At 47.7% G+C, this 112,071-nt stretch overlaps 2 protein-coding genes and 1 pseudogene across 2 annotated transcripts; all 3 read left to right on the forward strand.

The window, feature by feature from the left end:
• The first annotated feature begins 11,960 nt into the window (after nucleotides 1–11,960).
• Nucleotides 11,961–49,276, forward strand: LOC118880046 (beta-adrenergic receptor kinase 2-like). Its single transcript, XM_036823410.1, is given in 12 exon segments — nucleotides 11,961–12,143; nucleotides 15,753–15,883; nucleotides 18,369–18,463; nucleotides 22,894–23,001; nucleotides 30,338–30,404; nucleotides 30,848–30,948; nucleotides 31,637–31,703; nucleotides 32,460–32,555; nucleotides 35,500–35,662; nucleotides 39,148–39,284; nucleotides 41,668–41,781; nucleotides 42,808–49,276. Coding segments are annotated over 12 exon segments (1,395 nt in total). The 5' UTR covers nucleotides 11,961–11,989; the 3' UTR covers nucleotides 42,970–49,276.
• Nucleotides 36,377–36,828, forward strand: LOC118880047 (annotated as a pseudogene).
• Nucleotides 49,277–54,637: 5,361 nt separating the features above from the next.
• Nucleotides 54,638–98,786, forward strand: LOC118880052 (unconventional myosin-XVIIIb-like). Its single transcript, XM_036823418.1, has 13 exons — nucleotides 54,638–54,806; nucleotides 67,996–68,203; nucleotides 69,990–70,148; nucleotides 75,115–76,377; nucleotides 76,916–76,982; nucleotides 77,869–77,981; nucleotides 79,287–79,463; nucleotides 84,200–84,398; nucleotides 86,443–86,585; nucleotides 87,419–87,519; nucleotides 88,578–88,641; nucleotides 97,828–97,972; nucleotides 98,728–98,786. Exons 2-13 carry the CDS (start codon nucleotides 68,165–68,167, stop codon nucleotides 98,784–98,786), a joined length of 2,529 nt encoding a protein of 842 aa, XP_036679313.1. The 5' UTR covers nucleotides 54,638–54,806; nucleotides 67,996–68,164.
• Nucleotides 98,787–112,071: the final 13,285 nt, after the last annotated feature.

Below are 112,071 nucleotides of genomic sequence, written 5' to 3' on the forward strand. Positions count from 1 at the left end.
AGAAAAAAGAAATAACAGAGACAAAAGAATAGGGATGGCACCTGCACCAGTGGGAGGGAGCTGTGAAGGAGGAAAGATTTCCAGGCACTAGGAGCCCCTTCGCGGGCAGAGACTGCGGGTGGCAGAGGGGGGAAGCTTCGGAGCCACGGAGGAGAGCGCAGCCACAGGGGTGCGGAGGGCAAAGCGGAGAGATTCCCGCACTTCCCGCACGGAGGCTCGGCGCTGACCAGCACTCACCAGCCCGAGAGGCTTGTCTGCTCAGCCGCCGGGGCGGGCGGGGCTGGGAGCGGAGGCTCGGGCTTCGGTTGGATCGCAGGGAGAGGACTGGGGTTGGCGGCGTGAACACAGCCTGAAGGGGTTAGCGCACCACAGCTGGCTGGGAGGGAGACCGGGAAAAAGTCTGCAGCTGCCGAAGAGGCAAGAGACTTTTTCTTGCCTCTTTGTTTCGCGGCGGGCAGGGAGAGGGGATTCAGAGCGCCGCCGAAACGAACTCCAGAGACTGGTGCGAGCCGCGGCGGTCAGCGCGGACCCCAGAGACGGGCGTGAGACGCTGGGGCTGCTGCTGCCGCCTCCAGAAAGCCTGTGTGCGAGCGCAGGTCACTCTCCGCGCCGCCCCTCCCGGGAGCCTGTGCAGCCCGCCACTGCCAGGCTCCCGTGATCCCGGGACAACATCCCCGGGAGAACGCACTGCGCGCCTCAGGCTGCTGCAACGTCACGCCGGCCTCTGACGCCGCAGGCTCGCCCCGCCTCCTCTGTACCCCTCCCTCCCCGCGGCCTGGGTGAGCCAGAGTCCCCGAAGCAGCTGCTCCTTTAACCCCGTCCTGTCTGGGCGGGGAACAGACGCCCTCAGGCGACCTACACGCAGAGGCGGGTCCAAATCCAAAGCTGATCCCCAGGAGCTGTGCGAACAGAGAAGAGGAGGGGAAATCTCTCCCAGCAGCTTCAGAAGAAGCGGATTAAAACTCCACAAACAACTTGATGTGCCTGCATCTGTTGAATACCTGAATAGACAACGAATCATCCCAAATTCAGGAGGTGGACTTTGGGAGCAGGATATATTAATTTTTCCCCTTTTCCTTTTTTTTTTTGTGAGTGTATATGCATATGCTTCTGGGGGAGATTTTGTCTGTATAGCTTTGCTTTATAATGGCTTTATTTTACTTCACTATATTATAGCTTCTTTCTTTCTTTCCTTTCTTTCTTTCTTTCTTTCTTCCTTCCTTCCTTCCTTCCTTCCTTCCTCCCTCCCTCCCTCCCCTTCCTCCCTTCCTTCCCTCCCTCCTTCCTCCCTTCCTTTTTTTCTTTCTTTTTTTTTCTCCCTTTTACTCTGAGCCGTGTGGACGAAAGGCTCTTGGTGCTTCAGCCAGGCATCAGGGCCGTACCTCGGAGGTGGGAGAGCCAACTTCAGGACACTGGTCCACAAGAGACCTCCCAGCTCCACGTAATACCAAACGGCAAAAATCTCTCAGAGATCTCCATCTCAACATCAAGACCCAGCATCACTCAATGACCAGCAAGCTACAGTGCTGAACACCCTATGCCAAACAACTAGCAAGACAGGAACACAGCCCCATCCATTAGCAGAGAGGCTGCCTAAAATCATAATAAGGCCACAGACACCCCAAAATACACCACCAGACGTGGATGTGCCCACCAGAAAGACAAGATCCAGCCTCATCCACCAGAGCTCAGGCACTAGTTCCCTCCACCAGGAAGCCTACACAACCCACTGAACCAACCTTAGCCACTGGGGACAGATACCAAAAACAACGGGAACGACAAACCTGCAACCTGTGATAAGGAGACCCCAAACACAGTAAGATAGGCAAAATGAGACGACAGAAAAACACACAGCAGATGAAGGAGCAGGGTCAAAACACACTAGACTTAACAAATGAAGAGGAAATAGGTAGTCTACCTGAAAAAGAATTCAGAATAATGATAGTAAGGATGATCCAAAATCTTGGAAATAGAATAGACAAAATGCAAGAAACATTTAACAAGGACGTAGAAGAACTAAAGAGGAATCAAGCAATGATGAAAAACACAATAAATGAAATTAAAAATACTCTAGATGGGATCAATAGCAGAATAACTGAGGCAGAAGAAAGGATAAGTGACCTGGAAGATAAAATGGTGGAAATAACTACTGCAGAGCAGGATAAAGAAAAAAGAATGAAAAGAACTGAGGACAGTCTCAGAGACCTCTGGGACAACATTAAATGCACCAACATTCGAATTATAGGGGTCCCAGAAGAAGAGAAAAAGAAAGGGACTGAGAAAATATTTGAAGAGATTATAGTTGAAAACTTCCCTAATATGGGAAAGGAAATAGTTAAGTCCTGGAAGCACAGAGAGTCCCATACAGGATAAACCCAAGGAGAAACACGCCAAGACACATATTAATCAAACTGTCAAAAATTAAATATAAGGAAAACATATTAAAGGCAGCAAGGCAAAAAAAACAAATAACACACAAGGGAATCCCCATAAGGTTAACATCTGATCTTTCAGCAGAAACTCTGCAAGCCAGAAGGGAGTGGCAGGATATACTTAAAGTGATGAAGGAGAAGAACCTACAACCAAGATTACTCTACCCAGCAAGGATCTCATTCAAATGTGATGGAGAAATTAAAACCTTTACAGACAAGCAAAAGCTGAGAGAGTTCAGCACTACCAAACCAGCTTTACAACAAATGCTAAAGGAACTTCTCTAGGCAAGAAACACAAGAGAAGGAAAACACCTACAATAACAAACCCAAAACATTTAAGAAAATGGGAATAGGAACATACATATCGATAATTACCTTGAATGTAAATGGATTAAATGCTCCCACCAAAAGACACAGGCTGGCTGAATGGATACAAAAACAAGACCCATATATATGCTGTCTACAAGAGACCCACTTCAGACCTAGAGACACATACAGACTGAAAGTGAGGGGATGGAAAAAGATATTCCATGCAAATGGAAATCAAAAGAAAGCTGGAGTAGCAATTCTCATATCAGACAAAATAGACTTTAAAATAAAGACTATTACAAGAGACAAAGAAGGACACTATATAATGATCAAGGGATCGATCCAAGAGGAAGGTATAACAATTGTAAATATTTATGCACCCAACATAGGAGCACCTCAATACATAAGGCAAGTACTAACAGCCATAAAAGGGGAAATCGACAGCAACACAATCATAGTAGGGGACTTTAACACCCCACTTTCACCAATGGACAGATCATCCAAAATGAAAATAAATAAGGAAACACAAGCTTTAAATGATATATTAAACAAGATGGACTTAATTGATATTTATAGGACATTCCACCCAAAAACAACAGAATACACATTTTTCTCAAGTGCTCATGGAACATTCTCCAAGATAGATCATATCTTGGGTCACAAATCAAGCCTTGGTAAATTTAAGAAAATTGAAATCGTATCAAGTATCTTTTCCGACCACAACGCTATGAGACTAGATATCAATTACAGGAAAAGATCTGTAAAAAATACAAACACATGGAGGCTACACAATACATTACTTAATAATGAAGTGATTACTGAAGAAATCAAAGGGGAAATCAAAAAATACCTAGAAATAAATGACAATGGAGATACGACGACCCAAAACCTATGGGACGCAGCAAAAGCAGTGCTAAGAGGGAAGTTTATAGCAATACAAGCCTACCTCAAGAAACAGGAAACATCTCGAATAAACAACCTAACCTTGCACCTAAAGCAATTAGAGAAAGAAGAACAAAAAAACCCCAAAGCCAGCAGAAGGAAAGAAATTATAAAGATCAGGTCAGAAATAAATGAAAAAGAAATGAAGGAAACAATAGCAAAAATCAATGAAACTAAAAGCTGGTTCTTTGAGAAGATAAACAAAATTGATAAACCATTAGCCAGACTCATCAAGAGAAAAAGGGAGAAGACTCAGATCAATAGAATTAGAAATGAAAAAGGAGAAATAACCACTGACACTGCAGAAATACAAAAGATCATGAGAGATTACTACAAGCAACTCTATGCCAATAAAATGGACAACCTGGAAGAAATGGACAGATTCTTAGAAATGCACAAACTGCCGAGACTGAACCAGGAAGAAATAGAAAATATGAACAGACCAATCACAAGCACTGAAATTGAAACTGTGATTAAAAACCTTCCAACAAACAAAAGCCCAGGACCAGATGGCTTCACAGGTGAATTCTATCAAACATTTAGAGAAGAGCTAACACCTATCCTTCTCAAACTCTTCCAAAATATTGCAGAGGGAGGAACACTCCCAAACTCATTCTACAAGGCCACCATCACCCTGATACCAAAACCAGACAAAGATGTCACAAAGAAAGAAAACTACAGGCCAATATCACTGATGAACATAGATGCAAAAATCCTCAACAAAATACTCGCAAACAGAATCCAACAGCACATTAAAAGGATCATACACCATGATCAAGTGGGGTTTATCCCAGGAATGCAAGGATTCTTCAATATACGCAAATCAATCAATGTGATACACCATATTAACAAACTGAAGGAGAAAAACCATATGATCATCTCAATAGATGCAGAGAAAGCTTTCGACAAAATTCAACACCCATTTATGATAAAAGCCCTGCAGAAAGTAGGCATAGAGGGAACTTTCCTCAACATAATAAAGGCCATATATGACAAACCCACAGCCAACATTGTCCTCAATGGTGAAAAACTGAAACCATTTCCACTAAGATCAGGAACAAGACAAGGTTGCCCACTCTCACCACTATTATTCAACATAGTTTTGGAAGTGTTAGCCACAGCAATCAGAGAAGACAAAGAAATAAAAGGAATCCAAATCGGAAAGAAGAAGTAAAGCTGTCACTCTTTGCAGATGACATGATACTATACATAGAGAATCCTAAAGATGCTACCAGAAAACTCCTAGAGCTAATCAATGAATTTGGTAAAGTAGCAGGATACAAAATTAATGCACAGAAATCGCTTGCATTTCTATACACTAATGACGAAAAATCTGAAAGTGAAATTAAGAAAACACTCCCGTTTACCATTGCAACAAAAAGAATAAGATATCTAGGAATAAACCTACCTAAGGAGACAAAAGACCTGTATGCAGAAAATTATAAGTCACTGATGAAAGAAATTAAAGATGATACAAATAGATGGAGAGATATACCATGTTCCTGAATTGGAAGAATCAACATTGTGAAAATGACTCTACTACCCAAAGCAATCTACAGATTCAATGCAATCCCTATCAAACTACCACTGGCATTTTTCACAGAACTAGAACAAAAAATTTCACAATTTGTATGGAAACACAAAAGACCCCGAATAGCCAAAGCAATCTTGAGAACGAAAAATGGAGCTGGGGGAATCAGGCTCCCTGACGTCAGACTATACTACAAAGCTTCAGTAATCAAGACAGTTTGGTACTGGCACAAAAACAGAAATATAGATCAATGGAACAGGATAGAAAGCCCAGAGATAAACCCACACACATATGGTCACCTTATCTTTGATAAAGGAGGCAAGCATATACAGTGGAGAAAAGACAGCCTCTTCAATAAGTGGTGCTGGGAAAATTGGACAGGTACATGTAAAAGTATGAAATTAGAACACTCCCTGACACCATGCACAAAAATAAACTCCAAATGGATTAAAGACCTAAGTGTAAGGCCAGACACTATCAAACTCTTAGAGGAAAACATAGGCAGAACACTCTATGACATACATCACAGCAAGATTCTTTTTGACCCAGCTCCCAGAGAAATGGAAATAAGAACACAGATAAACAAATGGGACCTAATGAAACTTAAAAGCTTTTGCACAGCAAAGGAAACCATAAACAAGACCAAAAGACAACCATCAGAATGGGAGAAAATATTTGCAAATGAAGCAACTGACAAAGGATTAATCTCCAAGATTTACAAGCAGCTCATGCAGCTCAATAACAAAAAAACGAACAACCCAATCCAAAAATGGGCAGAAGACCTAAATAGACATTTCTCCAAAGAAGATATACAGATGGCCTACAGACACATGAAAGAATGCTCAACATCATTAATCATTAGAGAAATGCAAATCAAAACTACAATGAGATATCATCTCACACCGATCAGAATGGCCATCATCAAAAAATCTAGAAACAATAAATGCTGGAGAGGGTGTGGAGGAAAGGGAACACTCTTGCACTGTTGGTGGGAATGTAAATTGATACAGCCACTATGGAGAACAGTATGGAGGTTCCTTAAAAAACTACAAATAGAACTACCATACGACCCAGCAATCCCACTACTGGGCATATACCCTGAGAAAACCATAGGTCAAAAATTGTCATGTACCACAATGTTCATTGCAGCTCTATTTACAATAGCCAGGACCTGGAAGCAACCTAAATGTCCATCGACAGATGAATGGATAAAGAAGATGTGGCACATATATACAATGGAATATTACTCAGCCATAAAAAGAAATGAAATGGAGGTATTTGTAATGAGGTGGATGGAGTTAGAGTCTGTCATACAGAGTGAAGTAAGTCAGAAAGAGAAAAACAAATACAGTATGCTAACACATATATACGGAATCAAAGAAAAAAAAAAAAAAGGCCATGAAGAACCTAGTGGCAAGACGGGAATAAAGACACAGACCTACTAGAGAATGGACTTGAGGATATGGGGAGGGGGTGGGGTGAGATGTGACAGGGTAAGAGAATGTCATGGACATATATACACTACCAAATGTAAAATAGATAGCTAGTGGGAAGCAGCCGCATAGCACAGGGAGATCAGCTCGGTGCTTTGTGACCACCTAGAGGGGTGGGATGGGGAGGGTGGGAGGGAGGGAGATGCAAGAGGGAAGAGAAATGGGAACATATTGTATATGTATAACTGATTCACTTTGTTATAAAGCAGAAGCTAACACACTATTGTAAGGCAATTATACTTCAATAAAGATGTTTAAAAAAAAAAAAAAACATCGTCACAGCAGGGTGGTGATAGAAGTAGTATGAGGCATTTTGAAAATTCTTTATCATAAAAAATAAATATTTCAAGAACGCATCACTTCATGTGTTCTCAATATTTGATCCCATAATTAAGCCAATCAGTGTCTCGCAAATGGATTTGTCATATAGAGCTCCTGGAAGAGTGGATAAAAATATCAAATTTGACCATCTATCTCTGTTTTGCTGTAACTCATAACATTATAAGTTATAAGTAAGTTAGGAATAAGTGGATTTTGTGTGTCCTACCACAGCCAGACAACTGGTATACCTGGGTATCGTGAAGTAGTATATCAGTGGGAATTTACAGTCATGCATGCAGAATTCTCAAGCCCTCAAAACCCTTGTAAAAATTTCCTTTCAGCTTTCCCTTGTCCTGCTGAAAAAACATCTGCTTTCTTTAACCTGTGATTACAGAGTGTGCTGAGTAACATGTCTGTATTTCCTTAATGTGATTTTGTTCCAAATCTTCAAAAATCTTAAGCTGTAAAAGGTTTCTTCTCAACTAACTTTAATATAACTTGAATATAAAAATCTTACTGATTGTTTTTATTATTTGAAATATGATAACTTAAATATAGATTTAAAACAAATCAATAAAGTGCCATTTTAGAGCACGGAGTTTTGGACACATGCTTTCCCTTCCCATTTAGTCAATCATCAACATTTTAGAGTCTTGCACTCTATGCGCTTATTAAATCTTGACCAGTGCTGAATTCACAATTCCTAAATGCTAAATATGACATGTACAGCACCTCCACAAAACACACACACACACACACACACATACACATACACACACACACACACAGTGGTACTAGGCAGTGGCAATACATACAAAATTTATTTCCCTGAATTTTATATCCGTCTACTTTATGCTCTTATTTAACTGAAACATCAATTCATATAATAATAGAAGTATCTTGATTATTGCTTGATTTTTTAAAATAGCCTTTTTATTTTACAGTTATTTTAGGTTTACAGAAAAAGTGCAGAAATAGTACAGGGAGTTCCCGTGTACCCCATGCCCAGTACCCTCATCTTACTTAGTGTGGGACACTCGTCACAATAAACGAACAAATATGTTATTATTGACTGAAGTCTCCACTTGATTCAGATTTCCTTAGTTTCTTAGAAGCATTTTGCTTCTTTAAAACACTTGTCAAATCTTTAGAAACTTCCCCCAGTATGATGCGTATCGTTTAATCCGTTTAGATGTATTCTCAGTGCAGATTTTTCAATAATATTTATGTTTCTAGGTATGCGATGAAATGCTTGGATAAGAAGAGGGTCAAGATGAAACAAGGAGAAACCTTAGCCTTAAAGGAAAGGATCATGTTGTCCCTGGTGAGCACAGGAGTAAGTATTCAATTTTGAACACTGTTGGGTTTTTTTTGGTTTGTTTTTTGTATCAGGACAATTTATTTAAAATACAGGCATTTTTTTTTTTTGGTGAATTCTGCGGCTAGCCGGTTCTTGGGGGGATTAGAATTTATAGCAGGGAGCAGCAGCACTAAGTTAGTATAAATAATAATTCAGATATTACCTCTGTCTAATTTGGGAATTAGGAACGTACTAGCCACCATCGCTGTGCACACTGACAACTTGTCCCTTTAGTGAGGATTTATGACTTCCTTCTTTGTGGAATATAGTTGCAGAGATGGCAGAAAATAATCATATCAATGACAAAAAAAAATCACTTGAATATAGTTAAGAATTGGCTGTGACTGAGAAGGACTAACCCAGAGAAGAAAAAGTAAGAGAAACGTAGCTCCTGTCCTTCACAAACTGATAGAGAGGAAGTGACTTGGCTTAGTCAAACCCCAGTTGTCCCTTCGGGGTGCTCCCCAGTCCGTGTTTCATTTGGAGGGAACCTTATCTTTTCAGCACTTGCTACTTTTACCTGCTGTGGACGCTGGCCTTTTCCATTTCCAGCACTACGTTTCTGCCTGTTGGATGTTTTATTTGTATGTCAGGCTGTCATTTTTAGCTCGGCACATGTAAAAGCAAGCTTTTACACTGTGTCATCTTGACTTGCAAAGCAGTGTCCCGTTCTGATTTCTTTTCCTTTAATAGTATCACCCAGGATCAAAACCTCGGCTTTTATTTACCTGTACAGATGTATATAAAGACACCCAGAAAAACCCACCATGCCAGGAACCTGGGCAGTGCCCGTGTGTCCTGGCAAGTGAGACATGGGGCCCTGGGGGAGGCGGGATGGTGCTTCCATAGCTGTGTTCTAAATAAGGTCATCTTCACACAAAGGTTTTGAAAAACTCAGATCTTAATGGTGACTCAAAGAATTCCTTTCAGCTAGTAAGCAAGGAACCTGAGACCCAGAGACATCATTTCTTTGCCGAAAGTCCCCAGACTCCCTGGACAGGCCCAGTGTTCTTTTCTCATCCCTTTGTAGGCTCCATGTTTTATTGTTTGTCACCTGTATTCATTGTGTTGGGGTTTATATTATTCGAGCATTAGTTTTAAGTGGTTCTGGAAAGTCTATTTGCTATCGAAGCCAATGAATATCATAATTTAGCTCAACTATAACCGATGAAAATGCCATTGCTATAAATAGTAATGTCTAATTGTGTGCCTCTACCTGCCAACGTATGGACATTAAGCATTTCAAATAAGAGTTACCCTGTGTGCATGACCAAGATTTTAACTGATTGGAATGGAATCTGAGTAGCCTGCACACTGTATTGGAATCAATGTGAATAACATTGGCTTCTAGTATCTATTGAAATGTCTGTGTCTTCATTTCAGACATGGATGTGTGTTTACTGCAGACTTTAAGTGCTTTATTAAAATATTAATTTTTAATGAGTTATCTCAAAGCCTTGGATATTTATTCACAGGAAAGCCTATGGAAAAAAATTTTTGGTGTTGGAAAACTATACGTACAATTTTAATTTTCATGTAGCATTTTTGTTTTATTCAGGTGAGGGAGAGTGGTTAAGTAGTTGTAGAGTTCCTCACTGGTCTATCCATAAGGGAATAAATAAAAAATTGGGGTTATATTGGGCTACTGCTTTGAGCTAATTTAAAAGACTTGTTTATATTTTTTATTCAAATATCAAAACTGTTTAGCATTTTAAACATGTATAAGTACATAATTTAAAGAATTATAGTAAAGAATTGAAAGAATTGTAATAAAGTTATTTGGAATTGTTTTTGCTAATGAAAGGCCACGGTTTATAGGATTTAAGTAATCTTTAGTTTAAAATTGCCTCCTTAGGTGATGCTTTAGATCAGCCTGTATCAGTATGATTTCCTAAGGTGTTGGCATGAAAGTGAGCCAGAGTCACCCATCAGAGTTTTCTATTTACTAGAAGGTTGTTTTTCTCTTTCAGTCTCAAATTGAGGATTCCTACTTCTCATCCCCCAAAGAGATAGTAGGAAGTACTGTTCGCAGTTTTATTCTGTAACTTTTGGATAGTAAAAAGGGAATCAAGGACATGTATGTCCATGACTGGGAGGAGCCGTCAGCACCTTCATTAATTAAGTCAGTTGTTGTTCGTGAGAAGCATTGCTCATTCATTCCTTGATCCATACTTGAGACCTAGATTGTGCCGGGCCCTCCACTACGAGACGGGGGTCCTGAAACCCTAGTTTGGTCCTTGTTCTTATAGAGCTGCATAGAGTAAGAGCAGCTGGTGTTTATTCAGACAGTCTCACAAATGCGTTGATCATTGGAACACGTGGCAAGAGGTAGGAAAGACAGGTCCACGGTACTCGGAAGGCATTTAGCAGGGCGGAGGTATTGTCCACAAACGCTCCTCTGAAGTCAGAGGAGGTCCTGGGGCACGTGTGGGTCCCGAGCACGGAAGTTCTGGGGACTCACAGAAAGTCGGCAGAGGTGGGGTCAGAAGTGATAGGGTAGGACCACAAGATGAAGTTGTAGGGGAGCGAGGCAAACAGAGGCCAGACCAGACCAGAAAGAGCTTTCTGGGCCAGTACTGAGGTTTTTAAAAATCTTAAGAGCCGTTGGAAACAAAGTGTTTGAAGTAGGAAGATAACATGATAAGCCTTGCAAGTCTGGAAAGGTTCCTCTGACTGCAGTGTAGAGAAATGTTCTGAAGGATTACTTCACGGTCTATTTTATCACAGTTTTAAGTTCCTGCAAAATGCAGGCTATTTTGCTCACTAGGTAGGAAATCAAAGAAGACAGTTCCTTGCTGAAGAGCTTTTATTTAAGTATCCACCTGTAAAAACCCCGTAGTTCTTATTTACCTTGAATTTGTAATCAAGGCAGAACATCTTAACCATAGTTATCTTTGAAACCGTACCAACACCATCATTAAACCGCTGCCTGTTTGTCCACTTGGGTCAGTATTCAGTTCTTTGTGTCTCGGACCCCACCTGAGACTCAAGATGGCATCTGCTCAGGGCCTGAGAGATGAGGGATCGTGGTCAGCAAATTCTGTAGAGGTAATGAAGTCAAATCCCTTTAGTGGAGCTTTTATTTCATGTTGCTATGGAAACTTTGCCTTCGTAAGTAGGGTAACATAGGACAGCTCTGCCAAGAGTCCAGGGTCAGAGAGCTGGGGATTGAATCTTGGCTGGCTACGAAATTTCTTTGTGACCTCAGGCAAGACGTTTCCCTTTTAGGGGGTGGGGAGTTTAGTTTCCTTGTCTTTAAAATAGAGAAATCGGACCACGTGATTTTTTTTTTTTTTTCTTTCTTAAGAGCCCTTTCTACTCTGGTGGCCTGTGATTTTGAATCTCCAATTCATGTCCCATCTTAATAACGTAGTATCTTAACTATACTTTGACCTTCTGCAGTTTTCTCAGGGCCGTCATTAGAATGATCATACACCATCATGTTCAGAAATACCCCCTTTTCCAGGCTCTATTTGTCCTCTGGGTGAAGTGAGTGGAGTTGCTCTCTCAGGCTGGGAAAGACCCAGGCTTTACTAAGTTCCTGGTCCACCCGCTTCTCTGCTCTAGAGATGAATTGTTCATCAGATCAGGAACCAAGAGTATGTGGGGAACGCCGTTAAGGAAGAAGCATGATATTTGGAGCAGAATGAGCCATCGCCAGCAGACTGTGGAAAGGTCTGGTGAAACACTGGTGGGATTGCAAGTAGGAGGGTACCCGCCCACCGAGAACCACGTGGCTTTTAACAGATTAAAGGGTAACACCTTTATTTTACCTATTTAACGCAAAATAAATCTTAACATTAGTAAACACTAACACCTCTCAACAGACCTCTAAGGAAAACTAGGTAACCACAAAATGAATTTTGTAATTCATTCTGGAGTAACTTCCTCCAGAAGCTTTGTGGAAATTGAGTTCAAGTTCATGAATCTTGAGCACATAGGAATGTGTTAACACAAATTTATCTGTATGCCCTTAATTGACGGGTGTGAACAATGTGAATTCTGTTTCAGATTATTCTGTTGAAATTTGAATATTTTCTGTGGAATTTAATAATTCTTTGCTTCTGTTAAGAAAGTGGATATAGATATTTCATGCCATTTGTTATTTGAATCAGTTGAGTGGCAAGTGTACACTGTATATTTATCTCAGTGGACCTAGTTCTAGATCTAGTGGGGCACTGATGGATTTTCACCAGGGAACGCATGTGTGTATCCAGCACCCACGTCAAGAGATAAAAAGTTACCGGTGTTCCAGAAGTCTCCCTGTGTCCCTTCCATCCACTGACCCCACGCCCAAGCTAACTACTACCCAGATGTCTAAAACCGTAATTTAGCTTTGCCCGTGTTGAAACTTTATATAAATGTACTCTTTTTGTGTCTGGCTTCTGTCACTCAGTGTTGCTTGCGAGATGCATCTGAGTCGTTGCTCTTAGCAACAGCGCCTTCTGTAGCTAAATAGCAGGGGTCACCAGGCTATGTGTGTGGCCCAGGGACCAAATCTGGCTTGTGTTCACAGCCCGTGAACTAAGAATGGTTTTTTCCTTTTTAAAGCATTGTAAAGAAAAGAAACAAAGAAGAATATGTGATAGAGACTGGATGAGGCCTGCAAAGCTTAAAATATTTACTGTCTAGCCCTTTGCAGAAAAAGTTTGGTGGCCCCTGTTCTATAGTATTCCATCATATAAATGTGCCACAATTCGTGTATCCATTCTCCTGTTGGTAGACATTGGGGTTATTTCCTGGTTTGGGCTATTTTGAATAGTGCCATGAGGACCATTCTCATGTCCTTGGTGCACATGAGTACAGATTCTCGTGCACGTGAGTACAGATTGCTGTTAGGTAAATACCCCGGGGTAGAAATGCTGGCTCATAGGCTTTGCAGGTGGTGATCAGCTTTAGCAGATCCCACTGAACATCTTGTGAAAGTGGTAGTACCATTCTGCCCTCCCAGCACCATGTTGGAAGTTCCATTAAACTCCATACCTTTGCAACACTTGGCATTGTCAGTCTTTTTAATGTTAGCCGTTCTCATCAGTTTTAGTGATGATACATTGTGATTTTCAATTTGCATTTCTTTAGGGAAAACTGAGGCCTAGCATCTGTTTATAGGCTTGCGGGCCGTTTGATACTCCCTTGTGTGAAGTGCCTACATTATTATTATTGTTGTTGTTGTTGTTGCTCTTTTGCCATTTTTCTACTGGGTTGTTTGCTTTTTCTTTATTGATTGTTGAGAGTTCTTTATATATTCAAGATATATATGGATTGCAAATATCTTCTGCCATTCTGTGACTCACCTTTTTACTCTCTTAATGGTGTCTTCTGAAGAACAGAAGTTCTTACTTTTATTTTAGTCCAGCTTATCAACATTTTTATTGTTAGTGCTTTTTGTGGCCTGTTTAAGAAATCTTTACTTCACCCTAAGATCCTGAAGTTGTTCTCTTTGGTTTTCTTCTAGAAGCTTTATTATTTTACCTTGAGGTCTATATCCACCTGGGGTTGACATTAGTGTGTGGTGTGAGGTAGGGGTGAACGTCCACAGCTGATTGTACAGATAGCCTGTTGCTCCGGCACCACTGATTGAAAAGGCCATGCTTTACCCCCACCCTACTGGGTCACTTTATTACAAATCAAATGAGCATTTACATGTGGGTCTACTTCAGGATTCTGTTCTGTTCTACTGGTCGATTTGTCTGTCCTTGGGCTAGTTCCGTACCGAATTACTGTTGCTTTACCATAAGTCTTGATATCTAGCACTATGAGTTTTCCAGCTTTACTTTTCTTCAAGTGTATCTGAACTTTTCTTGGCCATTTCCATTTCCATATAAATTTTGGGATCAGTTTGTCAATTTTCATTTTAATTAAGAGTGCATGGAATCTAGAGATTAATCTGGGGGAAAATTGACATCTTTACAATTGAGTTTTTCTGTCCTCGGCTCTGGTACATTTTTCCGCTTTCAAAAGCTAATTTAATTCCATTTTTATTCTCAGTGTTTCAAAACAGTAATACAGATAACATTTCCCCCCATGGTATGGTTCTTTCAACCTCAGAATCAGAGATGAAATGGATACTTGACTAGCCAGAACCGAAATGTAGACCAACAGAAAGACTAGCAAGGCAGTAATATTTTTCTGTAGAATCTGAGTCTTTTGAAGATGTAGATAGAGGAGTCATGATTGAATCAGAGTGACAGAGCACCTTTGAGTTCATCTCTAATTAGCAGTGTTGTGTCTCTGTGCATTTTTCCACAGAACCAGACCCACTTTCCTGGGTCTGTTAAAGTTACCCAGGAAAACCTTACCCTGTTAAAGTTTGAAATTCACTTGAAGTTTTATTACATTTTGAGTGTTTGATTTAAAATCAGACCTACCCAACAGCATGAAGGAATTTCACACACATTATAATGAGGAGACACAGCCAGACACAGGGCCATGTACCCTGTGTGAGTCTATTTATGTGACTATCAGAACTGGCAAAACTAATCTGTCGGGGGAGAGGTTACAATAGAGTCTGATTGGCTTTAATTAGGGGCTGTGAGCTGATATACTGCCTGGGATGGGCATGGGACACCTTCAGCAATGTTGGAAATCTTCTACACCTTGATCTGGTAGTGGTTATACAGGAATATGTGTGTGTGAACAGGAAGATACTTATAAAATCAAGGGCAATAAAGTTGGACACACATGAACTTTCGTAGATCAATTGAGGCTCTTCTTTTATAGTTTATAAGAACATTCCCTTACCCTGTTTGTGGCCTTCTGTGTCTCTGTAACTTGAGGCCATGTGACGATTTACCTTTTCCAACATTTTATTGTGAAAACTTCAAACATATGGCAAAATTGAAAGAATTTTACTGGAGACACCCAAATACACACCACCTGGGTTTTACCAGTTAAAATTTTACTGTATTTGCTTTCTCATATATCTATCAATATGATCAATGTGTTTGTTTTGTTTCCTTACTATTTATTGTCCACAGAATGAGTTGCTAAGCCACCTACTGGATCACTACATGGGTTGATTCAGTTATTAGACAGAACTCAAGTAATCAAAGCAGATTAGCTAACCCTCCCTCCCCCTTGATGGTACATCTGGGAACTGTGATACCTGTCAGAGAAAGGTGGCTTTGTTTCATATCGTCCTGGCTATTGTCACATCTAAGTCTTCTCAATGTTTTAGTTTTCTCTAGAATTTTTAAAGCATTTGGTCAAATTACAGAAATCAATGACACATACATATATATATATAGACAAAGCAGAAGCATAGTTTACCTTTTTCGACTGTATCGTAACTATGCAGGATGACAGTGATTTTTGTTCCCTTTAAATTGATGCACTGAATTTAAATTCCGCGTCTCTGATTCCAGGGGGCAATTTGCACTATCATCTTTCACAGCACGGGGTGTTTTCTGAGAAGGAGATGCTGTTTTACGGCACAGAGGTCATCCTGGGGCTGGAACACATGCACAATCAGTTTGCCGTTTACAGAGATTTGAAGGTAAGGCCATTGGACAGACTCCTTCCGTTTATCGGACCTGTGCAATAGGTGTTGTATTGCAGTTGTGGTCTTCCAGGCATTTCCACCTCTTTCATGGTATCCTGTCATTTTCCTCGTCTCAGCCCCGATAAAGACATCACCTTTGTGATGTCGATCTCCTCCAGACTCTGAACTCTGTTCTAAAGACTCCATCCTACTTGTCCCTATTACCTCCGTGTCTGGTGCAGCACGTATGCCAACTCAAAAACTTTAATTGGTTAATTAGTGAAAAGCAGGGTAGGGGTGTTTTGTTGTCGCCCATTTTACAATTGATTGTAATTCCATTAATGTTCACTAAGCAACTGATTTGGCCCTGGCTTGGTGAGACCAGGAGGTGTACAAAGGTGAACTAGCAGAGAACATATATGTCTTACGGGAAGTATCTACTTGTGAACTAACATGTAGAAGGGCTGAGTCATAACTCATTTGAGGCAAGCCTGACCTGATCAGGGCAGAGTGGCTGACAGCCTGGAGAATTTCCCCCGAAGGGCACTCTCTGAGCCTCAGATTGTTTTGAATTTGCCTTAAAAAATCACTAACGGGGCTTCCCTGGTGGCGCAGTGGTTGAGAATCTGCCTGCCAGTGCAGGGGACACGGGTTCAAGTCCTGGTCTGGGAAGATCCCACATGCCGCGGAGCAACTGGGCCCGTGAGCCACAACTACTGAGCCTGCGCGTCTGGAGCCTGTGCTCCGCAACAGCAGAGGCCGCAATAGAGGCCCGCGCACTGCGTTGAAGAGTGGTCCCTGCTCGCCGCAGCTAGAGAAAGCCCTCGCACAGAAACGAAGACCCAACACAGCAAAAATAAATTAATTAATTAATTAAAAAAAAAAAAAAATCACTAACGGATTTTCAGATCCCTGAACTACATAGCCCCAGTCTTCCATGCTTGGGCTCCTTCACTGTGGTTCTCTTTAAAATCTTACTGGACTTGAAAAAAAGGAAATAAGTGCGTTCTGAGTTTTTCCATTCCAGACCATGATGCTTGGTCCCAGGTTCTGCATTAAGGAGGGAGTTGGGAGTTTGCTTGGTACATCCGCGGTGATATTCATCTAGCCAGCCACATGAAGAACGGGGGAGGAGATAAACGGGACCTTGACAAACTATAGAAATGATCACGCAGATATATAAAGGTGTAAATAATGGTGAGAAGAAAAATGATAGCCGTGGCAACTTCCCAAGGAGGTTGGGAGGAGAGTGGGTTTGCCTCCTCTCTGCTTCCTTCTTAACCGGAACTGAGGTTAACCAGCTAAAATGTACAGATGATGTTCCTTTGCTCATGTGTTGTGATTAGCTTTTCAAGTTTACCTCCTAAGAATCTAAAATGGTGTATTTTAGTGTTGAGCATATTATGTTTTTCACAAGGGACTTTGTAGCTTTGAAAGCCTCCTGCAAGGTTAAAGAATTACTCCCTAAGCCTTCATATGAACATAAAGAAGAAAAACTGTATTTTCATCACATTAGAAATAATTAGACACTGGTTGGCACATGACATTTTATTTCCTCATGGTGAGTTTTGCAGAAGAATAAAATACACGCCAAAGGCCCATGAAGCGCCACTGTAATACATTTTAATTTAAATCTATAACTGGTTTTTAATCATCTTGATGCAGTATTTTTGTCTTCTAAGCTATTTAGTAGGCAGTGGTATTACCTAATTTTTATTCAGACTTAATTCTAGTCATTCATGATTATTCATGCTTCAAGTTTATAATGGCATCCATTATTTTTATTTCAAGCAAAACAATAGCTGATCTCCAGCAGAAAAATATCAAGATGACTGTAATTGAATGTATATTAGGGAGAGGAGCTTTGTTTTCCATGATTATGCTGACTAAATCTAATCTTAATGGATACATTTCATCAGAGTTGTGGTCAAAATCATATTTGGTCATTTGGTAGGGCCCTCTGTTGATTCTGTACTAATAAACAGAAATGACATTTATCGGGATTAATGTGGCACCATGGAATATTTTGATTTCTTTGGTCACTATTAGTATATTTTTACAAGGTTCCTTTCTGTGCTGTGCTTCGTGGCTTCATTCTCTGAAGTCCTAGTAGTTACAGAGGCCAAGGAGCCTGTGGACTCACCCCCTTTGTGGAGAGACTCACCATTCTGGCTGGATTGCACTTCTTGCTGTGAAAAAGAAATACTTTAACTCCGATGGACTGTGGTTGTAACCCTCCCGTGTTACCTGCCCTGTGTTCCATCATCAAATGAGTAGAATCCTTCCCATCTGTCATTACCACTTTCCTGCTGAAAGTAACATGAAACATGTCATTGTCGGTATCATGCCCCACTTGGATGTGATGATATGATTAATGCTAGGATTCATGTGTAGGAATGAACTGTGATAAAATAATGAGATATCAAGCGCCAATAGTTTTAGAAGTTAGCCCCTGGGACATCTTGGGGACTCTTGAAGATCACCTTCTCTTTCATTTTAGCCCGCAAACATCCTCTTGGATGAACACGGACACGTTAGGATATCAGACCTTGGTCTTGCCTGCGATTTTTCCAAAAAGAAGCCGCACGCGAGTGTGTGAGTAGTATAGCACCTCTGTCACTGTCGTTTCCTAACTCAACTCGCCTATTCACTCAGACCCTGACGTGGTCATTTGTTCCCCCATTTTTTTCTTGCCAATAGCGATTTTCAGCATGTGGCAGTGCCGGGTCAGGGGAAGGTCCCGTATCCCAGGCTGTGGGAGAGGAGATAAGGGTGGTGGTGTGCTCGCTCTCACCGTTTGGGGGAACACACAGGGACCCACAGTGTAGCTGCCCGGGGGCAGGGTGGTCTAAGGGAAAGATAGGGGCCTCAGCAGCAGACCCAAATCCGTGCTGGCTGTGTGACCCTGAGGCAGTCAGCTCACCTGCTTGACCCTCAGTCTCTTTATCTATAGGGTAGAGGTAGTAATAGACCCCTGAAAGCTTATATGCCAAAGAAGGTGCACAGGCAATTGCATAGAACTTTCCAAGGAGGGCCCAGAGGTCAGGTTTCTCTCTCCGTCTACTTTTTCCTTCTTTTTCAAAACAGTTTGTTTTTTTTTTTTTTTTTTTGCTAAAAAGAAATTAGGGGTCTTTTTTTAATTTAAAAAATCATCTCCTTGCAGTTCAAGCTTTTAATGCAGGTCATATTGTTAGATCTGAATATTACGTCCGTCCTCTAAACAACCATGCGGTGGAAGCTCCCTGACGCCCTGGCCGTCGGCCAGCACCTGTCCCCTCTCAGGGGACCCTAAGCTGCTTCCAGCAGTGGCCCTGCTTGTTCTGCAAGTGTTGACACTTGCCCAAGGACTTCCCTGAACCTGAGATTGTTAAAATGACAACAGGAGTATGAAGTAGCTGCCCTGGCGCTCAGCAGAAGCAGAATGGAATACGTACTGGTTTTTATTCCTATTTCTTTAGTATCAGTTTATCTGGGTGGAAGATGTGGACATATGTGCAGTTTGTGGAAAAACAGGTGACTTTTGCTTGATTTTTCTTTTTTAATATATCAGTCTTAGCAGTGAAGCTCTTAAAATTCCATTTTATTGTGCATCATTGCTGTGTTGAATGGTCTTGAAGTAACTCCCAGGAGTCTCATTTCATGCATCCGTGCAGAAAATAAACTATAAATCCTTTTTTTTTTTTTTTTTTTGTGGGGCTAAAAATAAAGTGGTTCTAAAACTGCATTACTTTATGAGGGACTGCGTTAAATCAGAATTGCCATTTAAAGCTCTGATCAGATGTTAATAGCGATTAGCACCGTTTCTGTAAACATGTTTCTCTCATCCTACAGAATCTGGGATATGGTGATAAAAGCCTTAGCATTTTGCCAACACTTGACAATTATGAGGCCAGAACCTGGGGTTGTATAAGCCTCTCCCAGGGAGATCATCAGACATTTTTTTTTTTTAATTATTTATTTATTTATTTATTTATTTATTTTTGGCTGTGTTGGGTCTTCGTTTCTGTGCGAGGGCTTTCTCCAGTTGTGGCAAGCGGGGACCACTCATCATCGCGGTGCGCGGGCCTCTCACTATCGCGGCCTCTCTTGTTGCGGAGCACAGGCTCCAGACGCGCAGGCTCAGCAATTGTGGCTCACGGGCCTAGTTGCTCCACGGCATGTGGGATCTTCCCAGACCAGGGCTCGAACCCGTGTCCCCTGCACTGGCAGGCAGATTCTCAACCACTGCGCCACCAGGGAAGCCCCGTTAGTGATTTTTAAGAGAGTCGTTTGAATTTTTAATGCCACGGCTATTTGGTATGCTCATTTCTTCAATTTAGTATAGTCACAACTGAATATGAATCGGAGAGCTCAGAAGAGTTAATCTCCCAAAGGAATTAACTTTCAGATGCAGTTACTTATTCCCTTATAGGGCCTCCCCCTCTTCTTAGTGTAATTCACATGTCAGATCTGAAAGACGGGCTTTTGTCCATAGCTGAACAGCATCTGTAAAGGGATGGGATCGGGAAGGTTGATTTCCATGTTTAAACGATGATAGTGAGGCCACTACTTAAAAAGGATAAACGCACAACAAAATTCTGTATTTTTAAGTAGAGGAGGCATTTCATGGCTGAGAACAAAGGCTTTCGAGTCAGCAGATGTGGGTTTGAATCCTCCTTCCACGTGGCACCAGCCTCATTTTTCTCCACTATAAAGAGGTAGTAACAATGCTGCTTACTTCACGTGACATTTGGGAGGGTGAAGTCAACTCCTTCATGTAATAAGTATTTACTTCACATTGGCTGTGTGCCAGGTGCTGGCAGAAGAGCTCCCTGACCTCCTGGAACCAGCAGCCCCAGGGGCTGTCCGGGAAGTGACCAGTGTGGGGGACAGCACTCATGCCATGAGCTGAACATCGGCTGTCCCAGGCATGTGTGGCCAGCTGCTCTGAACATGTTGTTATCGTCACAGAAGACCCACAGGGCATGGGTATAATCATCTACTTTTATGGGATGGAAACTGAGGTTCAGAGACACTAAGGCACTTGAACAAAGTCACATGCCTGGCACATCGTGGGGCTAGAATTAAGATCCAGTTCTGTCCCACTCCAAAGCTTGTGTTCCTTACACTCTGTCTGAACTCCCTGAGGCTTTGAGAGGATCGACTTGGTACGAGATTAAAGATTTGTGGCCAGAATTTCACCCTAGACTGGGCTTCTCTGCTCTTTTCAAAGCCGTAGGTATGATGCCAGGACTTCGTCAGACACTGGCCCGTCTGCACAGCAGCGTTGGGGTTGGTTCTCCATCTAGGTTTAGACTCAGTCCATCTAACGATGGAATCAAATTCTGACAAACTGAAAGTGAACCATGGAGCAACCACCAAATGACACAGAAAAACCTTGTTTTTGGAATCAAACAGATCATCAGTGACTCATTAAGTCCCAGCTTATTTTATCCAGGAATACAAAGCTCAATCCCCTGTCACCATGTCTTCAAATGCTCAAGTGTTCTTTCAGCATGAACAGCACAGATCGTCAGTGGGAAGCGGCAGGAAGCGCTAGGTGCTGCCGTGTAGGCAGAAGCTGAAAACCATGGAAGTGGGCAGGTCCAGTGCTCTGCTGTGTCCAGTGTCCACTCAGAGACGTGATCTGCGTTAACCCCATGCATTTATCCTTGTTGAGATCTTCCCGTCCCAGAACTGGGTTTTGATCCCGAGAATCGCAGGTTAAAAAGGTCACCACAAAGGTTTTCCCAGCAACACCAAAGTTAAACCTCCCCAGAAAATGGCTTGGATGCCCCTTGAGGAAATCTCTGACTCTCCCAGTGTGCCTTGCTGACTGCACGCTGTCAGACTTTGGATTCTGGATGGCGGAGCTTTTCTGAGGGATGGACCAGTGCCCGTTTTCACTGTTTGAGAAAGTCTTTCAAGATAGAACTCTGAGGCAGAGAGGGTATCGGGCCCAGTGCTGATCCAGGATCACTTGGCGGAGCAGATTCTCACTGTTTCTGAGCATAAGTTAAAAAGGATTATAATAACGTAAGGATAGAGAATAAAATCCCTAACATAGGTTGAGTTCTTTTTAAGAGCCAGCACTGTCCTAAGCCCATTACATACGTGTGATCCTCACGGCACCCCTGTGGGATGAAGGTGTCATTTTATCACCCATTCTATCAGTGAAGAAAATCAATGAAGGATGGGAACAGAGCTACAGTTAAAGGCTTTTTCGGGGCCCTTTCAGGCCATGTCTTTGAAAGTTCCCCACGAGCCCTCTCTTGCGCGCTTGGAACAGTGCGTGCTCAGATCTTTAAGGAGGGGTGGGGAGTCGCAGGATGGGAAAGGATTTTGAGTTGCATATAACACGTATTATATATAAATGGTTGTCCTCCCAAGTGACTTTTCTCAGCTTCCTGCAAGTCGCCTGCACATTTGTTTGGCTGAGTCCTTTGAGCTGTCAGCAGCTCTTTAAACCGGATACGTGATTTCTCCGTCTCCGTACCTGTCGGCTTGTCCCCCGACGCCCACCCTGCCTTGGAGACCATTGTGACCGTGGAAAGGTGGGAGATACGATGGGCATATGTGCGAGCCCCGGTCCTCAGCACGGGAGGGTGGCGCCACACAGGGATGCCCGTGCCCATCCCTTCCAGGTCACTGTTCATCACCTCCTCCCCCCGCTCCCTCCCCCAGCCCCACACATCTCCTCAGGAGAGCCCTCGAAGGAAGGGGCCTGCCCTTGGCTCCTCCTGGCTGGAGTAAGGAAGGACTCCCGAGACTCACATTTCACCTCCGAGACCGTGGAGTGTGCGCATCGTTCATGTTTATTTCATATGGTAATTTATTTATATTCAGTCCTATCCTAATGAAGACAGGAAAGGTCGTTTTCTCACTGGGTGTTTGCTGAATCATATTTGGTGGAAGCACTGTCGTCCCCGCCGCCTTGTTCATAGTTGCCGACATGGATGCATGATGCTCAGACCTCTTGGTGAGCTGGGAATGTTTTATAAGGTCTGCAAGCACTGATAACCGCACGTACCCTTTCTTCTCCCCAGGGGCACCCACGGGTACATGGCTCCCGAGGTCCTGCAGAAAGGGACTGCGTACGACAGCAGTGCCGACTGGTTCTCCCTGGGTTGTATGCTTTTCAAACTTCTGAGAGGGTGAGTGAAATGCGTCCTTTTAGTACCATCACCATGGCATGCACTTGGATCAAAATCAAAAATATTTACATGTTACTAGGTGCTAATATCGTTTTAGATCACACAGTGATCTTTAAGACACACACTGATCCAGGCGATGCCCACAGTTCTTTCTGCCCGTAAAAGTGAGAGTTTCTTTCCCATAAGCTTTTGGTATTCTTGTTCCATGCCAGGAAGGTATGCCAACACGTTTAGACCTAAAACAAGACTTTGTTGGAATATTTCCATTGATAAGCCTTATTTTGGGAATAAGTGTTATTTTTAAATGTAGATAATCGAAGAGGGTAGGAGAATTTCTTTTCCCTAGGAATTAATTTACTCATGATCGTCTTGTGAGGTTAAAGCATTTTTTACACAAAAGGATGAACACCCAAAGAGAATCTGTTTTAAAAGTGTGCATCTGTTTGTGAACATGCTGAAATTTGTAGGTTTTAAAAACACAAAAATGAAATTGTGTAATTTGGTGTTTTTCATTTGTTATACTTGACCCTTAGTTCTAATCTACCAGAGATGATGAAATACAAGCGGAAAGAGGATGGAATGAAAGCACTCTCCAAATATGTTCTCATATTGAACGTTTACAAATTATGTTAATATTTCCATTAATTTTAAGAGTCTTTAGCCAATTTTAACAGAGAGCTGAATTGTTTAAGATATGTTTTCGATTATTCTCCATTCACAGAGATACAAAAAGCAGTTTACATGAAAATTTCCTAGTCAGGATTCTCCCTGTAACGTTGCTTCTATGAACACACAGGACTGGTAGTTGGCTAAACTTTCCATGTTTCCCTCGGAAAGCCTAATTGAGCATCGCTGCATCCTCTTATTACATTTAGCACAATCTGAAAAGAGGCTGGATTCCCTGTCTTCCCCCCAAACTAGGTTCCAAGCACCCCGGCTGCTTCCCCAGGACCTGGATAATCTAGTTGTTCTCTGCTCACCGCATTCACTTGGGAACTAAAATTGTATTATTGCTCAGAGAGTCAGGTCCTGTTGGTCCTTAATTGAATTACCATGTTTGTGGAGCCTGGATGGCCTTAATTCATGTCATCAGACCAGCTGACCTGATTAGAGTTTCTGCAAAGCAAACCAGAGAAAACCACTTCCCACCCGAGATGTTTCTCCAGCCGGCGGGAGTCCCTGCATGCATGGTGAGTGCATCCAGACACACGATCTTCACTGAGGTCTCCGCTGAAGAAGGGGTTGGAGATTAGAATCCACACTTACAGAGTCACGAGATGATTTAAGAAAAACTCTGCACAACAGCAAAAGCTGAATGCATTAACTCAAGATTCAAAAGTCAGTTGTAAAATGTGGCAGGGAAACTTGCAAAGTCTTGCATTTAGGGCTTTGTTTATTGATTTTTGTTTAATATTGTTATTCTGTCTGTTTATAATAATGTCCATCTGTGTAGTCTAGGGATGATCTGGCATATACCACTATTTTTAAAAGATCTGAAAATTGGTTTGATCGTTATCTCTATGCCAGCAGTGTGATTTGTAGCTGATAAAGCCAGTTCCGTCTTACTTGGTCATGGTTCAGGTTTGGAGGATTGCATTGGAAGGTGGTAATTCCTTTATGACATCCTTGATCAGGCTTGATTGAAGCATTATGTTTGATGTGACCCCTATTGAGAGGAATCTTGGCCAACAGGAAGACATCCAGAGGATGGTCATGAGGATGGGACGGGGTGGATGGATAAGAAGAGATGAGAATGGTGACAGCTAGAAATCGTGGCTCCTATGGACAGGTTCAGAGAGCTAGGTACAGTGCTTCAGACGGCCATCCTGTTGGTCCAGCTGTCGGAAGGCCCATCTCATTGAAGGAGGCATACTCATCTGTACAGCTCTAGACAGTGAGCATTTTCAGGAGAGAAAAGACTTCAATTTGACGCAAGAATGTCCATTCAGCATTTGAGCTGCCCTGTGAAGGCATGTCCTGCCTCACAGATAGCCAGCTCCCCGTCACTGCCTGGTGACCATCCACTGAGCCTGAAATGGCAAGAATCCTTCCAATACCTAACAAAGAGAATAGACGAATCTTCCCTACAAAGATGTATGATCGTCTGCCATTCTTTCTAATACTTGTTCAAAAGGCAATCCCAGGAATGGAGAGAGCACTGAAACCAAAGAGCGGGGAAACATTTTTTGACTTAAGTGATTTAAATACAATTCGGTGAGCATTTATTGAGTACCTGCAGTATGCAAGAGCCTGTGCTTGATGCTGTGGGGGAGGGAAGGAGGGAGGGAGGGAGCCACACACAGTCCTGGAGGAACTCGGAGGAGAGTAGATAGGTACACACATACGAAATTGTGAGCTGGATGGGCTGTGCTGGGAGAGCAGAAATGGGATCACCAGGTCTAACCTGGAAGCATAGGGCTGACTTGACAACTTCACGTAGGAGTTGGTATGGGAAGTGTTCTCTCACAGACAGGATGGCAGGATGAAGACCTGGAGCGGAAGTAGATGACGGGGAGGGCACAATACAGAGCAGGTGCAGGTGGTCTTTCCCCATCAACGACCTGTGAGTGGGGGTGGTCAGCTGTTGGTCGCGGGGAAGGTGTGCTGAGAGAGAAGATGGAGAAAATTGGGGCAGGGCCGGGGGCCACCTAGAATTCCATGCTGTGCAGGTGGGACTTTGTTCTTAAGGCCCCAGAGACTGAGGGCTTTTAAGCAAAGGAGGGACAGAGAAAGGAAGCATCTTTTAAGCAAAGGTTGGGTTGCTCTCCAGTAAGAGGATGCTGGTGGGAGGCATGTCTAAGAACCCAGGCAAAGGCTTGAGTAGCGCTGTGGTACTGGGATCAGAAAGGCCACAAATGACTTAACAGTATCGTTCTTACAGTCCATAGCGGTTTTTGTTTTTTCAGTGGATGCTTGGCTATGGACAGATAGGAGTTTAGATTCAAGGTGATTGGGAGGATGGTCGTATCACTACCAATGTCAATGGGTATAAAGTATCAGTGGTTCATATTAAGCTGATGTTTACTGAGGGCCCTTCGGGAGCAAAGCATCACGGTGAGATCTGGAGGCGATGCAGCCTTCGTCCCCTCAGCTTAAACAAGGGGTAAGAAGGTTCCATCCAGGCGTACAGAAGCATCCTATTCAGTTCTTACACACTGTACAGAGGGAGCCCGAGTAGCTGTCTTTTCTCAGACACAAGGGGCCTAAGGAACTGAAACAGTAACTCAGGAGGGGGTGGGAGGAGAGCGCGGCCAACGTGGCCTCCCGGGCGCGGGCTTCACAGGCAGTCTGTCCCCCGGTATCCTGGTGCTCTTACGGGGCGGCCGCGGCATCAGTCCTCATGGGATGAACCAGACTCCATGCCAGCCACTCCCCAGCGCTCGTCCTCAACCCCAGGCGTGCTTGGCAACGCCCGGGGACATTTTTGGTTGTCACAACTTGGCATCTAGCGGGTCGAGGCCAGGGTTGCTGCTAAGCATCGTACAGTGCACAGGGCAGCCCCCGCTGCTCCAACAAAGGATCGCACAGCTGAGGATGAGAAACTCTGCTCCAGAGCAAGTCTCTTCTCCTCCTCCCCACATCTGCGCAGTGAGGGTGACCAGTGGTCACCAAGGGTCTTTTTTTCGCTTCTGTTTTCTTTGATCAGATACTTCTCGCACTGACCAGTGTGCCCCATTGCTTCTGCTGAAACACTTGTCTGAACCCCTAGTTCTGTTGTGATACCCTAGAAGGATCCCACAGGGTGCAAGGGACAGGAACCTGGATGTAAGGAAGCTGTCGAGGCCCGAGAACGTGTTTGCATCCCTGGGCTCAGTGATGGACCCATCCGCTCAGGGCCGTATGTTGGGTGGGGGTCACTGCTTCCACTTCAGCTGACTGTCAGACACTGAAGAGCGCCTGTGTATAAAGAGGTGTCCACGTTGCAAATGTGCGGAATCACCGTCATGATCCTCAATCTAGAGTTCAGCTCTCTGTGAAGGGAAAGAATTGACGTGACAGTAGCCTTGATCTTAAACTTGTCACCATTGATTGTCAGACACGAGGAGAGAGCCCAGGTGGTGGTCTGGGGAGAACTGAGCTCTGCCTGAGGTTGCCAAGTTGGTTCCCATAGGGGAAAAAAAGGAATGTTTATAAATACTTTGGTAGCTATTGGCTTAGGTTCAAAACTCACATTTGATGTAACATGAAGTCTTTTTGGTATTCTAAAATTAATTTTTGACCTAAGGATTTGTAGTCACTTGTATTTATAAATGGATTGTTTTTGAGCTCATCTTTTCACTGTGAATGATGTATCGTGCGTGTGTGTGTGTGTGTGTGTGTGTTTCCCCATCATTTAGCATGCCTTGAACGTTTTCCCAACTCGTTTGGGGGAAATTTGCAGCTCTCCCACTCTCTCTGTTATTCAAAAGCCACATCTGACCACTGTACATGTGAATTCTATTCCCACAACGTCCCCTGACGCAGCCGGAGTGTTGCATGTGCTGTTGGAAGAGCTTGGCCCACGTCATAAGCTGTTGACAGGCCTGTTACTGTCTCCTATTTAAAGCAGCTGCGTCGGGGAGCAGCTGTGATCACACAGGATCTGCGAGCACCATGTGCCTCCCTCAGAATGGAGATCATTACTATAGGAGGTTTTCTTTAACATTTTCCAAAATAGAAACAGAATCTTGGGTTTTGTTCACAAAGAATAATCAAGAAGACATTGGAAACAGATGCGCCTCAGGACTTGAAAGACCAGACTTTCTCAGCACAACAGCCCAGAACCGAAGAACCGAAGAACCGAAAAGCATTTCCGATTGTTTCTTATTGAGTCAGACGTGGCAGAGCTATGTTTATCAAATGGGATTTGTAGCGATCAGGCCTGTGTGCCGGGAATGTTTTAATGTTGAACTTTAACTCCCGTCCCCTCGCAAAGCCCTCCCTCTGGTCACACGAAAGAGTTTTTAAATTTAGCACGGAGCATCTCTGCCAGAACACAGTCATCCTTCTCTCCAAGTGTCCGGGCACAGCCCTCTGCTTCCAGCGTCAGATGCAGGCAGGCACATGAGGGTCAAGAGCAGGAAGGGGTCCTCCGGCTTTGCACACAGGAGCCAAAGCAGATGGATTTGCCGAAACACAGGAGACCTTCACACAATCCGCTTTTATATGTTAAGGATCTCTGCGGGGTAGGAGCAGTTGTGTCATGAAGAGAGACTGAAGTTGTAGTAAGATTTAATAAACCTATATTCCTTTTCTCTTGAACCATGAACATGTTAATATCTCTGTGTATTTTGCATACAAGAATGATACAAGTCAAGTTTTTAAAAATTATAGTATCTCATAAACAACAGATATCATTTGTTATTCTATCCCATTTGCTTTTTAAATGCAGTAATTTTACATTTTTCTCCTTGGAAACAATTAGGATGCAAAGAATATTTCCAATCAAAATCTGTTTTAAAGATTGGCATATGTTTGCTTGGTACTAATTCACCTTGTTTAGATTTTTTTTTCCCAAATTAATGCTTTCAAGAGATGGAAATTACTGTGTTTTTCACTGCATACGAAAGAAAGCAAGCGTTAGAGTGCCCTCTCTTGTACAAAGTGAAAATTGAAATATTTAAATAATAAATACTCTGAAGTGGAATCATCATCATAGTTTAACTTATTCAGTAGCAAGAGTGGGTGGACGTTTTAGTTCTTTTTTCTAAATCACATTGATTTATGTGCTCAACATCCGTATCCATTTTATAGAGGTAACTATTTTATATAATATCTTGCCTCAGATTATGTTATATATGCCTTATAAATAAGTCTACAGGGTTGATCATTTTACAGGCATGTCTTACCATCAGAAATCTCAATCATATCCCTTCTTTAATTTTCAAGTGAATAAATAAGGCCAGGGTTTTCTAGTTTGCATGTTTACTAGTCTGTTTTAATGCTAAGAGTATCTTTGGTTTTTTTAATTTATTTTATTGAAATATAGTTGATTTACAATGTTGTGTTAGTTTTTAGTGTACAGCCAAGTGATTCAGTTATATAAATATATATATATATATACACACACACACACACACACACACACACACACACACACACACACACATTCTCCTTTACATTCTATTCCATTATGGTTTATCATAGGATATTGACTATAGTTCCCTGTGCTGTACACTAGGAACTTGTTGTTTATCCATCCTGTATATAATAGTTTGCATCTGCGAATCCCAAACTCCCAATCCATTCCTCCCCCCGGCCCCCCGCCCCTGCCATTGACAACCACTAATCTGTTTTCTATGTCTGTAAGTCTGTTTTTGTTTCGTAGATAAGTTCATTTGTGTCATATTTTAGATTCCCTATATAAGTGATATCTAAGGTTAACTTTAAAAGCCAGCTTATTCAGCATTTTAAAAATGTAATCAAGAGTAAGAATAATTTCTTTACACAGTTGATCAAGCAGACATTCATTTTGTAAAGTTAGACTCATCCTTATTAATTTCACAGATGTGTATCAGATACCCACTGTATACTGCCATTGTCTCGGCTACTAGCATGTACGTTATTTTATTCGTTCCCGTCACCGTTTTGGTGACGGATATTGCATTATGCCGTTTACAGATGAAGAGACTGAGACTGGAGGTTTCCATGACTGGCTCACAGCCGGCAAACAGCCAAGTCACAGCGTGAACCCAGGGTTTCTGACTCTTAAGTCTGGGGCTGTTTGTAAGTAGGACTTGAGGGAGCAGTTCTCAGAACTCTGGAGGGTCTGGGAGCACAGGGTTAGTTTATATCTCTTATCCTCAAAGGAATGTAGTGCTTAAAATTACTGGATTCTAGGGGGGGAAGTGTGTTCATCTTGGACGTGCTTTGATTTGACTGCAGTTCTTTGTATTGTTCGAGGAACTAATACGTATTGTTCGAGGAACTAATACCCGTTTTTCTAAAAAAAAAAAAAAAATTTGAAAGTTACCATTATCTCAAACACTAATGTGACAAACGCCATGTGTATGACTTTCATTTTCATAAATACCTGTTTGCTAATTTTTTTTCCAAGTGATGGTTTAAATTATCACTTGGAATATATTTGCTAAAGTATATTTTGATACCATGACTTCATTGACGTGAAGATCAGGAGTTCAAGTAAACATAAGCCTTGCTCCTTCAGGACCTAATATATCTGATCGTCAATCTGATCATCAGTTTTTCTCTGGAAATGCTTATATGTTTATGACTTTTGTATTTCTGCAGTTTCAAATGAGCAGTGACAGAACGTAATACCTTGCCCAAATATTAGTCAACAATGTTTGCTGTTACCTGAAACCATCTAGTGATGGAATTTTCTTTATTTCTACAGTCACAGCCCTTTCAGACAACATAAAACCAAAGATAAGCATGAGATAGACCGAATGACGCTCACCATGGTAAGGAGATCAAAAACTTTTTTTTTTTGCATTATAATTTTCATGTTTCATTCCATCACAACCAGTATAAAAAAAAAAAAAAAAAGCTTTCTTAAAACACTGGAAATAGATGCCAAGGCAAATATCAGGGTTTGCTAACAATCAGTAAGAGAAAGATGTAGAAAATCAAGAACAAAACTAAAGAAGTCAAATAAAAGGAAAAATGACTGGGATGCAGAAGAGCGAGCAGACCTGATTCTTCTGGCTCCAGCCTGTCGATTGACTCTGAAAATGAGTAACCGTTCACTGTTTCTTAGAGTCAATGTTAATTGGCAGTGAATCTGCAATTTTTTTTAACACTATCCTTATGCAAGAAATGGCCTTTAAATCTGGTCAGGGGTGAGGGCACTGTTTCCCTGGATGCATTTTTGAGGTCGTATTCTCCCCCCGTCCCCCACCCCCAGAATGTGGAACTTCCAGACATCTTCTCCCCTGAGCTGCAGTCCCTTCTGGAAGGCTTGCTCCAGCGAGACGTTAGTAAGCGACTTGGCTGCCACGGACGCGGGTAGGCCGTTGCTTCTGCCTTTCAGCGTCTTCACCTGGAAAGCAGAACAGTTCCTTTCAATACATTGAGAATCTCCCATTTCAATTAGAGGGGGTCGGAGGGAATCATAGGGGAACTCTGTATATTGGCCCACGTGTTTTCCTCAGAGTCTGCAACTTCTTCTGTTCCATGTGAACTGAACTTCAGCGACGATCTTTGGGAAAAACTGTTTCTTCAGTTTATGAAGGGGTTTGGCATGCACTATTCTACTAGATTTCTAGTTTGCTTCGAAATTAATATTTGGTGCTTCATATCCCTGCCATCTGATCTATGAGGACTTGTAGACATTTGCTGTAAATCTCTTTAATGTATAGATCTCTAACTTAATTCTTAGTTAAATTTGTTCTCATGATTACAGAATCAGATATAGATATAATCTGTAAAAACCCCTAGGTTATCTCAGGCTGGGATAAGCATCCCCAGTAAAGTAGCACATGGGATTATATTCCTAGGCTCAGCGTGCAGTATTTCTAAACATCACAGTGTTTCTTGGATTGCTTCGAAAGAAGCATATTTTACTTGCTGTCTTAAAGAGCTGGAAATAGTTGTCCCTGTGTGTTCTGTAATAGGAGATAATTTTTGCAAACCGTTTCTTAGATTTCCGAATGCATATTTACTTACCACTGCTGTGACTCCCTCTCTCTCGCAGTGCACAGGAGCTAAAAACGCACGACTTCTTCAGAGGCATCGACTGACAGCAAGTCTACCTGCAGAAGGTACTCCTGCTGGGACCCCACCCCGGGTACCCCCCCCCACTGTGCTCTCTATCTGCATCTCTGTATGCATCTCTACGTCCTGGCTCTGTCTCCAGGGTCCACCCCAGCTCTCCATCCACAGCCCTGCTTCTTGTTCTCCTATCCACGTGCTGCCGTATGGCTCATTCCCTTTGGAACAACTTCTCCCTCTTTGTTTATATGTAAAAATGTACGAGAAACGTTTGTCATACACTTAGATACTTTTGAGCCCAGCACCCCATAATTTAAGAATTAGCGTGATTGTATAGTGGCATAATCCCCTTGGCTTATTTTAAGCTACTTTTTAATATTCTCATTGATTCAGGAAAACACCCCAAATTAAAGTTGTTGTTGTTGTTTTCTCATTGTTGATGATCATCTTTGGACTCATCTTTGCGTGAACTCAGACCGTTGAGGAATGATGCTCTGTTAGTCCTGCCTAATTAGGAGTAGAGTTGGGTTCTGGTTCAGCCAGCATTGGCCTCGGGACGTTTGTGGGTGTGGGGCGCCCCACCCTGCCCCATTGCAGGCGTTAAGCTTCTAGCACACTGGGTTGTGGGGCTGCGTCTCCTTTGGGGGCATTGTGAACTGTGCACTGTGATTTGTGTGAGCTTGAATGAGCCCTGCACGGACTGTGACACCTTGATGTGTTGCCCTGAGATCTCTTTATAGAATAGCAGGTTGGGACTGGGCCCTGAGTCACCTAGTAACTGAACCTTTCTTCTCTGGCTCTTCCAGTACCCTCCACCCTTGATCCCTCCCCTGGGGGAAGTCAATGCGGCCGACGCCTTTGACATCAGCTCATTTGATGAAGAGGATACCAAAGGCATCAAGGTACGCTGGCAATGCTTGCTTTCAGGTTTTTTTTTTTTTTTTTTTGGAGGGTGGGGGATTTTTTAATTGGAAATCAGGCTTCATGATTGACTTAGTACTGGCCTGTTTATGGGCTGTAGCTTACAGTTGAATATCCATATATTTGGCGAATGTAGAAGAGGTCAAGACCTGAATTAGAGACTACGACAGCTTTCTTTGGACTACCTATTTTACATTTGATAAACTGCAAAGTGGTCACATTCTTACTGATGTGGATAGATTGGTGGTTGATAGAAAACTCAGACGTGTTATGAAGCAGGGAAAAACAGCCGGGTGATGGCAAACGTACTTGGCCTCATGCCAGACAGCCAGTCATCTTAGTTCTCCCAAATATCCCGGTTTCTCTGTGTCAGGATGAAAAGAGCAAACAGCATGAATCATTTTGCATTTGTCAATCAAAAGTGAAATAATCACGGTTTTGTTCTTTTTAATATATATAGCATCTTCCGCATTTTTCAAACTTTGGTTCCTATCATTATTTTCCAAGTAGACAGGGCATAATTAGAGGTGGTGAGTCATGGGAGAAAGTCACCCTCTTTTGGATGCCGAGTCAGAGCGTGTCACTACACGTCAAGTTCTCACTGCCCCCACTTTCTCAGCTTCTCCCAGCGTCTCCCCTCTCCCTCCGAGAGGTCCCCCTGCCCGTGTCTTCTCAGCTGCCTGCATTTATGGCCTTGTGTCAGCCCCCCTGGGCTTTCCTGCCAGGCAGCTGTACAGGTGACTGGGGTGCTCACGTGGCCAGTTTCCCAGGATGGCAGGATGGGGGGTGGCAGGGAAGGTCAGGTGAAACACAGCGGAGAGGGCCTGGTCTGAGCTGTGGCTCCCCTGGGGACAGCAGCGTGACCACTGTGCCGATGCTCGGCATCTTCTGTGGCCTGGACAGACAGGACCACCCTATAGCTTCGGGAACAGTCCCTTTACAGAGTTATCTAAAAGGATCACTGCTGTCACAGTAGAATTTTGTCATCAGACATACTTCTCTCCAGCAAAGGGCACTAAAAGGAAAACGAATATCACGTGGGAGGCTGTGAAAATTTTGTTCAAAAGAGAGTCTCATGCTTTCAATTTTGTCAACAGTACTCTGGGCTTTGGAGTCAGACGCACTGGCCTCAGATCTGCACTTATTACCTAAGGGAATCAGGGCCCTTTAGGGAACCTCGGGAGCATTGGTTTTCTTGCCTGTGAAGTGAGTGGTTTCATTGCCAGGCCTTCTCTGTGGGTGGGTCACCTGTGTCAGCCTCCTGGCATGTACACTAGGAGTTTCTGTTGTGGTGGTTTTGCTTCTTCCGAAACCAGAGCTGAGAAGGCTGTGTCTCTTCAAATGCAGCCAAAATAATACATTGTTCTTTAAGGAGAAAAAATAAAGCTCACTTCATGTAGAGCTTTGTTTTATTCATTTTTCACATAGGCCGAGTCATAAAGACCAAGGCTCTCTGACCTTACAGGAGATGGAACCGTTTGTATATAAAGCAGAGTTGTCCATTTCAGAGCAACTACTTTGGAAAGGAGGGTGTTTTCACTGTGGCCAAACTCTGCAGAATCTGCCCCAGTGTCCCTCATCACAGGGTGCTCTCCTGGCCTTGATGCTCTAACACTGCACCGCACACACACATACACACACGCATGAGCATGTTCACACTCAGGACACACAAAGGTTTCAGCGCCAGGCTTGGTTTGGGCGTCTGAAGAAAGCTGAAAGGGGAAAAACTGTACACATTTTGATCTCAGAATCAGCACGTTAGGATGACAAGTCAGTAAGGGTGGGTGGAGAGCATCCTGATTGGGACCAGGATGCAGGTTCCTCCAGTGGTTCAGTGATTCACTAAAGGCCTGTGGGCAAGAGCCTCACCCTTGGTCTTTCTCCGTTTTCCTTCTTAATAACTTGCCTCTCTCCCATACTTATCTCTCAGGCAAGGGAGTGAACAAGTCAAGCTTCTAGGGAGATCCCTGCTTTTGAAAGACAGGGCTATTTTTTCCTTTCAGTAGGATCGCTTGTCTTTCTGCCACAAAACTGTAACTCAAATCTGTAAAACCATTTTCTTAGCTTGCTTTCAGAGTACAGGCTCACTTGGAGAAGAATGAAGAATTTTGAGTAATAGTTTGGAAGAGAAATGCTATCGTTAAGTGTAATTTTTCTTATAGCACCTCTGAAAGGCCACATTGCCTAAAGTCTCCACGTATCTCGAGACTTATGATCATACTGTTCAACTTGGATTCATTGGAAGGCTCATGGGCTAAATGGTAAATTTGGCCTAGTGGACCTTTTAGTTTTTCTCACTTTACAGAATAATGGGAGGGTGGTTAGAAAGCCCTCCTGGCTTCTCCCTTGTAACTGTATCTAAAACCATAGGGATCTGTTTTCAGAAATAAAATATCCTCACTATAATCGATATTATTTTATTGCCAGATTCTTGTCATCCTTTAAAGAAAACCCTATATATGTTAGTTTTCATTGGCAAAAATGCTATGAAGATGCTGTAGAAGATTGGGCTGCATCTGACTGACCCAGGGATGGAAGTGAAGTGCCCATAATATATCACCCTGTGTGGATCCCGGTTGTTGGATTGTCTTTCTTTTTTTTTCTTTTTAAAAGATTTTATTGAAGTATAGTTGATGTACAATATTATATAACTTACAGGTGTACAATATAGTGATTAACAACTTTTAAAGGTTATACTCCATTTACAGTCATTATAAAATACTGGCTATCTTCCCCGTGTTGTACAGTATATTCCTTGGTCGCTCGATTGTCATTGGCAGAGGTTTATGACAAGTAATAAATTGTCTCTTAATGGTTATAGGCTGTTGTCTAGTTATCTTCCTACACGCAGTTATGTTACTTTTGAATCTGTTGCCTTTGTAAGCATGTTAAATCATACATATCTTGATTTCTTAAAATAATAAGCTTCTTGATTGCGACCAAGAACTCTACAAGAACTTCCCTTTGGTGATCTCTGAGCGCTGGCGGCAGGAAGTGGTGGAAACTGTTCATGAAGCAGTAAATGCAGACACGGATAAAATCGAGGCCAGGAAGAGAGCTAAAAATAAGCAGCTTGGCCACGAAGAAGGTAAAATAGCTGGTGTGTCTGAAGATATTTCTAAAGCAATGAATTTTCAAGATCTCTTGTAAAGCTGAAAATAGTATCTGGGTAATAAAGTACTTTCCAATAGAGTGGGGGAAATGCCGTAAATTGTTTTCGTTTTACCTGGCTTGGAAAAGATCAGTGTGAAATGATATTTCAAAGTCTTTAATTTTTTAAAAGTTTTTATTGAAATATAGTTGATTTACAATGTGTTAGTTTCAAGTGTACAGCAAAGTGATTCAGTTATACATATATATATAAATATATACTTGATATTTCAAAGTCTTTAGTCCACATATAAATAATATGTATGGAGGTCGTCAGCAGTATTTTGTCAATGCACCTTCTTATCTTGGAGTTTTGGGGCCAATTTGGAAGTTTTCTTCCTTAAAGATTAAGTATCACGGTGTCAGCAACAGGGCCAGCTTCCTGGGTGTCTGGCCTGTGTGGTCTCATCAGGCCGCCGACCCAGGTTAATGCTGCGCTGGCACCATCTTGACATTCTTAATAATTTTTTAACAAGCGACCTGCATTTTCATTTTCCACAGGGCCCCGCAAAGTATGGTGAGGAACTTAGTATTACATGTTTACTTGTCAAGAGACATAAGTGTATATACATACGTTTATATTATAAACAGCATGAAAGAGTCACCAGGGCCGAACTGTGGGGAGGGGCCGGAGTGGGCGCATGGAGGACCCGAGATTATCTAAAGCCACGGGGAAAATGGTGGAAAATTCACTGTCGCCATTGCCAGAAAGAGCGACTTATGGCTTTATTCTTTTCTTAAGCTCCCAATTTGGCTTCATACTATATCTTGTGTGGGCTTTTATTCCTGAATCTCGGCTAAACTACTTAGGCTTGACCTATTGGCCTCAAAAATACTGGGCAGTTAGTTGCACTGCCTGTGTACCTCCTCATTAGTGTAGTGATTGGTTACGTGCTCTTATTTGGAATAAACATGACGAGTACCTCTCCACTCAACTCCATTCATACAATCACAGATAACTATGCCAAAAACCAACAGCAGAAGAAATACCAAGAAGAAGCCATCCCAGCATTAAGAGATATTCCTAATAGTGAAGTAAACCAAATGTTCTTTCTTGCAGCCAAAGAACTTTACACCAAAAACTGAATTGTATGTAGACTAATACCAAACACTTATTACAAATTTTTGATGTAAAAATTTTGACCATAGTAATTTTGACTATCTTTCTGATTAATATCCAGTATTGAAATGTAAAAAAAAAAAAAAGAAGTAAGTTGAACTTCTCTTAGATTAAGTTCTATTAATAATATAAATGTTATCAAATAGTAGTTACTAACGGACAGAATAAGTAAAATCCTGCATTACCATATAGCAAGTATCCCTCCCCCAAAAAAAAGAAAAAGAAAAAAGAGTCACCAAGCCATATATTTTTTTAAATTAATTAATTAATTTATTTTTGGCTGTGTTGGGTCTTCGTTTCTGTGCGAGGGCTTTCTCTAGTTGCGGCAAGCGGGGGCCACTCTTCATCACGGTGCGCGGGCCTTGCATTGTCGCGGCCTCTCATTGCGGACCACAGGCTCCAGACGCGCAGGCTCAGTAGTTGTGGCTCACGGGCCTAGTTGCTCCGCGGCATGTGGGATCTTCCCAGACCAGGGCTCGAACCCGTGTCCCCTGCATTGGCAGGCAGATTCTCAACCACTGCGCCACCAGGGAAGCCCGAAGCCATATTTTTATTTACCGTATTTGAGTGCCCTATTAGGATTTCCAAAGGAGAATACATAACATCCAGTATTAAATAAAGAAGTCATCTTTGAGTCACCAAATATTGCCACTCTTGATTTTTCTAAGACTTTATGGATTTTGGATATTTAAACTTATTATGGTTAGTGATGAAGATAGCTTTTTGTTTTACTTCTAAGCAAAGACCTTTCTGAGGTTAACGTATAATAAGAATGACCGGAAACAATTTCAGTCTGTGAACAATTTGCTTTGGTGCGGGTATCTTGGTGCAGGATTCCTAGGTCTTGTCGACCATTCCCCAGTAGCATTTATCATCTGTTTAGAAAGGTGTCCACCATCCTGGATGAATGACTCCTTACCTAAAAGTCGCCTGAGTGCACCAAGGGAACGTGACAGCCCTTTAACTGTGTTCACCTCCATTCTGCAGGGAAAGGGGCTTTATTTCTAAGCCATTCTTGAGAGAATGGGTCCACTGAGATTACTCTGGACCACGTTTGCTGTTACGGATTTTACACAGGAAATTATAGCCTCAGTAGTTTGCTCAGAGGAGAGCCATGATGTCACTAGAATCTTGACAAATTGGACTCAGAAAAAAATATGTATGTTAATGACCTTGTTGAAGTGTAGCCTTTTAATTAGAGCTGTAATTAGAACGTCTAACAAATTAATGAATTATTCTCACATGTAATTAAGTAATTTAGGAATAACTAGATCTTGGTTGAGGATCTCAGAAGTCACCCTTAAAGTAAAATGTAGTCTAGGATTAGATATCTGAAGTAAAAATATAAGACGTATACTTTAAATGTACTTGACAAACGCAGACACCTTTTCCATTAAAATGGCAACTCCGTGAACCACACCCCATCACCACAGACCCTCCCGAGGCCCCTCCCTCCTTCATTCTTTTCCTTCCTGCTTGTGTCCAAGTGACACAACATGGGTTTTGCTTATTTGTTTATTACCTGAATCTCCCACTAGAATGTAAGCTCCCTGAAGGCGAGGACTTTTGTCTCTTTTATCCACTGCTGCGTCCAGAATGCCTAGCACATGCCCAGCACCTTCCCTTCATCGTTGAACGAATGAGTGAGTGAGTGAATGAATGATTTTAGCACAATCACCAAAGCCTCTAAGGAAGGCAAAGTAAGCCACTTAAAGTTGACCTTTTTTTTTTTTTGAGACAATACTTTGCTGTAAAAATGTAATCAGAACTCAACATGCATGTGAATTAGCTTGGCTTCCCTACATAGCCATATATATGAAGGATAATTATAACCTTAAGTGGAGGAAAGACCAGTTTTTGACCCTTGTGTTACTTTGGCTTCTTTGGACAAGAAAATCCCCTCTCTGTTATTTTTTTAAATAACATTAAAGGGAGAAGCCCAATTCCATATAAAGGCAAAGGTACTTTGGGGATAGCTTGAGTTTAATCACTCTCTATTCCCCAATTATCACCCTACATAATGAAAAAATATTTATCAAACAAACTCTGACCCTCTCAGAGCAATAGAGGAGCATCATGAATTTATCAGAATATTGAGAAACAGCCATTTAATATGTTAGAAGAGAGCTGAAGAGACCTGTTCTTTAATGTGTTTAAAACTGAAATAATGATTTCTATAGTGTGTTCTCTTTATAGAAACTTGCTCTTTTTCTAAAAAGTGTGTCATTCTTTTTTTTCTGAGAAGCATATAGACATTCTGTTTCAGACCCTGCTAAATTTCATCGTTGTGTTCCGTGCTTCAGATTACGCTCTGGGAAGAGACTGCATCATGCACGGGTACATGCTGAAGCTGGGAAACCCATTCCTGACTCAGTGGCAGCGTCGATATTTTTACCTCTTTCCAAACAGACTTGAATGGAGAGGAGAGGGCGAGTCACGAGTAAGTCTGTAGCATCTTCCCGAGCACTCGTTTCCGTGGTGATTTCACATCGCCGGCATGTTTTCTCAGATCTCCCTCTAGCTCCCATATCTCTTTTCACATGTATACATGAGATTTTCATGTTCAGACATTAACTTTTAAACTTCTGAGTCAAGGAAGGATTTGGTGCTACCTGAAAATAGAAGGTGCCTTCCAGGGAGGTCAAAGCAGACAGGTTTGAGGAGGGCTGGAGAGCGGTTAGGTGGATCAAAAAAGGGGAAAAAACTGGGACTTTGGAGTCAGAGGTGTTTAAATCCACTGCTCCGTGTCTCTGGGACTTGGAGCACATTATGTCGACTGAGCCTCAGTTTCCTCATCTGTAAAATGGGAGAAGTAGACATGGTAACGACTACTACAATTGTTGCAGATTTATCTTGGGCCTGGTGCTGTAGACACACAGACACAAACACACACACAGACACGCACACACACACTTTTAATTTGTTTAGCAACCTTTGAGGTCCAGCCCTTATATTATAAAGAGAGAACCAGGGCTTAGAGAGGGAAGGTCTGGCACGAGTGACAGGTGTGGATGAGGAGTGATTCCGACCGGGGTCTGCCTGTGCCCCGTGTCTCCGTTACGAGGCCTCCCTGAGTAGGGGTTGAGTAAGACGAGGTCTGCAGTGCAGGCCGAGAAGCTTGGCACCGAGACCAGGGCACCTGACCCCCCTCCCGTTGTCTCCACCTTGCTGGAAAATCAGAAGTGGGTTTTATCGCATTAGATGGGAAGATACAGCCACCCTGTAAGGTCCTTTCGAGAGCTAATGTTAGTGAACAAGAAAAGAGAAATTTCCCATCTACACCGTCCCTCGTAGCAAGTGGGGCAGCATTTATTAAGCGTCTGCTGTGTGAAGCGCCCAGGGCTTGTCTCCATGGAAGGTGGCAACCCATGTGGAAGGAGTTCTGCTCTTGGGGGAGGGAATGGTTGGTCATCATAAGCAGGACAGTGCTCCCAACTGTGGAAAACATAGTTGGTGTATTGGAATATGGCCCCTGTATCAGGATATGGCTCTCTACTGGCCAGAGCATGGAAAGTGGTGAGGCCAAATCTGGTGTGTTTGACTTTGGAATGTGTTTTGCAAATCCTTGTTGGTGAAGATGCCATTTAATTACAAGTGATTGCTACTGTGTATGACCACATTCTTCATAAATGACCATGATCTTCTCACTATTACTAGTGCCATAGAAGTCATTTTCTAAAAATTCATACATCTAGGATCTGAGTTATGATTAATAAGACTCTATGGGGGTCCTGAATTATAACTCAGGTACTGGTAAGTATTGTATAATATAAAATATGCATATTACATAGAACATGTGTATATGATTATACATAAATACAAGATAATTATATTTTTTATAATATTACATATGTATTTTTTACATTATAGAATACTTACTAGCACCTGAGTTATAATTCATACATATATCATTATATAATGTTTATTTCCAGATAATGAGTGGCCCTGGGCATAGTATGCGCTTACTATGCTATCTACTGGTCAGTCACTGTTGTACACTTTGAAAGGAAATTGTCTCGCTTTTCAGGATATTCGAAAACTAAAACAAAAATCTTCTTTTGCTTACCACTGGATATGATAAATTATCTTGGTTTTAAAAGAGTCAGCATTTAGCGTTGATTCACGAAGCTACATAACGTGCCTGGGTAGATTCGTAAGTTTAAGTAAGGGAAAAAGAAAACGTGGGTTTATGATGGTGTTGTTTTTCATTTAGGATTCCTGGAGTATTTATCCCAAAAAACATAAAATGGTAAGGTGCTCAGAGACACGGTAGCCTTCACCGGGAGCAGTGATGCTGTAGACCCAGCGGGACAGTCGTTTAAGGACGTCACCTGTGTTTATAACATCATTTCGACGTGATCAAAATATCAGTCGCTTACAAGCTAGCGTGACCGAACTTCTACTGGGCTGCTGGGTTCAAAGCCAGCGACACACCTCTCGCTCACGCAGATCGTAGGTAGCAGCGTCATTGTTCCCTCATAGCAGGATTGATCGTGTCTAGGCAAGTGTGTGATGCGGGAGAGGTACGTGTGATTCACACTCATCCCCACATCAGTACTGTGCTGAGGGAACAGCTTTGCTTTCTGCCTTATAGAGACGTTCCTTTCTTTGCAGCTTTCTTTGAGATGTTATATTTTGAATTTTCGTACATTTCTTTTGTAGTCATTTCCCCCCACTTCTAGAATATCATCAAAGAAAGAAAGATGCTGATTTTTTTTCTTTACTTTTTCTAAGCTGGTAGTTTTCAGTATTATTTATTAACTTAATTTAAAAAGTCATGCAATAATGTGAAGTAACTTATCATCTTTTATTTTTACGGTCAGCAAAATTTACTGACAATGGAACAGATTGTGTCTGTGGAAGAAACTCAGATTAAAGACAAAAAGTGCATTTTGTTGAGGATAAAAGGAGGGAAGCAATTTGTCTTGCAGCGTGAGGTGCGTGTTTATTTGTATTTTTTCCAGAGGTGAAAGTTAGAACAATTATATAAACATTCAACAAAGGTGCCTGCCTGGTTATCAAACATTTTCTTACTCCATGCTTTATCACTCATGAACTTAGCAAGAAAGTTGGAAGATACAAGGATCTCAGCAAATTAACAGTTATTTTAAAAGAAGTGTTTCTTAGAAAATGGCAGGAGGAAGGACAGGAAATAAAGTGATTACCCTATCTGGAAACCATCCAGTATTTAATAGGAGCCTTGAATTTTATTTGTTCACAGTTTTCCAGATCTGATCTGATCTTTCAGCATGTTTGAAGTTTAGGTTTGTGTGTTGAAATAAACATAAGATCCCCAAGTAACTCTTAACAGGGGAAATGCCATCTTTCTCTCCCCAAAGTTCTATTGTAGCCCGAACTTAATTCCTGAACACTTTTCTTGGGGTGTGGGGGGATGTTTTGGGGGGGTGAGAAAAGAGCGTATTTAGAGAGATAAAGCAGTAGTAGATACAAAGACGTGTTTGCTTCACGACTTCAACACTTTTCTACTGGGTGTGTGTGTGTGTGTGTGTGTGTGTGTGTATATGTGTATACGTGCTTGTAAAGAGCATATTTAGATAAACTAGTAGTTGATGGAAAAACGTATGATTAATTACTTCATGACGTCATTGCACATGTGAAGGTGCTTCTGAAATTTGTCAAAACTCCTCATGCATTATTTTCTAGACTTGAGTTATTTCAGACATCAGAGATCAAAGGTGATCTTTCAACAAAGTCAAGGCAGCAATTCTCCTGTGGGGTTGTAGGAGGCTCTTCTGAAGGGCTTGGTCCCTCTTCTGGGCAAGGGGCCCCTGGAGGAAGTTCCTGCGTGACCCCCCCCCATTACTCACCGGCTGCGGGGTGGGACATGGGGTGTGCTTTCCCTGGGGGAAAGGGGGTTCCAAGGACTGGCCAGAGGCATCCATGTGTGTCGGCGAAGCCAGTGACACTGTCCCAACTCCTCCGCCTCTTGTGTTTGCCTTCAGAGTGACCCGGAGTTTCTGCAGTGGAAGAAAGAGCTGACGGAGACGTTCACCGAGGCCCAGCGGCTGTTACGTCGAGCCCCCAAGTTCCTCAACAAATCCCGCTTGGCCATCGTGGAGCCCTCGAAGCCGCCCCTCTGCCACAGGAACAGCAATGGCCTCTGACCCCTGGCACGGGGAGGGTCCCACGAGACGGCACCTCCTCTGGGAAGTCCGCATGGGCTGCTCGACCCGCGAAGTGGAGCCTTTGGGAGAAGTGTGAGGATGAGAGATGGAGTCGCTCACCTCCGGGGTGCTCCGTGGCTGGGGAGACCCAGGACTCTGAGATGCTTCTACTAGGAGTGGCGACCACCCTCAGGCTTGGGGGCACCTCCTCCCCTCCTGAGGGCCTCCCGCCACGATCGCATCCATCCGCCCTCGAAACTACTGAAGAAACGAAGTTCTCTTTCTTTGCCACACACTTCTTTTGGTTATAGATGAACCTAGAACTTGAAATGATTCCTACTGATTGTGGCACTTTTTGCATCCGATATCAAATGTATCTCAGGCTTGCCAAGGTGGGATCAAACAGTCTGCCGTTCAGGTTGCCCCAGCGTTGCCACGCTCTGTCCATAATCGGCCCCGGCTGGGTTTAGATGTCTTTGCTCCATAGTCCTGGCAGGATGGCAGAGCAGCTGGGTGTCCTCTGTGCCCTTGAGAACCAGCCTCTCGTTGTCTCGGGGCTTGAAAGCTGCAGAGGTTTTCTGAAAGGGCTGCACCTGGGCCCTCCCCGCGGGTGCTGCACCCACGGGTACCAGCCTGCCTCTGACCGGGAGCTTAGGCAGCTGGGACCAAGGACGTGGGAGCCACTCAACATCGAAGGCGTCAGATGATAGATGGTTGGAGGCTCACCGTGGCTCTGCAGGAGAGGCGGTGGCATTTGCATCTCACGGTGACACAGCCATTTTCAAACCATGAAGTCGGTGCACTTCCCCTGGGTGCACAGGACCGCCTGCAGGCGCCCGTCTTGGGCTTGGATGGAAGCCGTCGTGAGACACAGCAACTCTGGTTCCCTCTGGCTGACCTCAGGAAGCATCTGGGTAACGGATGTGTCAAGGAAGGAAACTCTGTTTTACCTTTTAGTATAATTTAAAAATGAATTTTATTGAAAAAAGAATGCTGAAGATGAATGTGTCAAAATGGGTTAACTGTGTATATTGACTTGCATTGTCGTTCAACTGTCATTAGCGAATAATTCTCTGCCCTGGCGGGTTGTTCTGTGACAGCAACGGCCTGATCCCAGTGGCCTCCTCTCCCCGTGGTTCGTTTCATGTCCCAAATAAGTGCTGGTTTATAAGAACCAGTGTGTTCCCCAGCCAGGTCCTCCGTGTCATCAGACTAAAAATAATAACAATAATTTTCAGAGTCCACATATTTGTCCTTTCTTAGTGCAGTTTTATTGTCTGTTTCTGAGTCGACTACTAACAATATAAATAACTTGACATCGTAATTATCTGCATCCTGTCCTCGATATTTTTAGTGGTTCCAAACCTTTGTGTTTATATTTGTGTGCCGCACTCACTGGGAAAGTAAGTCCTTTTTAATGAAACGATATCTTGAGAGTTTGGAAGATAATTATCGAAAGAGCCTTTTATTTCATAGGAAGAGTTACCTTGGAAAAGAAACTTTGAGGTTCACTATTTATCTCAACTACTAGTTGGAATTTAGCATACATGTTCTACTATCTGCTGTTTCCAGTATAGAAGTTGGGGGCTACTATTTACATGGATTCCCCTGATTTAGAAGGGAAGAATAGTATTCAAATTGTGTTTGTAAAAAAAACCACCAGAGATAGAAAAGCTGTTCATGACAAGTGAGCATCTCCCCAAGCATGGCTGCTTGTCACTGTCACCGCTGTAGTTAGTTACTGGCTCCATCACAAGGTCACATGTGCTCAGCACCTATGGTTCAGAGATGGGTAATTACAGTTTAGAAATCGCTGAGCCTCCTGCCTCTGCTGGACAGAGTAGAGATGTAGCCTCATGTGGAGAAGGTGCATGAACTCCTTGAGGGTCTGGGCTTAGCGTCTCATGTTCCATACCCAGGGCACCAGCTACGCCGATTCGCATCTCTGAAAAAATATCATTTAAGCTCTGGAGTAGAACATAAGGTTGTCTTTCCTTTGCAAAAGAAAAATGAATTGGAAATATTCCAAGAGCCCTTTCGCCTCGCCTCAAATTTATTCCAAGTGAACTTTTACACTCCTTCATGTTTGATGGGTAACGACAGGGCTGAGAAGTGCATTACGTGGATGTGATTTATTAAAAGTGCTCTGTGAGGTTAGGATGAGTGGCTTTTTAGGGGGAGGTCCGTGTTTGTGTTTGGGGTTTGGCGGCCTGGAGAGGCCAGTCTTCCTCCTGAACTCGTGCCTGCAGCCCTTCTGAGGGGGTAAGTGTTTCTGCTGCCAGATGGAAGGCACTTCCAGGACCCTTCTGTGCCAGCACCTGGTGCCCCCATGGCCAAAGAAGTCAGTTGGTTTAGGAGTCTTGGTATACGTGGCTGTTTTAGGTCTTAACGTTTGACCATACCTACGTTTGGAGTGTTAAAAAGGGCAAAATTGAGCACAAGTGTTATCGTTATTTTAGATTTATTTGGTTGGGATATTTTCACATTGTCAGAAAAAATCATTGAAGTTGATATTTTTGTAAAATTATGTTAGTAGTGTCTTGATTTCATAATTCAAAGGAATCATTAAAGCAAAGCCTAAAAATAATAGATTAAGCTGCTCTACTCTACACCATATATGGAATGAATTAAAAACTTTTGGGAATCCAAGGTTATTTTTTTTTAACCTAAAACATTCTCTTTGGTGCATTTATTCCCTTATGTCATTGGGACTCATGGTTTTTCCTTCTCTATCATGTTTAAGTACAATTTTTCAGGAAAACTGCTAGAAATCAGCTGTTGTTTCACTTGCTAATGTGAATGTTTCACTTCCTGTGCCTCTGATTGGTCAATTCACGGACATGACAACTTCAAATTCTATATGTAAAGAGAAGGGGCAAATGTCCAGGCTCGCTGAAGAAAGGAAGCATTCTGCTCAAGAAAGACAGCAACAAAGCTGGAAAAGCAAATAGAGCAACGACCACAAACAACCATCTGTTCAAAGCAAGAGTTAGCTTTGATTTGCGCTTTGAAATATGCTGTACAGATACTAAAAACAATTGTTTGAAGGCTCACACAGGCCATTAAAAAATATCATTGACAAATTGACAATGTGGTTTAACTCTCAAGAAGATCAAAGTGTGTTTTTTTCTGATGATTTTTTATTTCATTCAGAATTTATAGTTGGGCCAGTCGAATACAACATTTGACTTTTCAGCGGAATTGATTTTTCTGATGTTTCAAAATTTTAACCTATCAAGAAGAAAAGAAAATTCTCAAAGTTGGACTTTTTTTGCTTGACGTAAATATGTTAAAAAATTTGCAGTGTGCTGGTGTAAGATAAGGCTTATCTTGTATGATTTAATTTATATGTAATTTTTCTCAGTTTCATTCAGGGACTCATATCTGTGTCATTCAGAGATGCTTGGGGAAGGAACTCCTCCCCTCCCAGGGGATGGATGTGTTTGTACCCAGAGAGGAGTTGGGCTTGATTGGGATCTGTGACACACGCTGGGACGTGGATGGAGTGGGAGTCACAGAAGGCAGGATCCTGGTAGAGATGGGGCAAAGGACAAAAGGAGTTAATTCGCTGGGAAAAGCCAATCTCCTTACACCATAAAGCACCAGGGAAATTACAGTTGAACTTGGTGCTTTGGGGTGGTTTTCCCCTTATAACAAGAAGAGTTGAATAGTAACTATTTTAAGACTCGGTCGCTTTAGTTTTGAATATGGAGCTGCTGGACTTATAAGAGGCTGTTTGCTTTCCACCAGGACTTTCTGTAGAAATGAGGTTGCCGGTTGCCCCTCCTTGTCATCCAGCACCCTTGGGGAAGGCACACGGGACCCAGAGCTGATGCCCCATCTTGGTGTGTGCGCCTTGCAGCCAATCAGGGGAGGGGGAGAAGGCCAGAGGTGGGGTGTGGGCTGCTGTCACCCTGTCAGTCAGGTGGGGACATTGCTGCATACCCACTGAAGGTACCGTAATTCCCCTACAGTGACAAGACTGGGCTTGCTGCTTGAGCCAAGCAGAGTGAGCTTTACTTTTCAAAACATTTTTTCTTCCTAAAGCTCTAACATGATTTCCCTCCCACATCAGGTTAACTTGAGAAGCTTTCATTAATTAATCACTTAAATTCATGTTAATATGAATTTTTTGTATCCAGGCCACATTTTTAAAAATTTATTGTAGAAAGAATGAAAGTTGAAGTCTAAAATGATACTTCTTGGCTTCCTCGAGTCATAATGGCCTTTAGATTTCCTTCATCCTCGAAGACTAAGAGAGCTGTTCTTTGACAGCCGAGTAACAGGGATGCCCAACTCTGGCAGCGTCCAAAGGCCTGGGGGCATGAGTGACCGGCCACTTCACTGGCCTGGCCATGTTAGCACTTACTGATAAATGTAACACCCCAAATTTTAAATTGCCTTTATTTAAAAAAAACACGAACACACTACAGAAAATGGATTAACGTGTATCATTCCATCAAAACCATATAAGAAAACCCTGCATTTTAGAGTTAAATGACTCACGTTCTTATAGTAAACTCTCTTACATCTAACAAATCTCAAAATCATCTCAAAAACTGGTAACTATGCTTCCAATTTTAATTTTGTCCTAATATAAAATGTCTCTCATGTAAGGGGTAGGGAATGGGGAAATATTTCTAATCGTGTATTCATATTCCAAAGGACTTGAAATTCAACTTCTTGTTTCTTAGTTGATTATATTCCATGATGTACATACTTATGTGGTTTATAAGCTAAGCACTGGCCTTTTTTTTTTTTTAGTTCTATTGTTAAATTGTATTTTTCTATGTTTTAACAAATTATAATAGATTTGGCTTTTTTCTGGGTAGCATAAAGATTGCCAAACTACATATATATATATAAAAACAAGAGTTCTATTTTAGCACAAAAGCATTTTATATTATTTATTGAATCCTTCAGTTCTCATCAAAAACATTGCTTACCGCTTCTGCCCCTTTTTATTTGTATAGCTTGTTATTTAAGGAAATGCAGTGCTTTCTGTTTCTGTTTTTTTTTTTCCACAAAATAAAATTGAAACAAAGCATATAGCAATGTGGGGTGGACATCCCTTCTCACGGCCATGAACTGTTTGCAACAATAGCTTAACCCTCTGATCTGTGCTGAGAGGCAAGCGCACTTCTTGGGGTAACATCTGACAGTGAACTTGTTGTGAAATAACTGCTTTCATCTACCTCTTCCGAAGGCCCCCTGCTTGTTGACAGGTTCCTCGAATGCTTGGTTCTACACTGGCTCCATCGTAAAAGAATTTCAGGAAAGTGTATAGCCGTCCTTCCCTCGTGATGTGGATTTCACCGTGCCGTGTAGGGGCCCCAGCAAGTGGGGCAGGTAGGTACCATCCCTTCTGTGTGGTCAACCTTCAGGAGCTGCAGTTCACCTGCAGAGCATCATTTCTGATTCTTCTTGTGCCAAGTCCCCCCAGTCGGTCTCGCCATTGCCTCTAGATTTGACTGTTGCACCTGATTCATCAACTACTAAATGGAAGCTGCTTCTTCCACATTCTTTAGAAACGGCCCTGCTGGGTTTTAAAACAGCACTTCTGGGAGCAGCACATTCGAATGTGACTCTGCCCCCCTTGCCGTCTCAAAATGGTTTGGGAAATGGGCTCATCTATGGTTAAAAGGGTCCACGTGAAATAGAGTGAAGATCGGTCCCTGTGAGACGAGGTCCCTCCTCACATGCTGATGTTTTTCTCTCCCTGTTGCCCTAGCTGCACAGCCATCCACGTGGTCACATATTTGCTCTGTTCATGGCCAAGTGTAATGCCCTTGAAGAAATAAATCTGTTTTCTCTCATGCATTGCTATACCAAGTGAAGCCAGTGAATTTGATATTGTAAGTCTAGATATTGTACCTATTAAATTACCATCTGTTTTTATCTCTTTTCCCATCGCTTGTGCCAGTGGAGGTTTACGGTCGCCTCTTAGTATGCGTTTACTAGTGCACGTTTGAAATCGTATCCCACGTAAGATGCTGGTTCAAGTCCGCGGTCACCTGCCCTGTGTGTGGTGTGTCACCGTCGGTTAGTTTCACCATCTTTCACGGTTATTTGGGGGCAGTCGAGCTGGTTTTCTGTGTTGATAAATTGCTTATGTAAATCTCAATAAAAAGGATCCGTACAAAGAGATTTACTTCGGTGTGCTATCCCCCCCCCCCAACTAAAAACTACATTTCTTTATCAAGCTGTTAGGTCATCAGGAGGTGACTCATTTGTAAGAATCCTAACTTCGGAGGAAATTCATGCAGAGGCTGATTTTATTTAAAAAAAAAAAAGGGAAGGGAACTGCCAACAAGCATTTCTGCTGATTTCATGGATTCTTGGAGCACAGCCAACTTCAGCATCAGGGTTTGGGAGACTACCTGCTTGTGGAAGACATGGTGCCAGAAAAGAGTCTGGGAAAGCCAGGAGGTCCATCTCGTCTCCAGTTTTTCTAGGACCTATGCCAGGCTCCCCCATGTACTCCCGGGGTGACCTTGGCATCCCTCCCAGAAGTTAAGGCCTCTCACTCTCCATCCCTACTCTCATGAAGACTTCAGGAGAGACCCCGTGGTACATGTCACTTTAAAACAGAAATCCAAGGAAGTGGTGGCCCCAGAGCCACAGCTGTCTGGGCAGAACTGTCTGCTTGTAGGTCCACAGGTCGAGGGTAGGGTAGGTACCTCTGTCCTTGAGGTGGAAACACCTCCTGTCCCTTGCTGGTTCAAGAAAGAAGGACATCACGATTGGTCCATGGAGCCATCCAGTTTCCCTGGAATGTATGTGTGTTTGCCGACTTGAAAACCTCTTAACAAAACAGTTGACGGGAGCCCCAGCTACGGAGCACGTAGTCAGCATCGTAGGCAGAGGTCAGCCGCATGATAGGGCCCTTGGTCTGATGCCATACGTAACCAAGGATCGCTCCTGAGAGCTGCAGAAATCCAGTCACCCCTTGGCGCCCAGGAGGAGAGAGAGCAGCCTGGGGACCCTGCTCTGAGCAAGGTCACTGGGCAACCTCTTTGGTCTTCTGTTTTCTCATCCCTAAATTAAGAGAGTTGAATTAGATGATCTTGAAGGACCATTCTAGCCAAAAACACCCAAGTTTCCTACGAAGGGTAAATGTGAGGGACTTTGGCTGTACTTGTAGAGCGAAAAGGAAATGCTCTCCCGCACATCCCAGGGCTCCTCCCACGTCGCCTTAAGGATCACTGCTGTGTCACTCTCCCCCTTAAACCATGCCTTCCTGAACCCTGGAGCCCCTGCTGGTTTACCTGGGCGGAAACCAGGTGTTGAACTGAAAGGGAGGCTTTCTTTTCCTGGCCACTTTCTAACCATGTTGGGTCCTGGAGATTGAAAAAAGGTTTTCAGTCCAAATTGTTCAGGCTGGTTATCTCCCGGGATCGGATTAACCAAATGAAACACTGAAGCTTCACTCTGTGCTCATGTACGCAGCTGTGGACATGCACGTAATCAAAAAAGCCCATGAGGGGAAATTTACTTAGTGGCTCATATTAATGGATCCCTAACAGGCAAAATGGGAGACAGAGCAGATAATCACGGCAAGGAGACATTTTGCCTAACTTATGGATATCCCAAATGAATGTGTTTTACATTTTTATTCTTATTCTTTAACTTTGGTATGTGGGTAAAATGCCCAGGTCTTCAGGTGTAGAAACAGTGCTGATTTGATAGCCAGTAAAATATGTCTCTACCTGACTGTCAGTCATAGTTTTCTGCATTGGAATTTTCCAAATTTTCTGCCTTGTATGTGTATATTAGTGAAAGATGGAAGAAGATGCATCAGGGGCTACTAGCTTGATCCTGTTTTAAACCTAACTTCTGGCCTCATTGTTTCTGTGTGACAGATTTGATGGTTTCACTTCTCTGTCTTGAAATGACCAAGGAGGAATGGAAAAAGAAAGGAACAGAATTATGAACATTCTATTTGTTTGTGTAAATTTTGGTCCCTCAATGTAAAATAAGGTCATACGGTCGGAGGCTTAGCTACATAAGCTTAACAAATACATTTGCCCTTTGTAGTTGCCATCGCAAAATCTTACCTTTTGCATTATAACTTTAAATGGAGTATAATCTATAAAAATTTGGAATTACTATGTTGTACACTTGAAACTAAGATACTATTGTAAATCAACAATACTTCAATAAAAAACAAGTGCCACTTTAGTTAGGCTCAGTGATTAAGTTTATATGTATGGGTTACATGTAATATATATTTGATAGTCACATTAAAAACAAAAACAAAAAAACACAAAATAAAACAAACAAAATAAAAAACCCAAATAAACCACAGTTACATGCACCAATGTCAAAAGGTAACACTGAGTGAAAGAAGAGTGCTCTATCCTTCCATAGGTGTTGATGCCAAGGGCACTCCTTAATTTAAAACATCTGTTCACTAAACTCTGGATACCTACTGGGTATAATCCCTTTCCTCCCATATCAGGCCCACTGAGAAGCTCAGTGGCAGCTCTCCTCTGCTGGCAGCTCCGATGATATGAAAAACTTTTACAGATCTCCATTCAGTCATTTAGTCACTCAACAAACATCCACTGAGTATCTAGCATGGGCCACACACTCTGGAATTGTCAGTGGGATCAGGATCCCCATTTTACAGAGGGGAGTCTGGAGGCCCAATGAGGCGAGGCCACCTTCCCGGGGTCAGGATTGAGCCAGGCTCTGTGCAGACATGTCATCTCTGTACCTCAGTCAGAGGGCAGGTGTCAGGGGGTTTCCTCTACAGGAGTCTCTCCCACTTCTGCACCCCAGGCTAGTCTTTTATTCATCGGTTACTTTGTTCTCCAGAGATCCCATGAGCACCTACTCAGTGCCTGGCCCTGTGCTGGGTGAATGGGAGACCACAGACTGGTGGGAGATGGACAGACATCTAGAGAAAGCATGATGTGGGACCAGACCCTTGGACACCTGCTCCAGTTCAGTTTCCATACATTTGATTATTCATTTTGTATGTATTTTTTGAGCACTTACTGTGTACCAGACACTTAAAGAGACACAGACAGTTCCCCTTTATCCTTAAGGGGATCATGACGTACAACACCGGGCCCCGCAGTGGTCACGTGAGAGGATTCTCATGATTGTCAAACGAACAGACACACACGAGACTGTTCTCCAGTTTATCATCACACACACACGCATACACACACACACAGCTCTCTGATGGCAGTGAGGATGGTAGGAGCCTCAAAATGAAAGAGGCCGATGACAGCACTTAACCATCAGACGCTGGGTGGAAGCAATCATCCTAGTGTGTGGTGAGGTCCAGGGAGCAGCGGGGGGCTCCTAGCTCAAAGGACGGATGGAGATGATGAATAGCACCCCAAGGGGCAAAAGGCATTGAGCTGCCGACAAGGGTCCCACTCAGAGAAGAAAATTAAGGATAATCAAGCGACTGAAGTCAATTGTCCCAATAAATCATCACAATCCCTTGGCCATTTTGTGGACCCAGAGCTCACTACCTGAGGAAGAAGAGGTCAGGTGTCCAGGACGAAGGACCAGCAACCCCAGGGCAGGTGTGATCAGTAACGATTCCCTTAGTCTTTGCCCAAGATGACCTACAGCCACTTAGACCACCTGGACACCCTGAAGAATAGCACCAGTGATGCCATGCTAATTGCACCGGAAGCACCAGAAGGGCCACTTCATTTTCTATTCCTTTCCTCCCGCACCTAGGGAACAGAGCCTCAAGACAGAAAGATAAATGCTCAACCAGGTGACAAAATGTTGCTTACGAGGCTTCCCTAAATCATAGCACAGTCAGAGCAATACTTGACTGTCCTGGGTGGTGAAAACCTACCACCACGGGTACCAGGGGAATAAAGCAGACTTGCCAAGGGCCCTCAGGACAGACAGATCCAAGTTAACTTAACTGTCCCTATAGGTCTCAGCTTATGAAGACCCCCCAGCCCCTGGCCCAGATATCCACCCCACCATTTAAGACCAACAGCCATGAAAAGATACAAGAGGCAGAAACACACCATGAAATGAGTTTCAGGACGTGGCACGAGGTGGGTTCATGTTTCAATGTTAGATAATCCAGCACGACATGGAGAAAATAGGTCGAGGGGACTTGTCATTTTCAACCTCTTTGTGTGGAGCAGCCTAAGATGTCCCACACCACCCTCCGTGGGACCCCTGGGGACCCTCTTCAATCTCCTGTTGATTGTATAGATAGCCATTTCCAAAGCTGGCTTTACTTTGTGTTTCTATGAACTTCTGTCAAACGCTAATTGTCAACAGCCAGAAGAAAATAATAGTTTCCTTTGGAAAACTATTGCTCAATCAGCCATGGGGACAGCAGAGTTGAAACACGTACTGATGGTTGAAATGATTCTTCAGAGAAGCAGCATGTCATGTTCCAATGACCGTGGGCTTCAGAGTCAGGAGGACCTGGATTTGAGTCCTGACTCTACCCCTTGCTAGCTGTGTGGACCTGCACGATATACTTAATCTATGGAAGCCCCTACTTCTCTCCTTCCAGGTGAGATAGGCCAAGACCTGGGGCCCTTTACCGGAGTGTTTGCACCTGGACAAACGTCTTCTGGAGCAACAGAATACAGAGGAACTATAAGGGACTAACATTAACTGCAAGCATGCGCAGCTGGGGTAATTAGGAACAATAAGATACAGAAAGGCCGCAAACCAACTGCCATTTCTAAGGTGCCGGGAGCAAAAGCCGGCACTGCGCATGATCCCTGCACACGGCTCGGCACCAGGAGCGGGTGGGCGGACCACCTAGGCTACGTCTCCTGCCCGACCCACTGATCTGCCCCTACCCTCACCTCATTTAAGGAATCAGCCCGCCCTCCTTGGGGAGCGAGCAAGGGCACCTGTTCCTTGTTCGTGCTCCCTCGTGCTGCAGCATGAGCCCCAGTAAAGCCTCGCCTGAATCTCTCATCTGGCCTCTTACCAGTTCCTATTGATTAAAGAGCCCAAGGAGCCGAGTCGGTCACGCAGGCAGTGGACAGAGCACCCTTTTAGAGCATCCTGTTTGCTGTTTAAGACTGTGCCCTCTGGGGTCAGAACTACGTGGGTTCAATTCCTGGCTCTCCACTGCTTTGGGTAAGTCGGTTCATTTTCTGTGCCTCCGTTTCCCCATCTGCGACATGGGAATGGGGAAAGCCCTATCTCCTAGGGTTGTCGAGAATAGGACGTGAGTTCATTAAAGACCTCAGGCTGGTGTCCGGGTGAGCGAGAGCAGCTGCATCTTCCTTACACCGAGAGACACCGGCATTCGGTCGAGCTATTTCCTTCCCAGGACCAGCCGGGACACGGAGCCGGGCGCTCCTCCTCACTCAGCTGCTGTGGCCTCCGGTTATCTGCCTGGAGCCGGGGCGGGAGTATGGCTGTGCTGCCGGCCGGGGCCGGGGCGGGGGATGTGGGGGTGGGGTGGGGGCGGGGGGTGGGGAGCGGGGAGCGGGGGGCGTGGGGGTGGGGTGGGGGGCGGGGGCGAAGGCGCTGGCGTCGGGAGCTGTCCCCGCCCCTGTTCTGCACCACCAAATACGTCCATGCGCTCCGACTGCCTGGTCAGCGGCCACCCCGGGCTGCTGCCTCCTGTCCAGACCTGGAGCTCAGCGGCTAATTTTAGAAATGACTTGTCCACTCAGCTGCTGCTATCACATTGGCGTGGGGGAGGACGGGGAGGAGCAGTCAGGGAAGGGGATGTGAGTGCCGGCGCCGGGCGGGGAGCTGCTGCCATTTCTTCTCTGTCCCTGCTCTCCTGGCCTGGTGGGTCTCTGCGCTGGGACCTGGGGAGACCCCTCGGACCGGAGTGGATCCTGTGACCTCAGCACCGGCTGGAGAAGGTACCATCGGGCTGGGTTTGACGGTGCGCGCCTTGTGAGCGGATAGGCCTAATTTTCCAGAATGTGCTTTGGGGGCTGCGGTGGCCTCTGGTCTTGCCATCTATTTCAGGCCTTTTGGCCTCTGAGCCCTCTTCCCTTTGGCTGGTTGCCTGCTTAGAAAACAAGAGTGTTTCATGGAAGGATTTTTATGACCAAACGCTGGGGTGAGGGGATACTTTTAAAGATCACCCTGGTCAGGCCCCAGCTGTTTGCTAATTATTAAATATATTTAGAGTCATGAGATAACCTTCACTTTGGAATCTCAGCCGCCAGACGGCAGGGGTTCGTATTTTCCCTCAGCTACCAGTGGTTTCTGCTTAACTGGGTGTCAGTTGATGGTCAGGAAGCCAAACGCTTCCCCTTTCACGTTTCCAACACTGTTGAGTCTAAGCCTTGATTGTAATGGTTTTTTATTCCATTTCTTCCAAATAAGCATGGGGCGGGAAGGGGGATGGTGGACGGAGGTTTGAGTTTCATGTGGCCCTGACTTGATCCTCTGTCCGAGAGGAGGGGTTTTCTCTGGCTCGCCCGTTGTGGGCATTTCTTTGAATGGAGAAGTGGCACAGGCCTCGGTGGGTGGTGTAGGCAGTGGGCACAGTGGGGAGGGGCTGTGTCTTCACATGGAGCTCCCTCCCTGGAGTTAGGCCTCAGGGCCATGGCCTTGGTAAGGCTTTTCCGTAGAGGTGGCCGGGAAGGGAAAGTCCAGTCGGTTCCAGTCTGGCCTCGACCCGCCGGGCCAGGAGAACTGGGTTGCCGCTTTCACTCTGCGGCCGGCCGAGCAGATGCCAGGCCCGCTCAGTGCACCAGCTCAGGGGGGCCGAGGGGCCCACTGGGGCTTCCTGTGTCTGACAGGACCGTAGTTCCCTCAGGGCTGTCTTTGCTACTGACTCAGGCTCTCCTGTATCTGGGTGATACCTCCGGGGGGCGCTGTGTAGTTTAGGCTGTGGATGAGTTCTAGAAAATAATGACACAGAGAGAGAGACGGAGGAGGAGGAGGAGAAGGAGGGTCTCCTGACTTTGGAGGGGCTGCATGTCACCAGTGCAGATGTCTGGTGGCACCTGCACATAGGCCCGATGACCTTGAATAGCCAAGTTTGGGCTCTGCTGACTCTGCGACCTCGGAGCAGTCCCTTCCGGGATCTGAGCTTTAGTTTCGCCTTCTAAACCCTGAGGGCCTTGACAAGACCATCCTGGAGATGGCAACCAGGATTCAACATCCAGGGCAGCGTTTCTCCAAGGATGGGTCGTTGATTATCTCCACCCGCCTCACGGGGCGGGGGTGGGGGTGGGGGGGGTGTTAAACATGCAGATTCCCGGGACCATCTCAGAACTACTGAGCGGTCCTTGGGGGAAGGGGCCCGGAAATTCACAGGTTTCAAACCTGATGGGCGCGTCTGGTACCCACCAAAGCTGGAGAAACGCCTTTCCTCTGTGGGAGCCGACAAAACCCCAGGGGGCTGCTGCTTAGCACCCACCTTGTCAAAACTCATGGTATCACAGACATTGAAAACACGCACTGTCCTCTGTTAGGGTCTGATTATTGCAAAATTTCATAAGGCCCGTGTTCAGCCAGGGGCAAGACCAAGCGCTTCTGGGGGCTTTGTGAGATGAGATGAAAAGGCCCCAACGCCGGAGAGAACCTCCCGGCACGGCCAAAAGAATGGGAACTCTGGCTAGGTTCCTTCTAGGCCTTGATGACACAGCCCTTCAGCGGCTCCTGGTTTACCTAGGAGATACAAACGACTGTCTGAATGGGCTGGTTTAAGCAGGTGGTTAGTCACTGTATGGCGACTGTGGTATATGGCATATCCTTGAATGTTTTTAACTAATAACTTTTATTTTTTAGAGCAGTTTTAGATTCACAGCAAAATTGAGTGGAAGGTACGGAGATTCCCATACACCCCCGTCCCCACGTTCACAGCCTCCCCCGTGGTAACATTCCCCACCAGCGTGGGATGTTTATTACAACTGATGAACCTTTACTGACACGTAATTATCACCAAATCCATAGTGTCTGTGATGGTTCACTCTTGGTGGTGTGTATTCTATGGATTTGGAAAATGCATAATGATATGTATCCATCATTATGGTATCCTATAGAGCAGTTTCACTGCTCTAAAAATCCTCTGTGCTCTGCCTGTTCATCCCCCTCTCCCCCCAACCCCTGGCAATCACTGATCGTTTTACTGTCTCCACAGTATTGCCTTTTCCAGAATGCTATATAGTTGGAGTCTACAGTACATACTCTTTACAGATGGGTCCTTTCATTTAGTAACATGCACTTAAGTTTCCTCCAGGTCTTTTCACGGTATCCTTAATATTTAAGCTATGTGAAATTGAATTATTTGAAAGATGGAGAAAGTCGGCAAGTGGAGGGCCCCCCGGGTGCTGTCAAATCCAGCCTCACCTGTTCACAGATCAGGCAGCCGAGGCACAGAGAGGGTTAGTGACTTGCCCAAGGACACACAGCTTTGCAGTGACGGCATTGGGCTTAGAACAGCACCTGCCTTCAAGTTTGGCATTCAGGGAACAGCCTGGGGCTCCCCATTTTAGGAATAATAACCCAATTTTTCCTATTGCCCCACCCCCAAAACCTTCTCCACCATCATCCTCCAAGCCTCAAACGAAAGGATTAAATCTCAGCTCTAGTTTCAACAAAAATGAACTTTATTACACAAACAAGCTCATTGGGATGAGAGCTGCTGGGATATCTCATAACCATCAAGGCAGAAGTCAGTCTCTCCTCTTCTCTCTCACACTCACACGCTCACACACACACACACACACACGTGTACACCATTCATTCTGAAGGACCCAGAGCCAACATCAGCTTCACCTGAATCACCTCCCCCGGCCCCGGCGTGACTCACCCAGCTCCGTAATTTTCCTTTCCTGCTCTACACTGTGTTTCTCCCTGCTACTTAATTACTTTGAAGAAGTACAGTTTCTGGCAGTAAAGGAAAGATCTTTGAGAATCGGTGAGGTGGATTTACCAAATACTCAGCCAGTACTCATGCTCAGGGACTCAGGGATTTCAAGGTCCGGGGTCCCAAGGGAATTCATCTCCGCCCATAAAAGATTGCGTGCGTGCATTTTCAGCTGTTTCTTGGGTACCAGCTGGGGTTTGAGTTTCAGTTTCATGGAGGGGAACCAGATTAGCTGTCGAGTTGAGAGAGAGAGATGGTTGCTTACTGGGATTAAATGTCTCCTTCACACTGGATATTGCTGTGAGCTTGGGCATGAGTGATTAGCCCCATTTTACAGATCAGGAAGTGAGATTTAGAGGCTTAAGTGACCCAAGGTCATGCAGAGTGAAATGAAAGTGGGACTTGGTGCCTTGCTGCCAGAGACTTGTTTATTTAGTCTAGTCTAATAAACAACGTGAGCTAAGATAACCAATTATGCAACACTGTTCCACAGGGACAGATAACAAAGCCTATTCAAACTCATTATCTCATTTAATCCATTGACAATCCAGGAGGGGGCATCATACTGTTCCCAGTTTTATCGAGGAGAAAACTGAGAATCAGAGAGGGTTACTGACTTGCCTGGGGTCACAGAGCCACTAAGTGGCGATGGGTCCAGGAATGACTTCTCCTCTTATTCTTCTGTCAACAGTGGGTTGACTCATTTTCTCAATTCTTTCTATATCACATCTATTTATTGTTTGAAGCAAGATTATTTTGCCCTTTTTTCCCCTTAACGCTCCCCTCCACTTGACATGATTCTTCTAGACCAGGGTTTCTTGACCTCAGCACTACTGACATTTGAGACTGAGTAATTCCTTGTGGTGGGAGGACTGTCCTGAGCGCTGTAGGACGTTTAGCAGCATCCCTGGCCTCTACCTGGTAGGTACCAGTAGCACCCCGTCTCCAGCTGTGACAACCAAAAATGCCTTCAGGCATCGCCCAGTGTCCATGGGTGAGCACAATCACCACCTATTGAAAACCCTGATCTAGCCTAGTTCTGTCCAACAGAACTTTCTTCGATAATAGAAATATTCTGTATCTTTGCTGTCCAATATGGTAGCCACTAGCCACGTGTGGAACATTGGAAAGTGCCTGGTGCAAATGAAAAGCTGAAGGTTTTTTTGTTTGATTTGGTTTTTAATAAATTTATTTATTTTTTAATTTTTGGCCACATTGGGTCTTTGTTGCTGCGCGTGGGCTTTCTCTAGTTGCGGCGAGCGGGGGCTACTCTTCATTGTGGTGTGCGGGCTTCTTATTGTGGTGGCTTCTCTTGTTGGGAGCACCGGCTCTAGGTGTGCGGGCTTCAGTAGTTGTGGCTCGCGGGCTCTAGAGCGCAGGCTCAGTAGTTGTAGTGCACCGGCTTACTTGCTCTGAGGCATGTGGGATCTTCCCGGACCAGGGCTTAAACTCGTGCCTCCTGCATTGGCAAGCGGATTCTTAACCACTGTGCCACCAGGGAAGCCCCTGAAGTTTTAATTTAATTTTAATTAATTTAAATTTAAATAGCCCCATGTGGCTAGTGGCTGCTGTATTAGACAGCAAAACTCCAGGTAGCAAGGGAGCAGGGGTAGAAAGACAGCCCTGTGATGGAGCAATCAGGGGAGCCTCCCAGCAAAAGACTGACCAGCCTCTTGCCTCACTGTGGCAGGGGAAGCACCAGGCTGGAAATGGCAAATACTTGGCACAGGCACCGCTCCTAACCATTCCTGTGCCCATGGCAGACATTGCTAGTCAATCACCCCACACTTTCTTGCTAGTTCAGCCATAGCTCAGGATCCTTCTCAACACAACACTCCAGGCAGCCCCCAACTACAGATCAGTAGATGCTAGCATTTGAGAGAAATATTATTGCTCATCCCTAGGCCAGGAGGCCCATCTGGGAGGTCCAGGATCTCACCAGGCTGTAAGGTGGCTGGCAAGGGACGTGTGGCCAACCTGGGTCAGTGAGGCAACCACAGATATGGAGAGTGGAGAGGCAATGTGCTGGAGGAGCCAAGATTTTTCTATTTCTTCAAGAAACACTCAGAGCATGATTTAGGGAGAGAGGAAGGGGGTGGGGGGAGAGGTGAAGACTTGCCAAAGCCAGCTGATGTGCAAAGCATTTGGAGATTTTTATTGAGCTGGGTGCAATATTGTGATTTACGAAGAAAAATACATATTTGGTCATTCAGACCAAAACTATATATTTGGTCATCTCCCACATGGCCCAAAGCTTAAAATATTCACATTTTCCCCCTTTTTGGAAAAAAAAAAAAAATTTGCTGACCCTTATTCTAGAGAGGGTTCTGAATTGCCCACAAAAGTGGACTTGCTGGATTAAAGGAAATATACATTGAAAATTTCAGCAGATGCTGCCCTTCATACTTGCACTAGCAGTGTATGAGATTGCCTGTTCCCCAGTGTCCTCACCAACACAGAGTAATAGCAAACTTTTCCATGTGGCCAATTTGATAGGTGAAAATGGTATTTCACTATAGTTTTAATTGTACTTACCTTATTAGCAGTAAGATTTAGTATTAGGGAGTAGGTATAATAAAATATATATTTGGTCTTTGTCCCTCATTCCTGGCACAAAACTTCTAAAACCCGTGGAATTTCCAGATAGGAGTGTCTTTTGATGTTCATAACAAAACCCTTTCAACCACACCTGAGTTTGTGTTAATGAGGTGACTTTTGGAAAGCCCCTAAGGAAGGGGCTGGTTGCCAGGGGAACCAACCAGAATTAGAGGATTGGAACTTTCAGTCTCTTCCACCCTCCCCCCCACCCCCTTGAAGGGGAGAGGGCCTTGAGGTTGAATCAGTTAATCCTGTCTACATAACGAAGCTTCAGTGAAATTAAAAGAATGGGGTTTGGAGAGCTTCTGGATTGGTGTACACAGGGAGGTGCCGGGTGGGACAGCATGGAAGCTTTGCACCCCTTTCCCCATACCTTGTCCTGTGCGTCTCTTCCATATGGCTGTTCCTGAGTTAGATCCTTTTATAATAAACTGGTAATCTAGAAAGGAAAAAAAAAAATGTATATATTTGGTCATCTCATATATATTTGGCTTTCCAAAAGTCACCTCATTAACATAACAAAAGGCACCTTTTTAAAAAAATAATTTTTATTCGAGCATAGTTCTGCTGTACAGCAAAGTGAATCAGCTATACATATACATATATCCCCTCTTTTTTGGATTTCCTTCCCATTTAGGTCACCACAGGGCACTGAGTAGAGTTCCCTGTGCTATACAGTAGGTTCTCATTAGTTATCTATTTTATACATGGTAGAGTATATATGACAACTTTATCACTCTCAACACTTAGGAAATTCCAAGGGTTTTGAAAGCTATGAGTCCCAAATATATAGATGGGGTTTGGAGTGCTTCTGGGTTGGTGAACACGTGGAGATTCGGGGTGAGAGGTGCGAGTAGAGAACGTTGAAGCTTCGAGCCCCTTCCCCCCTACCTCACCCTGTGCATCCCTTCCATCTGCCTGTTCCTGAGTTATATCCTTTTATAATAAACCGGTGATCTAGTAAGTAAAATGTTTGAGTTCTGTGAGCCACTCTGCAAATAGATCTAACCCAAGGAGGGGCTCGTGGGAACCTCTGATTTATAGCCAGTTGGTCAGAAGCACAGGTAACAATCGGAGCTTGGGATTGGTGGCTGAAGTGGGGGCGGGGGGAGGGCGGTCTCGTTGGACTGAGCCCTTTACTCATGGAATATAATCTTATGTCTGGGGAGATAGTGTCAGACTGAGTTGACCTGCCCCACGTACACCCTGGCGCACACACGTTGGAATTGGGTCCAGGAACTTAAAGGACTGGGACTCAACCTCAATCAATAGGCGACAGGGCTGCTGCAAAAGGCCATCATAATAAAGTCAGTAACGGCTCACAGGTGTACAGAGGGCTAGTGTCACCCCCATCCCCACCCCCCCGGAAGTGGACAAGAAAGACTGGAGCTCCCATTTGACAGATGGGAGAGTTGAGGCCCAGAGAGGTTTGGCAACAGGTAGCATGGGGCCCAAGCTCAGATGTGAGGGCTCCAGGACTGACGTCTGCCCCCCTAAAGGGCATAAGCCTGCTGCGCTCACCGTGGTCAGCCTCTTGTGGAGGGAAGTGTCCCCTTGTGCTGCAGAGAGCAGTCTAGGAGGACACTCCCAGGGGAGAGTGGCCCGTGTTCTGAAGAATCTGGGAGCTATGAGAAATTGCTCACCTGGCAAATGGTTGAAGGCTCCAGACAAGAAAATGGAGGGTGCACCCCACAGGTGTCACATGGGATGCCTTATCTGTCACTCCGACAGAAGCTCAGAGTCCTTCCCGTATAACACTCCAGACACAACCACTCATCTATCAGAGTTGATATGTGAGTTGAAACCTCCTTGCCCCCTAGCTGTACTGGTCCGGGTCCTGATAGGAAACAGCTTGACCTTCTCGCCGGGTGACCTCAGGCAAGTGCTTCAACCTCTCTGAGACTCTTGTCTGCTCTATGGGAGTGGCGCCAACCGTGTGGTTGCTGTCTTGGGAAAGAAATGTGATAATGGATTTCAAGATAATTAAATTTCAGGTCCCGTAGGAATTTAAGGGGGCCAGGGGCAGTTTAGGTGTAAGGTTTCTATCTCAGTGCTCGGCACAGTGTAGGTTCTCCCTAAATGTCGGTGAATCACCCCGTTCTGGGTCCTGGGCTGGGGCCTCCAAGCCGGCTTTGGCCATAGAGTCGAAAGAAAATGAAAAGATGATTGAAAGCAGTTACCAGTGATTAAGCATGTGGGTATGTGGCGGTCCTCTTCCCATTTTACGGCTGAGAAAACAGTCTCAGAGAACTTCCTGGGCGCCCACAAGGGAATAGTGGTGGCAGGACATGAACGTGGGCCATGATAACAGATGTAGATGCAGACAGCACAGGGGACGTCAGCAGTCCCCGCTGTAGACTTGCTGGCAACGGCCTGCTCTGCCCCTCCCCAGCCACGCTCCTAGTCATTCATCCATTCAGTCACTCGACAAATATATATGGAGAGCAAGTGTGTGCCAGGCACTGTCCTAGGCTCTGGGGCCACATAAGCTAACAAAACAGATGGAAATGCTGAACCTCTTAGGGGCCATGTTCTGCATGGGGAGTCAGAAACTAAACAAAGAACACACAGCATGGTGGACAGTGGTCAAGGGCTATGGGGGAAAAAGAGTAAGATCAGATGGTGGGCAGTCCTGGGATAAGGGTGCGGCGAGGTGGAATGGAGCTATGCAGCAATTTCAATGGGATGGTGAAGGCAGGATCACTGAGAAGGTGACTCTGAGCAACGACTTAAAAGAGCTGAAGATGTGAGCCACGCAGAAGGAAAAGCGTGTGAAGCGGAGGGAACAGAATGTGGAAGGGTGCATCCAGGTCACTCCTCCCTGAAGTGGGGGAGCAACGGGGAGAGACATTAGGACAGGTGACCACGAGGGCCCTGTAGGCCACTGTAAAGACTTGGGAGTTTGTTCTTTGAGACAGGTGAAGTCATTGGAGGATTAGCTGCTGGGTTAGGGCTGAACATTGAGATGTGAGAGGGAAAGCCTTGAGGGCCCCATGCGGCCACTCAGACCAGCATGTCTACATGGAAAACTGTTTCAAACCATCCCTGGCTTTGGGGGTTACTTCTCCTTTCACCAGCCTCCCTCACCTCTGAGGGGAGACTTGAGACTTTGTCCCACAAATTCGGAGCATCTGGGGCCTCCTCATGGGCTTAAAACAGCAGCTGATGAGGCAGGTGTGAGTTTCAGGCCGGGATGAGAATGTGGTGATAAGAACACTTGCTTAAATTAAGGCTTGACAAAGCCACCCCGGTAGAATTGGCTCCTGGCCCTGGGTCAGTGGGGCTGGCCTGGTGCCTTTGAGGGGCAAGACAGGAGGAGGAAAGGCCCGAGACTGAGCGCTCTCATTTCCCCCATGTGCTCTGGACCCCTGGGCCTGCCAGCAGCCCGGTTGAGGACTACCCAGACCATCAGCCAGGATCCCCCCTAGAGCCTTGAAGCTGAGGGCTATTCTTGGGAAGCAGCCACTGACCTGGGCGGGCCTGAGCCAGATGGGAAGTGTTGCGGGGAGGGCAGTGGCCAGGGCAGCAACCTCAGGTCACGCCTATTCATAACCTGGGCTCCTCTGCCCAGGCGTGTAGCAGAGTGAATTCTGGCTGTGAGTCACTCGGGTCCTCTCCAGTGTCTCCTAAGGGGATGAGTGGGGAGGGGGTCTTTTGTCCCCTTCTCTCTCCCAGCCCCTCTCGCCAGAGACCTGGGCTCCTGCTTATTCTCCAGCTTTATTTACCTCTTGTGCCTCTGCAACCTGGAGAGCCCACACTATGGGGCCTTCTTCTTAAGTCAAAGACTTGGCTGTTTTCACTCGAACATGTTTTAAGGGTCTCCCATTGGCACGTGACCTCATCAGAGCTGAAATATCCCTTCTTGGGTCTTCGGATCTTGTGATTTTATCGTTGCCAGGCCCTGCAGGAGCGCTGCAGTGTCAGCCAGCGCTGTGCTGGTCAGTGTTTAACGCCCGGCGCTGGGAGCAAAAGCCCTGCTTTGTGGTATTTGCCAGTTTCTGTGGTGTAAACACTCCCTTGGCTGATTTCAGACTATCATGTGACAGTACCCCATGTGGAGTTGGAAAGCGGGGGCCACAATGGGCTCTCGCGAGATGATGAGAGTCGCGTGACGTCACCTCACGTGGGGGTTGAAAAGCGAAGTCACGGTGGGATCTCGCGAGATGAGGGGAGTGGGGGTGATATCACCCACGCGGAGCTGGAAAGAGGGCCACAGTGGGCTCTCGCGAGATGATGGGAATGGCTTGACCTCGCTCCACGCGGAGTTGGAAAACAAGGGCTGTGGTGTTGTCTGGCGAGATGGGTTCAGCTCAGCGCCACCCCGTGAGGTTTGTCTCATCAGCTTCCAGCATGTGCAGTTGTCTCTGCGTGGGGCAGGGTTTCCGGGAACGCTGCCCGAGCCGTCTTCTTATGGGTAAGTCCCTGAAAGCAGCTCTTTACAGGCCAAGGGGACCTCCGAAAACTCGTGAACCATGGTAACTCTGAGTGTTGAGGATGGGGTTATCTTCCAGGAGGGGGCTGGGAGGGGTCAGTGAGGGATCCTGCTCAGAGATAGAAGTGAGAAAAACCGAAGGGGGAAGAAAGAGGCTCCTTCCTCCCCTCTTGACCCCCTTCACTAAGATCTTGCTGTATAGTCGTCCCTCGGTATCCCTCGGGGATTGATTCCAAGAACCCTCCACAGATACCAAAATCCATGAATGCTCAAGTCTCTTATATAAAACGGTGTAATATTTGCATATAACCCAGCACAGCCTCCTTCATATACTTTAAATCATCTCTAATGCACTGTAAATGCTATGTTAGCAGTTATAAATACAATGTAAATGCTATGTAAAAACAATGTAAATGTAAATACAACGTAAATAGTTGCCAGGGCACAGCAAATTCAAGTTTTGATTTTTGGAACTTTCTGGAATTTTTTTTCCCCCAAGTTTTTTCGATTTACGCTTGGTTGAATTCGTAGATGCAGAACCTGAGCATATAGGAGGGCTCTTCATTTTCTGTGTGGGGTGCTTTGTTATTTGCCCATTTTGGATAGTTCTTGTGTGTGTGTGTGTGCGCGCGCGTGTGCGCCGTGTTGCCCTCTGCCTCCTTTACCTCACAAGCCAATCGGAGCACCTTCCAGTGTGATTGCAAATGCTTCCCAAATGGGCCTGAGACACTGCAGGCAGGATGGGAAATGACTGCAGCCACTTTGGAAGACGGTTGGGCCTGTTCTTAAAAAGTCAAACATAAAGTTAGCAGACAACCCAGCAGTGTGACCTCCTGTGAATCTCCCTAAGAGAAGTGAAAACACATGGGCACACCAAGGCTTACAGGACTCTTCATAGCAGTATTATTCATCAGGCCCCAAAGTGGAAACAACCCAAATGTCCGTCAGCTGGTGAATGGATAAAGAGGATGTGGATTATCCATACGGTGGAACGCTGATATACGCAACGATGCAGACAAACCTCAAAAACATTATGCAAAATGAAAGAGGACAAACGTAAAAGAGTGCATTGTCTAGGATTCCATTCATATCAAAAGTCCAGAAAAGGCAATCTATAGAGGTTAGAAAGTAAATTAGTGGTTGCCTGAGGCTGAGGGTGGGAACAGCTAGCGAGGCAAATAGGCATGAAGGGCCTTTTGGGGGTGATGGGATTCTGGTGAGGGTTGCAAAACTATAAATTTATTTAAAAAACTGTAAATTTATCAAAAAGCATCAAAGTGTATGCTCACAATGGGTGAAGCTTACGGCTGGCATAGAAATTATACCTCAGAGAAAGCAGTTTTTTATTTTTACTTTAACAATTTAATATTTTATTTTATTATTGACACCTGGATATGAGGCTGACAGGTTCTTTCCACTTTGGGCTTGCTAATTTACATTCCCCCCCTCCAACATTTCTATTTATAGTACGTGAATAAAGGAGACCGGAAAACTCACTTCAGCAGGTTTGTACAACACTGGCCTAGAAGGTCTGACCTGGGATGAATAAAGCTGTTTTAAAATGTTTCCTAAGCATCCTTTTCAATGGGTTCATACTGTTCCTTTAAGTCCGATGTGCTCTAATTTATGCAACTTCTCTAGTTATCGGAGACTTAGGTTTTTTAGTCATACAAGCAACACAGTGGTGACATTTTCTGGTTGAGGATCACTTCCTCAAATTTGTTTTCCAGAAGAGGGCTTTCTAGGTCAAAAGTTATGTATGTATGTTAAGGCTTTCAAAATGATGCTAACAATGCTTAATCTTTTCCCCAAAGCTCTGGGTCAATTAATAATAGTCAAGGTTTCCTACCCTTTCCTCATTTTCACGGTCAAACCGTGGAGCCAACTGCTACCTCACAAAAGAAACACACAATCTTCTGTGGTTTTAGAAATCAGGAGAGTGGCTGTCCTCAGGGGAATAGTTACTAGAAGCGGGCATGAGGGATGGTCAAGGGGCTGATAATGTTCTATTTTTTGAATTGAGATATGATTTAATACAGTAAAATTTTCAAGCTTAATTGTACAGCTGGATGAATTTTTACACATGCTATACTAGCGTAACCAGCACTCTGTCAACCTAAATAAACTTAGAAGGCAGTAATCCAACAAAAATTTTATTGGGGATTAAAGAACTGTAATTCGGGCACACAGATTTCGGTAGCAGCGCAAACAGTGTCCTGCTGGGGAGTAAAATTCAGAGGCTTTTAAAGGCAAAGTGGGGAGGTTTGCATTACAAAGAATTTTAATTGGAGTAGGAGGTCGAAGTTGGTCTTTGATAAACGTGATTGAGCGCTAAGGCTATCACTAGAGGGAAGTAAAAGTTCCTCACTGGGACAAATCTCAGGTGTTCTTGCAGAGTCCTTGGAATCTTTGTGGTTTGGACCAGTTCCGAAGTTCGTGGTTGCACCGGGGGAGGATGTGTGTAAGGTCCCCCTCCTTGATGGCCTAACGGCCCCATTGTAAAACCCCTGACATAAGTGACTCCATTTTATTTCACATTTCACAACTCGCATCAAGATACAGGACATTTCCATTGCCCTAGGAAGTTCCACTCGTGGTGCTCCCACCTCCATCACTATAGATTAGATTAGATTAGATTTGCCTGTTTATTATTTTATTTATAATATTTATGTATTTATATAATATGTTTACAATATTTACTATAATGTTCATAAAGAATATTTCAAATTAAATGCAAATGTACTTTTAATAATTTTAATTAAAATTGTTAATTAAGATTAAAATTTAATTTTAATCAATAATATTTTAAATTAAATTCAGTATACTTTAAAATAAAATCATGTTTTTATTTTAAAAGTTTAATAGTTTTAATTTGGTCAGGGTGCTAGTTATATAGTTGTGTTCTTTATGTGAGAGCCACTGAGCTAAGCTATACACTTACTAGTATGTACTTTTCTGACTGTGTACATCAAGAGAAAGTTAAAGTGCGGGGTTGGGGGCAAGGATATCAGGGCACCGTCCACTCCATGGCCAGCAGCTCCCTGCTGACTGCATTCCTCCCAGATGTAAATGACAGTGAGTTGTGCCCGGCTTTGTGGTCTTGGTTCGTGGCATTGGTGGGGGTTACAGATGGGCAGTACCCATAAGCTAACCTGTCCCTCTCTTCTCTCCCCTCTGTGTCTCCGTGGGTCAGTCTCGTGTCCATCACCTCATGCGCTGCGTGTGTCCGTAAAGCCGTATTCCGTGCTGCCCGGCAGAGAGCTTCATCCCATCCCATCTCATCTCACCTCATCTCATCTCACCTCATCTCACCTCATCTCACCTCACCTCATCTCACCTCACGGTCCTGGCACTGCCTCAGCATGGCCATCTCATCACGCCTTGCCCTGTGGGAGCAGAAGGAAAGTAACGGTCAGGGCTCAGGCTGCAGCCACATGGGCCAACTGGACCCTCCAAGGACAAGTCATGGCCCCGGTGGCCCAGGCTGCCCCCTCCCACCTGGGGCCACCAGGGGCAGGGATTCTAACATCCAGAGCCTCCCTGGGGCATGTCCAGTCCCCCTTCGGTCTTCTGCCTCGGTTAGCCATGGCCTCTCCAACCCAGCCAGGCATTAGTGACCATGCCCTTGACTCCTCCCAGGGCTGCCTGGTCTCCGTCTGTTCCGCAGTAGGTGGCGGGGGAACAAGGGTAGACCAGCTGTCCAGTCTCCATCCTCATGGCAGCTCTGATGAGCATGAGGGTTGTGTGGGAGAAGTGTGGGTGGGGAAGCGGGGGGTGAGGGGGCAGAGGCAGGGCTGTTGGCTGCCAGGTTTATGCCATGGGGATGAGTTTCTGCGGTCCCTGCCTTCTGTCACCATGGAGAACTGGCAACGGGCCCTTCTTCCCAGTGATTCTGCTTTTCCCTTTTGTGTTTCTCATAAGATTCCATGAAGGGCCGCCTCTTTCTTTGATGCTTGTTATCTCCTCCTCACCTCATCCCACCCTGTGGACACGATTAAATGAGTTGGAGGCTGAAGGGTGGGGTGGTCGAGAAGCTTCTTTCTGGCTGCCTCTGCCCCTCCCAGGCTGATCTGGGTGTAGCATGGAGCAATGCTGGAGGGAGTGGAGGTTGACACCTGCGGAGTGTGCCTTTCACGCTCAGGTTTCAGCCCACTAGAGCGTGGTGTAAACGTGAGCCCACTCTCCGTGTGTCTCTGTCTTCTCTCTTCCTAGGCAGAAGTCTGCCTTATCTCCTGGCCTCTGCTTTGTCTCCTGGCCTTTCCTATCTCCTTTAGATTCCCTTTTATCAGCAGGGCTGCAGAGATCAAGTCTTTGCCACCCTCTTGAAGAGGACCTTGATAAGGAGCTTATTTTAAACCAGTGTGTAGCTCTGCCATAAGAAGCGCTGGAGCTTTTTCTCTTTTTAAACTCACGAGCGGTCACAATGATGCTGGTTAAAGACGCACCCCAGTCGCTCACAGCCAGGCCCAGGTCTCAGCCTCCGAGGTCTCTGTGGCAAGTCTCAGCTGCAATCCAAGTCCAGCTAGCTGGCTTAGACCACATTTCTGGGGTAAAATGCAGGCTTTAAAGCCCAGTGTTGGGGAGCCCCTGGCTGTCCAGATTCTGGCTTAAGGACCATCAAGAAGTCCCGGCACTGGGTCAGCGGAGCGGGCTGTAGCCATAGGGCTGGGTCCTTATATAAACCATGACTTCCCGCCCTTCCCTCCCTTACCATGCTCCTGGCACAGAAAGTGATTAAAGTGATGAATTAATTGCTTAATCTATTAACTACAAGCTGAGATGGGACAGGAGAGTGTGGATGGTTCCCTGTGATCCATCCCCTTCTGGAAACCTGGAAAAGCTCCTTCTGAAACAGGTCTTCCCAGAGATGGGTCTGTCCCACACCAAGGAAGGGAACCCATGGCCTTGTTCATGCAGATTCGTATTATGAGGAAACTGGGTCCAGGCAGAGATCGCCCCAACTGGAGTAACCTCTGAAGCTCGTGCATTCCATTTTCATTCGCTGTCTCGAGGCTTCCCAGAGCCTCGCCGAGCCTCTCCTGCTTTGCTGTGGCCTCTCGTACGTGAGCTTGGTCGTGTATGTCCTCTTTGGGCGCCTCCCTGGCTCTGTCGCAGATTCTTTAAAGGGCAGCTTGCCTCCACTGGTTCATTCACTGAGCTTTCTCCTTCCTTGCTTCTGCAACACAGATTCGGGAAGAGGACAGGAGCCCTCCACCATCCTCGCCCCCTCCCCTTTTCTCTGTCATCCCAGGGGGCTTCATTAGGCAACTGGTCCGGGAGACTGAGAAAGAGTCGAAGGAAGCAAGACGGAGGAAACAGGCAGCACTTGCCTCCCCGGAACGAGAGGTAAGTGGCCCCACAGGAAGGGGACCAGGTGACTCTCAGTACCTACCATTCTGGGGACTTCCCTGGTGGCCCGGTGGCTAAGACTCCGCACTCGCACTGCACGGGGCCCGGGTTCAATCCCTGGTCAGGGAGCTAGATCACATGTGCATGCTGCAACTAAAGATCCCGCGTGCCGTAACGAAGACCTGGCACAGCCTAAATAAATAATTTTAAAAATACCCACCATCCTGTCCTGTGAGCATCCTTTGAGTCACTTGCCAGCCTTTGTTCCTGCAGTCCCCACTTCAGCTCGATCTGTTGAACTCCTACACCTCTGTCAAAACCCAGCTCTAATGGTACATCTCTGGAAAGCTCTCCCATTGCCTTCCTTTAATTCCCACTCCACCCTCTATGCCTGTCTTAATTGTGGTCAGCATAGTAATTAGTTGATCATGTGACTTATTTGACTAGACATTCCTTAAGAGCAACAACTCTCTCTCTCATTCGACTCTGTATCTTGAGCAGCTCTCATAGAACTTGACCCATAGTGAATGCTCAAAAATTTTTGTTCACTGAGTGAATGGATGGTAACAGTTGATGTACGAGGGGATCATTCTGCCACTACTTTTGTAAAAAGGGAAACCTAAATATTAACTGAGGATGTATAGATAGTTTGCTTTCATTTAAGCAGAAAAGATGTTCAGTTGGTGTTCTCTGATTATTGCTGTATTGGTTGTTAAAATTCTGAAACCCTTCCATAGCAGGTGGTAAATGCCATGGCCCCAAGTACCCCAACTGCCCCCCAGCTGCCATGCTCAGCTAGGCCCCTTTCCTGAGTCCCTCAGAGTGGCCACAGCCAATGATTAAAGGCTCACTGCTTGGCACAGGAGGGACCTCAGGGCCCTGCTCCAGCTGGCGTCCCTTCTGACTGGTCGGTGCCCACTTACATGTTCTGAACAGCACTGCTGGATGGAAGCAGTAGGCGGACGAGGTGCAGTCCCTGTGCTTGAAGGACTTGCAGATTGATCCCTGATGGTGTCCAGTGCTGCCTCTCTCCTTTCCCCCGGCTCTTCAGCCAGGGAACTCTGGCAGGATGATGAGCCTGGACACCAGGGAAGCAGGCTTGGGGTGCTTGCACCTTGGGCATATCACAGTGTTAACAGAAAGGGCATCTCCTTGCATCTCTGCTGCGCCCTCTTGACGCTGGGTGGATGCTGCAGCGGTTGGGCTGAGAGATCTGGTGGCCTCAGGGCCTGGAGTTGGCTTGAGCCCAGTGGCCACCCTGGCTTTGCCTCCCATGCCCCTTCAGCTGTTGTTTGCCTGGCAGGTCCCCCACGTGCCTGCACCTGTCCAGTCACAGTGACTCTGATGCATCAGCGAAGTCCTCTAGCGACTGAACGGCAGCAGCTGCTGAAACCCCCCTGCTGAGCCTTTGTGGGGGGGTGACAGGGAGGGCAGGCTCTGTCCCCACCCGTGGCTGACGCAGGCGTAAGTGGGGACCAAAGTCCACCCCCACAGACTGCTGTTAGGTCGCGATGCAGTGTTACTGTGTGCCGTTTATCACTCGACAAGATTCACTGTCTTCTCAGGGGCTCATTTGATACCCTGTACAGCAAGGGGGTGGATGGGATTATACCCACTTATCAGAGGTGGAGACTGAGATTCAGAGAGGTCAGGGCACTTGCTCAAGGTCATGAGGCCAGATAGAGGCAGACCAGGGCCAGAGTCTGTGTGTCCTCTGCTCTGGCAAGCTGCCTGGGAAAGGGCCAGTCTGGGGAGTGAGGTGGCTGGTGTGGTGGCCACAGAGGCCTGGGGAGGAAAGGGTTCCAGGAGCCTGCAGGCTGTGCTGGCTTTGCTGTGCACAAGTTGAGAAGCAGAGCTAAGCAGAGGACAGGGATAAGCTGTCACTGCAGGGCATGGATGGAGACTCTGAGTATGATGGACAGGCCTCAGACGACAACAGGTGTCTGGACCATGGGCCAAGATGTTCCCAGGGCTGGAGCAGGGCAGCCTCAGGACATGTTCCTGCGAGGCAGAGAACCCTTGCTGGGTCCTGCCAATGTAATTTTCTTGCCCCGATCACTAAATAACTTTGGCCTCTCTCTCCTCGCCCCAGCACAGCCATTTCACTGGAGCCTCATATGATCCTTGCAGGGAGCCATTAGAATCCATCACCGTTTTGCAGGAGTGGAAAACGAGGCTCTGGGAGGTGACTTGGTTTTCCTAAGGCCACCCAGCCAGTGAGGGACGGGGAGAGACTGGAATAACATAGGGGCCGAAAGAGATCCATATCGAATGTCAGGAGAATTGGGTTCTAGCTCTGGCCCCACCACTCTATGTGTTCCAGGCCAAATCCCATCCCCTCTCTTGGCCTTAGTTTGTTCATCTGTAAAATGGTTGGGCTGTGAGTTTCCTCTCAGCCCCAGTGATTCTAGATGTTCTTCTTCCCCCTTGTACTAAGAAGGCTGCAGGTGGGATCTGAGGGTTTTGGTGACTGAGAAAATCTGAAGGAAGAGAGTGCACAGAGTAGAGGGGAGGGAGGTTGGGATGGGTTGTCTTGCTCGGCCCACCCCTGTGTTACTCTCTCCTCTACGGGGGTTTGGTTAAAAATAAGGCCCTGACTCACTGTTCAGAATGGTGTGGACAGTGGTGAGATTTGCCAGCTGCAGCCAATCCCCTTTTGAAGGCGGTGTCCTGCCTGGTCCCAGAAGGTCAGACTGAGCTTCCGGGCTCTGGCGTTCTCAGCCCTGGTGGCATGTTGCAGTCACCTGGGGGGCCACCACCCAGACCAGCTGCATCAGACTCTCTGGGAGTGGAGCCGAAGCGACAGAATTTTTTAAAGCTCCCAGGAGATTCCAGCGAGTCCCAGAAAGACAAGCGAGGCTGTCAGTACTCAACAGTTAAGGGCACTGGCTTCAGACTCAGAGAGGCCTGTGTGACTTTCCATTCTGGGTTTGTCTCTTGGGCCCCCTACATCTCTGTGTTTGCTCCCTTATCTGTAGAATGGGGAGAAGTTCAGAACCTACTTCACTAGGTTCTTTATTATGTTAAGAAGGATATTGCATTATGGTGATGTAGGGCCCGTTGCAAGATCTATAAATGATAGCCATTATTATTATTATTGTCATTTTTACAAAGATGAAGATTGAGACTGTGCTCTGGAGGCATCCATCACCTAAAACAGGAGAGCAACACAAATCAGAGCTAGAACGGGATGCAGAATGTGGTCATGGTGCAGATGGTGCACGAACAGACAGGGCTCTGGGACTCTGTGGGTCTGTGAGGCAGTTTCTGATTGAGGTCTTCAGGCACACGTTTGTGGAGGAGGGGGCATTTGAGCTGGGTATAGAAATATGAGTAGAATGTGGACGAGTGGAGAGGGCAAGGGCGTTCCGGCAGCAAGCTCAACGTGAACAAAAGCATGGAAGCTGGAAAGCGTCAGGTGTGGCAGGAGATGCCAGGTGTGGCTGAAGCATGGAGATGAGCAGGGACAGTGAGACCAGGTGGAGGTGGGGCCTCCTCTTCAAGAACTTTGAATGGCAGATGGCTGTGTTGAATGGCTTTCCTGGAGGCTCTGGGCAGCTTCCAGAATCTTTTGATGAGGTTTTAAATGACTGGCAGCAAATGGACCGGACATCAGCTCAGCGGCTGTGGCCGTGGCCCAGGTGAGAGAGAGTGGACCTGGGTTTGGGAAAGGAGACTCAGGTGTGAAGCTTTGCAGGTGGAATCAACGCAATCCTGGGACTGTTCTGGATGCGAAAGGATGAGAACCCCAGATGCTCAGGCACAGGTGTGTGGGAGGCTGGTGTGAGCAGGGTCCAAAGTGGCAGAACCCAGACTAGGGCAGATGGTGCAGCCAGGTATCAGGGTAGAACTCCCCCCGTGGTCTCCTTCTGCAGAGGCAGAGGCAAAGCTGTCTCTGTGAGCAGTTCAGGCCACAACCAGGCTGGTTTAAGGATGGAGGGCAGGGCGGGGCTGACATCACAAGGCAGTAGAAAGACATGGGAGAGGAACAGGCAGTGGAGACCCCTGAGTGTCGGGTACCCAGATGTCTCGGCCAAGCAAAAGTGGAAGACCTCAGGGCAGATCCAGAGCCCTCACCTGGTGTGCAGGTGTGGTCTGGGGACCAGGGTGGCGAAAGTAGCAGCAGATCACTTTGTTCAGTTCTCTGCAATTTCCACATCTCAGCCTACAAAAAATCTGGATGGTCAGGTGGTATCTGCCTGCACTGAGGGAAAAGCAAAGCTCAGAGAGGATAGGCGATGTCATCCAAGGTCACCGAGCTGGAAAGCATCGGAGCCAAGACTAGAACAGGTCCTCTGATGACAGGCTCCATGTCCTTTCCCCATCCCTTCCTGGCCCAGCAGGAAGAATCAGGCATAAATAATAGAACAGTGACAACAGCACCAGTGACAGCAGCCGCAATAGCTCCTGTTACTGAGGACGTACTAGGTGCTGGGCTCAGCTTCCATATGCTACTGGGAAGCCTCACGCCCACCTGGTGAGGTAGGACATTATGCTTCTTATTTTACTGGTAAGGAAACTGACTCAGAGAGGGGAAGTTTTTTTGTGTGTTTTGTTTTGTTTTGGCTGTGCTGCGTGGCATGTAGGATCTTAGTTCCCCGACCAAGGATCGAACCTGTGTCCCCTGCAGTGGAAGCGCAGAGTCTTAACCACTGGACCACCAGGGAAGTCCCGAGGGGAAGTAATTTATCTAAGGCCACACAGCTAGTGAGTGGCAGAGTTCGGAAGTGAATTTGGGTCTGTTGGGCTCCAAAGTCCACTCTCCTTTCATAATGTCACTTGGCCTTGAGGTTCTGAGCCAAAGCCTAGTGTGTAGGGTGCTGGGGTTTGGCCTATTGCCCGTAGATGCTTGAGGGTCTTTGGATGAATGAATGGCTGGCTGAACAAATGAGTGAATGAATGAGTGAATGACAAAGCTGTCTGGTCAGCAAGCAGCTAAGTATGGTTGTGGTGTCTCTTCTAGACCCCAGAGATTTCCACCAGCCAACCCAACAGTGGTACCAAATCTGGAAGCCAGCACATCTCCCAGGACGACCAGTTGAGCTCTCCTCAGAGCTCAGACATTCTGGGCAAGAAGAGTGAGGGGGCCGGCGCCATGGACCCGGTGCTAATGACTAGTATCAATGGCGAGAAGCCCCAGGAGTCGGGCCCCAGTGTGACACCAGCCAAAAAAAGCCTGCCCTTCAAGAGAGGGATGAGGAGGGGCGATGTGTTGCTGATGGTGGCCAAGCTGGACCCGGACTCAGCCAAGCCAGAGCAGAGGACCCAGCCCCGGGATGGCCCCGCTTGTAAGACCCCAGCCACAGACCCTGGAGGGGAAAGAAAGGGGGAGACCCCAGGGACTCCTTGTGGCCCCCAGGCCAGCACCAAGGATGCAGCTCTGAAGGCTGAGATGACCCAGACTGGGGATCTGGGGAACCCAGGAACTGTGCTACTGACAAAGGGCGAGAAGGATCAAGGCACAGTGGGGAAAGGGGGCGGGGCCCCCCAGACCAAAGGGGCGAAAGGGTGTGAGCCCCAGGGCAGAGAGGGGCTGGGTGAGGGGGGGCAACTGGGGGCAGCGGAGAAAGGGAGAGGGGACCCCCCGAACAGGGGAGCAAAGTGGAATTTCTCCAAGGATGCAGCAGGTGAAGGGAAGTGGGCTGGGGCCCAAGCCCAGGTGAGAAAGTGGGGAGGTTCCCTGGGCAGAAGGAGCAAGTGGGACGGTCCCCAGAGTAAGAAGGACAAAGAAGGTGTGCTCCTAAGTAAGGCAGACAAGACAGACGAACCTCAGACAAAGGTGGAGAAGACGGGCGCAGTGCAGGGGAATGTGGGGGAAGCTCCTGGAGCGATGGAGAAAGCAGGCGAGCCTCAGAGCATGACTGGAAAGGCAGGTGAGCCCCAGGGGAAGATGAAAACGGTGGGACAACCTCAGCGCGAGTCTGGGGAGGCAGGTAAAGCCGGGAGTAAGACAGAGAAGGACTCTAAAGCCCCCAAGGAGGTGGATGCACATGGAGAGACCCCAGTTACAGCTGGGAAGGAGGACCAGCCTGAGAGCAGAGGGCGGAAAGCAGAGGAGGCCTGCGCTGGAGCGGGTGATGGGGCTGGGGCCCTGGAGATGGAGCCGCAAGGACCCGGACAGCCTGCTCTGGAGAACCGTGCGGAGAGGCCTCAGAGGCAGGAGAGCCGAGAGGGGCCAGCCCTGCAGGAGGGGAGCAGAGGAGGCCAGGGCGGAGTCTCAGACCAGGTGAGGGGGCTGCGGCCCCGGGGGCGGGGAGGGGCAGGCCAGAGAAGGAGGGGTGGGAAAGGCCTGCCCCTGGAGGCGGACAAGGCAGGGGCAGGAGATGGACCGGGAGTGGAGGGCATGGCCAGCCTAGAGAGGGGAACAGGCACTCCCCCGACCACAAGCGGGGGTCTTGAGGACCCCGCAGCACCTGTCCCGGGGTGAGATTCTCCACAGAGTGAGGGAACGTCCCAACCATGTGAGGTGTCCTCTCGAGCCCGAGCTTACGTTGTCACACAACAGTTCTTCGTGCTAGGTAAACAGCAGCTTGCTCGAAATGCAGATTCCCGGCCCCCACCTTGGAGCTTACCATTCAGAAAGCTGGGGTGGGGCTGTGGCTTCTGCATTTAAATAAGCACCCTCACCCGCACTGGGAGATTCTGATTTCGCTGGTCCCAGACGCACTGTGAGAAGTGCCCACGTAAGGGGTCTGCCCCTCACACGGGGGTTAGGGGGGAGGGCAGCGTCATCTTGGTCTAATTTATGTGATCTTTGCCCTCAGGCTCCTGAGGACAGATGGTATGAGGCGGAGAAAGTCTGGCTGGTTCAGAAGGATGGATTTACTCTTGGTAATTAGGGGTGTTAGCACATCTGGGGGCTAAGCCTCTCCCTCTTACGCCCCCTGCTGCTGCCAGCTGTATCTGCCAGGCCCTGATCCCAGTCTGCGGAGTAAGGGGAGGGAAGGGGTAAGGGGCAGCTGGGCCTGGGATGGGGATATGTGGCTTTGGGGTGGGAATAGGTGGATGTCATTTCACCCTTGGCAGCTGGTCTGTTGGGTGCTGTTTTCGAAGGCATTTGTTCCTTGGTAATTAATTAATTTAACTAATTCATTAAAGCAGCAAAAGCATTGTTTGCTTCCTGCAGTGTTGTGCAAGGAACTTGGAGTCTAGTGCAGGTGGGCAAATGGATTTCATCTCAGTGGATTTCATTTCATTTCATCTTTTGCTGGTGATTTGTGGCTAGTGACCAGACGCTACCGAGAAGTTACTCTGAGTCCCATTCAGAACACGGCTGGGAAGAGTGATTGATTAGTGATGTCTGTCATGGGCCCTGGAAAGAAAAACGGCAGCCTGTATGCCATTATCTGCCGTCCCAGGTCTATATATGCATTGGGTCAGTGCACCCAACCATCTGGGTGCCTGGCATTGTGCCAGCTGCTAAAAGCCCCAAATGAGTCAGACCCAGCCTCTCTCCTCAAAGAGTTTGGGGTCACAATTCAGAACCCTCCCTGTAAATAAGCTCCGAGGGGAGGCGATGCTACCCATTTCTGACATGTCTCAGACCTTGCCAGCTCCTTGGCCTGGCTCAGCAACTCAGAATCAATCTCTCTTCTCCTTTCTTTTCCTCTCCTCCCCACCTGCCCCTGTCTTCTACCCTCCTCTCTTTCCCTGCTCCTCTTTTTCTCTCCCCCCCCCCACCCTCCCCTTCTCTCTCTCCCACTGGGTTGTCTACCAGCAACGGTGCTGAAGCCAGACGAGGGAACAGCCGACCTGCCGGCAGGAAGGGTGCGACTGTGCATTGATGCTGACAAAAGCATCACTGAGGTGGATGAGGACCACGTTCATCGGGTGAGCCTCCCCGTCCCCCTCCCTGCCTGCTCCACACCCTCCTTCCCCACCCCTGGGAGAGATTACCCTGTGCTTGACTGCACATAATACTTCGGCTTGATGCCCTGGGGGGGAATTATAGGGAAGATCACCATTGAAGTCATTACTCTGCTGGAGGTATATTGTTAAGGGCTCATTACTCTGTCCCATGGTGTCCCCTTTATGAGGACACATTAAGAGATGTGTTTGTCAGGTCTTGGGACTGGGAATTCTTCTGCTTGATCTGAGAAAGTGATTGTTTTCCTTTTTATGGACATTGCAAATCATGCTACAAAGCATGCTTCCTTTTTCACCCTGGCTGCCAGGGAATTCAGAGCCAAATTAGCAGTTTGCCATTGACCATAGCTTAGATTCCAGTGGCCTACCTTTTGGGTATCAACCTTTTGTTTTTTTGGTTGTTTTGCATAATTTTTGCACTACACCATGAATCTATTTGCGGATAAGTCGGAGTCTAACGATAGAAGTAAAAGGTCCTATCCTGATCTTTTTCCACCCCTCACAGCCTACTAATTGAGAAGGAGTTTCCTCCAGGAGTTCCATATGGGCCTCGTTCATCTTCATCCCTCTTTGCTCCTTCTCTGCCCACCCCGGGGCCTCTACTCCCACCAGTGTTGGGAGTTTGCAGAAGGCCAGTGTCCTCAGAAGAAAAACTGACCCATAAAAGAGCTGAGGGTTGACCCAAACGCCAGAGCATTAGGCCCCCAAAACTCCTTGAAGCTGGAAAGAATGATAGGAAGGTTTTTAGAGTGGATGCCCTAAGGAGAGGCTGCAGTCGTCCCTTGCTTCTAGAAGGGTTTGGGCATATTTCCAAGCGATCAGTGTACGACGGGCTATCAGAAATGGGGCAGTTAGGGCATTGGCCTCCATCCTCAGTGTCACAGAAGCACACGCAGAGCTCCCCGACAAGACCCAGAAGAGGAGGAAACAGCAGAGGACACTTCCTCACTCTAGAGCACCACCCGTCTTTCGTGTTTGAGAGACAGAAGGTGCTTGAGTCTTGCTGTGTCGTCCTGAGAGCATCCCCCCTCCCGGTGCCATGAGCACAGGGAGGAAGGACCATGCGGGGAGGGGGCGGCTGCACAAAGAGCAAAGGAGAAGAGGTGCCCCTGTGTCATTTGTAGGGTTTCCTCACTGTCTCCAGAGTCCTTGTGTTCTGTTCTGGTCTTTGGCACAGAGCTCTCCAGGGACAGGGTCACCAGGGCTGTGTGTGTGTTTGGGCGGGTGCGGGGCCCAGGAGGCCAGAGGACACTGTGTGCTGGTTCACAGGCCAATCCCCCCGAGCTGGACCAGGCCGAGGACCTGGCCTCCCTGGTCAGTGTCAACGAGTCCAGTGTGCTGAACACGCTTCTGCACCGCCACCGGGCTCGGCTGCTGCACACCTGCGCTGGGCCCGACCTGATCGTCCTTCAGCCCCAGGGACCCACGGCGCCCTCTGCAGTCAAGGTGAGGGGGACCATGGGGCCAGGGCTGGGGGACTGCACAAGAGGGGTGGGGTGGAGGGGTCCCTCTGCATCTCAGGGGAGAGCAGGGCAGCCAGAGCTCCCTGCAAACGTCTCTGTGGGCAGCATCCTGCAGACGTGGATTCTGGGGCACCGTGGGCATTGGGTAGCCTTGGGGACCACACGAACCCCGCTCCTTAGAGGGGAAGGATGAGTAACTGATAGAGCAACAGGAGCGTGAAAGACAGTAATAATAAGAGAGAGCGTATTGACTAGCTATCAGCTGTGTACCAGGCACTGCTGCAAGCACCTTCGTGTGCATCTCCGTCAATTCTCAGGCCCACCTGACAGGACAGGGACCATGACCAGCCCCGTTCCATGGACGAGAAGCTGGGCCAGCTGCCAAACTCATGCCCAGCAGGTGGAGGAGCTGGGGTGAAGCCCACGCCGCTGGCCCCTCTGTGCTCTGAACCCCATGCTGGACCCGCGGGAGTCCCAGGCACCCATGTGAACAGGGAAACAGAAGCCTCGGTTCCGCCTTTATTTTTTTTTCCCTGTGGAGTGTAAAATGGCCCGTTTTTTGTTAAGACCACAGTCAGAGCAAAGGAAACCTGTCAGCGCCACCTCTTGGAGAGGTCTGCAGCTACAACCGAGTCATTTGCACCCCATCCCCTCCGTTCACTCAGTAGCTCCTGATTGAGGTATTGATTGAGGGTCCCGTATGCCAGGCTCGGAGGGAGGAGCAGGGAAGAAGATGGGCAGATAAATCTGCCTTCATGGAGCTTCCATCCTCGTGGGGGAAGACAGGCCCAACATGACAAAGAGAAATGTGGAGGAGGAGACAGCAAGCTGGAGGTCAGGAGGAGCAGGGACTGGTCGTGCCAGGTCTCATACGTGGTCATAGTGACTCTGCTTCTACTCTGAGCATGATGGAGATTTTCAGCAGGGCAGTGATGGGGTCTGACGCTGTAAAAGGACCCTCCTGGCTGCTCAGTGGAGGTTAGTTAGAGGCGGACAAAAGTGGAGGCAGGGAGACCCACCGGAGGTCGAAAGTCTTATCTGTGCTCCACTCTGAGGACTTGTTGGTGGGAAGGTTCAGCACGCCACAGGTACCTTGGAAAGATGAGGACACCTCTCCAGCCTGGGTGTTTTCATCTGTCAATGGAGGACAAAAAGCTGCATCTTACCCTTTGGCGTCCCATGGGACAAAGCCATTCCTAGCCCCCCAATGATGCTAAGTCCATTAAAGAGGGGACAGTGGCCCTGCACCCCCTCCCTGGGGCTTCTCTTCTCCTGGACGCCCCCCCACCCTTAGGTCGCCCTCCAGGCCCCTCGCCAGCCTGGCTGTTCTGGCCAGGGGCCTGGAAGGGCGACGCTGCACTCTCCCCTCCCTTGCCAGGCAGGCTGTGCTTCTGTTACTGCAGCCCAAGGCCCCGAGAGCCTGCTCTGGTTCCTTAGGGGCCCCTGGGAGGGGTGTTTGTCACAGGTCTCTCCGCAAGCCCAGTTCTCTCGACCGTGACTGTCCTCGATTGCGGCGTCTGCTACACGGCCTGGGTCAAAGAGCCTAAAAGTGCGGGGATTGGGACCCAACCTGGTAGGAGGAACTTGAGTCCCGTGATCCCCCTAAGCCCCTGTAACCCTGCGGTGGGCGTGGGTCCCCCTCAAGTCACACTGCCTCCCACACCCACAGCTGCCTTCTGTCTTTGGCTGAGTCCCCTCTGGTTCCTCAAATGGCCACCAGGTGGGAGGAGAGACCTGCGGGGAGGCTGGGACTGAGGCCTCCTTGAAGATGGGCTAGGAGGGGTCCAGGCAGGGCTGGGGGCCTCTCTCACTGGGGGTCTGGGCTTGCCGGGTGGCTGGGAGCTGGGTGCGTGCCTGGGGGTGCAGGCCTCTTTTGGGGTGAGTGTGCTGTGACTGCATGGGGTGTAGATGGGCACACCTGTGTGCAGAGGCCTCTGCAGCTGTTGGGTGCGTGTGCCCTTGAGCATGCCCGTGTGCAAGCATGCAGGGGTACCTGTGTGTGACTGTGGGGCCTGGGTCTGCAGAATCCTCCCTGTTCCCCTGCAGGCCTGAGAAGGCTGACGATTGGGATAGCCTGGCCCTTGAACTTTATGTTTCCAAAGCGGGAGGTGGCTCCGAGGCTCGGACCTCAGGACCCCCTGCCTGCTGCGTTCCCTTAGGCTGTGTCCAGCCAGTGTGGCGGCTTGTCCTACTTTGCCAGGTTTGGGGTCCTGCTGAGCCTTTTTAATTTATTTATTTATTTTAACATCTTTATTGGAGTATAATTGCTTTACAATGGTGTGTTAGTTTCTGCTGTGTAACAAAGTGAATCAGTTATACATATACGTATGTTCCCATATCTCTTCCCTCTTGCATCTCCCTCCCTCCCACCCCTCCCTATCCCACCCCTCTAGGTGATCACAAAGCACCAAGCTGATCTCCCTGTGCTCTGCGGCTGCTTCCCACTAGCTCTCTATTTGACGTTTGATAGTGTATATATGTCCATGCCACTCTCTCACTTTGTCACATCTTACCCTTCCCCCTCCCCATATCCTCAGGTCCATTCTCTAGTAGGTCTGTGAGCCTTTTGATTTGTGTCAGGATGGGGACTCATTGCTGTTCCTGGGGGCCTCGGGGTAGGAAAGGCCAACAGTGCACTGGGGGTGCTCCTTAGCCCCAGGCTGGGGGTTCGGGGAGGGGGAGGGCCGCCACACCGGAGTTTGTGCCCCTGGTCCTGCCAAGCCACTGGGAGGGTGGATGCTAGCCCACTTGTCACCCGCTTAGCATCCTGGGCTTCCAAGGTCCTCCTCCAGCCAGGCCCGTTTCCCTGCTCCCTTTGGTGCCTTTCTACTGCCCTCACTACCTCCACCGCCCTCTTCCGTTCTCCCTGAAAACCACGCTAAGCAGACATTTGTCAAGGTCACAGTGACCTCCATGCTGCCAAGCCCAGTGGACAATTCTCCGGCCTCCTCTGACTTGACCCTCAGCAGCACTTCAGGGGCTGGTCCTTCCCTCCTCCTGCCATCACTCCCTTCCGCAGCTCAGGAATTCCGCTCTCCTGGTTTTCCTTCTGTCCCGCTGGCCCTCCCTCTCAGCATCCTTTGCTGGTCCCTGATCTCTCCAAGTCTGGGTGCCCCATCCCTACACCTCTTCTGTCTCCCTCTTTAAACGCCCACTTCCTTGGTGATCTCATCCAAGCTCATGGCTTTCAAATGACTCCCGCTCAGTATAATTTAATTAGTTGGTTTTTTATCATCTGTCTTCTCCCAAAGGAAAGCAAGCTCTACAGGCAGGGCTTTTTTTGCCTTAAGTCAGGTTTATTAAGGTATAATTTACATACAGTTAATGTCACCCTTTTTAGTGTTCACTTCTGTAAGTTTTTGACAAACACGTATAGTTGTGAAACTGTCTCTGCCATCAATTACAGGACAGTTCCCATCACCCCCAAAAGTTCTCCATACCCTTGTGGTCATCCCCTCCCCCATGTCCCGCCCTGGGCAGCCACTAATCTGTTCTTTTGTCCCTTTTCCCTAGTTGTGCCTTTTCTGAAAAGTCATATAAATGGGATTGTACTGCGTGTAACCTTTGGAATCGGCTTCTTCCACTTATCACAATGCACAGCGCATTTGAGATTCACCCATATTGTTGCAGCTGTGAGCCGTTAGTTCTTTTATTCTATTGTAGTTTATTGCACAGCTTTGTTTATCTGGTCGGAGGGGGACCAGTTGTCCTGGTTTCCGTGGGAGGGAATGGTTTTTCTGGGACATGGGACTTTCAGTGCTAAAACCAGGGTGGTTGGTTATCTTAGTTCTTTAGTTGAGGGACATTTGGGTTGTTTCTAGTTTGTTGATGATTTTGAATACCTACTCAATATAACCAGTGACAGAGGGTTTTTTGGTGAACACAAATGTCCATTTCTCTTGGGTAAATACCTAGGAGTGGGGTTGCTCAGTTGTATGACGAGTGTACGTATCACTGTAAAAGAGGCTGCCAAGCTGTTCTCCAGAGTGGCTGTATTGTGTAGCATTGTGGGAGAATTCCACTTGCTCTGCATCTTAACCAGAACTTGGTAGTGTGTCAAAAAAAATTAAAAACAGGTTTTTTAGCCATCTTAATAGGTGTATAATGATATCTCCTCACGGTTGGCAGAGATTTCCTTTACTCGCCTTGAGTAGTGTAGTGCCCCCAGTGCCTGGGTTAGTGCCTGCTATGTAGTAGACACTCAATGAATTTTTTTTTTACTGAGTGAATGAATGTATGGATGGATGAATGAATGAAGTCAAAGGGGCTTCCGGTATCTAAATCTGTTATAGCAAATACATAGCACACGTACCGCCAATTCCCCCATGCCCCATTCTGTTTCCATGGCAGACGTCACTCATCAATTGAGCCATTTTATCCACCTGCTTCATTTCAGACAGGTACGATCCAGTCCTTTGTGTAGCAAGTGAGATGAGCCCCATGAGCTAATGCAGCTTTAGTTCAAGCCTCTCATTGGCTGAAGAAGAGGCCAGGCTCAGAGCAGGGTCCAAGGCTGCTCAAGGACTCACAGCGAGCCAGTGGCAGGACTAGATCTCCAGGCTGGGCTCTCCCCAGAAAAATGCACGACGTCTCTGACAAGGCTGGAGTAGGATGGGAGGCATGGACGTGGATCTGGGCTTGAGGCCGGGTTGGAGCATTGTGGAGTGCTCCCTGGGCCCCGGCTGGGTGGGAAGGCTGATGCCGGCGCTCTTCCTGCAGGTGCCCAGGAGCTGCCGGGATGGCCTACCCGCCCACGTTGGCTCCCTGGCCCAGCGGGCGTACTGGGCTCTGCTGAGCCAGCAGAGGGACCAGAGCATCGTGGCCCTGGGCCAGAGCGGTGCTGGCAAGACCACCTGCTGCGAGCAGGTCCTGGAGCACCTGGTGGAGATGGCAGGCAGTGTGGATGGCAGGGTCTCAGGTACAGTGGTCTCCAGGTGACGTGCAGCTGGGACGTGGTGGGGGCGGTGGCGTGGGGGAAGGGAAGGGAGAGTCAGAGGGGGTGCTGGGCGGCTCTTTCTTATATCTGCTCAGCTAGCGTTCACTGAGCACCTGTGTGCAGACCCTGTGCTGGCTTCTGGGCAGGGCCACCCCTAGTCTGTTGGGTACTTTTGTGTGAATTAGAAACAGGTACTCCTTGCCTAAGACACTCACTGCCACATGTGGAACAGTCGTCACGCATTGACATTGTTAGAACCAAACACTTGACCACCATGTTCTGGGCCATCATCCTAATAAGTATACAGGCCTATGGCTATCTGATATAAATGCTGTGCCCTTAGGTGTGGTGTCCTTGTGCAGCGCACAGCCCACTGGACTGTGCAGAGGACCCGATAAGTAAAAACAAAGACAAGGAGGCACTGACAGCCGGAAGGGAGACTCAGCTGCACATCTGTGCCAGACTCCAATGCTCTGCACCGCTTGCTGGCCGAGCTGGGGAGGGGAGAGGCGGAGGGAGCACAGAGAAGGGGCCGGGGGCCTTCCTTGAGGAAATGATGTTTGAGCTGGGCATTAAAGAAAGAGTTTCAACATTGTAAATCAACTATACTTCAATAAAAAATAGTGTCAGTTGGTGATAATAATTACAATATTGATGGGGATCGTGGTAAATGCTTGCTGAGGACTTACGCGCCAGGCTCTATTCCAAGCAGGTTAACTTATTTATTATTTAAAACATCCCTATAAGGTAGACATTATTACTATTTGAATTTTATAGATGAGGCCATTAAAACGCAGGGAGGTTAACCAGCTTGCCCAAGGCCACACAGCTCATACATCCTAGCACCGAGATTCAAACACAGACAGTTTGGCTCCAGAGCTGTTACCCCTGGGCCAGTGTTCTCAATGTATTGTTGCCCCTTTGAGGAGCCTTTTTAGTTGTTCTTTCTCCTAATCGTCTCCCACCATGAAAAGTTAATGCCATAGATTCACCATATATTTGTTTATGCAGTGTGTGTGTATGTGTGTATATATATACAGACACACACAGACATGTGTGTGTCTTTGTGTGTGTGTGTGTGTGTGTGTGTGTATCTGTGCTCTATTCTATACATAAGGAAGGAAAACTGCCCCCATCCTCAAGAATCAGTTTCTGCCCTCTTGGGGGCAGTATTCCCCCTGCTGAGAATATATGGCCCAGGCAGTACTGCTTTTCTAATAATAACAAACAATGCTAACACCACCACATTTGGAGCATGTTCTGAGCACTTTACATTATTAAATCTTTTAGTCTTTGTGGCAACCACATGAGGTAAGTAAGTACTATTATTACCCCCATCTTATAGATGGGGTATCTGAGGCACAGGGAGGTTAATTTATTCGCTCCAATTCAGGTGACTAACAATGGGGAGAGGCCATATTCAAGCTTGTTTAACCATTGTACTATCCTGCTTCTCCACTGGGGTTATTCCAATGCTTTATTGATCACCTGTTCTGCACCTGGCCCAGGTTAGAGCCCTGTTAGGAGCTGGGGATACAGCAAGGAGAGGCCCTCCAAGAATGTAGTTCTGCTGAAAGTGTGTGTTGGGGGAGTGGGAGTCAGGCTAGGCTGTATCCAGGTGCCTAGCACATAGTGGGTGCTTGTTAAATAGTTATGTTAAAAAGCTTGGGACTGCTGGGCTTTTTGAGCTGGCTGTGATGGGCGTTCCCCGAGAGCAGGTCCAAGAATGTTAATGCTCTGCCCTCCTCCTAGACTCCACCAGGCCCAGGAGGCCCTAGGGCAGCCCTTGTCACTCAGATCGTACCAATCCTAGGTGTGTGTATCTCCCCTTCTGGGCTCACTCTTGCTCACCCCGCTTCCCTGCTTGCAGCACAGGGCCAGCCCAGCAGCGTAAGAGGTGTGGCTTAGAGCTGAGTTGGGGGAGTGGAGGGGCCCCTGCTGGGGCCTGGGGCCAGAATGGGGTCCTGTGAGAGGTGGGGGTGGCAGCACCTGGGCCACAGGTGATGCCCTGTCTGTGCCCCACCAGTGGAGAAGATTCGAGCCACCTTCACTGTCCTCCGGGCCTTTGGCTCCGTGTTCACCGGCCACAGCCGCCGTGCCACCCGGTGCTCCATGGTGATGTCACTGGACTTGAACGCCACAGGCCGAGTCACGGCCGCCCAGCTCCAGGTGAGGCCTCTGGGTGGGAGGGAGAGGGGGCTCTTTGGGGCTGCAGTAGCCTCAGCCCCACTCAGCAGGGCCCACGCCTCCAGCTGGGACCCTGGAATGTGTCTAAATGGTCATCACTCCCCAGGCCAAGGCCAGCTCCTCCCCACCTCACTCAGTGCCCAGACATCTCCTCCCGGAGCAGGCCGGCTCATCTGTGCCTCGGAGTATCACAGGGATGAAATATTCATGAGTAGATACATAATTCAGCCACTCATTCGCTGGGTCTTAAAAGCGTAAGCTGAAATTAAACAGGCGCTCGCTGGCCTTCTGCGGCAGCCCGTGTGTGACAGGCACATGGCCTGTTTGTTCCTCTCTCTGAAATCACCTGGCTCCTCCCCTTCCCCCCCCCCCCCGCCCCCGCCAACATTCTGTTTGAACAGAAAACAGGATTAGGTTATTAGAAGGGTTGTTTGTATGTGGAGCTAGGAGAATACCCAGACTCGCTGGTGCACGATAAATCCCTTTCTGTCCCGGCCCTGAAAGTCTACCGTGCATCACCATGTGGGTCAAGTTATTAAGGGCTTCGGTTGCATAAGAGTGTGTTGGAGGGCGGCTCTGGGTTAATTGTTAGTACCCTTGGATTCCTTCATCGGAATGAGCCCGTTGCATTCGTTGATTGCCTGCGTGGACTCTGAATCAGTGAGACAAAGGCCTGGCACGTTTTGATTTGGAGGCGTCCAGCCAAGTTGGGGCCTGAGGTGCTGCCTCGAAGAGTGGGCCTGGGGGTTGGTGGGGGTGTGCGGGCAGCCTAGCGGGGCCTCGTGCTGACCGGCGCCTGTCCTCTCCCCTGGCAGACGATGCTGTTGGAGAAGAGCCACGTGGCCCGGCAGCTGGAAGGGGAAGGCAATTTCGAGGTTTTCTCCCAGATGCTATCCGGATTGGACCTGGCTCTCAGGTGAGCGACTGGGCTGAGCAGGGACAGCCGAGGGCAGTGAGACAAAGGGCCTCCGCTCTCCAGGGCCCCAGCCCTGCCTCTGCCCAGAGCTGAGAGGCAGTGGGGCCCAGTGGTTAGGAATCTGGCCTCTGATTCTTGCTGCCTGGTACTGCTCCTGGGCTGGGTGAACCTGGCCAGGTGTCACCTGCTCTGAACCTCCGTTTCTTCCTCTGTAAAGTGGAAATAGTACCTTGACTGCTGACCTTACAGGATTAAGTGAGATAATTCACATAAGGCTCTTTATACACGCTGGGGGGTGGTGGTGGATGTCTGCTGTGACGGTGACATTTGGTACAGGTTCTGACAGCAGCGTGGGAGGTGGGCAAGGAACAGCAGACCCCAAATCTTCCAGAAGCTCCTAAACTCTGTGAGAGCCTTGGGTGCACCTGAGGTAGCTCAGGGCGAGGAGGCACCAGGTGGAACAGCAGAGAAGCCACAAGACTCATCTGGGAGGACCTTCTGGGGGAGGTGGCCCAGGGAGTCATCTCTGCCCCTCGCTGACTCCTGGGAATTCTTGGACATGTGGCTCCCTGTCTCTGAGCCTTGGTTTCCTCATCTGTTGAACGAATGAGTAAGGTTCTATCTAGTGAAGCTCCAGGGAGTGCTCACCCCAGGCGAGGGGTGATAATTTTCAACTTGCCTCTGCGTCCCCCATCATTTGTCTCCTGCCTTCCACCCCCATCTGAAGGGCAGGCCCAACCTGTCCTGAGCCTCCTGGCTAAGGCCAGAGGGGCACCTTACCCTTTGGAGAGAGGGCAGATTAGAGAGGAAACTCCCAGTTTTCAGAGCAGGGTAACTGAGGAGTAAGGAAGCTTCTGGAAGGCCTTCACTTAAGAAGGGCCCATTGAGGGCAGCAAGTGAGGAATATTCGGGAGGCAGAGGCAGGGCCAGGGCCTGAGGCAGACCCCGGGGCCACCTGGGGCACTGTGTGGAGCCCCGTGCCATGATGCCCACCTGCCCTGCCAGGCCACTGGTGTGGGTGGGTCCTCCCTTACTTCTGGTCCCTTCTCTGTTTCCAGGACAGAACTGTACCTGCACCAGCTGGCAGACAGCAGCTCCTTCGGCATGGGCGTGTGGCCTAAGGTAAAGAGGAGGTCCTTCTGGGTGTGAGTGGGTGTCTGTGTCCCCATGGCCAAGATGGGCGGGTCCCCTGTGTGGCTCGTCCCTCTGCCACTGGGGTGAGTAGTTGGCAAGGGCTGGTCACGTGGGGGAGGCAGGGTTGCCTTTATGGGGCCTGGGCTTGTCAGGGAAATGAGTCTTGTGCTAATAAAGGGAACCAGGAGGTGGTTTGTGTAGAGGTAAGGGCGCGGTCTCCGAGACAGGCTGTCTGGGTTCAAACCCCGGCTCTGACACTTACTGGATATGAGACCTCAGGCATGGACCCTAGCCTCTCTGAATGTCTGTGTCCTCTTCGGTAAAATAACAACAGTAGCTAGCGGTATCTGCCTCATGGACCTGTTGTCAGGATTAAATGAAACGATGTGCAGAAAGCAGCTAGCACTGGCCTTGGATTACATCAGTCAGTGGCAATTTTCTTAGGAAATATTGTTGATGATTAATGTGGCTTCCTGGAAGATGGGGCCTGTGAGTAGGGCCTTGAGAGGTGGAATTCGGTTGCTTAAAAAAGCACATTGTTCACTTGTTTGTTCTTTTATTTATTTTTTTATATTTTAAAAATTGTTTTGAGTCACCCACCCCCACCCCCCATCTCCTACCATCACCCCCTGTGCCAGGCCTGTGCTGAGTGCTGGGGTTATGGTCCTCATCCCTGAATTTTCACCCTATCAAGAGAGAAAGACTTGGGAATTAATGCAATCGTGTGGGATAAGAAAAACGCCAGAGTTTGTACAACATTCTGTACACCAGAGGATAGATGAAAGCTACTTGGCCTCAGTCAGGGAAGGCTTCTTGGCCAAGGGGACATCTGACCTAGGTTTTTTTTTTTTTTTTTTTTTTTTATTTATTTATTTTTGGCTGTGTTGGGTCTTCGTTTCTGTGCGAGGGCTTTCTCCAGTTGTGGCAAGCAGGGGCCACTCTTCATCACGGTTCGCGGGCCTCTCACTATCGTGCCCTCTCTTGTTGCAGAGCACAGGCTCCAGACACGCAGGCTCAGTAGTTGTGGCTCACGGGCCTAGTTGCTCCGCGGCATGTGGGATCTTCCCAGACCAGGGCTTGAACCTGTGTCCCCTGCATTGGCAGGCAGATTCTCAACCACTGTGCCACCAGGGAAGCCCCTGACCTAGGTTTTGAAGGATGAGTAGGAGCTTACCAGGCAGAGGGGAGTGAATCATTTCTACTCTGAAGCCCTTTTCCAAACATACGTGTCAGGGAAACAAATGGCGCTGGAATAATTTGGTATCGTCATGCAAAAAAAAAAGAATTTCAGTCCACAAATTCACACCATGTACAAAAATCGACCAAAAAAAATGGATCATAGACCTTACTGTAAGACTTAAAATCATAAAATTTCCAGAAGAAAACAGGAGGAAAATTTCTGTAACTTTGGATCGAGCAAAGGCTTCATAGATGTGACCCCAAAAGCACAGTCCGTGAGAGAACAAATTGATGAATTGCACTTTGTTGAAATTAAGAACTTCTGCTCTTTGCGTGTCACTGTTAATATGAAAATACAAGCCACAGACTGGGAGAAAACACTTGCAAATCACATATCTCAAAAAGTCTTTGAATCCAGAATTTATAAATGACTCTCAGAACTCATAAATAACCCAACAAAAAAGATGGGCCAAAGATTTCAACATAGATTTCCCCAAAGAAGATACTTAGATGGCATGTGAAAGTATATTAAATATCCTTAGTCATTAAAGAAATTGAAACTCGAACCACGATGAAATAACTACTACACAATTACTAGAGTGTCTACACTTGAAAAGATTGATCGTACCAATGCTGGTGAGAATCTGGGGTAACTGGAGCTCTCATACCCTGCTGGTGGGAGTGGAAAATAGTGCACCATCTCGGAAAACGGGCTCTTACAAAGTTAAACATACACCTCCCACGTGGCACGCTAGTCTACTCCTAGGTGTTTATGCAGGAGAATGGAAGTGGACATCCGTGCAAAATTTATTTTACACGCAAGTTCATTAGCAGTTTTATGTGTACTAGCCAAAACCTAGAAACTACCCAAAATGTCTATTAACAGGTTAATGGATGAATTCATTGTAGAAAACCGTAAAGGTAGGATACTACTCAGTAATAACAATGAACTGCTGATACATCCAAGAACATGATGGCTCTCAAAATAATTGTGCTGAGTGAGAAATCTCAGATGAAAGAGTACAACCATATAATCCCATGTATTTGAAACTCTAGAAAATGCAAACGAATCTGCTGTGACAGCAAACAGGTCAATGGTTGCCTGGGGTTTTGGTTGCAGGAGGAGGGGAGAGAGGATTATGAAAGGGAATTTTTGCGGGTGATGGATGTGTCCATTGTCTTGAGTGCCGACGCTTTCACGGGTGTAGATGTCAAAGCTTATCACAGTGTACTTGTTAAAGATGAGTGGTTTATTTTTGCCAGTTACACCTCAGTAAGGCTGTCTCACACTCTCTCTCTCTGCTGGGTACTATCCACAGAGTTACTGATTAAGTAGGTCTGGGCTAGGGCCTGAGAATCTGTATTTCTCACAAGTCCCCAGTTGATGGCGAAGCTGTGGGTCCAGGGACCCCGCTTTGAGAACCACTGTAGGTGAGTCTGTTTCGACAGTGAGTGGAGTGGGATGGAGTGGGGTGATGCGGCTCCCCCAGCTTCACCTGCCTGACACCCCCCTCCACGGGGGGGGACTTGCAGTATGTTCTTCTTTCATGCCTCTTCTCCCCCTGGTTTCCGCAGCGCTAGGAGCCCAGACTGGCCCCAGCACGGCAGGGGATGCGAGGCTATCCCAGTGCTGGGTTTTCTTTAATGAGGTTGGGCCACATGTATCCATTTGAATCAGCAAGAGCGTTGTTGTTTGTTTTCTTGGTTTTGATGAGGAGAAGGGCTCAAGCCAGGCCCTCGTGAGCATCCCAGCCTGACCTGTTTGTTCACAGTCTGCATACAGGAATGGGGCACAGTGTGAACCCAATCAAGGAGGTGTTTGAAGTGACTTTCTTTTTCTGTGTGTTTCTGGGGGTTGTTTTTTTAGACCAGTTGATCTGTGGGAACTGGTAGGGTATTTCTTTGTTCTCACCCTGCTACCTGGCAGGTATGGAGAGTGTTTTCTTTGTTCTCTAAGAGCAAAAATACAAGCTGGAAATTCGTCCGTCTTTGATAGAAGCCTGGGCTAGTTTTCTGGGATTGGGCCATCAGGTACTGACTCAGTGAAGGAATTTGGTGGTCAGGAAATCACCCCAAGAATGAGAGTTGCTAAGTACAAGCCCCCGAAGTTGCCAGAGTCAGCAAATAAAAATACGGGATACCTAGACCATATTCATCTTGTAACTGATCTAACAGCATGGTGACTATAGTTAATAATACTGGACTTACGGTACATTTGAAATATCCTGGGAGAGTAGAACTTATGTATTCTTACCACACACAAAGAAACGGTAACTATGTGAGGTGATGGGTGTATTAATTAACTTCATTGTGGTAATCATTTTACAATGTTTATGTATATCAAATCCTCACATTGCACACCTAAAAATACACAATTTTTCTTTGTCAATTGTAATTCAGTAAAACTGGAAAAAATACACGATGCCCGGTTAAATTCGAGTTTCACATAAACATCGAATACTTTTTTTTAACTTAAGTGTGTCCCAAATATTACATGGGCAGGCCTGGAGGGCTGAAGTTGTATCAGAGAGGGCTACCTGGAGGCGGTGACTACAAGCTGGTCTTGGACTGTGAGAGAAGTTAGGCAGGTGCAGTGAGGCCAGCCTTCCTGCTGCACCGAGCTCCCGATGCAGAGGTAACGGTGGGGGAGAGCCAGCAGTGCAGTGGCTGCAGAGCACAGGGTGAGGGTGTGGGCCCGGGGGGCTGTCAGCTGGAGCGGCGGGGCCAGGTTGTGGGGAAGCCGGCCCTCGGGATGGTGCTGGCCCTCCGTGGCCGCCTTCGCTCGCTGATGGCCAGCTTCCCCTGTCCCTGCGCTGCGTCCTCCCTGCCTGCCACATTTCAGCTTTTACTTACTTATTTATAAAATTTATTTTATTTTTGGCTGCATTGGGTCTTCATTGCAGTGCGCGGGCTTCTCACTGCGGTGGCTCCTCTTGTTGCGGAGCACGGGCTCTAGAGCGCAGGCTCAGCAGTTGTGGCGCACGGGCTTAGTTGCTCTGCGGCATGTGGGATCTTCCCTTCCCGGACCAGGGCTCAAACCTGTGTCCCCTGCGTTGGCAGGCGGATTCTTAACCACTGCGCCACCAGGGAAGCCCCACATTTCAGCTTTAAATGGAACTTATTTGAGATCTGTTAGGGTACCAGGACACATTTGAAATCACAAAGCTTTCATATTATTTTCTCCTCTGTAATTTATTTTTCCTCAACCTAGACTGATGTTTTAAAAAAGTACCAGCAACAGTGGTCATAATAATAACAATAATCCTTGCCTCCCAGCAGTTTGCTTCTGGCTGGCAGCAGCCAGGCTTTGGCCCGAGGCACATTTATTTTTTATGACCCGAGGCATCAACTGTGGAGGAATGGGCTCCAGACAGAAGGATGGGGGATCAGGCCCTCCTGCCAGGGGCTCTGCCAGGAGCTTTCTCTTACTTGATTCTCCTAAGGACCCTTTGACAGAAGGGATTATTATCACATGTGTTGGTTGGGAGGAGTAATCAGGCTCAGAGAGGTGAAACTACTTGCTTAAGGGCACACAGCTTTGAAGTGGCAGAAGCAGGGCATCCAGGTTGGCCTGACTCCACATTGTCTCTCTTGTTCGCCCCTCGCTGTCATCTCAGGTCTGTGCCCTGGCTGCAGACCACGTGCTCTGGGATGTGCCCCAGTGTGCAGCCTTGGGTCACTTCTCCTCTCTCAGCTTCAGTTCCTCCCCCTGTGGAGTGGGTGGAGCAACGCCCTGACCCTCGGTCTGCCCCTAGGGTGGGCGCTCAGTAGAGGATCTGGCGTATAGTGGCTCCGTCCCTCCCCAGCTGCGTGGCCTTGGACAAGTGCCTTAGCCTCTCTGAGCCTCAGTTTCTCCTCTGACAATTGGAGAGACTCACAGCTGCCTTGCAAGGTAAAAGCACCTAGTGCAGCATTGTAGGTGCTCAGTTAACCCTTCTCTTCTCCCTCCTTAAATGGACTTGCAGTGCCTGGAGAGAACGTGGACCCGTCAGTGTTGAGGTAAAGGGAGCCCTTGGCTCTGGCTGGACACCTGTCCTGCCCTCCCCGTGGTCTCCGTCAAGTTCACCCACCTGTGCAGGCACCCACGTTTCTTTTGCAAATGAATAGAGTCAGTGTTCTGCATTTCCCTCCCAGATCCGGCTCCAGATCCAGGGGCTGGAACCGTGGGAATCCTTCCAGGCCTGGGTCGGTTGGTTGTAGAGACACAGGGGCGCCCACCCTGGCCCTGGAGGAGGGGGTGTGGTTAACATCCCCGTGAAGCAGAGTGCGACCCCGGGCCCAGACTGTGCTTATAACCAGGGGCAGAACTCCAGGGGCCGGTTCCCTCGGCCAGGGAGGCCCCCGGTGCCGCGCCCTCCACCGGAGAGCAGCGCCCAGCTGCAGACCGTGGCTCCCTGCGGCCCTGCACCCTGTGAGAGAGGCCTGCACGTGCCCCCTCAGGGGGCTTGGCACCTAACGCACCATACCTTCCAGCCCCGTGCCCTTCTGCTAGGAGACCCTGCCTGCCTGCCTGCCCGCCTGCCCGCCCGCCCAGCACCCGCTTCTCCTGCTCGTGCTGGTGGCTTCATTCAGTGCTTCTTCCCAGAAGTCGGCTCCTTACCGCTCCCCGGAGCCCCCCAGGCCCAGCACTCACCCTGTGCTGTCAGTGTCTGTCTGCACATCTGTCCCCCTTATTGGACTGGGAGACCCTCAAGGACGGGCCACGCCTGATTCACTTGCCAGGGACTGCTGTGCAGCAGCAGGGAAGGTGTCCCTGGAAGGCCTGACAGCCTGGGCAGAGGCATGGGGTCGAGCCCAGCATTAATTGAGTGCCACTGTGTGCCGGGCACTGTGCTGGTGCTTTACGCACTTCAACTCATTTAATCCTCACAGTGGCCTGGGAGGAGGTTTGGCTGTTATTTTCATTCTACAGTGGTGGAAACTGAGCCTCCAGTGGAAGGGCAAGAGATTTGTGCAGTCACACCGCAGGGACGCAGAGCCGAGAGAACACGCAGTTCTGTCTGCCTCCAAATCCAAACCTGGCCTCTCTCTGCATTGTCGGAATCTCCTGGGTGCTCTAAATGCAGCCCGGTTGAATGTGGAGAGAACATTTTGGATTTTATTTTTTGCACTAAATTACCTGCCATCTTGGGTTAACCTTGCGTCTTTTAATTGCGTCAGACAAAGCCTGGGCATCTTCTGAGTCAGCTTTTACTTGTTCACTTTCTTTTTTTCAATTCAGTTGAGACATACAGTCAAATGTTTATGAAAGCACTAATTTTAAGTGTGCAACTCAGTGATGATTATATTCTCACAGGCACCTGCAGCCCCACACCAGCTCAACATCTAGAACATTCCTCATTCCAGTAAAGGCTCCCTTGAGTCCCCACCCCATCAGAGGCATCCCTCCCACCTGAGTCATCATCCTAACTTCTCTTCCCATAGGGGAGTTTTGCCCACATCTGGACTTCATGTAACCAGAATCCACAGTGCGTGGTCTTTTGTACATGGCTCCTCTGTCTCACGTGGAATCTGTGGGGTTCATACATGTGCTTGCATGATCAGTGACGTGATCTTTTTCCTTGCTGCGTGGTACCCCATCACTGTGCCCTGGCTGGACCACCCACTGTTTATCCATTCTCCTCTTGGTAGACATTTCGGCCGTGAGTTGATTTATCCCACTGATCTGATGTCTATTTTCGTGATTTTGAGGCAAGGACTGGCTTTTGTCAGGGCATTATGCAGAGGCGTCTGGCTCCCTAGAAGTTTAGGGAACTGTAAACATCCTCGTGATTCTAATTGCTTTAGATCAGAAGCATATATATTCATCCTTCCGTGTCTTCTGTTGCAGCAGAGACCGGGGGAGGCGGGGAGGAGAGAAAAAGAAGCAAACAAGCTTTAGTGGAAGTTTTCTAATTCTTCTGTTCGTATGAGCTAAGTGGCAGATGATGGGGTCTGCCTGTAATTTAAAGTCAAATGCTCATGGCTGACAGTGGGAGCCATAATAAATGTGTTGCCACTGTCCTTTTGGTGTCCTTTCTCTGCTACTTTGAAATCTCATAAATAACCAAGAGCATGTTGGTAAGATGCCTTCCTCTCCTCCGTTTGCTCCAGCGGAGCAGCTGCAGTTGCTAGGTTGAGCTCCTCGTTGCTAGGGTTTTTGTGGTCCTGTGGTGCCCGAGAAATATGATGGATCAGTGAAACATGCTTCTGCTATTAATTGAAATGTTTCCACAGCGAATCTCTCAGTGTCACTGCATGCTTTGACGTTGTCCCAATAGGTCGATGATCCTTGCAGGTTTCTTTCCCAGTTAGAAGAATTGGCTTGAGTGGAGGGGACAAGTGGCCTGGACGGGGAGTCAGAAAGCCTGATTCTAATCCTGTATCTGATACTAACTTGCTGTGTGACCTTGGGCAAGCGTTGTCCCCTCTCTAAGCATTGGACTCCATAAAACTCAAGGACCTGCCAGCTTTGACAGCTTACAGTTCATCACCCAAGCTCTGTAAACAGGCCAAGTGCAAATCAGGTCCTCATTATCTGTTGGAGGATTATTGACAGAAGAATTCTCATCCCCAGCTCACTTCCTCTCAACCCAGCAGGCTTCTGGGTCGTGTCTCCTTGGCCAGATGGCGTGTGTGGAGTTAGGAGTTTCAGACTAATTTTAATATTCAATCAGACATAATTGGGGGGACTTCCCTGGTGGCACAGTGGTTGAGAATCCGCCTGCCAGTGCAGGGGACATGGGTTCGAGCCCTGGTCCAGGAAGATCCCACATGTCGCAGAGCAGCTAAGCCCGTGCACCATAACTACTGAGCCTGCGCTCTAGAGCCCGTGCTCTGCAACAAGAGAGGCCACCGCAATGAGAAGCCCGCGCACCACAACGAAGAGTAGCCCCCGCTCGCCGCAACTAGAGGAGGCCTGTGCATAGCAACGAAGACCCAAGGCAGCCAGAAATAAATAGATAAATATATAAATTTATTAAAAAAAAAACAAACATAATTGGGATCATAAATCTGAAAAAGGAAAAGTGACACCCTACAACCCATAAACATCTGGTCATATTATTTTCTCTTTCCTCCTGCTTAAAAATCTTTGGCAGTTTCCCTCTGCGTGCCCTGGGGATGGCAGACAGGGTCTCTTTCAGTTGCTGAGGCAGATCATTAGGTGGGGCTGCAAGGGGGGACATCCTGAAAAGAATCTGGACTCGCTGGTTTGCTGTGGGATCTTCATCGATTGGTGTTGGCTGCCACGGGTCCAGGAGTGTAAATAGGGACGCGTGTTTGTCCATCGTGGCTGGAGTTTTAAGCCTGTTCCCTTTAATATTGTGTTTGAGGCCTCCTCCATGGCACCGGCCAGCTTCTCGTGCTTATTTCCTCCCCCCACCTCTGTCTGCCCAACTCCAAAAATACCTGCTTCTCTGTCCACGTTCAGTTGAGCACCTGTTGTCTCCAAAGATGTCCTTTGTTCCCGTTGTTCCCTCTGCCCGTCAGGCCTCTATTCCATCCAGCGGGTCAGCTCTGCCTATTTGTCTTTCAGACTTCAATCACAATCTTGTCTCATCTCCTGCGACATTCTCTTTGACTGTCTCAAGTGGGATTGATCGCCCAGGCCCTCCTCTGAGATCCCACAGTCCCCCACTTAGCCAGTTTCGCACTTAGTTGTTTTTACGTCTCTTTCCACTTCTAGCTTGAGAGGTCCTCAAAGTCAAGTTCTGGATTTCGCTCATCTCTGTCTCTCCAGAGCCCAGCACAGTGCAGAGCCTCAGTAAATTTATTGAATGAACACACGAATGAATAAAAATCGTGTCGCCTTCCGAAGTCAGATAGACATGATTTTTATAACCTTCCCAGCAGCCTGAGTTCTGTGTGTCAGTACTCCCCAGCTTAATCGTGGGTAATTGACCATGGTCATAAAATGACCCCCCATTCCCCCCAGACCGAGCCCTGCTTCCACTTGCAAGTTTGCATTTCCTCCACCGTGACGGCCCGTTTGTCTTCCTCTCCCCTTGCTCTCAGCCTGAAGACAAGCAGAGGGCGGCGGCTGCCTTCGCGCAGCTCCAGGGCGCCATGGAGACGCTGGGCGTTTTGGAGAGCGAGCAGAGGGCCATTTGGCGGGTGTTGGCAGCCATCTACCACCTGGGTGCGGCGGGGGCCTGCAAAGGTACGTGCCTGCCGCCGGGCTCACCTGGGCTGCCGGCTGTCTCCGCCAGCAGGTGCCTGACAAGGCCCTTCTTTCCGTGAGGTGGGACAGGGTCAGCCTGTCATCCTCCACATCTCTGGGACTGCTCTCGGGGGGGGGGGGGCTGCCGAGCCAGGCGTGCCGAGAAGGAAGCGGGCTGGATGTTTCAAGCAAACCGCGTCCCCCAGCGCTGTCCAGTGGAGCTTTCTGTGATGACAGGGGGAGGTTCTCTGTCCAGCAGGATGGCCGCTAGCTGTACGTGGCTGTCGAGCTTTTGACATGCAGCTGGTGCAACCGAGGCGTTGACTTTTTCATTGCATTAAATTCTAAGTAACGTACATTTAAATAGCCACATGTAGCTAGCTAGTGGTTACTGTGCTGAGAAGAGACACCCTGAAACGGGTGAGAGAAGGCTGGGTCCACGCACTAAAGGTGATGTTTTCTGTCTGGACATCTTGGCGATGCTCACGCCATATGCGCTGGAGCTGACCCAGCTCTCCTTCTCCTCCCAAACCTGCTCGCCGTCCTTAACTGTCTGTTTGCTTATTGTCCCTGCTTCAAGTTGGTCTCCCCGAGTGGTTCTCATCGTCCCTCTCCCTCCCCCGTCCCTATCCAGTCGTTGACCTTGCCCTGTAGATACTTTCTGTGACGGCATTTCTGTCCTGACTTCTCTGTTCTTACTACTATCACCTTAGACTAAGTATTTGCTAATCCTTTTTTTGCTTGGACTGTTGCAGTAGCGTCACTGCCGATGGCTTGGCTCCACCCTCACTGTGACCACTGGGCTCCTTTCTAAGACGTAGACCTGGTGTGCCATTCCCTGCTTAGACTCCTCCCGAGGCGCGCTCCTGTCTGCTACGTCAAGTAAAATGCCTTGGAGTGGCATTCGAGGCTCCTCGCTTCCCTAACCAGACACTTGTGCCATTGCTTTCGGCACTGCGAAAGGTCCCGGGGAGACGGTCAATATCGAGAGCAGTGTGGCTCCTGCCTTCATGGGGCTTATGGTACCTTATACTGTGATTGTGTCCTTGTCTAGCTGTTTCCTGTAGAGAGTGGCTTCCTTTGGGCCCAGAACATAGAGTTGGAATTTACTTTTTGAATGGACGCACGTGTTCATGGAGGTCTGTCCTCTGGAGCTATGACTCTGGCTGACATTCTGGGCCATTCCTCTGTGGGGCAGCAGACTTCTTTGGAATATGCTGGCATGTTATTCCTGCCATTCCCATACCCATGGGCCTTGTGGCCTGTTCTTTTGATTTTCATACACTTGAGCTGCATTGGTCCACTAATTTGATTTTGGACATTTCTAGAAGTTATGCTGAGTCAGAAATAGGTAAGGTAGGGAGTCCACAGTTGGTCCAAGCCAAGGGCAGACATGCTTAACTGGGCAAACATGGAAAAATCAAATGCCACTTGCCTTTTCCAAAAATCAGCCGTGGGCCATGCTCAACGCCCTGACCATTTGGAAATCAGCCAGCTTTGTAACTGGACGGGGATTGGGGATGTCATTGCACAGTTCAGATCAGAAAAGCTGTTGAAGGTTTAGAATTGGGGCACAGGCATCTATAGATTGGGGATGTGTGGAAGGAAGCAAACGTATTTTACCGAATAGAAAACTGAGGCTCAGAAGGTCTAGGTGCAGTAAACTCCAGGCTGGGGCTTCCCTGGTGGTGCAGTGATTAAGAATCTGCCTGCCAATGCAGGGGACACAGGTTCGAGCCCTGGTCCGGGAAGATCCCACATGCCACGGAGCAACTAAGCCCGTGCACCACAACTACTGAGCCCGTGCTCTAGAGCCCGTACTCCGCAACAAGAGAAGCCACCACAGTGAGAAGCCTGCGCACCGCAACGAAGAGTAGCCCCTGCTCCCCGCAACTGGAGAAAAGCCCACGCAGCGACGAAGACCCAACGCAGCCCCCCAGAAAAAACTCCAGGCTATGGGCGCTTGAGGGAGGCAGATTTGAGTTCAAAACCAAACTTCTCTGAGCTTCGGAGAGGCCTCCTCTTTCATTGGGCCAAGACTGGGGTTGGTGTGAGGATTAAATGGAATAAAGAAGAGAAAGCTGAATTAAGCTGCTTTCCCCGGAGGCAGACCCTGAGACAAAAATTGCATGTAGGCTTTGGGGGAGGGGGTATCATGAGGAACCAGTAGGGAAGTGAGGGAAGAAAGGCAGGTGATGCTGGAGCCTTAGGGAGTGGATTAGCTGTGGGAAGTGGGGGGCCAGTATCTCTGGGGACCTCTGGGAGACTCTGAAGAACATGCCTCCTCATCGTGTATTACCCGAGGGACGAGGGAGCCGGGATATTGATCTACCGCCTCCTGCTTCTCCCTGGTTGAAGGTTGCTCCTGGAGAGCATTCCCCCCTGCCCTTCCAGCCTGCCCCACGCATGAGCTGAGCATGTGCGGCAGCCAGGGAAGCAGAGAGGCGCAGACAGGCACCTGTAGTGACAGGCCAGGGACGCGTGTGGGGTGGTATGTACGGAATGGCCCGGGCGAGGGGTGGTGGACAGCTCATCCATGCTTCTGGCCCCAGGCGGTCCCTCGGTAGATTGTGCTGTTGAGCCTGGGTTAGGTGACTCTCCCAGGGTGTCACAGCCACATGCCTCTCTGCTTTGCTCAACTCGAATAGTTTGTTCCCTCCCGGCACTCAGCAAAGCCTAGGGAGAGGACAGGGTCGGTTGGGACCTACCTTCCGATTTCCATTGTCACGCTTGAACCCTCTCTGCCTCGGATGCGACAAAACAGAGGCTAAGGGAGCCCCCAGTCTATTGACCTGTCACCAGAGAGTTCGATGCCTGACTTTCTTCTCCTGAGGCTCCTGGGGCACCCCCTCTGATGGGGGCTCGGGACTCATACCTGTAGCTGCCTGTAAACGATAAAAGAGAAAGGCACATTTATAAATATTTTATTAGTACATGATTATGGCAATAATTCCTCCCAGCCTCCCCCACACCACCTGATAAATTATTTTAAGAGGAGCTGCTGTCAGTCTGCCTGAGAGGCCTGCTTGATGATTTACTTACTATATATTCTGCTTTGGAAGATTTCATAATAGGTTGCTCTAAAATCAGCTATTAAGAATTTCAAAGTCATATATAAATGTCTTTGCTTTGTGTCATAACAGATCATTTCGAAATATATTAAGAATCATTTCCGTTAATCAGGGTTTTTTTTTTTTTTCATTAAAACTGATGCTCTCCTCCCAGCTGCACCCAGCTTCCTTAACTTACTTTTGAAAGTCCTGATCCTGTTTTTAAAAACCAATATCAGTCCCTGTGGGGAGATTTCAGACCTTATAACTGGACTTAGGATTTTTGAACTGTTTCAGCAGTAACGACAACCACCACTAATATTGGTTTCACGTTTGATGGTTTCAAAAGCACTTGTACCTCTCTTGTGCCTTTTGATCTGATTGGATTCATACAATAACCTGGTGAGGAAGGATAGCGCCATGGGCAAGAGTCAGCCTCCTGGCTTGGCTTCTCTGATCCTCAGTTTCCTCCTCTCTAAAATGGGGCTAATGATGGCACCCACTTTGTAGGCTTGTCATGAGGATTAAATGAGTCAGTGCCAAACGTGTGAGCACAGGACTTGGCTCACGGCTTTATAAGAGGAGGAATGCGGTTTACCTGACGTCACACAGCTAGTATGTTCCAGAGGGCAGTTTGGAACCACGGCCGGTCTCCCTGCAAAGATCACTCCCCTGCCCTAGACTTTGCAGAGGGCTGTTAGGGTCATTCCTTGCTGGAGAATTGACCTGTTTTCCTGGGCCCTGTGCTGAGTGCTTACAGACGTGATGTCACTGCACAGCCTTAGACTAGCCCAGGAGGAGCGAGAACTATTAGATGCCCATTTTACAGATGAGGAGACTGAGGCCTGCCAGAGAGGTTCATCCTCATCCCCAAGGGCACACAGCTAAAGCCAGAGGTGGGATTTGGACCCAGGTCTGCCCAGGCACTGAGCCTAACCTCTGAGACGACACCTCTGGCCTCCCTGGCCCTGTGTGCCGCTGCTTCTGGCCTCACAGGCTCCAAGGGCTGGTGATGTCACTTTTTCACTGGGGTGCCCTGTTTTTACTCATGACACTTCTGGCACCAAATGTGTGGGGTTTTCCTTACACCAACCAGTCCTCTGATTCTCCGGACACCAACTGGGTGTCCTACAATTTAGTCCACTCCTGATACTACTTGGAGTTAGTGCAGGTTACGGGCTCGGTCCCACGAGACTGTACCACTTCAGACATTGTTCATAAGTTTGGGCCACCTGTACTTCTGATGGACCAGCTATAAAGTTGGGCTCCCACAGACCCCTCCTTGGTTTGATAATTTGCTAGAATGACTGACAGAACTTAGGAGGGCTTATACTTACCAGTACCTGTTTATCGTAAGGCATACAACTCAGGAACAGCCGAACGGAAGAGATGCGCAGGGCAAGTTATAGAGCAAGGGGCTTCCCTGCCTTCACTGTGCGACCCTCCCGGCACCTCAGTGTGTTCAGTGACCCGGAAGCTCTCTGAGCCCCATCGTTCGGGGTTTTTGGAGGTTTCATTACACAGGCGTGATTGATTAAATCATTGTAATCAGTCACGGCCCCAGCACACTCCTGGGGGCCCCTGAGTCTCCTCTCTTGGGGGAGTGGCATTAGGCCCCCACTGACCCCTGAGTTCCTGCAGGGCGCTGCCACCGTGACCTTCCCCCACCACCTTCTGGGTCCCTCCAGCCCGTATGACTTGGTGTTCTTGACCCCAGGAGGCTGGCTGCCTGTGGGGCTCTGGATCACCCTGTCATCAGCAGTGCCCTGGGCAGCGTCGGAGTCAGAGAGGGCACCCCCCTAGAATGTGGCAGAGCAGCAACACGGGCGTCTCGAAGTCAGCTAGTCCTGGGTTCAGGTCTCAGCTTGGCCTCTTACTTAGCTGTGTGTGACCTCCGCCAAGTTCCGGGGCTCGCCGGAGCCTCCTCTGGAAGAGGGAGAAAGGGCGGCGGAGAGCCGACTGGGGTCTCACGCACGGCTGCGGTGCTAGTAATGCTTTCGCTCTGGGCTGCGTCCCATGGGCAGGCCCGGTGGCTCCTGGCTCGGCCGGCCGGCCGGCCGCCGGTCATAAAGAGGCCGCGTTCTTCCCTCTGTCTGCACTGTCTCCACCTCCTTTCTGTTTCTCAAGCTCACTGTCCCTGCTGGGTCCCTTGGGAAGGCTGTGGGAGGGGGCCCTGGGGGCTGCCTCGGTATGGCAGGCAGAAAACCCTGGGTGATTTGACGCGGGATGGTTTGCTGTGAACCAAGACTCATGGCCTGGGCCGTCCCTCAGGAGCCATCAGGGAACCATTTATCCAGCCTCGTGTTTCTTTCCTTTGGCAGAATGTGGCCCATGGAACAGTCAGCTGGCACCCATGGGTTTTGAATGGCAGCAAACAGTTGTTCTCTGGAGCTCACTTGACAAGGAGAGGGTGGGGGAGGAGGGACACGCTGGGCCCTGCAGTGGGCAGAGCCGGCCTTGAGTTCAGGCTCCTCCACCTCCTGGCTGTGTGATTTAACCTGTGCAAGAGGTTTCACCTCTCTGGACCGCCGCTTCCGTGCCTGTAAAATGGTAAAACCCTGTCTACCTTCTACATCGTTAGTCAGGTAATGGCTGCATCCCACCCACCTGGCACATGGGCAGGGTTCAGCAAGCCCTGACTCTCTTTTCTTTGCAAAGTGCTTTTTGTTATCTGTTGGCTCTGTTGGCATCAAAGCCTGCCCTGACATGGGCCGGGTCGGGGTGGAGAACTCAGGCCTCCAGGGAATGCAGCTCATTGCTGAAGGGCACATGGGGAAACCTCTGTGCTAGTGAACGGCAGCTTCAGAACCAGGGTCCAGTTCCGGACTCTCAGTCCAGTGCTCTTTCCACAGCTTCGAGGAAGGTTCTGAGGGCCAGGGAGAGTGTGGGGTAGTGGTCAGAGCAGTCAGGAGTGACACGGTCTAGTGCTCAAGTGGAAGTGAGGATTCCAGCACTTGCTAGCTTTGTGAGTGGCCATGTGACCTTGCTGCCATGACCTGGCAGCCCCATGTTGTTCCGTGGCTTGAACAATGATCATTTTATTATCTCCCCAAGCTCCTGGGAGTCTGCAGTTTGGAAGGGCTCGGCTGGGCTGCGGTCAGAGGGTGGCTGACCCAGAAACAGTGGGGCTGGAGTCACCGGGACTAGCCGGGCACCTCCGTCTCTCCGAGTCTCAGATCTCGGGTCCCAGCGTGGGCCTGATCGGGCTTCCTTGTGGCCTGGCGGCTTCGGGGCTCCAAGGAAGCTTCCAGAGAGCAGCATGGAAGCTGCATCACCTCTTTTGAGCTGGCCTCAGCTATCATGCAGTGTCACTGCTGCCATGCTCTGTGTCACAGCTTCAAGGGCCAGGCAGTCTAGACTCCACCCTGGATGGGGGAGTGACGAGGTTCGAGAACGTGTCGGGTGAAGAGATACTGGTGTGGCCATATGTTGGTCTTGAGCAAGGAACTTAAGCTTTCTGAGGCTCAGTTTTCCGACCTATACAATGGGATTGAAAGCAGTAGTGACTTCACAGGTCTGCTAAGCAGATGAAGTGAAATGTATGTCAAGGGCTAAGCTCAGTGCCAGGCACTTGTCAGAGCTGCTGTTGTGAATTAGGGCGTCGCAAAGCTTGGAGATACTTGCCGGCTCCCGCTGGGATGGCAGGAGGATGCTCCTGGGATTTCTGCTCCCTACTTTTATTACCAGTGCCCCCCAGTATCCTCTGATGCCCCTAAAGACCCTTTTCCCACAGGAGAGTAAATCAAGGAGGAACTCGGAGCCCTTTTTGCAGCAAGAAACAATTCTCTTGTCTCGGGACCTCTTGGCTGCGTGAGATTAAAACCAGTCAGGACCCTCTTCTCAGGAATGTTCCCTGAACAAAATCCTCCCGGGGTCTTGCTGTCCTGCATGTCAGCCCAAGGCTGGGAGTCACTTACCTGTGTTCTCTCCTCTAATTCCCACGGCAACCGTGACAGGTAGGGAGGGAATTCCCACTTGGCAGTTCAGGCTGCTGAGGCTCAGAGAGGTTATGTAACTTTGCCGAAGGCCAAACGGCACCAAGTGGTGGAGCCAAGGTTAGAATCAGTGCCTGTCTGCCTCCAAAGCTAGTGTCCTTCTCCTCTGTGAGGCCGCTCATCTGGCCCAGTCCTTGGGTGCATTTTGGGTGCTCGGACCTCCACCTCCCCTCTAAGTGCAGCTTCTCAGCTCCGTCCCCAGTCTCCAATCTCCGTTCCTTCATCTGGAAGGGCATCCGCTAAGCAGAACCGAGGCAGGAGAGCTCGGAATCGAGGCTAACAGCATGGGCTCTGGGGCCAGGCAGCCCTTTGTTTCACCCCAGCTCTCCTGTGTGATCTGTGACTCTCTTCACCTCTGAGGCTCAGTGTCCTCATCTGTAGACTGGGGATAACAGTCCTGGGAGGCTTAAGTTATTCAGTTTGAATGTGTAAAGCTCGGCCACCCTTGTTGTTATTGCTATTATTATTGTTAATGGAAAACCTGCCCACCATCCAGGCGTTTCCCCGGCAAAGCTTTGAGTCTACAAAGATGACTCGGGCTGGTCTTTAATCCTCTCCAATCCCTGTGGTCCCGTAGCTGTAAGAGACGTACACCCTCCCTAGAAAGTCTGAGGCTCTTTGTCACTCTGCCCGCTGTCCCTCATTACTCCATAAAAATGACAGCACTGTTCAGAATCCAAAATAACAAGGATGCGGTATCTGCCCTGATGGCCGAGTTGCTTTGCTTTCCTTTGGCTCTGAAGGCTGATGGGAGGTTTAATTTATTTGTCTTTTACTAAATTTGCCAGTCTACTTGTTGCTGACCCCATTGCCTAATATGTGATGCAGTCGGGCCCATGTATAACCCGGGGGGGGGCCTGTAATGGAGTGATGGAGGGAGGCTGCCCGTCGGCCACCACTCCGCGCCTGTTCTAATAGAGACATCAGTCCCTGAATGGATGGGGCCGTAACTCGGGGAGCCCGGAGGGGCCCGCAGGAAGAAGAGACGATTGTATGATGACGGGAGCCCAGCCCCCTACCTTCTGCTGGGAACCCCCCCGACACCTAGCAGCCAGGGGAGTCCGTCCAAGGATAGGAGGAGGTGGCCTGATGCTCCCCAAGCCCGGATAAGACCCTGAGCACAGAAGGCCCCGGGGAGTAGCAACAGTGATGCCGTCAACGCAAAGCAATCACCATGTATTCACGCACTTTACTCTTTTTATTGTTCTAAAATAACTGCACAAATGATACTGTAAAGTTGTCTTCCTATTAAAAATGGAAACAATACAGACGAACACAGAATGTCGAAAGCAGGTCCCCCCCACTCCCTTGATCCTCCTGACCTCAAAGGTGACCGTTGTTAAGGTGCAAAGGTGACATTTATTACAACTGATGAGCCAATACTGATACACAGTTATTAACCGAAGTCCCCAGTTTACCTTGGGGTTCGCCCTTGGTGTTGTACATTCTCTGGGATTTGACAAGTGTGTCATGTCATGTCGTGTGTCCACCATGACCGTGTGGTCCAGGCTAGTTCCACTGCCCTAACAGGCTGGCTTTTTTTTTTTTTTCTCTTAAACTTTTGAGTTTAAAATCATCATAGATTCATAAGTAGCTGGAACAGTAACACATCGAGTCCCTGACCCCTTCCCCCAGTTGTGGCTGCGGACGTGGCTGCAGTCCCTCTCAAAAGCAGAGAGTGGCCGTGGCTGTGTCACTGTGTCCCCAGTGTAGGCCTCACCCTCAGGCCTTTTAGACTGAGCACGAGCTACACCTGTGCACGTGACAACTAGGGGGGTGGCTGGCTGGCGCTGTTACAATATAAACAAGTTCACACCGGCTCCATTTCCTCGTGCTCTGCTGCTCGCCGTGCCGGCGCGGCATGGGCCTCTCTGCCCGTGGCTCACAGCAGCGCCCCTTGTTCTCCTCCCTTAACTGCAGGGCTTGCCCAGCAAGGGGGCCTCAGTCGATGTCGCACTTCTCCAGCTGACGAGCGTTTGGGCAGTCTCCTGCTTTGGGGGGTTCTAAACAGCGCCACGTGGGCATACATCCGTGTATGTGGAGGCGGTGCAGGGGTGAGCGTTCTGGAGCCGTGGTGGCCTGGGCCTGGGCCTGCTGGACCAGGGGGCGTGTTTGAGGTTGAACATTTCCATGGACACGGCTCGATTCCCCTGCCTGTATTCACAAGGGTCGGCTCACTGCAGCCTCACAAGCCTGGAGGGGATGTGAGACTGGAGTCTGGCTCTCTGCAACACCTGGGCCGTGGCTGCGTTCATGCTGCTCATCCCTCCCCCCCCTCCCCCCACCCCCGCGGCCTCCTTTTCTTCATCCTCCTCCTCCTCCCCCACTCGCCCTCTTCCCCCTCCGCTCCCCCCTTACTGCTCTCCTTCCTCTCTCCTCTCCCTCCTTCTCTCTTCCTTTTCTTCTTCTCCTCTATGCCTATTGGATGGTAGGCCCTCGGCAACGCCGTTCTTACATTCCAAGACAAAACTTCTGTCTGATCAAGGGAGGGAGACCCAGACAGGCACGTTGGAGACGCCAGGAGAAAATTCTAGGCAGGAGACACCCAAAGTTCAGAGGGGTCAGGCGGGGCGCCCAAGGGGTCCTAGGGCCTGGGACCCTTGACCCGAATCTCCCAAACAGAGGGGAAATCAGGGAGGATGCTCCAGACAGCAGAGCCTCGGTGAGCAGAGGTGTGGTGGCCCGAGCAAGGCCTGGGGCCTCCGTGTCCCCGTCTGCGAGGCGCCAACCTCAGACCCCGGCACCGGTGCTGTGGGATTGAGAGAGGATTACCACGTGGCCCTGGAGCAGGCCCCGCACCCCCGAGGCTGGTCCCGGCCTGGGCCCTGTCCTCCGCCTGCCTTCCCGCGCCCACAGGCCCCCAGCTGGTGGCTTGGCTCCCTGCCCGACAGCTGCCGCAGCCGGGCCTATTCTGGGCCACAGGCAAGGATTGATTCTGCATTTTCTAAGCATATTGAATTCATTTGTTAAGCTGGAATGGCGGCTGTGGGATGTAAACAGTTATATTATAAAAGCCACAAAGCCCTGAAGTGGCTGATGCTAGAAGGCTTCCCTGCCGGCAGCCCCGGGCTTCAGGAGGGCAGGGGGAGGAGGATGGAACCCCCGAGAGACCCGACTTGAGGTTGGCTTAGCCACTCTTGCTGGGTGGCCCTGCAAAAGCCCCTCCCCTCTTTCTGGCCTCTGTTTCCCATAAGTAATAACAGCAGCTGACATTTATCCAGTGCTTACAAGGTGCAGGTACTATTCTAAGAGCTTTGGCCATCTCAATGATCCCCTGGAGTAGGCACCATTACCCCATTTTAATGATGAGGAAACTGAGGCTCAGAGAGGGGAAAGGACTTGCCCAGTGGGATGATGGACACTCTCTGGCGTCTCTTTTAGCCTTGCTCATCAGAGACTCCAGGAGGCTGTGACTCAGTGAGGACCTCACTGTACATGCATGTCTCACCCTTCAGTGACAGAGCGTAACAATACTGCTGACAGCAATGATGATGATGCTAATGATGGGATTAGTAACTGTTACTGTTTACTGAGAATCTGCTCTCTGCCAGGCTTGATTTAAGTGCTGTGCATGGTTATTCCATTTAATCCTTGTTAACTCTAAATGGTGGGTTATACCCATCTTATGGGTGAGTCAGTGGAGGCTCAGAGAGATAAAGGCAATTATCTAAGGTCCTGGACTCAGGAAGGGGAGGAGCTCAATTTGGGACTGAGGAGTTCTGTCTTTGAAGCCTTTCTCCCTATTCTTCATGCCACGTTCTGCTGGATGGTCCACAGTGTCATCAATAAATGGGGAATTAGTAATCATACCTTTTCATATGGTTCTTACACTGATGAGATTAAGTGCTTAGCACAGGGCCAGGCATGTGGTGAGTACTCGGGAAACACCAGCTATTGTTCCTGGGCTTCCCTTGGGCCCCAGCTTCAAAGGAGACAGTGTGATAAGTTGAGGGACCCCTGCTCAGTCTACCTTGGTGAGGGACCCTTGAATATGGAAAGAATATTGGACTGGGGCCAGAGCCGGGTTTAATCCTGGCTTCTGCCTCACTAGCTGTGTGACCTCACACAGGTCACTCACCGGCTGTTGGTCCCACCCCTGAGCCTTTGCTCCTGCAGTTCCCCCCAGGTGATGAGTGACGCCTTCGACTGAGGTCTCCCTGGTGACTCTGCTTCTCAGGTCGGATTACCTGCTCTGGGGACACTCCCAGGCAGTTTCACACCCAGTGTCTTGTTTCATCCTTATAATGACCCATTGGGAGAGGAACCATCCCATTGTACAGATGTGGAAACTGAGGCTCAGAGAGGTGAGATTTCCTGTTTGAGATCTTGCAACCAGGCGGAAACTGCCTTTGGATGCCCAGCCTCTGGTTCTTTCCACAACTGCCCACCATCCCAAAGATGCCACGCCTTTCTCCTTCAGCCTCTTGATCAAATTAGTCCAGGAGACCCCTACCCATGCTCCCCTTCTCCTGTCAAACTCCTGATGCACATTGGCATACTCAAGGTTAGAGCAGTCCTGCAGGGAAGCAGCCCATTTTGGTTGGTTTAATTGGATGCTGCCCCAGCTGATTTGTCCAGCAAGCCCTCTTTGTCCAGAACGCTAGAGCATCAGGGGTGGTCCAAGTGTTGTCTTTCCAGTTGATAGGGCGTGAGCAGTGATTTCTGTTGGATTATGAGTGACTCAGCAGCGATTTATTGACGGCTTGTGGCCAGGCCTTACGGGGTGCGCTGACCGCAGGTGGACAGGTGACTTTATCTAGGTCTGTCCAGGTTTGCAGGGCTGCGTGGCACCGGGGGCAGCAGGAACAGGTGGGAGCCCTAAGATGCAGGAAGGACTCAAAGTTTTGGCCTTTAAGACAGTCCCATTTTCCAGGATCCCAGCAATTGAACTTGACCTGACGTCCCTGGGCAGAATTCTCAGAGTGTGATCATAATCCTAGACATTTATCCAGCAGATCCTGTGCTAAGCGATCTGCACCTGGAACCACGCTGACGCTTCACGAGGACTCCATGGGGTAGAGTCCCATTTTACAGGGGAGGAAACTGAGGCTCAAAGAGGTGACAGTTTTCCCCACATCACGTGGCTTTTGGCAGCGAGGTGGGATTTGAACCTGCGCAGTCTGTTTCTGGAACGCTGCCTTTTCTCGTAGCACCCACAGCCTTTTAGGCTTGTCTGTTCCCTGCAGGTGGCCTCCTCCTTCATAGGCCTCCGAACTGTAAACCCTCTGTGTGAGGAAATGTGAACCGGGAGCGCCGGCGTTATAAATAAGTCACATCACGTTCAGTAGTTCAGCAGCAGCATGGCTACTGTCGGAAGGAGAAGTAACTTGGTTATTAATAAATGCAGGAGGTCACAGTAATTGATAGCAATTGAACTCACGGTGCATGAGGGGAGACGGTCATGTTATTTTTTCCTCTTTCTCTCTTTCTCGGTTTTTTTTTTTGTATTGAGCATAAAGGGAAAAACCTGCCTTTGCAGGTGGATCTGAGCAGCTCAGAAACTACAGTTCCATAACTTTCCCTTACTCCTTCCTTTTTTCTTCTTCTTTTTCTCGTTCCTCCTTTATTCATTCTTCTATCAAATCCCCTGCCTGCCTCTTACCGGCAGAGTGATCTTGGGCAAGTGACTCAGGTAAAGCAGTTTGCCCACTTACCTGGTTAATCGAGGGCTCTCTCAGCTAAGCCAGTATTTCCTAAACCGGTGTTCTCCTGGGACATTAGATCAAGATACTCTATAAAAGCATTCAAGGCCAAATAAGTCTGAACAGAACATCCCCTTCTTGGAGCTTTATATGATATACTTTAAAGGCTCTGAGATGGCCCAAAGTTAAGAAACTTGTTTCACCAAAGCGATGCCCACATGGTATAATGCAGAATTCATTTTTTCCCCCGTGACGCTGATGACGTTCCATGGAACAACCGCTATGAGGAGCCCCTTTGGGAAACTCTGAGCCCCAGCCGTGTGGCTTCTGTGCCCGCTCGCATATCCCTTGGCCACCCGGGGGAGTTTCTGACTCAGCCCTGCCCTTGGTAGCACATTGGCTGGGGGCCAGGCCTCACCTCAGATGTGCAGATGGCTTCTGAATGATAGACAAGGCGCACACACAACAGAGCAGCGTGCCAAGAACTTGGCTCCCTTTCAGAGAACCTTCTGAGGCCCTCTCTGAGCCTTGGCACTTTAAATGGGTGCAGCTGCTGAGACAAGGGTTCAAGGGTAGACTTTCATGTAGGAGGTGATCCAGGAAGTCCTGGGAGGGGCGTGAGGAAGGAAAGTAGGGAAGAAGGCAGCCAAAAAGAGTGTCACCAAAACCAGCTGCGCCATGGGCAACTGGGGCTCCATCCCACTAGGGACCTCTGGGGGGCAGCATAGAGCACGCACCCGAGTTATCGCACTCGGAGGGCCTTACCTTTTCGCTGCTTGAAGGCCGGGAATGTTAATCCGTGCCACATCCTCCCATGCCCTGTTCTTCAGCAAATGCCAGTAGAGAGAAGGCCCTCAGCTGTAGGGCGCACAGTGAGCACCAGGGGGTACTGTGGAGAAGCAACAGCCCTGCTCTGATCCGCCCACCCTGTTGCCTTGTGAAGTCTGCCCCTGTTTCCTTTTGACCTGACCTACAGCCCACGTGTGTGCTCAAGCTGGGTCTAACGTGGGATATTGGGAGTACCAGAGCCGCCCTTAACCCCATGCCATGACCTGGGGGTCCGGGGACCTAGACTCAAGTTCTAGCTCAGCCGTTTACCAGCTGTGTGACTCGAGGCAGGGCGGTGTCCCTTTCTGGGTCTTGGTGGCCTCTACTATAAATCAGGCCTAACAGTATTCAGCCTGCAGACCTCGCAAGGCAGTTAGGAGATCAGCCAAGGTCATACAAGCGTCCTCCCGCTCCATAGATGTCCAGGTGTGCATCCTCCAGGCCATGGCGAGGTGCATGGGCCATTTGCTACTGAGCATATAATAGAACTGGTATTTGCAAGTAGTTCTTTAATATAGAACTGTTTCAAGGTGGGCGGTCTTATCAGACATGCATTGTATTTATGTAAATCCAGCCATGCAAAG

The sequence above is a fragment of the Balaenoptera musculus genome, chromosome 14 (genome assembly GCF_009873245.2).
Source record: "Balaenoptera musculus isolate JJ_BM4_2016_0621 chromosome 14, mBalMus1.pri.v3, whole genome shotgun sequence".
NCBI lineage: Eukaryota > Metazoa > Chordata > Mammalia > Artiodactyla > Balaenopteridae > Balaenoptera > Balaenoptera musculus.

Coding starts and splice junctions, on each gene's coding strand:
- LOC118880052 (XM_036823418.1), top strand. CDS start 68,165: ATGGCCATCTCATCACGCCTTGCCCTGTGGGAGCAGAAG. Junction 79,464..84,199: donor CGGCGCCCTCTGCAGTCAAG/GTGAGGGGGACC, acceptor CTCTTCCTGCAG/GTGCCCAGGAGCTGCCGGGA. Junction 87,520..88,577: donor GGATTGGACCTGGCTCTCAG/GTGAGCGACTGG, acceptor CTCTGTTTCCAG/GACAGAACTGTACCTGCACC.